This window comes from Sphaeramia orbicularis, unplaced genomic scaffold (assembly GCF_902148855.1).
Source record: "Sphaeramia orbicularis unplaced genomic scaffold, fSphaOr1.1, whole genome shotgun sequence".
Taxonomy (NCBI): domain Eukaryota; kingdom Metazoa; phylum Chordata; class Actinopteri; order Kurtiformes; family Apogonidae; genus Sphaeramia; species Sphaeramia orbicularis.
In genome coordinates, this window is record NW_021941508.1 from 179,100 (window position 1) to 316,599 (window position 137,500).

Genomic DNA, 137,500 nt, shown 5'->3' on the forward strand with positions numbered 1-137,500 from the left:
ACCAACACTGGGCCTGTTTAATACTAGAACAGAACCAACACTGGGCCTGTTTAACACCAGAACAGAACCAACACTGGGCCTATTTAACAGTAGAACAGAACCAACACTGAGCCTATTTAACACCAGAACAGAACCAACACTGGGCCTATTTAACAGTAGAACAGAACCAACACTGAGCCTATTTAACACCAGAACAGAACCAACACTGAGCCCATTTAACAGTAGAACAGAACCAACACTGAGCCTGTTTAACACCAGAACAGAACCAACACTGAGCCTGTTTAACACTAGAACAGAACCAACACTGAGCCTGTTTAACACTAGAACAGAACCAACACTGAGCCTGTTTAACACCAACACAGAACCAACACTGAGCCCTGTTTAACACCAGAAAAGAATCAACACTGAGCCTGTTTAACACCAAAACAGAACCAACACTGAGCCTGTTTAACACCAAAACAGAACCAACACTGAGCCTGTTTAACACCAGAACAGAACCAACACTGGGCCTGTTTAACACTAGAACAGAACCAACACTGGGCCTGTTTAACACCAGAACAGAACCAACACTGGGCCTATTTAACAGTAGAACAGAACCAACACTGAGCCTATTTAACACCAGAACAGAACCAACACTGAGCCTGTTTAACACTAGAACAGAACCAACACTGAGCCTGTTTAACACCAGAACAGAACCAACACTGGGCCTATTTAATAGTAGAACAGAACCAACACTGAGCCTATTTAACACCAGAACAGAACCAACACTGAGCCTGTTTAACACTAGAACAGAACCAACACTGGGCCTGTTTAACACCAGAACAGAACCAACACTGAGCCTGTTTAACACTAGAACAGAACCAACACTGAGCCTGTTTAACACCAGAACAGAACCAACACTGGGCCTATTTAATAGTAGAACAGAACCAACACTGAGCCTATTTAACACCAGAACAGAACCAACACTGAGCCTGTTTAACACCAGAACAGAACCAACACTGGGCCTATTTAATAGTAGAACAGAACCAACACTGAGCCTATTTAACACCAGAACAGAACCAACACTGAGCCTGTTTAACACTAGAACAGAACCAACACTGAGCTGTTTAACGCCAGAACAGAACCAACACTGGGCCTGTTTAACACTAGAACAGAACCAACACTGGGCCTGTTTAACACCAGAACAGAACCAACACTGGGCCTATTTAACAGTAGAACAGAACCAACACTGAGCCTATTTAACACCAGAACAGAACCAACACTGAGCCTGTTTAACACTAGAACAGAACCAACACTGAGCCTGTTTAACACCAGAACAGAACCAACACTGAGCCCATTTAATAGTAGAACAGATCCAACACTGAGCCTGTTTAACACCAGAACAGAACCAACACTGAGCCTGTTTAACACTAGAACAGAACCAACACTGAGCCTGTTTAACACCAGAACAGAACCAACACTGAGCCCATTTAACAGTAGAACAGAACCAACACTGAGCCCGTTTAACAGTAGAACAGAACCAACACTGAGCCTGTTTAACACTAGAACAGAACCAACACTGAGCCTGTTTAACACTAGAACAGAACCAACACTGAGCCTGTTTAACACCAACACAGAACCAACACTGAGCCTATTTAACACTAGAACAGAACCAACACTGAGCCCTGTTTAACACCAGAAAAGAACCAACACTGAGCCTGTTTAACACTAGAACAGAACCAACACTGAGCCTGTTTAACACCAACACAGAACCAACACTGGGCCTATTTAATAGTAGAACAGAACCAACACTGAGCCTATTTAACACCAGAACAGAACCAACACTGAGCCTGTTTAACACTAGAACAGAACCAACACTGGGCCTGTTTAACACCAGAACAGAACCAACACTGAGCCTGTTTAACACTAGAACAGAACCAACACTGAGCCTGTTTAACACCAGAACAGAACCAACACTGGGCCTATTTAATAGTAGAACAGAACCAACACTGAGCCTATTTAACACCAGAACAGAACCAACACTGAGCCTGTTTAACACCAGAACAGAACCAACACTGGGCCTATTTAATAGTAGAACAGAACCAACACTGAGCCTATTTAACACCAGAACAGAACCAACACTGAGCCTGTTTAACACTAGAACAGAACCAACACTGAGCTGTTTAACGCCAGAACAGAACCAACACTGGGCCTGTTTAACACTAGAACAGAACCAACACTGGGCCTGTTTAACACCAGAACAGAACCAACACTGGGCCTATTTAACAGTAGAACAGAACCAACACTGAGCCTATTTAACACCAGAACAGAACCAACACTGAGCCTGTTTAACACTAGAACAGAACCAACACTGAGCCTGTTTAACACCAGAACAGAACCAACACTGAGCCCATTTAATAGTAGAACAGATCCAACACTGAGCCTGTTTAACACCAGAACAGAACCAACACTGAGCCTGTTTAACACTAGAACAGAACCAACACTGAGCCTGTTTAACACCAGAACAGAACCAACACTGAGCCCATTTAACAGTAGAACAGAACCAACACTGAGCCCGTTTAACAGTAGAACAGAACCAACACTGAGCCTGTTTAACACTAGAACAGAACCAACACTGAGCCTGTTTAACACTAGAACAGAACCAACACTGAGCCTGTTTAACACCAACACAGAACCAACACTGAGCCTATTTAACACTAGAACAGAACCAACACTGAGCCCTGTTTAACACCAGAAAAGAACCAACACTGAGCCTGTTTAACACTAGAACAGAACCAACACTGAGCCTGTTTAACACCAACACAGAACCAACACTGAGCCCTGTTTAACACCAGAAAAGAATCAACACTGAGCCTGTTTAACACCAAAACAGAACCAACACTGAGCCTGTTTAACACCAGAACAGAACCAACACTGAGCCTGTTTAACACCAAAACAGAACCAACACTGAGCCTGTTTAACACCAGAACAGAACCAACACTGGGCCTGTTTAACACTAGAACAGAACCAACACTGGGCCTATTTAACAGTAGAACAGAACCAACACTGAGCCTATTTAACACCAGAACAGAACCAACACTGAGCCTGTTTAACACTAGAACAGAACCAACACTGAGCCTGTTTAACACCAGAACAGAACCAACACTGAGCCCATTTAACAGTAGAACAGAACCAACACTGAGCCTGTTTAACACCAGAAAAGAACCAACACTGAGCCTGTTTAACACTAGAACAGAACCAACACTGAGCCTGTTTAACACTAGAACAGAACCAACACTGAGCCTGTTTAACACCAACACAGAACCAACACTGAGCCTATTTAACACTAGAACAGAACCAACACTGAGCCCTGTTTAACACCAGAAAAGAACCAACACTGAGCCTGTTTAACACTAGAACAGAACCAACACTGAGCCTGTTTAACACCAACACAGAACCAACACTGAGCCCTGTTTAACACCAGAAAAGAATCAACACTGAGCCTGTTTAACACCAAAACAGAACCAACACTGAGCCTGTTTAACACCAGAACAGAACCAACACTGAGCCTGTTTAACACCAAAACAGAACCAACACTGAGCCTGTTTTAACACCAGAACAGAACCAACACTGAGCCTGTTTAACACCAGAACAGAACCAACACTGAGCCTGTTTAACACCAGAACAGAATCTATACATAGATCAAACCAACCTCCAACAGCTGATATGACTTCACAGGTCACTGCGTCATCACTGACCACGTCCCCAAACCCCCAAACCTGCTGACCACGCCCCCACACCAGGTGAAATATAACCATGCCCCCAAACTGGGTGACACCACCACTGACCTGGAGACCATCCAGGACCTCCTTCTCTTTCTGTCCCACTCGTTCCTCATCTTGTACTCTCTCTTCCTCCCTGCCTCTGATGCATGCTGGGTAAAATGCGTCTGGGTGCTGGAGCGTGTCCGTAAAGGTCAGTGCACTGTCCTTGGTCCTGACACCACCAAAGCGCCTCCCAGACACTAATGCATTAATGCAGTCACATGACCCAGAGGACGCCAGGCGCTTCCATTAGCGGCGCTCCAGAGGACAGTGAACGCCAAAGCCAGTCGATCCGCAGCTCCACTCAACACTGAGGTCACTTCTGTTTGGGTTGGACTGTGTGTTTAAGTACATCTAGAACACACACACACAAAGGTTCTACTGTTCTACTGACTGAGTCCTTCATTATTTTTGGAACCATTTAGTCCCAGTGAGGGTCATGGGGGCAGAGTCTATTGTGAGTCCCATCAGGTGAAGGTGGGGTTAACCTGGATGTGACAATCACCCACCATCACATTTATCTACAGTGATTTAGACCTGAGAAGAACCCGGGAAGAACCCAGAGAGAACCTGGAGAGAATGTGGTGGGCCACAGCAGTCGTCTACAGCTGTGGCAGTGAAGCGTCTGGTGGTCTATGGTTGGGTCTACGGTAGTGGCCTACGGTGGTGGTCTACGGTGGTGGTCTACGGTAGTGGTCTACGGTAGTGGTCTACGGTGGTGGTGTACGGTGTGGTCTATGGTTGGGTCTACGGTAGTGGTCTACGGTGGTGTCTATGGTGGTGTCTATGGTGGTGGTGGTGGTGGTAAAGCGTCCAGTAGTCTCCGGTGGTGGTGGTAAAGCATCTGGTGGTCTACGGTGGTGGTAAAGCGTCCGGTGGTTTACGGTGGTGGTCTATGGTGGTGGTGGTAAAGAGTCTGGTTGTCTACGGTGGTGGTCTATGGTGGTGGTCTATGGTGGTGGTAGTAAAGCGTCTGATGGTCTAGGGTGGTGGTGGTAAAGCATCTGGTGGTCTACCGTGGTGGTGGTGGTAGAGCGTCTGGTGTTCTATGGTGGTGGTAAAGCATCTGGTGGTCTACGGTGGTGGTCTATGGTGATGTTGGTAAAGCATCTGATGGTCTACGGTGGTAGTAGAGCATCTGGTGGTCTATGGTGGTGGTGGTAAAGCATCTGGTGGTGTCCGATGGTGGTGGTAAAGCATCTGATGGTCTACGGTGGTGGTAAAGCATCTGGTGGTCTACAGTGGTGGTGGTAAAGCATCTGGTGGTCTCCGATGGTGGTGGTAAAGCGTCTGGTGGTCTCCGATGGTGGTGGTACAGCGTCTGGTGGTCTGCAGTGGTGGTACAGCGTCTGGTGGTCAACGGTGGTTGTCTATGGTGGTGGTGGTAAAGAGTCCGGTGGTCTATGGTGGTGGTGGTAAAGCGTTTGGTGGTCTTCGGTGGTGGTGGTGGTGGTGGTGGAAAAGTGTCTGGTGGTCTACGGTGGTGGTGGTAGACTGTCTGGTATTCTATGGTGGTGGTGGTAAAGTGTCTGGTGGTCTATGGTGGTGGTGTATGGTGGTAAAGCATCTGATGGTCTGCAGTGGTGGTAAAGCGTCTGGTGGTCTATGGTGGTGGTGGTACAGTGTCTGGTGGTCTACGGTGGTGGTCTATGGTGGTGGTGGTAAAGTGTCTGGTGGTCTACGGTGGTGGTGGTAGAGCGTCTGGTGGTCTACAGTGGTGGTGGTAGAGCATTTGGTGCTCTACGGTGGTGGTGGTAAAGCGTCTGGTGGTCTACAGTGGTGAGTTGTGGATCGTAAATATGTAAATATTGTTGTCTGTCAATTTGTGTGTCCATGTGCTTTGGTCCAAACTGTGAAGCTCAGATCATCTGGTCCAATCCAATCCAGTCTGATCCGGTCTGATAGGGTTAGGGTTACCCTACCCTAACCCTTAACCCTCTAATATACAGGTGTCTACAAACAGAACCACAGACGGTCCATGTGTTTACAAACAGAGCCACTTGGCCACTGAGGCATTATGGGAAGTGGAGTTTTACAGCTGCATTAAGGCAATAAACATGGAAACAGCTTCATAACCTGTGGTTACTGCAGGTGTGTGTACTCATGTACATGTACTACTGCATCCAGTACTATACTAATACTCATGTACATGTACTACTGCATCCAGTTCTATACTAATACTCATGTACATGTACTACTGCATCCAGTTCTATACTAATACTCATGCACTTTTACTACAACTGTGTCAGGTTCATATTTTTGTACAAGTTCATATTTTTATCTCTTTTTTTTTCTTGGTCCTTGTACCATTTTTACAAACATGTATTTATGGTCCAGTTGTGTTCATGGGTTAGGGTTAACCCTAAAGCTAACCCACTTATCCCATTTAACCCACTTAACCCATTTGGATGGAGGATCTGGACTCTGGTGGTTCTGGTTTGGATGGAGGATCTGGACTCTGGTGGTTCAGGTCTGGACTCAGGTTGGTGGACCCACCTGAGTCCAGTTGGAGGATGTTCCATCACAGATCTGAAATCCTGTGTGATTCATCAAAGTGTTTGAACAGAAGCTGCTTCACCTTCTGAACACATGAACTCATTCAAGTCACGTCTGTTTGAACCAGTTCAGCTTCAGCTGCTTTCATCCTGCTCTGAAACGTCCAGGCTTCGGCCCATGGGACATTTACATCCACCGTCCAAATCTGAACACCAAGGTCTAAGGGGCGGGGTTAAAAGTCTGTGACGGCGGACGCCACGGGGACGGGGTTAAATGTCTGTGACAGTGGACGCCACGGGGGCGGGGTTACACAGCTGTGACAGCGGACGCCACGGTCAAAGCGAGCATGAGGCTGCAGGTGTAGGTGTGAGCGGAAAACACTGGATCCTGTTTCCACGGTGAGATCATCCCAACGCACCTACACACACTCCTACACTGAGTTAGATAAGGAGAGCAGGACACGGGCACGCTCACAGGACACGGGCACGCTCACAGGACACATGCACGCTAACAGGACACATGCATCCTCACAGGGCACATGCACGCTCACAGGACACATGCACGCTCACAGGACACATGCATCCTCACAGGGCACATGCACGCTCACAGGGCACATGCACGCTCACAGGACACATGCACGCTCACAGGGCACATGCACGCTCACAGGGCACATGCACGCTCACGGCTCCAGTGCAGCTCCATCCGTGTCCACAGTGGGAGCCTTTGTCTGACTGATGCTGCTGCATTCAGGGCACCACTGAAGGGGGTGGGGGGGGGGGCTGTGTTGCAATGTATCGGACGGATGTGACCGGATGCGGCTGAGGACCTCAGTCTGCACCAGATCCAACCCTGTTTAGCGTCAGTGCCGCAGACCTGCGGGGGGAGGTTTTACGCAGAGGCTCCGGGTCCCATTACCGCCACCCCCACCCCACCCCACCCCCCCTTGAACAGATGAGAACCGGTGTGTCAGGACCTGGACCGGAACACTGACCACATCTGGTGTTTTCACCCACGGAATCAGCGCGCGCTCCACAATAAAGCGCAAACATTGCACCTTCACACATGCGCATATGTGGCACCAGCAGGAACAATAGACCCGGGGGGGGGGGGGGGGGTACATGACCAAACTGATACCCTGTTTCTTCTGCGGCTGAAACATGACACGTCATTCACACAGAACACAGCCGTTCCCGTTCCCGTTACCTGTTCGTCGTTCCCGGTGCTTTCCGCTGAATCCTTCCGACACTCCAGGGACGGAACCGGAACCGGGTCACCTACATGTTTGACTGTAATCCCAGATGTGGAGGAGACGGACGGTGTGCGGTGCGGAACGGCCTCCGGTACAAAAACAGCGCATGAAAGGCGCACAAATGACTCAAATGCGCGCGTGTCGAAGGTGCGCGCAGCGCGTCGCGTCCTCACAGCGGAGATGATGCAGAGGATTCTGCACATGCGCTCACACTCCGACTCAGGCTGCTCTCACTCAGGTCCGCGGATCCAACTGCTCCTCACGCTCACGTTCCTCACGCACTGGACGCGATTAGCCAATCACGGCGCAGGGAGCTCCGGTCCTCTCACCTCATTGGCTGCACCGCCTTCGAACCCCCTGCCCACAGTCTGAACACCTGTCACCTCTGACCTGAAGGCGCACACTGTTCACCACTTCACAATATTCCTCCGCAGGTTGAACTAGTTCCTCACAGATTAAACTCAGACCATGTGACTGACACACACACACACACACACACACACACAGTTCTCAGTCTGTTTCTTGGTAAATGTCCATATTTGACTCTTGTTCGTTTTGGAGCTCAGCTCTTAAACAATGAACTGAACTCCTGGATCTGGACCAGGACCAGCAGACCCACAGTTCCTCTTACAGTCAAATAAATGCATCCAGATCTGATGTGTTTCCTGGTACCTGGGGGGGGCAGGGGCAGTGGCACTGCCCCCCCTGCCCCCCCCCCCCCCCCCCCCCCCCCCATCACCACTGTTCTCCTCCTTCAGTTCTTGGTCTTTATCCTGTTCTTTCTTTCTTTCCTCCTCTCCGTCACGATGGTTGGAGCACCATCTGCTCAGACTGGATCTGGAAGTCCTCCAGGATCTGGACCTGTTTGTTCTGGATCACCTTTAGGGGTGTATCCCATCTGGACCCTGGGGTCTAGTCTGCGGTGGTAGACCTGTACCTGGGTCTGAATGGATCCCATGAAAACATGTGAAGACTCAGAAAAATAAACCACGTAGAGCAGACCAGACCAGGACCAGAACAAGACCAGACCAGACCAGGACCAGACCAGACCAAGACCACACATAGACCAGACCAGGCCAGGACCAGACCAAGACCAGGACTGGACCAAGACTGGACCAGGACCGGACCAGACCAGGACCAGACCAAGACCAAGACCAGACTAAGACCAGACCAGGTCCAGACCAAGACCAGACCAGGACCAGACCAAGACCAGACCAGGACCAGACCAGGACCAGACTAAGACCAGGTCCAGACCAGGACCAGACCAAGACCAGACCAGGTCCACAACAGAGGTTTTCTTCAAGTTCTACTAGTGGATGTGGAGACGGTTCCTGAGAAGAGGAGTCCAGACCAGGTGGACTTCTGCTAAGGTCTTGGTCTTGGTGGTTTTTCTGTGTACTGGTGTCCCAGTCCTGCAGTCCCTGGTCTGGACTGGGTCTTTGTCTTTTAAATTTTATTTTGACTCTTTATTGTTAAATGTGTTGTTTGTGTGTGTTGTGTTTGCTGCTGTCAGGACTCCTTCAGAAAACAGGTTCTTGGTCTCAGTGGGATATTTGCTGCTTAAATAAATATATCAGCTCACATGTGCTCACAGCTCTTCTTTGTGTCTGTGTTCATATTAAATCAGTCTCAGTGAATCCAAAGGAACTTTGTGTTGGTAAATGACAGTTGTTCAAATGGACAGGATTTCAGTTCTGTTCAACATGTTGATGCTCATATGAACTATGTTTTCAGCTCCAAAATGAACCATTTCAGCACAATTAATGCTATATTTTCATGTCACAAATGGACAAGTTCTATTTGAACTGAACTGAGCTGAAAAACAAATCTTCTCTTCTTTTGGATTCCCCAGTTTTTCTTCCCAGATTCTCTCCTCCATATCACATGTTTTATTTGTACAGGTTCAATCTGGAGTATGGTGCTGATCCATCCTGCTTCTGTTCCACCAATACATACATGAAGAATGGCACACAGCACTGTTTACATCAACACTTTTACAATAAGAAGCATTTTTAGACACAAAGAACAATTCTAGATTGTTCTTTCCTCTTTAGTCTGATGCTAAACTATCCAATAAATAATAGTGCTCCTAGTTTTTGCACAGGGATCATTAGTGTAAACGCTGACATGGCTGCAGAGCATCAGTATGATGGGATCCACAACAACCATGTCACATCCGTCCACTGACACATTTAGTGTTTTTGTGTCAGCTGGGATTGTTTTAGATCCACAATACCAACATTTATGAAGAAGAGCACAATTAGCAATAGGAAGTCTATAAGTTTATTCCTAATAAAGTACTGGGACTGACCAGAGCATCATGGGTAATGTCACGTCCGTCCACCAGCAAAAGTTTTCACATCCACGTGCTATTCCAAATCCAATATTTATGAAAATAGAGCTTCCACTGTCAGAGAATATCAGTAGTCTGTGCACTAATGGATTAGCATTAGTTACACACACTTCTATGACTTTAGAACAACTGTTCTGGACACAAATGGACACTCATTTGACCCCCGAAGGACATTTTAGCCGAAATAAATAAATAAATAAATAAATTTGGGTCCAATAACAGAGCAGAGACGATGGTGTTCAAACCTCTGGGTTAGGGTTAGGTCAGGTGACCTGGGTTCAGTCCTGTTCTGATGCGTCCACACATTTGATGAGAAGCAGAAGGAGTGGCAGAAAACGGCGCCATATGGCGCCGGTTTCCACGGGGTGAAAGCGTATTCGCAGTAAACAAGGTCGACTCTGACACAAACATTCAAGGATCAAAACTGGGTCGACTTTCGCCCAGAGGTGGAGAAGGAGGAACCGACCACCAACAAGCCCACGAGCAAGGCAGGAGCCACTGAAGACCCTGAAGGAAACAGGAGAACCAAGGGTTCATTTAGGATCCACCATCTGAAGACAGAGGATCAAGGACCCCCCCCCCCCCCCCCCCCCACACACCCACACACACACACACACACACACACACACACACACACACCCCTCAACAATGAGGACCCAAGGGGATCTGAAAGCCTCACAAATAAACTGATCATAAGGGACCTCTGTGACAGAAACAACCATTGAGCCGTCAGATCACTCTCAGGTTCCCACAACTCGGCAACCTCAAGACCTGAGGAAGCAAATGAAGAGGAACAGAAGAGCAACTCAACAAGAAGAGCAACTCAACCAGGCCAGAGAAGGTCCATGGTCACAAGAGGTTTAAGAAGTGTGGGTTAGGGTTAGGGTTAATAAGTCTAACCCTAACCCATGTGAAAGGTGCCCAGTCCAATGACAGACCCTCCTGGTCTTCATCCTCTGGACCACAGTCCTCTGCAGGACCAGGAAAATAAGGTTTCAGCTCGTTAACCTGAAATACGTGGGTGGACCTTCGCTGGTCAGGGGTGTTCATTCAGGTCTGAGACCTTCCGAACTGTAGAATACGGACCAGAAAATCTCACCTGAAATGGTGAACTCACCAAAGACAGCCAGGCCCAAACCAGATCACCTGGGCTGAACATCTGTACCTCGGTGCAGCGATCGTACAACCTCTTCATTTTTCTCGGGACATTTGCACAGTCTTTTGTCGCCATGGTTCCTGCTTCATACAAACGCCTTCTAGAACTGACGGCTAAAGGACCGTGAACAACATGACCAAACATATGGCCCTGGCTGTTCAGTGACTCCCAGTTGTTCAGATGACCCAGTTCAACACAATTACTGGGACAGGTTCCCCAGTCCCCGCTCTCCCCCACAGAAGAGGACAGAGGACACCAAACTGCCAAACAAATGAGTGTTTCTGATCGGCTGGATGGAGTTCATCCATGTGTTTCCACACCAGTCAGGGTTCAGGTTTGAGGAAGACACCGCAGAGGGAAGCGGCCCAGACTTCGGACAGGGTTAGGGTTACTGCCGGCAGGAGACATCTTAAGTTCAGCCACTGCCTCAGCCCGTTCTCTACAAGATCAGCCGCAGCCACGTTTATCAGGCCTTTGTTTACGCTTGTTCTTAGATTTCAACACACGACAGGCAGTGTTCTAATGCCCATTTTTGCGGCTGTGGTTCATGTCTGACCTGGATCAAACTTTTACTGCCCAAAGACTCTTCTGTGAAGGTTTTGAGCATTTTGACCGACAGCACTGATCTGAGCACAATCATGTTGGACTCTGTGAATCAGAACCCTAACCCTAACCCATACTCGTCTGCAGTAACTGCTGCACCACACGAGCTCCTGACCGTCCTTTCACTAAGTGAAGTCTCCATTTTCAGAGGAAGTGTTTTAGTAAACTGCTCCAACAAAAGACGTTCACACAACTCTTCAGAAGTCTGGACATCAGAGGCCAGTCGCCATCAACCAAAAACAGCTGACAGGCAACGTGCAAAGGCAACAAAAGTCCACATACGCTTTTCCATTACATTTCCTTGCACTCCGGAACTGTTACCACCAACCCTAACCCAACCCTGGAACCAGTTTCTACGCCTTCAAAACGGCCTTCTTTACCTTCAAACAGTCGCCACCGTCAGAAACACAGTACAGGACGTTTGTTGAGCCCTAACCCTAACCCATGTCAGAACACACTGCAGTAACAGTGGGTCAGTCCACTTCCAAGTGCCCGCTAACCTCTCAAATAATAAATAAAAAATGCATCTGGATCCTTCTCAGAGAATTTAGGAACTAAGAAGTAGAGGTACATGGCTCTCAGTGTCGACCACCTGATGAATCCAGACATTTTCCTTGATTCAGTTCAACCTTGGACTCCCCAAATGCGGACGTTCCCCTTTCTGCTGGAGCTCTGCCTCCAAATGTGGACGTTCCCCTTTCTGCTGGAGCTCTGCCTCCAAATGTGGACGTTCCCCTTTCTGCTGGAGCTCCGCCTCACGCAGCCTTAATTTATTTTTAATTTCTCCATTTCCATGGAATGTTGTTCCCATTCTAAATGAAACAATTCCTTTGGTTGTTAGAAGGTTAAAGGTGCTCCAACTCCAACAACAAACTTTAGGAACTCTTCAGGAAACTCCACTTGAGGACCGACACTTGGAACCCTAACCCCAACCCTGAGGACCGACCCTGGGAACCTCTGCAATATCACCAACAGCGGTGGAGTAAACCCCTAACCCTAACATCAACCCCAACATTAATGCTAACATTAATGCTAACCTTAACCCTCATCCTGTCATTCATACGCCAACGCTCACAAATCACACAACAAGCATTGTTTTCTGAAAAGTAATTCTTTAATTAATATTTTACAATCTTTTATTCACGGTTCTGTCATTATTGACTTTTTCAGCGTCACTTTGAAAGTGTCTTTATTCCAGATGAAAAATTACAAAGAAAACCCAAGGACAGGTTCCAAGAGTTAGAGTGTGGAGAAAAAGGGTTGTCCCTTTAGGATGGACCGGCGGTCCCTCATGGTAGGAGTCCTGGTTGGTCCAGGTCCTGGCTGGTCCAGGTCCTGGTGGAACTGAAGGCGCTGACAGCGTTTATTTCCAGACTCAGATGAGCGCTGGTGTCGGTGCAGCTGCTGCAGAAACACTTCCTCTGAAAATGATCAAATATAGTTCCTGAGAAACAAAAGGAAATGTGGACCTGACATGAGGAGGGAGGGGCCAAAACAACACCAAACCAGAAAAGACAAGAAGAAGCAGAAGCAGCAGGTGCAGATGTAGTTTTTTTCTGTTGACTCCAGCATTAAAGGTTAAAGGTTCAGTTCACTTCAGTTTAAAGGTTTTTTCTGTTTTTGGTGAAAAATGTTCAAACAGTAAAAAAAAATCTTTGACCAAGAAAAATAAAATATGTCAGAACTGGGAATAAGTTAAGGTTAACCTTAACCTAAACTCTAGAATTAACCTTAATCCAACCCTTAGCATTAACTTTAACCTAACCCTTAGGGTTAACCTTAATCCAACCCTTAGCATTAACCTTAACCTAACCCTTAGGGTTAACCTTAACCTAACCCTTAGGGTTAACCTTAACCTAACCCTTAGGGTTAACCGTAATCCAACCCTTAGACTTAACCTTAACCTAACCCTTAGCATTAACCTTAACCTAACCCTTAGGGTTAACCTTAACCTATCCCTTAAGGTTAACCTGACCATTAGGGCTAACCTAAACTTAACCCTTAGGGCTAACCTAAAAACCCTTAGGGTTAACGTAACCCTAACCCTTAGGGTTAACCTAAAAACCCTTAGGGTTAGTATTTTCCTCTTTTCTCTGTGAATTGTTTGTTTTTCCAGAAGTTCTAAATGAATATTTAATTTGGTCCAAACACAAACATTAAACTTTCACAAACTGGAATCATTAAAGTCAGACTTTTCCCCTTAAACTCAAACTCCTAAAAATAAACCAGATTTAAATTGTTATTATTTGGTTTCGTTCCAATGGTTTTAAGGTTTTAAAAAGACAAACCATTTGAACCCTTAAGGTGAACTGACCCTTTAACCTGTTCAACTGGTCACAGATGATCTGAGGCTCGGACTGTGATTAAAGGGGCTAATCTTTGGTTCTTCAGGGTTAATAAAGGTAAGGGTGATTTAAGGGGATTTCAAAGTCAACATAACAGGAAACACAAAGTGGAAAAACCTGCAGATAAATATGAGCTGAAACAAACAAACCATGTCTGTTCAAAGAGGAAAAGGCCTGAGGCGAGGGGGCGGGGTCAGACAGCAGGAGGGGCGGGGTCAGACAGAAGGAGGGTCTTCAATGAGTTTGAGTGACCCCATGCCCCACTACCCCCCACCCACACACACACACCCACACACACAAAACAGGCTGGAGCATCGTCATCCTCCGTCTCAGCGCCTGATGTCCAACCGATGTCCGTCCAACATCCGTCTGACGTACGTCCAGAGGTCACTGCAGGTCTGGTCCAGGTCTGGTCCTTTGGTCACTGCAGGTCTGGTCCAGGTCTGGTCTTTTGGTCACTGCAGGTCTGGTCCAGGTCTGGTCCTTTGGTCACTGCAGGTCTGGTCCAGGTCTGGTCTTTTGGTCACTGCAGGTCTGGTCCAGGTCTGGTCCTTTGGTCACTGCAGGTCTGGTCCAGGTCTGGTCCACAGGTCACTGCAGGTCTGGTCCAGGTCTGGTCCACAGGTCACTGCAGGTCTCGGTCTTCCAGGTAGCGGTACTCAAAGGTGAACCCCTCCTTCTTCCTCTGGCCCCATTTCTCATAGTCGAAGTAAATGTATGTTCCCTGAAAAAAAACAGACAATCACACTGAGGAGATTCACCACAGAAGAAGAAAAGAGTTCAGTAGATTCACCACAGAAGACTAGAGGAGTTAAGTACACTGCGTTTCCACTTCGTGGAACCGGCTCAACTCGGCTCGGCTCAGTATTCCTTCAGACCGTTTCCATTCCAGGATACTACTGACTTTACAGTACCTGGTCGTCATAGTGATGCGGCGTGTTATTTCCGTGTCGTCTGCTCAGAGTTGCTGATAAACTCGCTCGTTCCATGTTGTCTCGTCTGAATTTTTCTGTCGTCCACCACAGACTGAATCTGGACCAACGCTGGTGGAGTTTTGGGCCATTATCATGTGCATTAATGTACCGACAGATTTACTGTCCGCTAACATATCTGATTTTGTAAAAGGGCGGGGCACAGAGAAAACTGTCTGACCAATCAGTGGTCTGCAGTGTTTATACGTCACAGTTTAGTATCGCTTGGAACCTCGGCGGAGGTGAGACCAAAAAACTAGTACCGGGTACCAGATTCCAGGTCCTTTTAGTAATGGAAACGCAAAAAGGCTGAGTCGAGTCGAGCCAGTACCGCGCAGTGGAAACGTGGCAGTAGATTCACCACAGAAGAAGACCAGAGGAGTTCAGTCGATTCACTCAGATCTGAAAGCAGGACTGTAAACTAACAGAGAATTCATCTGTTCAATGTGTGTCAAACTAAAAGTCCAACAGCTGCAGAGGACTGTGGACCAACAGTCAGTTCTGGGTATGGTTGTGGTTCTGGTGCGGTGAACTGGACCCACCTGCTCAAACTTATTGGTGTCAGTTGTGTGTGTGGTTCTGGTTCTGGCTGTGGTTGTGGTTCTGGTGCGGTGAACTGGACCCACCTGCTCAAACTCGTCAGTGATGGTCTTGGGTTCCTCGTGTCTCTGGAACCACATCATGTACTTGGTGTGAAACCTCCACGACTGCTTCTTCAGGGCTTTGGCTGCCAGATACTGGGCCTTGGTACCCTGAGCAGAACCAGAAGCAGAAGGGTGGGATTAAGGTCGGTGAACTGAACACACACACACGCACACACGCACACGCACACACACACACACACACATATGAAAACAAAGGAGACATGGACACGGGACTGAAGGGGACACTTCTGTCCACAGTGTGTCCTCAGTCTCATTCGTCCGTTGAGAGTGAGGACAGACAGACAGACGCACTAATGAGAGTGAGGACACACTGGGGACAGAAGTGTCCCACAGCTTTACAGATGGTGTCCACCTTCCACACTTGTCTCTAATCATTGTCCACATGCAGAACCGTCTGAAACTGTCTGAAACTGAAACTGACCTCCAGGTAGTAGAAGATGAAGAAGAGCGTTTCAGTGGACAGCCTCTGGTAGAAGTCCACAGAGTCCGAGTGGGGGGGCGGCACCTGGTGGTGGAAGGGCAGGGTGGGGCAGGGGTTCCTCATCAGGTACTGTCTGGAAGGACCAGAGAGAGGACAGGGACAAGAAGACAAGATCAAGGACCAGAGAGAGGACAAGGACAAGGTCCACAAAAAAGAGACATCAACCCCAAAACTCACATCAACCACTGAGTATCAAACGTAATCTAACCCTAAAACTTGTACATTTCTATCCGGTGAATTGCTGGTTAGCTGGTGTTAGAGCCATTTTTTGTGTTTCAGTTAAAAACTCATATTTATATTTAGGTTTGATTAATCATTAATAATTTATGTATATTATATGAATGTTGAGTAGTAATGGTATGTCTTGATATAATTTTGTGATGCAATGCTATTGGCCGCAAAGATTATAAATATGTAAAGAAAAAGGAACGGAAGCGGAAGCCTGAGGCTGGAGCATCACAGTCTTTTGACTGCCGCGTAATTTAATTTAGAAATTCATCTTTTGTTTGTATTATTCTAAGTTTTTAAGTAAAGACCGCAAACACAAACGTTGGATTCAAGACCCTTTTGTTTACTGATACGTGACGCGTAAGAAGAACTCCGAGGCTCATGGCTAGTGAGTGATAACCTGCACTCACAGCTGGTTTATATATGTGTTTCCCTCTCCTCAGACTCCTCCTCCAGCTCTTCCGGGGGGACCCCGAGGCGTTCCCAGTCCAGCCCACAGACATAGTCTCTCCAACGTGTCCTAGGACTTCCCCGAGGTCTCCACCCGGTGGGACATGCCCAGAACACCTCCCCAGGGAAGAGTCCAGAAGGATCTGAACCAGATTTCTGATCCACCTCAGCTGGTTCCTCTGGATGTGGGGGAGCAGCGGCTCTACTCTGAGCTCCTCCCTGGTGACTGAGCTCCTCCCCCTATCCCTAAGGGTGACCTCACCCACCCTATGGAGGAAACTCATTTAGACCGCTTGTATCCTGGATCTGGTCCTTTGGGTCCTGACCCAAAGCTCATGACCATGGATGAGGGTCTGAATGTAGACCAGGGCCAGATTAACACTTCATTGTACCCTGGGCAACAATATTCAAGGGCCCCATCATCACAACCCCAGGATCCCTATAATCTGGCAAAATACAGAATAAATTCCAGGAATATATGTAAACATACCCCATACTCCAATATCTAACTATTATCAATTGCATTTTGATGTACAAATGTGTAAATGCTCGTAGAACTATAAGTGCACCACTATAGCCTCTTGTCAAGGCCACTCACTTGCATATGATGACATGAAAACAAAACACATCATCATCATCAGTATAATCTAAAATTGATCCACTACATTAGAAAGAGAGGGAAGTGTCCTCCATTTTCACAAAAAATAAATAAACCATTTCCAAAGTATCCAGTATTTATTTAACAACACTTTTTGCCAACACAAATGTATTGAATCATCAGAAAAAGCCCACAGACAAAACACAAACATAATCTGATAGAATCAGATATGAATTTTAAACAGAAATCCCCTTGTCACCTCAGAATTCAACAAGAGAGTTAAAGTAAGTGCAATGTAAACATCTTGAAATCTGCTTTCTCTCAACAATAAACATATCTCAACATTTTCATGGAGCCACCACAAGGAAAAAATAAATATAATGCAGTATAATCTGATAAAATAAACATTTTGGTCCCAGTTTAACTTTTAAACAGAAAACACATCACAATTCAAGGCATGTCAAGGCAAGGGTTAAACATTTTAATACTAAATACTACATATACTAAATACTATAAACCAGTGGCGGCTGCTCGTCTTTTAGACAAGGGAAGCTCACTGTCTGCTTACATAAAAAAAAAAAAAAAAAAAAAAAAAAGAATTAAGAAAATGCTCAGTAACCTTATCGTACCAAGTAGGCGTCTTTTTCAGGGACTGGACCAGTGTCCTCTCAATATCCAGTAGACCTAGGCTGCTTAGATTGCCTTGGCTCAGTGTGTTGTGGGTGTCAGACTTCAGCCTTTTTAAACTACAGATGCTCCTTTCACTCCGACCTAGCCGACAGTTTGATTGATTTAACTATCTACAAAACGATATTAAACTCGAACAAGAAATGATTAAATTATGGAACTGAAACAAGAAAACGCTGAAACTATGTTAAATTGAAACAAGGAAGTCCAATGAGTGTGTTTTATTTACAGTGCAAAAAATGAACGAGTAATTTCGTAGTACTTTCTCTCTTGATTTCCCAGCAGAATGTGTGACGGTATTAAAATGAACTGTGTCAGTGAAGGAGTAGATCTGAAAACAGCTGTCAGTCAAACGGGATTCAGCCTTTCGACCGATCCTCCAATCAGCACGTGGGATTCTAGCGTCCAGCCCGTCCGAGCTCCGCCCACAGCTCCATTCACCCGCAGAGACACCCGGTGTCCGGGGGCGGGACAACATCGTGGCATTTATCCAATTACCGTCCAGTTTTGACGCAATGAAAAAAACTGTTCCATTCAGTCCCGTTGAAGTCCAGAGACGCCCGCAGTCTACGGACAAATGCACTGAGCAGAGATGGAGGAGTAAACAGCGCAACGGGAATGTATGAGAAGTGACCAACATCGCGTCCGTTGGTTTGTGATAAAGCTGATTTGAACGAACTCATCTTTGAGATGAACGTGTTTTAACACATTTGTAGTCAATAAAATGTCAACACAACCGTACATATTTAACCATTTAATTTTCATAATTTTAGGGGAAGCCGGGCTTCCCTTGCAGTCTATGAGAAATCGCCACTGCTATAAACATCTGGAAAACCGTCAATTTCTCTCAAAGAAATACTTATCTGACCAATACTAAACTTCCCACTTAGCTGCTTCTCCATGTTTGCAATGTTTGATTCGCGTATGTCGCGTAGTTCTTGACGTCTCACATCCCGCTCAGTGCACGCACGTTGATTTGCGTCACCGCTGATTCGCTTTTTGGACTGACCAATGAGGAGAGGGTCTCAGCTCACGGTCACAGACAGCAGGAGCAGGGTTTCTGTGCAGTGCAATGGCTCCGGGCAGCGGACAGTTTCATTTATAAGCAAAAGATAACCAGATATTTTCGTTATGCCCGAGCTACCCAGGGCCCTTCAGAGGTCGCGGGCCCCTGGGCAATTGCCCAGTTGCCCATATGGTTAATCCGGGCTTGATGTAGACTGATGGTAAATCCAGAGCTTCTCCTTTGGGCTCAGCTCCTTCTGAACCACAACAGACCCATACAAGCACTGCATCACTGCAGACGCTGCACCCATCCACCTGTCAATCTGAACCTCCATCCTTCCCTCACTGTGAACCAGACCCAGATACTTAAACTCCTCCACTTGGGGTAAAGATTCCCTACCAACCTGGAGAGGGCAAACCACCTTTAACTGGTCCAGAACCATGGCCTCGGATTTAGAGGTGTTGATCCTCATCCTACTCACTTCACACTGGGCTGCAAACCACCCCAGGACATACTGAAGGTCCAGGTTTGATGAGGCCAACAGGACAACGTCATCTGCAAAAAGCAGAGATGAAATCCTGTGGTCCCCAAACCAGACCCCCTCCGGCCCCTGGCTGCGCCTAGAAATACTGTCCATAAAAATAATGAATAGAACCAGTGACAAAGGGCAGCCCTGCTGGAGTCCAACATGCACCTGGAACATGTCTGACTTACTGCTGCCAATGCGAACCAGACTCCTGATTCTGTCATACAAGGACCGGACTGCCCTCAGCAGAGGGCCCTGGACCCCATACTCCTGAAGCATACACCCACAGGATACCACGAGGGACATGGTCGAACGCCTTCTTCAGATCCACAAAACACGTGGACTGGTTGGGCAAACTCCCATGGACCCTCAAGCACCCGATGGAGAGTGTAGAGCTGGTTCAGCATTCTGCGACCAGGACGAAAACCACATTGTTCCTCCTGGATCCGAGGTTTGACTATCAGTCGGATCCTCCTCTCCAGTACCTAGAATAGACTTTCTCCAGGAGGCTGAGGAGTGTGATCCCCCTGTGGTTGTAGCACATCCTCTGGTCCCCCTTCTTAAAAAGGGGGACCACTACCCCAGTCTGCCAATCCAGAGGTACTGTCCCCGACTGCCACGTGATGTTACAGAGACGTGTCAGCCAAGAAAGTCCTGCACATCCAAAAGGCACTCAGGGCGAATCTCATCCACCCCCGGTGCCCTGCCACTGAGGAGCTATCCAACCACCTGGGTGACTTCAGCTTGGGTGATGGACCAGTCCAGTATTCCTTCCACCGTCTGACAACATCCCCAGTGGAGGTCAGCTCCTCCCACTTCCACTGTAAACAGTGTTGGTGGGGAACTGCTTTCCCCTCCTGAGGCACTGGACGGTTTGCAAGAATTTTCTCGAGGCCGACCAATAGTCCTTTTCCATGGCCTCCCCAAACCCCACCCAGACCTGAGTTTTTGCCTCCACAACTGCTCGGGCTGCGGCACGCTTGGCCTGCCGGTACCCATCAGCTGCCTCTGGAGTCCCAAGAGCCAACAAGGCTCCATCAGACTCCTTCTTCAGCTTGACGGCATCCCTTACTTCCGGGGGTCCACCACCGGGCTTGGGGATTGCCGCCACGACAGGCACCGGAGACCCTGCAACCACAGCTCTGAGCAGCCGCTTCGACAATGGAGGTGGAGAACATGGTCCACTCGGACTCAATGTCCCCAGCCTCCTCTGGGATCTGGGAGAAGCTCTCCCGGAGGTGGGAAATGAAGACCACACTGATACTGGGCTCTGCCAGACGTTCCCAACAGACCCTGATGACATGTTTGAGCCTGCCCAGTCTGTCCGGCTCCCTCCTTCGCCAGTGGATCCAACTCACCACCAGGTGGTGATCGGTTGACAGCTCTGCCCCTCTCTTCACCCGGGTGTCCAAAACACAGGGTCAAAGGTCTGATGACACGACAACGAAGTCGATCATCGACCTCTGGTCTAGGGTGTCCTGGTGCCATGTGCACTTGTATGTTTCTATCTGGTTAACTGCTGGACCCCCTGGTTCACAGGTTTTTTTGGGGGGAGTTATTTGGACCCTCCAAGTGCAGGGTTTTTTGGGGGGACAGTCCACTGATCCTGTGGAATGGACTGGTTCAAATCCCTGATGGAATGTTGGGCCTGTGCCCAAATGCACTTTTTCATCCAAACAGAGTATTTTTAGACGTGTTTTAGACAAGCCCAGTTTGGCTTCAGTTTCAGACCGTCCTCATGTTGGTCAGGAGAGAGTTTTCAATTTTAAATTCAACATCATTTTAAACTAAATTCAACTACAATTCTGTCCTTTTAGGGAAGATCAACCAAGCACTGTGTGTGTGTGTGTGTGTGTGTGTGTTCATGTGTTCTCACAGTGAAACATCAGGTTCTTCTATAGACCCCCCCCCCCCCCCCCCAAAAAAAAAAAAAAAAACACAGTTCTACATTAAAGGACATGAATACAGACCCCCAGAGTATAGACCCCTGAGTACAGACACCCTGAGTACAGACCATCTGAGTATAGACCCCCTGAGTACAGACCATCTGAGTATAGAATCCCTGAGTACAGACCCCCTGAGTACAGACCATCTGAGTATAGAATCCCTGAGTACAGACCCCCTGAGTACAGACCATCTGAGTATAGAATCCCTGAGTACAGACTCCTAAGTACAGACCCCCTGAGTACAGACCCCCTGAGTATAGACTTCCTGAGTATAGACCATCTGAGTATAGAATCCCTGAGTACAGACCCCGAGTATAGACCCCCTGACTACAGACCATCTGAGTATAGAATCCCTGAGTATAGACCTCCTGAGTATAAACCCCCTGAGTACAGACCCCCTGAGTACAGACCATCTGAGTATAGAATCCCTGAGTACAGACTCCTAAGTACAGACGCCCTGAGTATAGACTTCCTGAGTATAGACCATCTGAGTATAGAATCCCTGAGTACAGACCCCGAGTATAGACCCCCTGAGTACAGACCCCCTGAGTATAGACTCCCTGAGTATAGACTCCCTGAGGATAGACACCCTGAGTACAGACACCTGAGTATAGACCTCCTGAGTACAGACCAAGGTTATAATAGTTTTGGATTTTTAATTATAGTTTAGTTTTAATTAGTTTTGACTTTTTTTTCTCTTATTCAGTTAGTTTTAATTAGTTTTTAGAGCAGGTTTGTTAGTTTTTATTAGTTATCGTTTTTTTTCTGAATGCTTAGTTTTAGTTTAGTTTAGTTTAGTTTTAGTATTAGTTTTAGTTATTTCATATATTTTATCTTCCTCATCATCCTATTCAAAGAAATTAGTGAGGCATGGATATGGGTTACCCTGGACACTTTATTTGGGGGTCGGGTTAGGGCGGCTCATGGACTGAGCAGAGACACAATGTACCGTACAATGTCTAAATTCCCTATAGCAGGTTGAGTTGGGGTGCAATCCATACATGTCACTTACGTGAAACAATGCGAAGATGTGCAAAGCAGGAGAGGAGATGCACAAAGCAGCCAGCAGTTAAACCAGATAGAAACATATATAACCAGCTAACCAGCAGTTAAAGCAGATAGAAACATATATAAACCAGCTAACCAGCAGTTAAAGCAGATAGGAACATATTATAAACCAGCTAACCAGCAGTTAAAGCAGATAGGAACCTATTATAAACCAGCTAACCAGCAGTTAAAGCAGACAGAAACATATATAAACCAGCTAACCAGCAGTTAAAGCAGATAGGAACCTATTATAAACCAGCTAACCAGCAGTTAAAGCAGACAGAAACATATATAAACCAGCTAACCAGCAGTTAAAGTAGATAGGAACATATTATAAACCAGCTACCCAGCAGTTAAAGCAGATAGGAACATATATAAACCAGCTAACCAGCAGTTAAAGCAGATAGGAACATATTATAAACCAGCTAACCAGCAGTTAAAGCAGATAGGAACCTATTATAAACCAGCTAACCAGCAGTTAAAGCAGATAGGAACCTATTATAAACCAGCTAACCAGCAGTTAAAGCAGACAGAAACATATATAAACCAGCTAACCAGCAGTTAAAGCAGATAGGAACCTATTATAAACCAGCTAACCAGCAGTTAAAGCAGATAGAAACATATATAAACCAGCTAACCAGCAGTTAAAGCAGATAGGAACATATTATAAACCAGCTACCCAGCAGTTAAAGCAGATAGAAACATATATAAACCAGCTAACCAGCAGTTAAAGCAGATAGGAACATATTATAAACCAGCTAACCAGCAGTTAAAGCAGATGGGAACCTATTATAAACCAGCTAACCAGCAGTTAAAGCAGACAGAAACATATATAAACCAGCTAACCAGCAGTTAAAGCAGATAGGAACCTATTATAAACCAGCTAACCAGCAGTTAAAGCAGACAGAAACATATATAAACCAGCTAACCAGCAGTTAAAGTAGATAGGAACATATTATAAACCAGCTACCCAGCAGTTAAAGCAGATAGGAACATATATAAACCAGCTACCCAGCAGTTAAAGCAGATAGGAACCTATTATAAACCAGCTACCCAGCAGTTAAAGCAGACAGAAACATATATAAACCACTTATAAACATATATAACCCAGTTCCTCATCAGTAAACCACACCTTAGCAGATATCTCATCTCTTAATCATCTCCAGTTCCATTATTAGCCAACTTTGCTTCAGTTCAGTTCAGCTAGCTGTAGCTAGTAACATCAAACGTTTTTTAACATTCTAACAGGTTCCATACCTCTGTAATTGGATTAGTTTTCATCCTCCTCTTTTCTCCTCTTCTAAACTGTGCAGTTCAGGGATTGGAAGGCCTTTTCATGGTGATAAACTCTCCAGTTTTAACCTGGATGCTAGTTCAACACTGACTGTCATTTAGCTCTGCTCTGTCTCTGTCACTCACGCGCACACACACGGTACGCCAAAAAAAAAAAAAAAAAAAAAAAAACCCGACTCATGTATCACTACAGTAAACCCCAGATAGGACTGTGCTGCTTTGTCCCAGCTTTAGTCTGTATGTTCCAGGTAGAGTGGGGACCAGAAGACCACTGGAAACCACCAGTGACCAGACATGACAGACTGGGAAGTGTCGTATGTTGTCACCAGCTCAAACTGCTGGAGCCAAATAAATCAATTTCATATCAATCCGACATTGACAGAGACGAAAACGAAGGGAATTGTATCCATAATTTTTATACGTTTTAGTTAGTTTTGTAAGCTCACGATACAGTTTCAGTTAGTTATCGTTTTTTTCTTTTAATCAGAGTTTTTATTAATTTCAGTTAACGAAAATGTTTTTTCAATTTTAGTTTTCGTCATTTCGTTCGTTTTCGTTAACGATAATAAACTTGGTACAGACCCCCTGAGTATAGACCCCCTGAGTATAGACCTCCTGAGTACAGACCCCCTGAGTATAGACTTCCTGAGTATAGACCTCCTGAGTACAGACCCCCTGAGTACAGACCCCCTGAGTATAGACTCCCTGAGTATAGACCTCCTGAGTATAGACCCCCTGAGTACAGACCCCCTGAGTATAGACCCCCTGAGTATAGACCTCCTGAGTATAGACCCCCTGAGTATAGACCCCCTGAGTACAGACCCCCTGAGTATAGACCTCCTGAGTATAGACTCCCTGTGCACAGATCCCCTCAGTATAGACTCCCTGGTGTTGGACCCTTTCCTCCTGAAGAACTTCTGGTACAAACTAAAGACTCTTTGAACCTGATCCTCTCTGAGTCCGATGGGTGGGGCATGTGTGTCCACGCCGCCTCCTCCATGGCCTGCTGGTAGACCTGGTCTTTGGACAGGGGAACTGGACCCAACGGGCAGACCCCCAGCGATGGCGGGACGCTGACCTCGGACAGCGAGGGCTGAGGCGCCGAGGGGGGGGCGGGGGGGGCAGTGGAGCCGGGGAAGATGTCTGAGGAGAGACAGAGACGCACCCTGGTGTAGATGAGTCCAGTTTAGACCCGAACCAAAAATATTTAGGGAACACCAGTCATGAGTGAGACGGTCTACGTTTAGAAGGGGTGGAGTGTCAGCTGTGGGTGGAGTTTGGACTAAAAAGGACCTCAGTGAGAGCAGTGTGCACTAGCAGGATATACAGGTGTGTGCAGATGTGTCTGGGCATGCGCAGATGTGCGGGTGCGTTACCTGGGGTGAGGTGCAGATGTGCGGGAGCGTTACCTGGGGTGGGGTGCAGATGTGCGGGTGCGTTACCTGGGGTGGGGTGCAGATGTGCGGGAGCGTTACCTGGGGTGGGGTGCAGATGTGCGGGTGCGTTACCTGGGGTGGGGTGCAGATGTGCGGGAGCTTTGCCTGGGGTGAGGTGCAGATGTGCGGGAGCGTTACCTGGGGTGGGGTGCAGATGTGCGGGTGCGTTACCTTGGGTGAGGTGCAGATGTGCGGGAGCGTTACCTGGGGTGGGGTGCAGATGTGCGGGTGCGTTACCTGGGGTGAGGTGCAGATGTGCTGGTGGGTTTCCTGGGGTGGGGTGCAGATGTGCGGGTGCGTTACCTGGGGTGAGGTGCAGATGTGCAGGTGGGTTACCTGGGGTGAGGTGCAGATGTGCGGGTGCGTTACCTGGGGTGGGGTGCAGATGTGCGGGAGCATTACCTGGGGTGGGGTGCAGATGTGCGGGTGCGTTACCTGGGGTGGGGTGCAGATGTGCGGGTGCGTTACCTGGGGTGGGGTGCAGATGTGCGGGAGCGTTACCTGGGGTGAGGTGCAGATGTGCGGGAGCGTTACCTGGGGTGAGGTTCAGATGTGCGGGAGCGTTACCTGGGGTGAGGTGCAGATGTGCGGGTGCATTACCTGGGGTGAGGTTCAGATGTGCGGGAGCATTACCTGGGGTGGGGTGCAGGTGTGCGGGTGCGGGTGCGTTACCTGGGGTGAGGTGCAGATGTGCAGGTGGGTTACCTGGGGTCAGGTGCAGGGCGGTGCTGTCCCCCTCTCTCCCTGAACCGTGTGCTGCTCGCTCGGTCATGGCCTTCAGGCTGCTCAGAGGCTCCTGGACCTGATGCACAAACAAGGAGACTCATGGGAAAACTGAGGGAAGCAGATGCCTGCGCTGGGGTTCTGAAGCCCAGCCCACAGACCACGATAAAGGGTGGAGTTAGGGTCTTGGTTAGGGGTGGGGTCTTGGTTAGGAGTGGGGTCAGGGTTAGGGGTGGAGTCTTGGATAGGGGTGGGGTCAGGGTTAGGAGTGGAGTCTTGGTTAGGGGTGGGGTCAGGGTTTAGGGGTGGGGTCTTGGTTAGGGGTGGGGTCAGGGTGTGGTTCTCACCTTGCTGCTGTCGGTGGACTGTGTGTAGGATAGTGGTCCGTTCATCAGGCTGACACCGTTGCCAGTTTTGGCCTCGCTGTAGGAGGAGGGTGAAGGAGAGGAGGAGGAGAAGCTGAGGCAGCCCAGTAAACTGGGACCAGTGTCCATACTGGGAACAGTGGACAGGATAAACACACACAGTTAGCCTTAGACAGACAGTGAACTGTGGATCTGAGATTTAGACTGGAGGGTCAGGGTTTAAGGTGGGTTAGGGTTTAAGGTGGGTCAGGGTTGGGGTTAGGGTTTTAAGGTGGGTTAGGGTTTAAGGTGGGTCAGGGTTTAAGGTGGGTTAGGGTGAAGATTTTAAGGTAGGTTAGGGTTTAAGGTGGGTTAGGGTTACGATTTTAAGGTGGGTTAGGGTTTAAGGTGGGTTTGGGTTTAAGGTGGGTCAGGGTTTAAGGTGGGTTAGGGTTTAAGGCGGGTCAGGGTTTAAGATGGGTTAGAGTTAAGGTTGAAGGTGGGTTAGGGTTTAAGGTGGGTCAGGGTTAGGGTTTTAAGGTGGGTCAGGGTTTTAAGGTGGGTCAGGGTTTAAGGTGGGTTAGGGTTTTAAGGTGGGTCAGGGTTTAAGGTGGGTTAGGGTTTAAGGCGGGTCAGGGTTTAAGATGGGTTAGAGTTAAGGTTGAAGGTGGGTTAGGGTTTAAGGTGGGTCAGGGTTAGGGTTTTAAGGTGGGTCAGGGTTTTAAGGTGGGTCAGGGTTTAAGGTGGGTTAGGGTTTTAAGGTGGGTCAGGGTTTAAGGTGGGTTAGGGTTTAAGGTGGGTTAGGGTTTAAGGTGGGTCAGGGTTTAAGGTGGGTCAGGGTTTAAGGTGGATTAGGGTTTTAAGGTGGGTCAGGGTTTAAGGTGGGTCAGGGTTTTAAGGTGGGTCAGGGTTTAAGGTGGGTTAGGTTTTAAGGTGGGTCAGGGTTAGGGTTAAAGATGGGTTAGGGTTTTAAGGTGGGTCGGGGTTTAAGGTGGGTCAGGGTTAGGGTTTTAAGGTGGGTCAGGGTTTAAGGTGGGTTAGTGTTTAAGGTGGGTCAGGGTTTAAGGTGGGTTAGGGTTTTAAGGTGGGTCAGGGTTTTAAGGTGGGTCAGGGTTTTAAGGTGGGTCAGGGTTTTAAGGTGGGTCAGGGTTTAAGGTGGGTTAGGTTTTAAGGTGGGTCAGGGTTAGGGTTAAAGATGGGTTAGGGTTTTAAGGTGGGTCAGGGTTTAAGGTGGGTCAGGGTTAGGGGTGGGTTAGGGTTTTAAGGTGGGTCAGGGTTTAAGGTGGGTTAGGGTTTACAGTGGGTCAGGGTTAGGGTTTAAGGTGTGTTAGGGTTTTAAGGTGGGTCAGGGTTTAAGGTGGGTCAGGGTTAGGGTAAGGGTTTTAAGGTGGGTCAGGGTTTGAGGTGGGTTAGGGTTTAAGGTGGGTCAGGGTTAGGGTTTTAAGGTGGGTCAGGGTTTAAGGTGGGTCAGGGTTAGGGTTTATGGTGGGTTAGGATTTTAAGTGGGTCAGGGTTTAAGGTGGGTCAGGGTTAGGGTTTAAAGGTGGGTTAGGGTTTTAAGGTGGGTTAGGTTTAGGGTTTTAATGAGGGTTAGGGTTTATGGTGGGTTAGGGTTTTAAGGTGGGTTAGGGTTTTAAGGTGGGTTAGGGTTTAAGGTGGGTTAAGGTTAGGGTTTTAAGGTGGGTTAGGGTTTAAGGTGGGTTAGGGTAAGGGTTTAAGGTGGGTTAGGGTAAGGGTTTTAGGGTGGGTTAGGGTTTAAGGTGGGTTAGGGTTAGCGTTTTAAGGTGGGTTAGGGTTTATGGTGGGTTAGGGTTAGGGTTAGCGTTTTAAGGTGGGTTAGGGTTTATGGTGGGTTAGGGTTTTAAGGTGGGTTAGGGTTTAAGGTGGGTTAAGGTTAGGGTTTTAAGGTGGGTTAGGGTTTAAGGTGGGTTAGGGTAAGGGTTTTAGGGTGGGTTAGGGTTTAAGGTGAGTTAGGGTTAGGGTTCAGTGTGATCTGAACACCAGTTCTATCCCATTGAAGTGTTTTTCATTTCTGTTCTCCTGTTAGTTCACTGCCTGTACTCACAGCTGATTGGCTGTAGAGGTCAGACTGGGGGGTTGGCTGCTTTGTGATTGGCTGGCACTGCTGAGGGTGGAGTCTGCTGTGCTGTCTGCTACCACAGAACTATAACCTGAAATGAACAAGAAAAACAAGACCAAAGGTCAGATGTGTGGAGCCTTTAAGCCCTTAGGGTCAGGGTTAGGGTGGGTTAGGGTTAGGGTGGGTTACGGTCAGGGTCAGGGTAAGGGAGGGTTAGGGTTAGGGTGGGTTACGGTCAGGGTCAGGGTTAGGGTCGGGGTTAGAGTGGGTCAGGGTTAGGGTTAGGGTCAGGGTTAGAGTGGGTCAGGGTTAGGGTCAGGGTTAGAGTGGGTCAGGGTTAGGGTCAGGGTTAGGGTGGGTTAGGGTCAGGGTCAGGGTTAGGGTCAGGGTTAGGGTCAGGGCTAGAGTGGGTCAGGGTTAGGGTTAGGGTCAGGGTTAGAGTGGGTCAGGGTTAGAGTGGGTCAGGGTTAGAGTGGGTCAGGGTTAGGGTTAGGGTCAGGGTCAGTGTTAGGGTTAGGGTTAGGGTCAGGGTTAGAGTGGGTCAGGGTTAGGGTCAGGGTCAGGGTTAGAGTGGGTCAGGGTTAGGGTCAGGGTTAGAGTGGGTCAGGGTCAGGGTTAGGGTTAGAGTGGGTCAGGGTTAGGGTCAGGGTTAGAGTGGGTCAGGGCTAGGGTCAGGGTCAGGGTTAGAGTGGGTCAGGGCTAGGGTCAGGGTTAGAGTGGGTCAGGGTCAGGGTTAGGGTTAGAGTGGGTCAGGGTTAGAGTGGGTCAGGGTTAGGGTTAGGGTCAGGGTCAGGGTTCAGGTTAGAGTGGGTCAGGGTCAGGGTTAGAGTGGGTCAGGGTTAGAGTGGGTCAGGGTCAGAGTCAGGGTTAGAGTGGGTCAGGGTTAGGGTTAGGGTCAGGGTCAGGGTTCAGGTTAGAGTGGGTCAGGGTCAGGGTTAGAGTGGGTCAGGGTTAGGGTCAGGGTTAGAGTGGGTCAGGGTTAGGGTCAGGGTTAGAGTGGGTCAGGGTTAGGGTCAGGGTTAGAGTGGGTCAGGGTCAGAGTCAGGGTTAGAGTGGGTCAGGGTTAGGGTCAGGGTTAGGGTCAGGGTTAGAGTGGGTCAGGGTTAGGGTCAGGGTTAGGGTTAGAGTGGGTCAGGGTCAGGGTTAGAGTGGGTCAGGGTTAGAGTGGGTCAGGGTTAGGGTTAGGGTCAGGGTCCGGGTTCAGGTTAGAGTGGGTCAGGGTCAGGGTTAGAGTGGGTCAGGGTTAGAGTGGGTCAGGGTCAGAGTCAGGGTTAGAGTGGGTCAGGGTTAGGGTCAGGGTTAGGGTCAGGGTTAGAGTGGGTCAGGGTTAGGGTCAGGGTCAGGGTTAGAGTGGGTCAGGGTCAGGGTCAGGGTTAGAGTGGGTCAGGGTCAGGGTCAGTGTTAGAGTGGGTCAGGGTTAGAGTGGGTCAGGGTTAGGGTTAGGGTCAGGGTCAGGGTTCAGGTTAGAGTGGGTCAGGGTCAGGGTTAGAGTGGGTCAGGGTTAGGGTCAGGGTTAGAGTGGGTCAGGGTTAGGGTTAGAGTGGGTCAGGGTCAGAGTCAGGGTTAGAGTGGGTCAGGGTCAGAGTCAGGGTTAGAGTGGGTCAGGGTCAGAGTCAGGGTTAGAGTGGGTCAGGATTAGGGTCAGGGTTAGAGTGGGTCAGGGTCAGAGTGGGTATGGGTCAGGGTTAGGGTCAGGGTCAGGGTTAGAGTTAGGCTGGTTCAGGGTTAGGCTGGCGTTGTGCAGCTCCATCCTCAGACACAGCAGCATCTGTTAGAAGAACTGGGCTGTGTTCCCAGAGTTTCCCCTCACAGTTCACAGAGCGAAACAGCCCTGGGACAAACAGCTGACCCACAGACTCATACATTAACTGTGGTAAATATCCAGGATGTATTTGGGAATTTTAGTAGCTTAAAATTCTATTGAAGTTCTGGGCCTGTATTGCCAACTAGTAGATAAATCATCACAGATCTATTGATTTTGGTTGGATTTGAATCATTTTTTCAGTAGTATGAGTATATTGTTTGGTGAAAAGAATGGCATATTGGCTGATGTCAGAACTTGGGGGAATAGTTGATTGCCAATGAAGTAAAGTTGAAAATATTGGGAAAAAAAAGTGAGAAAATGCCATTGTTTTGCATTAAATTGAGCCAAAATCATGCAGAAATGTGTTTTGACAATTATTTTTTCATTGAAGGTTGTCACCATGTGTGTTTGCATCTGGAATGCATTTATTCACAGCTTACCCAGCCCACAGACGATTGAAGGAAAATTGTCATTTTCCCAAATTTTATATCAAAAAATGAGGGGTACATACACTAATAAGACCATAGTTTTTTTCGCAATGTTTCCAGCAGAGCAGACCCTCCAATTATTGGTCCTTAGGATCAAAATTAACAAAAAAAAAACACAAATAAAAAGTATGGCAGACCATGTCAAGTTCAACCCATTTTTGAGACTTTGGCTCCCCGACTGTCATGTTTGTGTTCCTGGTGAACATCTGCTTCAACGTGAGTCTGTACTCACATTCCATCACCTTTTCACACTCCTGTGCAGATACGTACTTGTGCACCTCTTTAGCTTACCGGCCGACAGGCGGTAAGCTATTGTCGTCATGCGGCCTCCGGGGCCGTCGTCGTCTGTCGTCGTCTGTCGTCGTCTGTCGTCGTCTGTCGTCGTCTGTCGTCGTCTGTCGTCGTCTGTCGTCCATTACAAAAATTTCAATCGTCTTCTTCTCCGAAACTACAATTCAAATTGACTTCAAACTTGGGATATACCTTCTTTATAATGATGTCAACAAAAGTTAGTGAAATTATTTGGATCTGGATCTGATTCTGGATTTGGTGCGACTTTGAAAAATGTTCCCATTCTAACAGATAGGAAGTGGACTGATCCAATAAATCAGTATCAATGATATCAAGTTGGACTTTTAACTTTTTACAGATCTGATTGGAATATGACCAAAACACGGGCTATTTCTGTAATAGAATGAATACACAGAACTGGGTGAGATTAAATGGATCTGGATACATTTCCCAAAGTTTTTAATTTAGCCAGTGAGCTAAAGGGCCATTGGTCCAATTTTTTTTCACACTCCTGTGCACTATCAGAAACTTACTGGTGCTTCCGTTCTGCTTCGGTCGACTCGGTGGATGGACACAGAGTGATGAACTTCCTCCGCTGACTCCTGCTCCACCACTTCCTGCCGATCCCCTGCCTCCTCCGCCGTTGCCGATGACCCCGACGTCCCCCCCCCCCCATGCCCCCCCCCAGCACCAACCCTTCCCCAGGGCTGGGCGCTAACAGAGCAGAACCCTGCAGCCCCGGCTGACTGGACGCCAGACCCAGAATCCCGGAGGACATGCTGCCTGCCCCCGGCGCCGCGCCCAGTAGACCTGCCGTCGTGGACGTCGGCCCGCCCACTGCCATGCTCCCACTTCCGATGGAGCCTGCCGAGCCTATAACCGCCGAGGTGCCGACCCCACCCAGAGAGCCAACCGCACCCGAAGCCGCTGCCTGAGCGTAGGGCACCGGGGCGGAGCCGGACAGCAGGCCCCCCATCGTACTCAGGGACAAGCCCAGCCCCCCCGACACAGAGGCAGGGCTGAGGCTCCTGCCCAGGGTCAGGCTCAGGCTGAGGCCCAGGCTGTTGGAAGTGGGCAGGGCTCCTGACGGAGCGGTGGATGTGAGGAGCCCCTGTAGAATGGGGTTGGGGGGCGAGGAGGCAGAGGAGGGGGCGTGGCTATTGGTGGAGGTGCTGGGGATGGGGGTGGGTGGAGCTACAGAGGCGCTGGCTGAGTGTTTGGCTGGTAGCTGCTGCAGTGCTGATGGGTGCAGCGGCTGCGGGGGGGCGCTGCTGTAGCTGCCGCTGGAGGTGGGGGGGGGGGTGCACACCAAACTCCCTGAGCTGCTGAGGTGACCGGTGGTCCCAGTGCCGCTGCTTCCTCCGCTCCCCGTGATGGTCGCCATGGAGATGAGTAAGGACGAGTTCAGCCCCGAGACAGAGGAAGAAGAGGATGAAGAGGAAGATAACAAGGAGGAAGAGGAGGAAGAGGGGTTTCCATTTTTCACAGGAGACTGAGGAGACACAGATTTAAAGGGTTAAGTGGACTGGACTGGACTGAACTGGACTGGATTGAGCTGGACTCGACTTGGTCCGTTCTACTGTCCACTTACTTTGCACATGGTGAAGCCCCGCCCCTCTTTAAACCCACCTGACTCACTTCACTGTCAGTCAATTGTCCCCTTAGTGAAGCCCCACCCCTCTTTAAACCCACCTGACTCACTTCACTGTCAGTCAATTGTCCCCTTAGTGAAGCCCCGCCCCTCTTTAAACCCACCTGACTCACTTCACTGTCAGTCAATCGTCCCCTTAGTGAAGCCCCGCCCCTCTTTAAACCCACCTGACTCACTTCACTGTCAGTCAATCGTCCCCTTAGTGAAGCCCCGCCCCTCTTTAAACCCACCTGACTCACTTCACTGTCAGTCAATCGTCCCCTTAGTGAAGCCCCGCCCCTCTTTAAACCCACCTGACTCACTTCACTGTCAGTCAATCGTCCCCTTAGTGAAGCCTCGCCCTTCTTTAAACCCACCTGACTCACTTCACTGTCAGTCAATCGTCCCCTTAGTGAAGCCCCGCCCCTCTTTAAACCCACCTGACTCACTTCACTGTCAGTCGATCGTCCCCTTAGTGAAGCCCCACCCCTCTTTAAACCCACCTGACTCACTTCACTGTCAGTCGATCGTCCCCTTAGTGAAGCCCCACCCCTCTTTAAACCCACCTGACTCACTTCACTGTCAGTCGATCGTCCCCTCTTCTTGTCGTCTTCTGAGTTCTCCTGAAAACATGCACAAAGATATTTAGGTAAAAACAAATGAACTACTCGTCCTCCTTTTACAGCTTTGAACATTGTGAACAAACCGAACAAACTGACCTGGGCTGACTAGCACTGACACTAACAATAGGAGTAATTTTCCTCCAATACCAATTACCAATATTCTGTGGTTCCAGTCACTGGTGACACTAAGGGGTAGCAGACAGATCCACAGAGCTGGGCCCAGGGTTGAAGACCACCCCACCCCCCACCCCCAAAACGGACTGTGACAAGTGCACCAAGGTGGACTCCTGACTACTACATGACAGTCAATCCAAAGTAGTGTAGGCTGTTACCGTAGTACCGGTGGCAGGAGAGGGGGGGATGGGTGAAGATGAGGTGGTGGAGGTGGGCGTGCTGCTGGAGTGGAGGAAGAGCTCCTCCTCCAAGTGGGAGTGTCCTGGAGGGGAGGTGGCCACCAGAGACTGGGCTGAGGAGAACACACACAGGGTTAGGGTTTAAGGATGTTTCAGAACATTGAAACACACAAAGCAGGAGGTGAACACCTTCAACATTTAAAGGTGCAGGAGACTTTCGTGACCAATTCTTCATCGTCTCTGTTCATCCTCAGTCATATCCTCAGTTTCATGAATCTGTTCGTCTCTCTGTCATTCCTCAGCTGAATCTCTTACATTACAGTGAACAGTGTCCTAGTTCCGTCCACCACAAACACTACATGTTTTCATTCAGAGCTGGGAGGGAACTGGGCATCTGAGTAATTTTTTGTCGTGATGTGCATTGTGGGAAACAGAGGTTCAACCTCCTTGCAGTGGCAGTGTGAACATCCGTTTCCCACAATGCACATCGTGACAAAAAATTACTCAGATGCCCAGTTCCCTCCCAGGTCTGAATGAAAACATTTAGTGTTTGTGGTGGATGGAACTAAGAAACTGTTCACTGTAATGTAAGAGATTCAGCTGAGGAATGACAGAGAGATGAACAGATTCAGGAAACTGAGGATATGACTGAGGATGAACAGAGACGATGAAAAATTGGTCACGAAAGTCTCCCGCACCTTTAAAGATGTTTCAGAACACTGAAACAGAGCAGATAAAGGTCTTTTCTCCAAACTGGTCTAACAGTGAAGCTGAGCTGGTGGTGGACTTACGGATGTCTTCCAGATCCAGGTCGTCGTACAGAAACTCGTTCTCCTCAAAGTCTGGATCCTGTGATGAGTCCACGTAGTACTCCACGTCATCCTTCATGAAGAACCACAGAAGAAGACAGCACACATTCATTCAAGTGTAAATGCAGTATTTTCTGTATGTACATGTACAATAGTTTAAGAATGAAGGGACGAGGTTCAGGAGCTGCTGCTGGTCCTGGTTTTACACTGGTTCTGAACCAGGTCTGAGGGTTTAGCTTCAGTTGATCAATGATGGGCTTAAGGTCAGGACAGTATTCATGTACAGACCATCTGTGCAGCGGTTCACAGGTGGAGGACAGTATTCATGTACGGACCATCTGTGGAACGGTTCACAGGTGGAGGACAGTATTCATGTACGGACCATCTGTGCAGCGGTTCACAGGTGGAGGACAGTATTCATGTACGGACCATCTGTGGAGCGGTTCACAGGTGGAGGACAGTATTCATGTACGGACCATCTGTGGAGCGGTTCACAGGTGGAGGACAGTATTCATGTACGGACCATCTGTGGAGCGGTTCACAGGTGGAGGACAGTATTCATGTACGGACCATCTGTGCAGCGGTTCACAGGTGGAGGACAGTATTCATGTACGGACCATCTGTGCAGCGGTTCACAGGTGGAGGACAGTATTCATGTACTGACCATCTGTGGAGCGGTTCACAGGTGGAGGACAGTATTCATGTACGGACCATCTGTGCAGCGGTTCACAGGTGGAGGACAGTATTCATGTACGGACCATCTGTGCAGCGGTTCACAGGTGGAGGACAGTATTCATGTACGGACCATCTGTGCAGCGGTTCACAGGTGGAGGACAGTATTCATGTACGGACCATCTGTGGAGCGGTTCACAGGTGGAGGACAGTATTCATGTACTGACCATCTGTGGAGCGGTTCACAGGTGGAGGACAGTATTCATATACTGACCATCTGTGGAGCCAGGGGTCGGCAACCCGCGGCTCCAGAGCCGCCTGCGGCTCTTTCATCCTTATGTTGCGGCTCTGCGTGGCTTGGGAAAATAAATTATAAGTGTCCGATTGAAGTGTATGTTATTTGTCTCAAAAACATTTATCATGTCTTCTTATTAAGTCAAAGTTTTTAACTTCTTTCTTCAGACCTTGTGCAATTTCGGTGATCAGCATTCGCCTTCTTCAGAGACGTTTGACAGCACTTGACGTGTCAGCCGGCAGCCACCATGCGCGGAATGCCCTGCGACACCAAAACTGCACAATATCTGAACAAAGTATTTTATTTGTGTTTGTTCGTTTGTTTAATTGTAGTTGTAAATTGTAAGATTATTGTAATCTCGAAATATTAAAATAAAATTTTATATATATATATATATATATATATAAATATAAATATATATATATATATATATGTGTGTATATATATGTATATATATATATATAATATTATTTTTCGTCGCTCAAAATATGCGTCGCACTCTCCAACAGCCCGCCAAAACGCCGTACATTATTGAGACTTTCAACCCCAGGTAGGCCAAGTATGGAGAAATCTAAGAAAAGAAACATATCTGACGAAAATAGAAAATTTAATGATGCTAGGTGCCATGGCACGATCAAGGTGCCGCGGCACCTCGGGGCCAACGCTAGGTGCCGTGGCACTGCAGTACTGCGGCTCAGTGCCAGGTGCCGTGGCACCACGGTACCATGGCTCGGTGCCGGGTGCCGTTGCACCGCAGTGCCACTGCTCAGTGTCAGGTGCCATGGCACTGCGGTGCCACAACTGGGTGCCACCGGTGCCGCGGCACCACCGGCACCTCGAGCCGAGGCACCACCGCGGTGCCACGGCACCTGGCACCGAGCCATGGTACGGCGGTGCAACGGCACCTAGCATTGGCACCGAGGTGCGCCGCGGCAGCACCAAGGTGCGCCACGGCACCGGTAAAATTGTTGTATAAGCTGTGTCGGAGTATAAGCCGCAGTGTTTAAAGAGTGGGAAAAAAGTAGCGGCTTATAGTCCGGAATTTACGGTATATATAGGCTAACATCTTCATTTCAGATGTCAAAAAGTGTTTGCAGCTCCCAGTGTTGTCTTTTCCGTGGAAACCGGGTCAAAATGGCTCTTTGAGTGTTAAAGGTTGCCGACCCCTGTGTGGAGCGGTTCACATGTGGAGGACAGTATTCCTGTATGGACCATCTGTGCAGCGGTTCACAGGTGGGGGACCAGAACAGACCTTGATCTTCCTGATGGCCTCCACCTGCACAGAGTCGTTGTCCAGCATCCTCAGGATCGTCTCCAGCATCCGGATGTGATACCGATGCTTCTCGATGAACTTCTTCAGTTCCTCGATTCGGTCCTGCTTCTGTGAAACAACAGAAAAGAGGCAAGAAAAAGGAGGATGAGGGAGAACCTTCAGAGGGGGAACCTTCAGACATTAGACGAATGAGGGGGAACCTTCAGTTAGAGAAATGAGGGGGACCAGGGTATTTTCAGGTGAGGGTTAGAGTTAGACTGTGGATCGCAGTGGGACCAGGGTATTTCCAGGTGTGGGACCAGGGGATTTTCTGACCTCCTTGTCTCCTTTCTTTTTCCTGGTTTGGACAGACAGAGACTCCACTTCACTCTCGAACTGGTCCACCTGCATGTTCAACGTGTCGATGGTATTCTGTGGACAGACAAAAACAGCAGCATTCATAAAGCACAGTCCATTATTTTCCAGAGCACACTGAAAAAGCTGGTCCTGAAAATGATTCACAGTGTGTTCAGTGACGTTCCACAGGTCATTGAATGCATCATTTCCATGGTCACATATTAAAGCTGAACCATCGTCTGAACCGTAGCCTTTTCTGTTTACTGTGTCAAACTGGACTGGGATCAGACCCAGGTCCTCTCCTGTGGACCGGGGTCCCAGTGAGGGTCCAGGGCCCGGTTCTGTGACCTGGGCCCGGTTCTGTCGGACCTGTTGTGGTCCAGGATCAGCGGTGGAGGCTTTGTTGTGTTTGTTCTCTGGGTTTTTACGTAGAACTGGATTATAAATCAAACTGAACTCAGACCCAGATATTTACCTGTTTGTGTTCAGATCTACAATGATCAGAGATAAAAGAATAATTATGTGTTTAATGATCATTGATAAAAGAATAATTATGTGTTTAATGTTTATTTAATATTTGTGCAAATTCATGTTAAATATAAACAAACACCTTACAGACTCATTTGGGACTGGACTCCATCCTACGCACACATCTGTGCGTAGGATGGATGCTGGCTTATATGTTCTACTTCTCATCTGAATTTCCACCACATTAGGCTGAAAAGTGCTCAGCTGGTATGTTCAGCTGATCTGTAGAAAAGATGAGTATTATATTTTAGAACACAGGGTTAGGGTTAGAGGGTTAGGAGGGTTAGGGTTAAGAGGGTTAGGAGGGTTAGGGTTAGAGGGTTAGGGTTAAGAGAGTTAGGGTTAAGAGGGTTAGGGTTAGGAGGGTTAGGGTTAGAGGGTTAGGGTTAGAGGGTTAGGGTTAAGAGAGTTAGGGTTAAGAGGGTTAAGGTTAAGATGGTTAGGGTAAAGAGGGTTAGGGTTAAGATGGTTAGGGTAAAGAGGGTTAGGGTTAAGAGGGTTAAGAGGGTTAGGGTTAAGAGGGTTAAGGTTAAGATGGTTAGGGTAAAGAGGGTTAGGGTTAAGAGGGTTAAGAGGGTTAGGGTTAAGAGGGTTAGAGAGTTAGGGTTAAGAGGGTTAAGGTTAAGATGGTTAGGGTAAAGAGGGTTAGGGTTAAGAGGGTTAGTGTTAAGAGGGTTAAGAGGGTTAGGGTTAAGAGGGTTAGAGGGTTGGGGTTAAGAGGGTTAAGGTTAAGATGGTTAGGGTAAAGAGGGTTAGGGTTAAGATGGTTAGGGTTAAGAGGGTTAGAGGGTTGGGGTTAAGAGGGTTAAGGTTAAGATGGTTAGGGTAAAGAGGGTTAGGGTTAAGATGGTTAGGGTTAAGAAGGTTAAGGTTAAGATGGTTAGGTTAAAGAGGGTTAGGGTTAAGATGGTTAGGGTAAAGAGGGTTAGGGTTAAGAGGGTTAGGGTTAAGAAGTTTAGGAGGGTTAGGGTTAAGAGGGTTAGGATTAGAGGGTTAGGGTTAAGAGGGTTAGGGTTAGAGGGTTAGGGTTAAGAGGGTTAAGTTAAGATGGTTAGGGTAAAGAGGGTCGTGGTTACGGTTAAGAGGGTTAGGGTTAAGATGGTTAGGGTTAAGAGGGTTAGGGTTTAGGAGGGTTAGGGTTAGAGTTAGAGTTAGAGGGTTAGGGTTAAGAAGGTTAGGAGGGTTAGGGTTAGGAGGGTTAGGGTTAAGAGGGTTAGGGTTAAGAGGGTTAGAGGGTTAGGGTAAAGAGGGTTAGGAGGGTTAGGGTTAAGAGGGTTAAGGTTAAGATGGTTAGGGTAAAGAGGGTTAGGGTTAAGATGGTTAGGGTAAAGAGGGTTAGGGTTAAGAGGGTTAGGGTTAAGAGGGTTAAGGTTAAGATGGTTAGGGTAAAGAGGGTTAGGGTTAAGATGGTTAGGGTAAAGAGGGTTAGGGTTAAGAGGGTTAAGAGGGTTAGGGTTAGGAGGGTTAGGGTTAGAGGGTTAGGGTTAAGAGAGTTAGGGTTAAGAGGGTTAGGGTTAGGAGGGTTAGGGTTAGAGGGTTAGGGTTAGAGGGTTAGGGTTAAGAGAGTTAGGGTTAAGAGGGTTAAGGTTAAGATGGTTAGGGTAAAGAGGGTTAGAGTTAAGATGGTTAGGGTAAAGAGGGTTAGGGTTAAGAGGGTTAAGAGGGTTAGGGTTAAGAGGGTTAAGGTTAAGATGGTTAGGGTAAAGAGGGTTAGGGTTAAGAGGGTTAGGGTTAAGAGGGTTAAGAGGGTTAGGGTTAAGAGGGTTAGAGAGTTAGGGTTAAGAGGGTTAGAGAGTTAGGGTTAAGAGGGTTAAGGTTAAGATGGTTAGGGTAAAGAGGGTTAGGGTTAAGAGGGTTAGTGTTAAGAGGGTTAAGAGGGTTAAGAGGGTTAGGGTTAAGAGGGTTAGAGGGTTGGGGTTAAGAGGGTTAAGGTTAAGATGGTTAGGGTAAAGAGGGTTAGGGTTAAGATGGTTAGGGTTAAGAGGGTTAGAGGGTTAGGGTTAAGAGGGTTAAGGGTAAGATGGTTAGGGTAAAGAGGGTTAGGGTTAAGATGGTTAGGGTTAAGAAGGTTAAGGTTAAGATGGTTAGGTTAAAGAGGGTTAGGGTTAAGATGGTTAGGGTAAAGAGGGTTAGGGTTAAGAGGGTTAGGGTTAAGAAGTTTAGGAGGGTTAGGGTTAAGAAGGTTAGGATTAGAGGGTTAGGGTTAAGAGGGTTAGGGTTAGAGGGTTAGGGTTAAGAGGGTTAAGTTAAGATGGTTAGGGTAAAGAGGGTCGTGGTTACGGTTAAGAGGGTTAGGGTTAAGATGGTTAGGGTTAAGAGGGTTAGGGTTTAGGAGGGTTAGGGTTAGAGTTAGAGTTAGAGGGTTAGGGTTAAGAAGGTTAGGAGGGTTAGGGTTAGGAGGGTTAGGGTTAAGAGGGTTAGGGTTAAGAGGGTTAGAGGGTTAGGGTAAAGAGGGTTAGGAGGGTTAGGGTTAAGAGGGTTAAGGTTAAGATGGTTAGGGTAAAGAGGGTTAGGGTTAAGATGGTTAGGGTAAAGAGGGTTAGGGTTAAGAGGGTTAAGAGGGTTAGGGTTAAGAGGGTTAGGGTTAAGAGGGTTAAGGTTAAGATGGTTAGGGTAAAGAGGGTTAGGGTTAAGAGGGTTAAGAGGGTTAGGGTTAAGAGGGTTAGAGGGTTAGGGTTAAGAGGGTTAAGGTTAAGATGGTTAGGGTAAAGAGGGTTAGGGTTAAGAGGGTTAGGGTTAAGAGGGTTAAGAGGGTTAAGAGGGTTAGGGTTAAGAGGGTTAGAGGGTTAGGGTTAAGAGGGTTAGGGTTAAGAGGGTTAGAGGGTTAGGGTTAAGAGGGTTAAGGTTAAGATGGTTAGGGTAAAGAGGGTTAGGGTTAAGAAGGTTAGGAGGGTTAGGGTTAGGAGAGTTAGGGTTAAGAGGGTTAGGGTTTTTTTGTTGTGACTGTTTTTTGTTGTGACTGTTTTTTTCTGACTGTTTTTTGTTCTGACTTTTTTTTCTGACTCTTTCAGACTGTTTTTTTTAGACTGTTTTTTTTTTTCTTCTTTTTTTTCCAGACTGTTTTTTTTTTTTGTTCTGTTTTTTTCTGACTGTTCAGTTTTTCAGACTGTTTTTTGTTCTGACTGCTTTTTTTTCAGACTGTTTTTTTTCTGACTTTTTTTCATACTATTTTTTGTTCTGACTTTTTTCTTTTTTTAGACTGTTGTTGTTCTGACTCTTTTTTCACAGTTTTTTGTTGAGACTGTTTTTTGTTGTGACTGTTTTTTTCTGACTTTTTTTCATACTGTTTCTTTTTTCAGACTGTCTTTTTCAGTCTTTTTTTTGTTCTGTTTTTTTTCCTTTTTAGACTGTTTTTTGTTATGACTTTTTTTCAGATTGTTTTTTGTTCTGACTTTTTTCATTCAGACTGCTTTGTTTCAGGCTGTTTCTTTTTTCTGACTGTTTTTTTGTTCTGACTGTTTTTTAGACTGTTTTTTGTTCAGACGTTTTTTTCTGACTTTTTTTCAGACTGTTTTTTCTGACTGGTTTTTGTTCTGTTTTTATTTTCTGACCTTTTTTTTCAGACTTTTTTTTGTTCTGATTTTTTTTCTCACTGTTTTTTTCAGACTATTTTTTTGTTCTGACTTTTTTTCTTTCTGCTTTTTTTCAGACTGTTTTTTTTGTTCTGACTGTTTTAACTGTTTTTTACTGTCATTTTCAGACTGTTTTTAGTTCTGACTTTTTTTTCTGACTGATTTTTTTCACTGTTTTCTTCTGTTTCTTTTTTTCAGACTGTTTTTTTTCTTTTTTAGACTGTTTTTTGTTCTGACTGGGTTTTTTTTTTTCAGATTGTTTTTTGTTGACTGTTTTTTTATTCAGACTTCTTTTTCTCACTGTTTTTTTCTGACTGGTTTATTCAGACTGTTTTTTCTTTCAGACTTTCTTTTCAGACTGTTTTTTTTCTGACTGTGTTCTGACTGTTTTTTAGACTGTTTTTTGTTCAGACTGTTTTTTTCTGACTGGTTTATTCAGACTGTTTTTTCTTTCAGACTTTTTCTTTTCAGACTGTTTTTTTTCTGACTGGTTTTTGTTCTGTTTTTCTTTTCTGACCTTTTTTTTTTTTCAGACTGTTTTTGTTCTGACTTTTTTTCTTTCTGTTTTTTTTCAGACTGTTTTTTGTTCTGACTGTTTTTTTTTTCCTGACTGAATTTTTTCAGACTGTTTTTTTTCTGTTTCTTTTTGTCAGACTGTTTTTTAGGCATTTTTACCTGACTTTTTTTGTTCTGTTTTTTTTTTTTCTTTTTCAGACTGTTTTTTTGTTCTGACTGTTTGTGTTCTGACTGTTTTTTAGACTGTTTTTTGTTCAGACTGGTTTATTCAGACTTTTTTTCTGACTTTTTTTTAGACTGTTTTTTTTTCTGACTGGTTTTTGTTCTGTTTTTCTTTTCTGACCTTTTATAAGACTGTTTTTTGTTCTGACTTTTTTTCACTGTTTTTTTGTAGACTTTTTTCTTTCTGTTTTTTTCAGACTTTTTTTTTGTTCTGTTTTAACTGTTTTTTCTATCTTTTTCTCCAGAATGTTTTTTGTTCTGACTTTTTTTCTGACTGATTTTTGTGTTACTGTTTGTTTTTTCAGACTGTTTTTTTTTTTTGTTCTGTTTTAACTGTTTTTTCCGACTGTTTTTTGTTCTGTTTCTTTTCTCAGACTTGTTTTTTGACAGATTTTTTTCTTCTTTTTTTTTTTTTGTGTGTGTGTCTGTTTGTTGTCCAGTGCTCACCGTTAACCAGGTGCCCACCTCCTCCTTCTCCTTCTGGACCGGGTCCACCTTCTGGGCCAGGCCCAGTCCTTCTTTGGAGTACGCTTTGGTCTTGGTTTCTCTCTCCACTATTTTGAAGCGTTCCATTTGCTGCAGAGACAAACAAACAAACAAACAAACAAACATGAGACTATGATGGGATGGAACACCTTAAACCAGCCTTAACTGTAGTAAAGGGAACACCTTAAACCGGCCTTAACTGTAGTAAAGGGAACACCTTAAACTGGCCTTAACTGTAGTAAAGGGAACACCTTAAACCGGCCTTAACTGTAGTAAAGGGAACACCTTAAACTGGCCTTAACTGTAGCAAAGGGAACACCTTAAACCGGCCTTAACTGTAGTAAAGGGAACACTTTAAACCGGCCTTAACTGTAGTAAAGGGAACACCTTAAACCAGCCTTAACTGTAGCAAAGGGAACACCTTAAACCAGCCTTATCTGTAGCAAAGGGAACACCTTAAACCAGCCTTAACTGTAGCAAAGGGAACACCTTAAACCAGCCTTAACTGTAGCAAAGGGAACACCTTAAATGAAAATGAAACTACTGTGAATGTAAACCAAAAACCGCCTTCAGATCCAGAACACTGAAAACACTGACCTGATAAATGTGAGTTCATTAGGTTTCACATCAGCTTTAATTTGACACAAACTGAACTGAAAACATCCTGAACCAATCAGACCTTTCAGATTACACAGAGTCATACAGAGTAAACCCCAGTCCCACAGAGTAACCCCTGGTCCTACCCCACGGTAACCCCTGGTCCTCCCCGTCCTCAGGTCCTACTCATCAGTTCCTACCCGTCTTCAGGTCCTCCCCGTCCTCAGGTCCTACTCATCAGTTCCTACCCGTCTTCAGGTCCTCCCCGTCCTCAGGTCCTACCCATCCTCAGGTCCTCCCTGTCCTCAGGTCCTACTCATCAGGTCCTTCCCATCCTCAGGTCCTACTCATCAGGTCCTACCCGTCCTCAGGTTCTACTAATCAGGTCCTACCCGTCCTCAGGTCCTACTCATCAGGTCCTACCCGTCCTCAGGTTCTACTCATCAGGTCCTACCCGTCCTCAGGTCCTACTCATCAGGTCCTACCCATCCTCAGGTCCTACTCACCGTCTCTATCAGTTTGCGGTTCTCTACTAGCTGCCTCTTGTCTTTGATTTCATTGGATGCTACCCACGTCTTGATCTGGTCTCGAAGACGCTGAGGGACCAGAGGACGAGCAGAGAAAAGGGAGGGTCAGTGAGGTGTTCAAACAAACACTGGTCCTGGTCCTGGACAGTCAGGGACGCCCCAAGTGCTTCTGCAGATCCCAGGCTTGGCTTGTAGTTTGATCTCATGGAAGCAAACACAGTATGAGGATAAGGAAAGGAAAAGTAACCGCACACCAGCACACGCCTCACTGTGGATGCTAACTGTGGACGCTAACAGGGACACGCCTCACTGTGGATGCTAACTGTGGACGCTAACAGGGACACGCCTCACTGTGGACGCTAACTGTGGACGCTAACAGGGATACGCCTCACTGTGGATGCTAACAGGGACATGCCTCACTGTGGATGCTAACAGGGTCACTGTGGATGCTAACGGGGTCACGCCTCACTGTGGACACTAACAGTGTCATGCCTCACTGTGGACGCTAACGGGGTCACGCCTCACTGTGGACGCTAACGGGGGTCACGCCTCACTGTGGACGCTAACGGGGTCCCGCCTCACTGTGGATGCTAACAGGGACACACCTCACTGTGGATGCTAACAGGGTCACTGTGGACGCTAACTGTGGACGGTAACAGGGATACGCCTCACTGTGGATGCTAACAGGGACATGCCTCACTGTGGATGCTAACAGGGTCACTGTGGATGCTAACAGGGTCACTGTGGATGCTAACGGGGTCACGCCTCACTGTGGACACTAACAGTGTCATGCCTCACTGTGGACGCTAACGGGGTCACGCCTCACTGTGGACGCTAACGGGGTCCCGCCTCACTGTGGATGCTAACAGGGACACGCCTCACTGTGGATGCTAACAGGGTCACTGTGGACGCTAACGGGGTCACTGTGGACACTAACAGGGTCACGCCTCACTGTGGACACTAACAAGGTCACGCCTCACTGTGGATGCTAACAGGGACACGCCTCACTGTGGACGCTAACAGGGTCACTGTGGACACTAACAGGGACACGCTTCACTGTGGATGCTAACAGGGACACGCCTCACTGCGGACGCTAACAGGGTCACTGTGGACGCTAACAGGGTCACTGTGGACGCTAACAGGGTCCCAGCTCCAGTTCATCAGGTCCTGGACCTTTGGAAACATCCAGGTCACCTCAGAACTCATGTCAGTTCTGTCCTGATTTTCACATTTCAGTTGGTGGTGACGTTCTAAAAAACCTGAACCTTTAGGTCAGTGGGTTCCAGACAGTCATGTGACCTTCCACCAAAACAGCTTCACATCATCCTGGTGGTTACATGACTGTCTCAAACCGCTGAAACTGACACAGATGTGGTCTGAGGAGTCCAGGTGGACCCGGGTCCACAGAAAACATGTGGTCTGAGGAGTCTAGGTGGACCCGGGTCCACATGTCCATGTTCTCACCTGCAGTTTTTTAATCTCTTTTTTGAGGTCTGCTTCATATTTCTCCTTCTGGTTGGCGTTGGCTGCGTTGTGAAGCTGTGGAGAAGACCAAACAGATGAAGCATGATCAGGTCTATTTATACACAAATGAAACCTGCTTCAACTTTCAAACAGATGAAACCTGCTTAAACTTTCAAACAGAGGAAGCTTTAACATGATCAGGTCTATTTATACAAAGTTTAAACCACAGACACTCAGATAATAAACCCTCTTTCCCATCCTACCAGTCCAGCATCTATTCACCTGTTTACAAATAATAGACCGATTTGCTCCAGTTTGGTCCAAAGGCTTTAAGAGAAAAGACCGTTTGTCGACACGTCCACGTCTGTGACACCAGTGGACGTTCCACCGGTGGACATTCCACCAGTGGATGTTCCTCCAGTGGATGTTCCTCCAGTGGAAGTTCCTCCGGTGGATGTTCCACTGGTGGATGTTCCACCAGTGGACGTTCCTACAGTGGACGTTCCACCGGTGGATGTTCCTCCAGTGGACGTTCCACCGGTGGATGTTCCTCCAGTGGATGTTCCACCGGTGGATGTTCCTCCAGTGGATGTTCCTCCAGTGGACATTCCACCGGTGGATGTTCCTCCAGTGGATGTTCCTCCAGTGGACGTTCCACCGGTGGATGTTCCTCCAGTGGATGTTCCTCCAGTGGACGTTCCACCGGTGGATGTTCCTCCAGTGGATGCTCCTCCAGTGGATGTTCCTCCAGTGGACGTTCCACCGGTGGATGTTCCTCCAGTGGATGCTCCTCCAGTGGATGTTACACCGGTATATGTTCCTCCAGTGGATGTTCCTCCAGTGGATGTTCCACTGGTGGACACTCCTCCAGTGGACGTTCCACCGGTGGATGTTCCTTCAGTGGATGTTCCACCGGTGGACGTTCCTCATGTGTCATTCATTGACAGTGCACGTCTCATTCATTAACAGTGCACATGTGTCATTCATTAACAGTGCACGTGTGTCGTTCATTAACAGTGCACGTGTCGTTCATTAACAGTGCACGTGTGTCGTTCATTAACAGTGCACGTGTGTCATTCATTAACAGTGCACGTGTCATTCATTAACAGTGCACATGTGTCATTCATTAACAGTGCACATGTGTCATTCATTAACAGTGCACGTGTCATTCATTAACAGTGCACATGTGTCGTTCATTAACAGTGCACGTGTCGTTCATTAACAGTGCACGTGTCGTTCATTAACAGTGCACATGTGTCGTCCATTAACAGTGCACGTGTCGTTCATTAACAGTGCACGTGTCATTCATTACCAGTGCACATGTGTCGTCCATTAACAGTGCACGTGCCGTTCATTAACAGTGCACGTGTCGTTCATTAACAGTGCACATGTGTCGTCCATTAACAGTGCACGTGTCGTTCATTAACAGTGCACGTGTCGTTCATTAACAGTGCACATGTGTCATTCATTAACAGTGCACGTGTCATTCATTAACAGTGCACATGTGTCATTCATTAACAGTGCACGTGTGTCGTTCATTAACAGTGCACGTGTGTCGTTCATTAACAGTGCACGTGTGTCGTTCATTAACAGTGCACGTGTCATTCATTAACAGTGCACATGTGTCATTCATTAACAGTGCACGTGTGTCGTTCATTAACAGTGCACGTGTGTCGTTCATTAACAGTGCACGTGTGTCATTCATTAACAGTGCACGTGTCATTCATTAACAGTGCACATGTGTCATTCATTAACAGTGCACGTGTCATTCATTAACAGTGCACATGTGTCGTTCATTAACAGTGCACGTGTCGTTCATTAACAGTGCACATGTGTCGTTCATTAACAGTGCACATGTGTCGTCCATTAACAGTGCACGTGTCGTTCATTAACAGTGCACGTGTCGTTCATTACCAGTGCACATGTGTCATTCATTAACAGTGCACATGTGTCGTTCATTAACAGTGCACATGTGTCGTCCATTAACAGTGCACGTGTCGTTCATTAACAGTGCACGTGTCATTCATTACCAGTGCACATGTGTCATTCATTCACAGTGCACGTGTCGTTCATTAACAGTGCACATGTCGTTCATTAACAGTGCACGTGTCGTTCATTAACAGTGCACATGTGTCATTCATTAACAGTGCACATGTCGTTCATTAACAGTGCACATGTGTCGTCCATTAACAGTGCACGTGTCGTTCATTAACAGTGCACGTGTCGTTCATTACCAGTGCACATGTGTCATTCATTAACAGTGCACATGTGTCGTTCATTAACAGTGCACATGTGTCGTCCATTAACAGTGCACGTGTCGTTCATTAACAGTGCACGTGTCATTCATTACCAGTGCACATGTGTCATTCATTAACAGTGCACATGTGTCGTTCATTAACAGTGCACATGTCGTTCATTAACAGTGCACATGTGTCATTCATTAACAGTGCACATGTCGTTCATTAACAGTGCACATGTGTCGTTCATTAACAGTGCACGTGTCGTTCATTAACAGTGCACATGTGTCATTCATTAACAGTGCACATGTGTCGTTCATTAACAGTGCACATGTCGTTCATTAACAGTGCACATGTGTCGTTCATTAACAGTGCACGTGTCGTTCATTAACAGTGCACATGTGTCGTTCATTAACAGTGCACATGTGTCATTCATTAACAGTGCACATGTCGTTCATTAACAGTGCACATGTGTCGTTCATTAACAGTGCACATGTGTCGTTCATTAACAGTGCACGTGTCGTTCATTAACAGTGCACGTGTCATTCATCAACAGTGCACATGTGTCATTCATTAACAGTGCACATGTCGTTCATTAACAGTGCACATGTGTCATTCATTAACAGTGCACATGTCGTTCATTAACAGTGCACGTGTCGTTCATTAACAGTGCACACGTGTCATTCATTAACAGTGCACGTGTCATTCATCACCTTTTGCCAGATGTCTTCAAACTGCTCCACTCCTTCTGCTACTTTTTTCAGACATCGATCTATTTCACCTGAAAGACAAAAGACACAAACACTCAGAGAGAAAAGGAAATGAAATGAACATAGAACAACACTGGGTCCTGTTTTCAGCAGGTCCAGGTTTTCAGCAGGTCCAGGTCAAATACTACCACACGTGAACAACAACCCAGGGACTGATGGAAAGCAGAGCAGAGCATTTCCAAACAGCGGCTAAGGTTTCATCAAACACTGATACTGTAACAGGTGCATTATGGGACACATGAACACGTACATGTGGAAACAGCAGCTCCATTAGCTGAGCGTCAAAGCAGACACGCCCACATTTCAGCTCCATTACCAGCATTTCTGTCGGCCCTTTACGTATGTGACACAAATGAGTTGTTCATTCAGTGTAAACAGGAAGCAGATGATTTGAGGCTCTTCTACTGTTTCTGACCTGGATAACACTGCGCACACACACACACACACACACACACACACACACACACACACACACACACACACACACACACACACTGCACGGTGCTGATAGAACGTCTGTATTAAACATCTGACAGAACAGAGTCCTGAAAACACAGTTAACCCTTTCATGCATGCTGGTCACTCCACTGGTCACTCCAGTGGACAGTTCTCCTCCAGCTGTTCTCTTCTATATTCATGGATTTGGTCGTTTTAGTTCCACATCAGTCAACACAGTGGATGCTCACTCTGCAAAAATCTAACTCTGACCAAGTGGATTGGTCTCATTTCTACTCCAAATATGTCATTAGACTTAAAATCAGACAGAATCACCTACAGAGGAACTTTTCAGTGAGATATAAGAACTGATTTATAGACAATAGATCTGGAAAATCTGATTTGGGTTAGGGTCACCAAGATAATTTTCACTGGTTCCATTGACAGATTTTTTTTGCAGCGGAAAGAACCCTTATCAGTGGAAACCCTGGACACTACTTAACTATAGAATTACATTTACAGAATTCATTCCCAGCTCTTGTAGGAATGGGTTTGGGGTTTTGGGGTTTTTCTGTGTTTTCTCATTCCACATTAATAGACATTCTATATTCTATACTATACTATACTATAAATAGAATATACTAAATATGAAGTATACTATATAATAGAATATACTATATAATAGATAGAAATAAGTTTGGAATTTGTTTTGTTTTTTTTGCCAGAAACATGGATATCTGTGCATTTTCTCACTCCACATTAGCAGACCTGGGGGCTGTGAACCCACATGGACCCAGATCAGACCACATCCGGTCCTCATTTGCATCTACTCAACACAAAGCCCAAGTCCTCACCTTGAAGTTTCCTTTTATCGGCCATGACTGATGACTAGGATGAGGTCTGCATGTCCTCTGACCTGAAAGACAAAAAACATCTGTTAGTGCACGGTTAGGGTTAGTGCAGCTGAACCTAAGGCTGCACGATTAATCGATTTTAAATCGAAATCGGATTTTTTAATTAGGACGATTTTTAAAAAAGGGAAATCGTAAAATCGATTTCATCTTTCTGGTGCCTCCGGGCCGTGCGCCTCCGCGTGCCCGCGGGCTACCGTAGGCTCTTCCTGTGACAGCGGTCTGTCACAGAAGTCTGTGTAATGACCGGACTTTGAATGTGTTCATGAGCCCGCAGTACTTATACCAATATAAGCCGTGGCTTCACGCACGGATCCAGCAACTGAAATATAACTGTATGCGGATCACTCATCTTCTGTTGTCCCGGATCCGTACCGTTCTGTCTTCTTCTGAACCGGGTCCGGGTCTCGGGGTCATCAGCCTCAGCAGAGGAGCCCACACAGCCCTGTGCCCACACACATCCACCAGCTCCACACATAGAATCCCTCCAGTGTGTCCTGGGTCGGTCTGTTCCCCCAGATTAAATAGAACCGCATGGGTTCACTCATATTCTGTGGTCCACACACAACTGATGCCTGTCACTGACTTACACTGGTATGACTTCTGTGGGCCAGATACCCCAAAAAGGAAAAAAAAAACTCTTTTTTTTTTAATAATTAATTTAGTCCTCTTACTTGCAAAATTTTTCATTCACAAATGTAAGTTCTGTAACACAAAACCAAACATTATTTATTTTTTGAAAGATGTTGAACTTCATTTAAAGCTGTTGGATAAATGTGGAAACAAAAAGGCGGTAAAAACCATCAATATTTGCTCTGATTTGGACATTTTATTGTAGTGTATTCCCCCTGACAAACTTAAGTTATTTTCTTGTTGTATACATTGTTTGTATACTCTACTTCATTTTAAAGATTTAATGAAGAGAAAAAACAAAACAAAACTGTGGGTTCATCATGTGATACCATCACAGATTTGAGGTCAGAGCAGAGCTTTGCATTGTGGACTGCTCACGAAAACGACACGCTGACTTCTGCTGTCTTTTCTAGTTATACCCAAAAATCGAAATCGAAAATCGAGTTTTTAGAGGAAAAAAATCAGGATTTTTTTTTGCCAAAATCGTGCAGCCCTAGCTGAACCTGAGGTGAAGCTGGAGGCACCGGAGGACCAGAACCATGAAGACCAGAACCAGGAGGACCAGAACCATGAGGACCAGAACCCAGCCCAGAAGGTGGAGGCACATGAGGACCAGAACCAGGAGGACCAGAACCATGAGGACCAGAAGGTGGAGGCACATGAGGACCAGAACCATGAGGACCAGAACCCAGCCCGGTCTGGTCCAGATCAGAAGGTGGAGGCACACGAGGACCAGAACCATGAGGACCAGAACCCAGCCCTGTTCGGTCCAGATCAGAAGGCGGAGGCACATGAGGACCAGAACCCAGCCCGGTCAGGTCCAGAACCCAGCCTGGTCCGGTCCAGATCAGAAGTAGCCCAACTCCACCTTTGACCTCAAACATCCTCAACCAATCAACAGGAACTGAAACCACCTGAGATGAGGACGTTTACCTCACTGAATCTAAATTATCTAAAACACTGGAATATTCCTTATCAGCAGTAAATGAATCTGTTTATTCTAGTTCAGACAGTTCCACACAGGGGTCATGGTTCAGACAGTTCCACACAGGGTTCATGGTTCAGCGGTTCCACACAGGGTTCATGGTTCAGACAGTTCCACACAGGGTTCATGGTTCAGACAGTTCCACACAGGCGTCATGGTTCAGACAGTTCCACACAGGGTTCATGGTTCAGACAGTTCCACACAGGCGTCATGGTTCAGACAGTTCCACACAGGGTTCATGGTTCAGACGGTTCCACACAGGGTTCATGGTTCAGACAGTTCCACACAGGGTTCATGGTTCAGCGGTTCCACACAGGGTTCAGGCAGTTCCACACAGGGTTCATGGTTCAGACAGTTCCACACAGGGTTCATGGTTCAGACAGTTCCACACAGGGTTCCTCAGTTCAGCTTTTCCACCCTGTCTTTACTGTAGGCCTTTACAGCTGTTCAGGACTTCTGGCACCAGTTTAACATCACATCTGTTCAATCTGAGTCCCAGCCTCTGGACCGGAAGTCGGTCTGCGGTTCCACCTGAATCTGTTCCATCACAGTGAACGACTTCAAAGTGTAAACAGTCCGCTTGTTTACAAACACAGCCCGTAGGTCACTGGGCATTTTCTGAACTGTGTAGCAACGGGCATTGTGGGAAACGGAGTTCCAGCATCTGAAGTAGAAAGAGGCAATGAAGACCTGTGTCCGGTCACCCTAACCCTAACCTGGGTCCCCGGTCACCCTAACCCTACCCCTAACCCGGGTCCGGACCCGAGTCTTTGTTGCGTTGTGGGTTCGGCCCTTCTGCGCAGACTCAGATGTTTGATGTGGAAACAGTTTGGAAAGAGCAGAGAAAGGGAGAGAAAGCCCCAAAAAGAGTCCTCCTTTCACTCTACAAACTATTTACCTGCAGTTTTCCCACTTCCGGTTCCTTTCCGCTGCCACACCGCTTCTGTAAATCTTCAACAACTCAGAATGAGGAGGATTTTGTCCAAAAAGAGTCACTTCTGCTCCTCAAACAATCACACCGTACATCCAAGATGGCGGACAGGAACACCACCTCCTCCTCCTCTGATGCCCTGCTGACGGAAGCCCCGCCCACTCCTCCTGCTATTGGTCTACTGGTGCCTCTGTGCCATTCTATTGGTTAAGACCTACTGTCAGTCCAAAGGGACTGGTTTCACTACTTCCTGTTAAAGTCCCACTCTGATTGGACGAGTCTGAAGGGTCAAAGGGTAAAGGGAGTTTGGCCGCAGGGGATGATGGGAAATGACGTTTACCTCTGCTTCGATCAGCAACTCACTCAATCAAATAATTAAATGTTATTTTTATGGCGCCAAATTATAACAAAAGTTATGTCCTTACACTTTACATATGGAAGTGGAATAAAGCAGACTGTGACAAACTAACAATTAAACTAATGAATCAATTCAACATGTACATTAACAGTGAAATCAGAGTCTGATCAAATCTACAAACCCTAACAATAAAAAAAACATCTAAAAAAAGAGTGAAATATTTAATAACTGGTAAAACACAAGTAATTCTTCTGAGACCAAAGTGTGAACAGAGTCAGAAGCAGGTTTATTAAAGCTAATGTTCGGAATCAGTTTTCACGTGGCTGCAATTAAAACAGAGAAAAAGATAAAGCAGTAACAAACAGAGAAGGAGCAAACATAGCGATGAATAAAGACATGAAATAAAGACATAAATACTTTAAATAAATCCATGGAACCTCCATAAATGTTTGACAGGTTTTACATTAAACACCAGAATAATCCATAGAGTGTTTTTCACATGCATCAGTCGGTGGTTGGTTCATATTATGTTGAAACTGGTTTAGTTTTCTCAGTTCAGCTGCAGCTTTAAACTGATGGATTTATTTTTAACAGGGTTTTTAAGGGGATTTGATTCATATTTGGACTAACAGCAGAATCATGTGACAGTTGGTTTGAAGTGTGTGTCATAGGTGGTCCTCTGCTTTTATGGTCATCTTCCAGTTGAGGTTTTTGTCTGAAAGGACAAACGTGTTCCAACGAGAGAAAAACTAGAAAAGCACTGGGACACCGCAGACCTCCGCCAAGGCAGATCTACCCCCCCACCCCCAATCACCACCAAAATTTAATCATTTCTTCCTTGTGCCAGTATCAAAATTTCCTGAAAATTTCATGAAAATCCGTCCATAACTTTTTGAGTTATCTTGCACACAGACAGACAGACAGACAGACAAAGCAGAGTGATCACAATAATGACCAAAAAAAAGTGGTAAATGGGATTTTCAGTGTTCAGTGTAAATGTCCACAGAGTCCACATTCCACAGTGGATGTGGACAATTTAGTTCCAGATACAAGAGATTGTTCTAAGCTACAGGTGGATCCAACTGGAGGAGAATCAGAGTCGATTTGAATTTTGGATGAATTTTGGAAAATGTCTCAATGATGACAGATGGAAAACTGTAGATCAGGGATTAAAGCAAAAATTTTTCATCTGACTGAAAATTTTCTTCTGGTCAAAATCATTGTCCACTATTAAAAATGATGCAGTCCAATACTACTGTAGCGTACAAGTTTACATAGTCAGATTTGTCAATACTGTAAAACGCACTGAATGGGAGAGTGTACAGGTGTAGAAGATTAGTAACATGGATAAAAAAAATGTCATGAGTGGTATTGGTGGGGGTCTGGGGGTCCTCCCCCAGAACATTTTTAAAGCTTCAGGTCAGTTTTGGTGTTCTGTGGTTAATTTTAAAGGGGATGAAAACCTGTGAAGCAAGTGAAAATAACTAGAAGAAAACCTTACTGCAAAAAATGAGTGAAAAACTTTTTATTTAACAATTTAGGAACTCCTAAAACATAACTCCAACTCCAACAGCACATGAATTTTGGGGAAAATGTCTGTGTAAATGTAACCCTAACCAACTCATCTTCAGCTTCTCAGATTGATGGCGGATCAGGACTTTTTTACCACTGGAACCAAACAGAATTTTCTTGTGGCAAACTCCGCACATGCACGCACCAGGCTGCTTCATTTTTTTGCACCATGATCTAATTGGAGTTCCATCGTCTCCCTTCTCATCAAGCCACGCCCACCTCCATCCACAGGGTGTCCCATAAGTCTCCATACATAGGAAAAATAAACGTTTCTTGACATAAACCATTTTTATTTATATAATATGCTCTATATGACTGCCATTTTGTCGGGAACACATTTCAATGCGTGTCCTCCACTGCTGAAGAACTAGAAAGAAGAAATATAAAGAAATACATGTTAGAACCATATATGTATGGAATGGATTATGTCTCCTATGTATGGAGACTTATGGGACACCCTGTATTTTCCACGCATCTCTCAATAGTTCCCACTTCAGCTCCTTCCTCTACAAACGTGTCCATGATGTCGTATATGCTAGCCAAAATAATCTGTACGTCATCAAACCTGCGTCCACAACCCCCTCCCGCCAATATCGTGTTCTCTTTTGATTGGAAGAAATTCCGTCAACTGAAACAAAAATAATATTCCGTTCCAGATCCTCTGTGAGGGTATTTAAAATACAGTGGCTTTGCAAATACCAAGGGTGTTCCTCATTCATTCAGTTTTATCTTCGTACTGTACCACACACATAGAAATAAGATGCTAAACGGGTCCAAATAAAGCACTTATGCAGTCGGGCGCGTAACCGCGTAAGGCCGCGGCGCGCACAGCCGCACGCACGGGAAGGGCACACACACACACACACACACACACACACACACACACACACACACACACACACACACACACACACACACACACACACACACTCTAGTCATATACCGGCAAGAGGAGATCAGCCCTGAACCCAAACATGAAGGTCCATGCAGATCAGTTGTGTCTTCTTCCCTTTTCGCTGTGGTTCTTTCAGAATGAAAGCTCCTTGTTCGCACTAAACTCCAGTTAGTCTGGAGGCTGAACTTCAGTGAAGCTGAACTGGTCCATGTGTTTGTAAGGCACAGAATGAGCAGAGTTTCCTTCCAAAGAGAAATAGTCATCAATCTGTCCTCCCAACATAAAAATAAAGAAGTCATCTTATTCTCATCACTGTTAAACCTGTCAGCCCCCTGTGCCCCCCTGTGCCTGTGTTCAACACCTGCAGATTCAGGTCTGCAGACCCGGGACCCAGTGCCGACTGGACTCCGCGAAACACGTGGGGAAGTTACTTCAATATGACTTCCCCCCCTCAATTTTTCCATTTGACGGAAATCCGTCGTGGTGATGGAGAACTTTAATCCCTGCTGTAGATGTTGTGACCTTGCTGTGACCTTCAACTTTGGCCTACTGGGACCAAAAGTTAATGGGTTGGTCCCAGGGCCTAGGCCTATCTCTGGGGAAGATTTGGGAAAGATGGGTGGAAGAGTTTTACACTAAAGATGAGAACAAACAAACAAACAAACAAACACACACACAAAACAAAGTGATCATAATACCTCCTGGAGGAGGGAATGAATTCCAGCAGCACATCGACCTTCCTCTACCTCAGACACAAGGAGCATCCATCCCATCATGCATCAGTGCATTACTTTGCTCTGCCACCAGAGGGCGCTTCAGTCCTGGATTAAACAGAACGGGCCAGCTTTCCTTTAAATGTGACAGTTTTATAACAAGCATGGGTTTAAAGGCACTCATTCAACAGAACAGAGGCGTCCTGCCTGTCTTCAACCAGACCCAGACCCATTCCCAGACCCTAACCAGACCCAGACCCATTCCCAGACCCAGCTCTGCAGAGAACACCTCCTATCCTAGCACTGACAGTCCATTTTAAATGGATTATGGTTATTTTGTTGTTTTGCTTGGTATTTTTATTGCACTTTTAAATTGTACAGCTGTTTTTATGTCTTCTTAATCTATTCTTGTATTTTATTTTATTTTTTTAATTTTTGGCTTTCCCCTGTAAGTCGCTTTGGAAAAAGCATCTGCCAGATGCATAAATGTAATTCAATCTAGTCTCATATTTGGATCAATGTGACAATGGTCACATAAATAAAAAAGTTCTATTCAAAACCAAACCAGTGCAGTTCCCACTCCAGTTTCTTTTACTTTCATGCATCATACATAGTATTATCAGTCATAAATCCAAATCATAAATGCATCATCGTGACCAACTTAAAATAACAGACATTAGATGAATGTGTCAGTTCAATCAACTGCAGTGTCACAAAAATACATGAAAACAACAGAATTCTTGATCATATTTAACAAAAACAAAAGGCAGAAGAAACTACAGTTTACAGCCAAATATTCAAACACAAATGGACGAGTTTCAAAACCTGCAACTATTAATAATAATAATAATAATAATAATAATAAATGAAAAGGCCTGTAAAGAGAATTCAGATGAACCACAACTGGAACTCAGATTCCTCTAACTTTAACTTTCATCTGACTAAACTAAAGAAACACTTAAATGAGTTGAACTGTTTTCACATTAACTGTGTTGGACTTGTCACATTTATTATTGTTTCTTTAAGTGACACTGAAAAAAGGGGGCGGTGCCTCCTCCTCCTGCTGCTCCTCCCATTGGTCAGTTCCTGAACCTATAGGAGATGGGCAGCAGCTTGTGCGTCTTCTTCATGCTCTGGACTTTGGCGTGCGTTTGCTCGTCCATGGTCTTATAACAGCGTCGGGCATAATCCAGAAGCTTCTCCTTAGACGGGTCAAACTCACCGACGTCCGCCACCTGTAGCACATTCAGGGTCAGGGGTTAGACTTAGGAACAGGGTCAGGGGTTAGGGTTTAGGGTTAGGAACAGGGTCAGGGGTTAGGGTTTAGGGTTAGGGTTAGGAACAGGGTCAGGGGTTAGGAACAGGGTCAGGGGTTAGGGTTAGGAACAGGGTCAGGGGTTAGGGTTATAGGAACAGGGTCAGGGGTTAGGGTTATAGGAACAGGGTCAGGGGTTAGGGTTATAGGAACAGGGTCAGGGGTTAGGGTTATAGGAACAGGGTCAGGGGTTAGGGTTAGGAACAGGGTCAGGGGTTAGGGTTATAGGAACAGGGTCAGGGGTTAGGGTTATAGGAACAGGGTCAGGGGTTAGGGTTAGGAACAGGGTTAGGGTTATAGGAACAGGGTCAGGGGTTAGGGTTATAGGAACAGGGTTAGGGTTATAGGAACAGGGTCAGGGGTTAGGGTTATAGGAACAGGGTCAGGGGTTAGGGTTAGGAACAGGGTCAGGGGTTAGGGTTATAGGAACAGGGTCAGGGGTTAGGGTTAGGAACAGGGTCAGGGGTTAGGGTTATAGGAACAGGGTCAGGGGTTAGGGTTATAGGAACAGGGTCAGGGGTTAGGGTTATAGGAACAGGGTTAGGGTTAGGTTGCCAGCTGCAGTCAGATCCTGTTTGTGTCCTTGAACCCATCAGCGTTCACTGCCTCAGATCTTCTTCTTCTGTTTTTCCTACAGTCTGAGTTCATCAACATGGTGTTCTGATGTCTGGGTTTGTTCCACAGCAGCATGTGATCAGACCCTAACCCCCTAACCCTAACCCTGGGGGTTTAATAATAATAATAATAATGGATTGGATTTCTGTAGTGCTTTTCTATGAATGCATACTCAAAGCTCATACAGAGGATCCATTCTTCATTTGCTCTCACATTCTCCCTCTGGTGGTGGTAAACTACATCTGTATCCACAGCTGTCCTGCGGGGGGCAGACTGACATAACAGAAGCATGGCTCACAATCCACACCTACGGCCCCTCCCACCACCAACGAACATTCACACACATTCATACACCAGTGTGAGTAGGAGCACTGGAGGCAAGGAGGGGGAAGTGTCTTGCCCGAGGACACAACAGCACATGACTGGAACGGAGCGGGATTCGAACCGCCAACCCTTTGGTTATTGGACGACCCCCTACCATCTGAGCCATGGCCGCCCGTTTTCACCTTCTCTGGTGCCACCAGCAGCAGCTCAGCGATGGGTGACGTGGACGCCATGGTGTTTCTGTCCACGCCGTGGATCTGGAAGGCCCTGGACATACTCCGGACCCGCTGGTAGGTGGACAGGATCTTCTTGTACCGGATCAGAACCCCATCTGGGTCCTTCACTGTGGAGGGACAAACCCAACAGGGTCAGGGTTTGGATCCCATGACACACTACTGCTGTGAGGAGATTCAGTACGAAAGCAAGGGTTAGGGTTAGAAACAAGGTTAGGGTTAGGCTTAACCCGAACCCTAATGGAAGGGGTTAGGGTTAGCGTTAGGCTTAACCTGACCTAGCAATATTAGTAGTTTTTTTTAATAGTGTGTTTTCTATTGTGATGCGTGTGGCGGTCACATGACCCTCACCTCTATGCCTGCTGTGATGCATGTGGTGGTCACATGACCCTCACCTCTCTGCCTGCTGTGATGCATGTGGTGGTCACATGACCCTCACCTCTCCGCCTGTTGTGATGCGTGTGGCGGTCACATGACCCTCACCTCTCCGCCTGTTGTGATGCGTGTGGCCACATGACCCTCACCTCTCTGCCTGTTGTGATGCGTGTGGTCACATGACTCTCACCTATCTGCCTGTTGCGATGCGTGCGGCGGCCACATGAGCCTCACCTCTCCGCCTGTTTTGATGCGTGTGGTCACATGACCCTCACCTCTCTGCCTGTTGTGATGCGTGTGGTCACATGACCCTCACCTATCTGCCTGTTGTGATGCGTGCGGCGGCCACATGAGCCTCACCTCTCTGCCTGTTGTGATGCGTGCGGCGGTCACATGAGCCTCACCTTTCTGCCTGTTGTGATGCATGCGGCGGTCACATGAGCCTCACCTTTCTGCCTGTTGTGATGCGTGCGGCGGTCACATGAGCCTCACCTCCCTGCCTGCTGTAATGAGTGTGGTCACATAACCTTCACCTCTGCCTGTTGTGATGTGTGCAGTGGTCACATGACCCTCACCTCTCTGCCTGTTGTGATGCGTGTGGTCACATGACCCTCACCTATCTGCCTGTTGTGATGCGTGCGGCGGCCACATGAGCCTCACCTCTCTGCCCGTTGTGATGTGTGCAGTGGTCACATGAGCCTCACCTTTCTGCCTGTTGTGATGCGTGTGGCGGTCACATGAGCCTCACCTCCCTGCCTGCTGTAATGAGTGTGGTCACATAACCTTCACCTCTGCCTGTTATGATGTGTGCAGTGGTCACATGAGCCTCACCTCTCTGCCTCTCCCGTCCATGGCTGATCCTGAAGATTCTCCTCATCTTCATCCGTGGTTCTCCTCCGTTCCTTCGCCCTCTGCCCTTTTTCTTCGTCTCCACAGACGAGTCGTCTTCTTCATCCTCTTCCTCCACAAACTCAGCATCGGTGTAATATTTATCCTCCTCCAGGTGGAACTCCTGCTTCACTAGGGTTAGAGTTATGGGTTAGGGTGAGGGTAAGGGTTAAGGTTAAGGTTAGAGTTAAGGTTATCATTTACCCAGGGTTAAGGTCAGGGTCAGGATTAGAGTTACCTGGGATGGGGGCGGTGCCACGGCGGGGCCTTAGACCTGGTCCCTGAAGGCGTTTGAGGGTCATCCCAGACCTGGTGGTCATTGGGGAGGGGGGGTTTGGAGGAACAGTGGGCTGGACCTTCACCCCCCGCTGGGAGTCTCCGCCCCAATCAGTCACTGATCAAATAGATGATAGGGTTAGGACTCATGTGAGTCCATCTGTTCACAATGAACGTGAAGAAAGAACTTCCATTTGTTTTGGTTCTTCCTTGTGTTTATCTTTAACCTTTAGCAGATCCAGAAAACAGATCCATACCCTCTGATCTACGAAACAGATCCATACCCTGTTCAGTCGGACTCCTCATGCTGATTATAAATCGGTCTAACTGACATCGGAGATAGTTCCTCTCCTCTTCCAGCTCCTCGATGCGTTTCTGCATCCACACGTTTTTCTCCAGAGCCACGTACAGATGAGCCCGAAGATTAGAGACCAGGATGAAGGGACTGTAGGGGGCATGGGGGGGCGGATCCTGGAGACCTGGGTCTGAAACCAAAGGGGGACACATGGGGGGGGAGTAGGGTTATATAAACAGTCGATGGTTGCTAGTTAGTGTTATATAAACAGTCGATGGTTGCTAGTTAGTGTTATATAAAACAGTCGATGGTTGGTAGTTAGTGTTATATCAACAGTCGATGGTTGCTAGTTAGTGTTATATAAACAGTCGATGGTTGGTAGTTAGTGTCATATAAAACAGTCGATGGTTGCTAGTTAGTGTTATATACAACAGTCGATGGTTGGTAGTTAGTGTTATATCAACAGTCGATGGTTGCTAGTTAGTGTTATATAAACAGTCGATGGTTGGTAGTTAGTGTCATATAAAACAGTCGATGGTTGCTAGTTAGTGTTATATAAACAGTCGATGGTTGCTAGTTAGTGTTATATAAACAGTCGATGGTTGGTAGTTAGTGTTATATAAAACAGTCGATGGTTGGTAGTTAGTGTTATATAAACAGTCGATGGTTGGTAGTTAGTGTTATATAAAACAGTCGATGGTTGGTAGTTAGTGTTATATAAACAGTCGATGGTTGCTAGTTAGTGTTATATAAACAGTCGATGGTTGGTAGTTAGTGTTATATAAAACAGTCGATGGTTGCTAGTTAGTGTTGTATAAACAGTCGATGGTTGGTAGTTAGTGTTATATTATAAACAGTCGATGGTTGGTAGTTAGTGTTATATAAACAGTCGATGGTTGGTAGTTAGTGTTATATAAACAGTCGATGGTTGGTAGTTGGTGTTATATAAACAGTCGATGGTTGCTAGTTAGTGTTATATAAACAGTCAATGGTTTGTAATTAGTGTTATATAAAACAGTTGATGGTTGGTAGTTAGTGTTATATAAACAGTCGAGGGTTGGTAGTTAGTGTTATATAAACAGTCAATAGTTGGTAGTTAGTGTTATATAAACAGTCAATGGTTGGTAGTTAGTGTTATATAAAACAGTCGATGGTTGGTAGTTAGTGTTATATAAACAGTCGATGGTTGCTAGTTAGTGTTATATAAAACAGTCGATGGTTGCTAGTTAGTGTTATATAAACAGTCGATGGTTGCTAGTTAGTGTTATATAAACAGTCGATGGTTGCTAGTTAGTGTTATATAAATAGTCGATAGTTGGTAGTTAGTGTTATATTATAAACAGTCAATGGTTGGTAGTTAGTGTTATATAAAACAGTCGATGGTTGCTAGTTAGTGTTATATAAACGGTCGATAGTTGGTAGTTAGTGTTATATAAACAGTCGATGGTTGGTAGTTAGTGTTATATGAAACAGTCGATGGTTGGTAGTTAGTGTTATATAAACAGTCGATGGTTGGTAGTTAGTGTTATATAAACAGTCGATGGTTGCTAGTTAGTGTTATATAAACAGTCGATGGTTGCTAGTTAGTGTTATATAAACAGTCGATGGTTGCTAGTTAGTGTCATATAAACAGTCGATGGTTGCTAGTTAGTGTTATATAAACAGTCGATGGTTGGTAGTTAGTGTCATATAAACAGTCGATGGTTGGTAGTTAGTGTCATATAAAGAGTCGATGGTTGGTAGTTAGTGTTATATAAACAGTCGATGGTTGCTAGTTGGTGTTATATAAACAGTCGATGGTTGCTAGTTGGTGTTATATAAACAGTCGATGGTTGCTAGTTGGTGTTATATAAACAGTCGATGGTTGCTAGTTGGTGTTATATGAACAGTCGATGGTTGCTAGTTAGTGTTATATAAACAGTCGATGGTTGGTAGTTAGTGTTATATAAAACAGTCGATGGTTGCTAGTTAGTGTTATATAAACAGTCAATGGTTGGTAGTTAGTGTTATATAAAACAGTCGATGGTTGGTAGTTAGTGTTATATAAACAGTCAATGGTTGGTAGTTAATGTTATATAAAACAGTCGATGGTTGGTAGTTAGTGTTATATTATTAACAGTCAATGGTTGGTAGTTAGTGTTATATAAAACAGTCGATGGTTGCCAGTTAGTGTTACATAAACAGTCGATAGTTGGTAGTTAGTGTTATATAAACAGTCGATGGTTGGTAGTTAGTGTTATATAAAACAGTCGATGGTTGGTAGTTAGTGTTATATAAACAGTCGATGGTTGCTAGTTAGTGTTATATAAAACAGTCGATGGTTGCTAGTTAGTGTTATATAAACAGTCGATGGTTGCTAGTTAGTGTTATATAAACAGTCGATGGTTGCTAGTTAGTGTTATATAAACAGTCGATGGTTGGTAGTGTCATAAACAGTCGATGGTTGGTAGTTAGTGTTATATAAACAGTTGATGGTTGGTAGTTAGTGTCATATAAACAGTCGATGGTTGGTAGTTAGTGTTATATAAACAGTCGATGGTTGCTAGTTAGTGTCATATAAACAGTCGATGGTTGCTAGTTGGTGTTATACAAAACAGTCGATGGTTGCTAGTTAGTGTCATATAAACAGTCGATGGTTGCTAGTTAGTGTCATATAAACAGTCGATGGTTGCTAGTTAGTGCTATATAAACAGTCGATGGTTGGTAGTTAGTGTTGTATAAACAGTCGATGGTTGGTAGTTAGTGTTATATAAACAGTCGATGGTTGCTAGTTAGTGTTATATAAACAGTCGATGGTTGCTAGTTAGTGTTATATAAACAGTCGATGGTTGCTAGTTGGTGTTATATAAACAGTCGATGGTTGCTAGTTGGTGTTATATAAACAGTCAATGGTTGCTAGTTGGTGTTATATAAACAGTCGATGGTTGCTAGTTGGTATTATATAAACAGTCGATGGTTGCTAGTTAGTGTTATATAAACAGTCGATGGTTGCTAGTTGGTATTATATAAACAGTCGATGGTTGCTAGTTAGTGTTATATAAACAGTCGATGGTTGCTAGTTGGTGTTATATAAACAGTCGATGGTTGCTAGTTGGTATTATATAAACAGTCGATGGTTGCTAGTTGGTGTTATATAAACAGTCAATGGTTGCTAGTTGGTGTTATATAAACAGTCGATGGTTGCTAGTTGGTATTATATAAACAGTCGATGGTTGCTAGTTAGTGTTATATAAACAGTCGATGGTTGCTAGTTGGTGTTATATAAACAGTCGATGGTCAGTGGTCTTCTCTGTGGTGGGCGTGGTTTACCGTCTGTCATCTGAGTGCCGTTGGTCAGGTGGTACGAAGGGGGCGGGTCCATATTCTCCTCCAGGGGAAATGAGACTTCGTAGGCGTTCAGGTAAAGCCCGCCCCCTCCTGCTGAAGCCGGTCCAGATGAAGCAGAGTGAGTCATGTAGTGTTCTGAAACAGAACCAAACTTCACCGTTCATAAATTCCATGTCTCTGTGTTACAAAGCCACACTTTTGGACCGTATGGGCCTTCTGACGTTCAGTACTAAGGAAGCAGTCCAGCTGCACGCTGGAACGACTGGGCTCACACTAGTGACGGACAGTGTGGAAAAAAAGGAAAAGAAAACAGAGGCTAATGACACAGTTTCAGCTTGTCCACCATTACTACTGCCGCTTCAGGGGACAGTCCGGCTGTGGTCAGTCCAGCTGTGGACAGTCCGGCTGTGGTCAGTCCGACTCTGGACAGTCCGGCTGTGGACAGTTCAGCCGTGGTCAGTCTGGCTGTGGTCAGTCCGGCTGTGGACAGTCCAGTCACAGGCTGGTGAATAGTTAATTAAAGTCCAGTTGCTAATGACAGGTACACATCTTGTCTTTCTTACAATATACTCACATTTCAATCATACAGAACCAGTCTGTCATGATCTCACTTATGTGTGAATGTAGACTTTATGCCACAAGTGTCAAACATGCGGCCCGGGGCCCAAATTCGGCCCACCAAAGGGTCCAGTTCGGCCCTTGGGATGAATTTGTGAAGTGCAAAAATTACACTCAGATATGAACAATACTTTGAGTTCAGGTTCCACATTCAGACCAGTTTGAGCTGCAGTGGGCAGGACCATCAAATACTATACGAATAACAGAGAAATAATAACAACTGACAATGTTTCTGTTTGTAAATGAAAATATTTTCATGTATTTACACTAAAACAAAGTATAATTTTGCAAAAAATGTGAATAATCTGAACAAATATGAACAACCTGAAATGTCTTAAGAGGAGTCAGTACAATTTTACCAATATTCTGTCTGTTATTTTTATTTATTTATTGGCTTAGAGTCTGGTTTTGACCAACTCTATATATAAAGTGTTGAGATAACTTTTTGTTGTGATATGGCACTATATAAATAAAATTTGATTGATTGAGTGATTTGACTGGTTTTCCCCTGTAAGTCGCTTTGGAAAAAAGCGTCTGCCAAATGCACAAATATAAATGGAAATGTTATTTAATGTTTTGTGTGTTTGTAGATCCACTGTGATCTGTAAGTTATAATGAACATGTGTAAATGATAAACTGAGGCAGAATAGTGTTAAATTACACTGATTTTTTCAGTTTGTTCATGTTATTCACATCTTTAGAAAGGATCGTTTGTAGATGTAAACCTGTTCAGAATGTAAATTTACTTTTTTCGCTCTTAAACATAGAGAAAAGTTTGGAGTTGACATTATTTCTGTATTATTCTGTTCTTATTTTCCTGGTTCAGCCAACTATAGATCAAATTTAGCTGAATGTGGAACTGAACTAACAGGAGTTGGACAGAACCGCTTTATGCATGAGCGTGGTGGTTCTTGTGTGGGCCTGTTGTGGAGCTGCTGCTCTGGGAGGGGGCGGTGGTCCAGATGCTGTTCGAGGACGGGGGTGTATGAGGCTGGGAGGGGGACATCACAGTGTACCCACTAGAATAAACGAGACTACACCACAGGGTTAGGGTTACCTGGGTTAGGGTTACCTGGCTGGTCCGGTTCCTCTCTTCCGGTTGGAGGGTTCATGTCGGACACCCGGACCTCGGACCCGGTCCTGATGAGTAATAACCCGGGACAAACCGGGCCAAAGCGCGTGGTTCAGGTGTGTGTTCCCGGTGTGTTCGGTTATACTTCTGTAATACAGATAATAAGAGCTGACCCGCCAGGATCTGCGGGTCCAGGGTCAGGCTCAGATCCTCCTTCTGCTGCTCTTACTTGATTATAACTCCTTCTGCTCCTTCTGCATCAATTACCTGATTATAAGAGACTCCAGCTGCAGCACAGGTGAAGATCTGCGCACATGCGCACAACGGCCTCCTCCGCCACTCTGCAGCTCGAACACAACCCGCCTTTAAGGGTTTCGTCTGTCCGGTCCTCATACCTGCAGACTGACAGACTGACCAATCCACGGTCCGGTTAACCTACATGTGGGGAGGGGTCCGGACACAGACCGGAAACGTGTCACCGGTGGGCGGGGTGAAGAGAAAGACCGACACAGAGCCACAGGTGAAGGCGGAAGAAGAGAGGAAGAGCACGAGGAGAGGGTTCAAGAAGCAGAACCGAACCCAGACCCAGAACAACGGAACCAGAACCGAACAAAGGGACCAGACCCAGAACAACGGAACCAGAACCGAACAAAGGGACCAGACCCAGAACAACGGAACCAGAACCGAACAAAGGGACCAGACCCTAGCACAGGTAACAGACCCGAGCCACGGAACCAGAACTTTTCAGTGTTGAACTGCTCGGTTGGATGTTCCTGCTTCCTTTTGCTGCTTCTTCATGTTTCATATGTTTGGAGAGAAATGTGTTTTTGTATTCATCCATGAAAAAGAATAGATTTGCAATTAAAAACAGATTTGAGAGTAAAAGACAGTAAGTGTCACTAAAAACCAGATCATTTTGTTTGTAAATCAGTTCTCTTTGCTTGTGAGTTAAAAACTTTTGTTTGACTCTTCACAACATTTACTTGTGAATTTAAGTTCACTTAATGGGCGTGGCCTACGCTGATGGATGACAGCAGAGTTTCTATTGGTGGGTGTGTCCTGGCTCCAGCTCCGCCTCCAGCTTCTGCCTTTAACCCACTTGTGTTGTGTTTCTGTTACTGGAGGTCAGCTGATATTCTGCTGCTCTGTGAAATTAACATGTGTCCTATAAGTAATAGATTACACTAAATATGGTCGTCTCCAGCCTGTACATTCACAGCCTGAGCAGAAAACAGAATGAGTGAGTGAGTTACAGGAGCTGCAGACAGCAGGTGTATACAGATCCACTGGGGTCAGCTGGGGGTACCAGTCGTGGTATCGCGGTGTCGTGGCACTTGTCACCCATTGCTCAAAGCCAGTGCTCCGTCCACTGTGTGTGTCAGCGGTGTGCCAGGTACTGACAGTGAAGTACTTTTTTAGTGAAGTAATTTTCGTAAAGGTAAAATTGTAGGGGGCGCTATGGCACCGAATTTCAAATATTTCTGATAAATGGGTGTAGGCCTGGGAGACAGACATCTGAGTCAAATTTGAGCCAAATCGGTGTTCGTATGTCCGAACTGAAGAAATTTTAATAAAAAAATATTAAAAATTTTTGTAGGGGGCGCTGTAGTGCAAAATTTCAGTTTCTTTTGACAAATAGGTGTAGGCCGGGGAGACAGATGTCTGAGTCAAATTTGAGCCAAATTGGTGCTCGTATGTCCGAACTGATTTCATTTTTGTAAATGTACATTTGTAGGGGGCGCTATAGTGCGAAATTTCAATTTATTTTAATAAATGGTTTAGGCCTTGGAGATAGACATCTGAGTCAAATTTAAGCCAAATCGGTGTTTGTATGTCTGAGCTGAAGCAATTTTTGTAATGGTAAATTCACGAAGAAACTTTGCAAAGTTTGCGATGTCGTCACACAAAAACGGTGACACCTATCCAAAAAATTCGGCTAACTTTTGATGCCCCACTTCTGTAGATACTGTACACCGATTTTGAGCTCATTTGGCCAAACGGCCAAGGAGGAAATAGTTAAAATACAACGTCAGCGAAAACGCTGACTCAGCATTTTGGAAATTTCAATCCAATATGGCTGACAAAGGGTTGGTTTAGGGGCGTGGCCATAATAATATTTTTTGTTTGTCTCCTCATGATGACTCTGTGTACCGATTTTCGTGGCTCTACAACAAACTTTACGTTGGACGTGCTCCCATTGGCGTAATGCATTTCCACTTTTCAAGGGGGCGCTGCGGCAACATGTCTTTACCGACAGCTACGAAACCTATATGTAAATTAAATTTCTCGCACTTCTGAATTTTGTGCAAAATTTGGTGAGTTTTTGTAAATGTTCAGGGGGTCAAAATTGAGCTCAAAGCGCAGGAGAAAGAAAAATAAGACCAAAAAAAAAAAAAAATTAAAGCCGCAAGCGGCATCTAAAGGCCCTCGCCACGGGCATGTCCAGTAGAAGTATGTCCATTGTTCCGCAGGTGGTGCTCTAGCACCAAATTTCAATGTCTTCTGATGAATGGGTGTAGGCCTGGGAGATTGACAATTGACTCAAATTTGAGACAAATCAGTGTTTGTATGTCCGAACTGAACAATTTTTTTTATAAGTAAATCTGGAGGGGGCGCTATGGAGCCAAAATTCAATTTGTTCCATTGAATGGGTGTAGGTCGTAAAGGTAAATTTGCAGGGGGCGCTACTGAGCGAAATGGCAATTTCTTTTGATAAATGGGTGTAGGCTTGAGAGATTGACAACTGATTCAAATTTGAGTCAAATCGGTGTTTGTATGTCCAAACTGATGTCATTTTTGTAAATGTACATTTGTAGGGGGCGCTATAGTGCGAAATTTCAATTTCTTTAAATAAATGGGTGTAGGCCTGGGAGACAGATGTCTGAGTCAAATTTGAGCCAAATTGGTGTTTGTATGTCCGAACTGATGTCATTTTTGTAAATGTACATTTGTAGGGGGCGCTATAGTGCGAAATTTCAATTTCTTTTAATAAATGGGTGTAGGCCTGGGAGGTGGACGTCTGAGTCAAATTTCAGCCAAATCGGTGTTTGTATGTCTAAGCTATAGCAATTTTTGTGATGGCAAATTTTCGAAAAAACTTCGCAAAGTTTGCAGCCTCGTCGCAAAAAAACGGTGACACCGATTCAAAAAAATTCGGCTAACTTTTGATTCCCCACTTCTCTAGATACTGTACACCGATTTTGAGCTCATTTGTCCAAACGGTTTAGTAGGAGATAGTTAAAATACGTCAGCGAAAACGCTGACTCAGCATTTTGGACATTTCAATCCAATATGGCCGACTTCCGGTTGGTTTAGGGGCGTGGCCACAATAATATTTTTTGTTTGTCTCCTCATGATGAATCTGTGTACTGATTTTCATGGCTCTATGACAAACTTTATGTTGGACATGCTCCCATTGACGTAATGCATTTCCAGTTTTCAAGGGGGCGCTGCAGCAACATTTCTTTAGGCCTTGGAGATAGACGTCTGAGTGAAAATTCAGCCAAATCGGTGTTCGTATGTCTGAGCTGAAGCAATTTTTGTAATGCTAAATTCACAAAGAAACTTTACAAAGTTTGCGACGTCGTCACACAAAAACGGTGACACCTATCCAAAAAATTCGGCTAACTTTTAATGCCCCACTTCTCTAGATACTGTACACCGATTTTGAGCTCATTTGGCCAAACGGCTTAGTAGGAGATAGTTAAAATACAACGTCAGCAAAAACGCTGACTCAGCATTTTGGAAATTTCAATCCAATATGGCCGACTAAGGGTTGGTTTAGGGGCGTGGCCATGATAGTATTTTTTGTTTGTCTCCTCATGATGAATCTGTGTACTGATTTTCGTGGCTCTACGACAAACTTTATTTTGGACGCGCTCCCATTGGTGCAATGCATTTCCACTTTTCAAGGGGGCGCTGCCGCAACATTTCTTTACTGACACTTACGAAACGTATATGTAAATTCAATTTCTCGCACTTCTGAATTTTAGGCAAAATTTGGTGAGTTTTCGTAAATGTTCAGGGGGTCAAAATTGAGCTCAAAGTGCAGGAGAAAGAAAAAAAATAAAATAAAAAATAAATAAAATTAAAGCCGCAAGCGGCATCTAAAGGCCCTCACCAAGGGCACGTCCAGTGGAAGTATGCTCATCGTTCAGCAGGTGGCGCTGTAGCCCCAAATTTTGTGTCTTCTAATGAATGGGTTTAGGCCTGGGACGTTGACAATTGATTTGAGACAAATCAGTGTTCGTATGTCCGAACTGAACAAAATTTTGTATATATAAATCTGTAGGGGGCGCTATGAGCAAAAATTCAATTTGTTCCATTGAATGGGTGTAGGCCTGTGAGATGTACCACTGAGTCAAATTTGAGCCAAATCGGTGTTCGTATGTCTGAACTGATGCAATTTTCGTGAAGGTAAATTTGTAGGGGGTGCTACTGAGCAAAGTGGCAATTTCTTTTGATAAATGGGTGTAGGCCTGGGAGATTGACAACTGATTCAAATTTGAGCCAAATTGGTGTTCGCATGTCTAACGTGAAGTAATTTCGTAAAGGTAACATTGTAGGGGGCGCTATGGTGCCGAATTTAAAATTTTTCTGATAAATGGGTGTAGGCCTGGGATATAGACGTCTGAGTCAAATTTGAGCCAAATTGGTGTTCGTATGTCCGAACTGAAGCAATTTTAATAAAAAATATTAAAAATTTTTGTAGGGGGCGCTGTAGTGCAAAATTTCAGTTTCTTTTGATAAATAGGTGTAGGCCTTTGAGACAGATGTCTGAGTCAAACTTGAGCCAAATCGGTGTTCCTATGTCCGAACTAATGTCATTTTTGTAAATGTACATTTGTAGGGGGCGCTATAGTGCAAAATTTCAATTTCTTTTAATAAATGGGTGTAGGCCTGGGAGATGGACGTCTGATTGAAATTTAAGCCAAATCGGTGTTTGTATGTCTGAGCTGAAGCAATTTTTGTGATGGTAAATTTTCGAAAAAACTTTGCAAAGTTTGCAACCTTGTCGCACAAAAACGGTAATACCGATTCAAAAAATTCGGCTAACTTTTGATGCCCCACTTCTGTAGATACTGTACACTGATTTTGAGCTCATTCGGCCAAACGGCCAAGGAGGAGATAGTTAAAATATGACGTCAGCGAAAACGCTGACTCAGCATTTTGGAAATTTCAATCCAATATGGCCAACTAAGGGTTGGTTTAGGGGTGTGGCTATAATAATATTTTTTGTTTGTCTCCTCATGATGAATCTGTCTACCGATTTTTGTGGTTCTACGACAAACTTTATGTTGGACGTGCTCCCATTGGCGTAATGCATTTCCACTTTTCAAGGGGGCGCTGCAGCAACATTTCTTTACTGACATCTACGAAAACCTATATGTAAATTCAATTTCTCGCACTTCTGAATTTTGGGCAAAATTTGGTGAGTTTTCATAAATGTTCAGGGGGTCAAAATTGAGCTCAAAGCGCAGGAGAAGGAAAAATAAGACAAAACTTAAAGCTGCAAGCAGCATTGGGCGGGACCTCGCACCGGGCGATCCCCCTCCCCCGCGATCCGCCTCCCGTGCGATCCGCCTAGCCCGCAATCTGCCTGCCGTGACTTTCGACACCTCAGCTCCACTCACACCTCTCCGTCCCCATACCAGTTCCCATCCTTTAGTGTCCGTCCTCCTTACATCTGTACAGAACACCAGCGACCCTCTGCTGAAACCACCATCACCTTTAAATGAGACTTTTATTTTGGAAACCCTACTGTGTGTATGTGCATTTGTTTTGTATGTGAGAGAAAGAATCAGTTTGAAAAATGAATTGAAATTGTGTGAATAAGTGAGTATAAAAGTGATGATTTCTCACATTTAAGGCTTTTATTTTGGAAAAACCCTATTTTGTGACCATGTGTGTCTGTGAGAAAGAGTATTTTTGAATGAAGAAACATTGTACAAACAGTTGAGCGTTTGGTCATAAAAATGAAAAGAGGTATGTAAGTAGAAGTAACAGACAGTATGTATTATGTTTAATAAGGGTTTTATTTAGAAAAAAATGTACTGTGTGTACTTTGTAATGTGTGCAAAATGTCCAATATCCACAATATTATGCAGCAAAACCTGTTGTAAAATGTGATGAAGGGAAGAATAACAAAACAAAACAAACAAAACAAAACAAAATTTTAAAAAAAGCTATTTCCCTGCCTGGGGTTTGAACCCAGGACTCCTGTATAACAGAACACTGCTCTAACCACTGGTATATTGTCAGACATCCACAAGATGGCAGTAGTGTGCTTTAAATAGGGACTTTTTCATTGTGAAAAGTGAAAGTAAACATAGTCTTCAAAACATCGCCATAATTCCATAACCGTAGGTCGTATCAGAAAAATTATTTCACTTTTGGATTCTGCAGACTTGTGGGAATTGAATGGGGTATAACTTTTGTTTCAAAAGTCTGAAATGAATAAGTAGTAATTTCAGAAACGTAGAGTAACTTTCAAAGGCAGATTGCCAACTTCCTGTTGGAGTTAGCTCATGAGTGTCAGTGTATGATTTGTCGGCTCAATCAGACCAACATTTTGGCATTTGTTTCATGTTTCTGTGACATTCCTACTGGCTGCTAGGGCAGATTTTGTGTGTTTTTTAGTACATAGGTGGCGCTACAGAGTCCATTTTGGCACCCAAGGGGTTAATTTTGATATTGAATCAAAGTGTTCACCAGCCATGACATACATGGCAAATTTGGTGAGTTTTGGAGCATGTTAAGGGGGTCAAATGGCAGTCTAAAGTAGAAAAAGTATGATGATGAACAAATTGTTATAAATCAATAACCGTACATCGTATCTCAAAAATTTTTGCATTTGAACATTGTGGTGAGTCCAATGAACGCGTAGATATGTCACGTGTGGAAAAACTGCAAAGTGACAAATGAGTTCCAAACATCGCAACTTTGCGGGCTTGTAAAAAAAAAAAAAACTAAGACAGTTAAGACTAAGCTATGAGACCACTTTTTTGAGGAGGGTTCACTCTATCTTTTGGTGCTATTTAGAAGTCAATACGACAAACGGTGTCATCGGAGTTAGTTTTAGAAATTTTATTTTGAAAGGCATATTGCGAACTTCCTGTTGGAGATAGGTCATCAGTGTCAGTGGACTGTTTGTAGGGCATTTTCCAACCAACATTTTGGCACTGGTTCCATGTCTCTACACCTTTCCTACTGGCTACTAAGGCAGTTGCCGTTTTTTTCACATAGGTGGCGCTAGAGAGCCCATTTTGGCACCTATGGGGTTAATTTTCTCATTGTATCAAATTTTTCGCCAGGCCTGACATGTGCGCCAAATTTGGTGCGTTTTGGAGCATGTTTAGGGGGTCAAAATCCAGGTGAAAGTGGCGGAGTAAGAAAAATAATAATAATAATTAAAGCTGCAAGCAGCATTGGGCGGGACCTCGCACCGGGCGTTCCGCCTCCCCCGCGATCTGCGTCCCGGGAATGTCCACACCTCAGCTCCACTCACACCTCTCCGTCCCCATACCAGTTCCCACCCTTTAGTGTCTGTCCTCCTTACATCTGTACAGAACACCAGCAACCCTCTGCTGAAACCACCATCACCTTTAAAATGACACTTTTATTTTGGAAACCCTACTGTGTGTATGTGCATTTGTTTTGTATGTGAGAGAAAGAATCAGTTTGAAAAATGAATTGAAATTGTATAAATAATTGAGCATTAAAGTGATGATTTCTCACATTTAAGGCTTTTATTTTGAAAAAACCCTATTGTGTGAGCATGTGTGTCTGTGAGAAAGAGTACTTTTGAATGAAGAAACATTGCACAAACAGTTGAGTGTTTGGTCATAAAAATGAAAAGAAGTTATGTAATAGAAATTTTGTATTATTGGTAATTAGGGTTTTACTTAGAAAAAATGTACTCAGTGTACTTTTGAATGTGTGCAAAATTTCCAATATCCAAAATACAATCCAGTAAAACCTGTTTTAAAATGGAGAAAGAAGAAAAAAAAAAAAAAACAAAAAAACTGGATTGTCTGGGATTTGAACCTGGGTCCTCTTGTTCCATAGGCAGCTACATGAACCACTGCACTAAGGACAGACACATACATCTGCACCAGGAAGAGTTTTATAGGGACTTTGTCATTGTTAAAAGTGAAACTAAACATAGTCTTCAAAAAATCGCCATAATTCCATAACCGTAGGTCGGATCTGAAAAATTCTTTCACTTTTGGATTCTGCAGACTTGTGGGAATTTCATGAGGTATAACTTTTTATTCAAAGGTCTGAAATGACTAAGCAGTAATTGCAGAAACGTAGAGTAACTTTCAAAGGCAGATTGCCAACTTCCTGTTGGAGTTAGCTCATGAGTGTCAGTGTATGATTTGTCGGGCTCAATCAGACCAACATTTTGGCATTTGTTTCATGTTTCTGTGACATTCCTACTGGCCGCTAGGGCAGATTTTGTGTGTTTTTAGTACATAGGTGGCGCTACAGAGTCCATTTTGGCACCCAAGGGGTTAATTTTGATATTGAATCAAAGTGTTCACCAGCCATGACATACATGGCAAATTTGGTGAGTTTTGGCGCATGTTAAGGGGGTCAAATGGCAGTCTAAAGAGGAAAAAGTATGAAAAGAAACAAATTCTCATAAATCAATAACCGTACATCCTATCTCAAAATTTTTTGCATGTGAACATTGTGGTGAGTTCCCTGAACGCGTAGATATGTCACATGTGGGGAAAAACTGCAAAGTGAAAAATGACTTCCAAACATCACAAATTTGCGGGCTTGTAAAAAAAAACTAGGACAGTTAAGACTAAGCTACGAGATCACTTTTGTGAGGAGGGTTCAGTCTATCTTTTGGTGCTATTTAGAAGTCAATACGACAAACGGTGTCATCGGAGTAAGTTTTAGAAATTTTATTTTGAAAGGCATATTGCGAACTTCCTGTTGGAATTAGGTCATAAGTGTCAGTGGATGATTTTTAGTGCTTTTTCCAACCAACATTTTGGCACTGGTTCTATTTCTCTACGACATTCCTACTGGCCACTAGGGCATTTGCCATATTTTTCACATAGGTGGCGCTAGAGAGCCCATTTTGGCACCTATGGGGTTAATTTTTTCATTTTATCAAATTTTTCGCCAGGCCTGACATGTGTGCCAAATTTGGTGCGTTTTGGAGCATATTTAGGGGGTCAAAATCAAGGTGAAAGTGGCGGAGTAAGAAAAATAATAATAATATAAAAACGAATGAAAAACAATAGGGCCTTGCTTGCAGGCAAGGCCTCTCACTGTGTGAGAGGGCCTTACCTTTCAGCTCGGTCCCTAATTAAAGCTGCAAGCAGCATTGGGCGGGACCTCGCACCGGGCGATCCGCCTCCCGTGCGATCCGCCTCCCGTGCGATCCGCCTCCCGTGCGATCCGCCTCCCCCGTGATCCGCCTCCCGTGACTGTCCACACCTCAGCTCCACTCACACCTCTCCGTCCCCATACCAGTTCCCACCCTTTAGTGTCTGTCCTCCTTACATCTGTACAGAACACCAGCGACCCTCTGCTGAAACCACCATCACCTTTAAATCAGACTTTTATTTTGGAAACCCTACTGTGTGTATGTGCATTTGTTTTGTTAGCATTTTGGTACCCAAGGGGTTAATTTTGATATTGAATGAAAGTGTTCACCAGCCATGACATACATGGCAAATTTGGTGAGTTTTGGAGCATGTTAAGGGGGTCAAATGGCAGTCTAAAGTAGAAAAAGTATGAAAATAAACAAATTGTTATAAATCAATAACGGTACATCGTATCTCAAAAATGTTTGCATGTGAGAGTTGTGCTGAGTCCCCTGAACACATAGATATGTCACATGTGGGGAAAAACTCCAAAGTGAAAAATGAGTTCCAAACATCGCAACTTTGCGGGCTTGTAAAAAAAAAAACTAAGACAGTTCTGGAAAAAGTACGCGATCACTTTTGTGAGGAGGGTTCACTCTATCTTTTGGTGCTATTTAGAAGTCAATATGACAAACGGTGTCATCAGAGTTAGTTTTAGAAATTTTATTTTGAAAGGCATATTGCGAACTTCCTGTTGAAGATAGGTCATCAGTGTCAGTGAATGATTTGTATAGCATTGTCCAACCAACATTTTGGCATTGGTTTCATGTCTCTACGACTTTCCTACTGGCCACTAGGGCAGTTGCATTTTTTTTTTCACATAGGTGGCGCTAGAGAGCCCATTTTGGCACCTATGGGTTAATTTTTTCATTTTCTCAAATTTTTCGCCAGGCCTGACATGTGTGCCAAATTTGGTGAGTTTTCGAGCATGTTTAGGGGGTCAAAATCCAGTTCAAAGTGACGTCGGAGAAAAACAAAATTAAAAAAAAAAAAAAAACGAACGAAAAACAATAGGGCCTTGCTTGCAGGCAAGGCCTCTCACTGTGTGAGAGGGCCTTACCTTTCGGCTCGGTCTCCAATAATAATAATAATAATAATAATAATAATAATAATAATAATCTGAGCAAGAACAATGTAGCTGTTTCCGTGGCAACCACGTATTTGGCCTTATTTGAAAGCTCTCGAGGTCCCCCACATGTCTGTGGGGTCAGAGGTCACGTGTTGTGCACTTACACCCACGTGACTGACCCCGAGTGGGCGTGGCCAATTGACTCCCATTCATTCTGAGCAGGTGTAAATATGCGATTTGTGCACATGTCATGTACATCTGCGGAAAGGTCTCAGTGCCGTGAATGTGAATATGTCTGAGAGTGGCGACAGTGGCGAAAGGCGACCGCGTCACTGGCGATTTTGTCCCCATGCGCCCACTGCAGACTCAATAGGCCCTGCGCCGGCTTTACTCGGCTCGGGTCTAAATATTGACATGAAATCAGTTCAGTTGAATTCTGTGAATGTTTGTGTTTGACATTTCAGAGTTCATTCTCATTCTTTCTTTTCTGTTCAGTACATGATGACGTATTGAATGGATTTTAAAAAAAGTACCCCTGGGCTCCTTCCAAGTACCCCTGGGGGTTCACGTACCCCACAGTGGGAACCCCTGGGGGTTCGGGTACCCTAACCCAAAACCCCTAACCCTAAACTGGTTCTGGTTCTCCTCTGCCCAGGTGCATTATGGGACGGTGTGCTGGTCTGTCCCACTGTAAACTGGCTCTGGCCTTCGCTGTGCTGATGGACGTCCTGGGGGGGGGTGCTCTGCTGGTGGGGGTCTTCGCCCCCTTGGAGATCCAAGGACAGGACTTTGGAGACCTGCTGGTCTACACTGGTAAGAACCCAGCAGGGAGACACTGGGACCAGTAGGGGACACAGGACACACTGGGACCAGGAGGGGACACAGGACACACTGGGATCAGGAGGGGACACAGGTCATACTGGGACCAGTAGGGGACACAGGACACACTGGGATCAGGAGGGGACACAGGTCATACTGGGACCAGTAGGGGACACAGGACACACTGGGACCAGTAGGGGACACAGGTCATACTGGGACCAGTAGAGGACACAGGACACACCGGGACCAGTAGGGGACACAGGACACACCAGGACCAGTAGGGGACACAGGACATACTGGGCAGGACCAGTAGGAGACACAGGTCATACTGGGACCAGCAGGGGACACAGGACATACCGGGACCAGTAGGGGACACAGGACATACCTTGACCAGTAGGGGACACAGGACATACCTTGACCAGTAGGGGACACAGGACATACCTTGACCAGTAGGGGACACAGGTCATACTGGGCAGGACCAGTAGGGGACACAGGACATACTGGGACCAGTAGTGGACACAGGATATACTGGGACCAGTACGGGACACAGGTCATACCAGGTAGGTAGTGGTCTGTTGGGGTAGGGGTGGGGGCAGCGGTCTGTGATTGTCGGGGGGTGGGCATGCCCATGCCCGAAAAGGTTCAGTGGTGGCACACCAGTTAGGAGCAGCAGCCTGATGTCCCTAAGCATCGATCTCACTTTCGTTTGATGGACTCTGTGCTGTCAAATGACAATAAAGGCTGTTCTATGTAAGGGCGGGGCATATTCTTCTGCAGGACATAAAGGTTCCTTCATTCATTGGTGGGGGGCGTGTCCTCCTGCAGGGGCGCTGCTGGTGCTCATGTCACTGGGTGGGTGGGTCCTGTGGTACAGCGGCAACATTGAAGGCCTGACGTCCAGGAAGGACCTGGGACACATCGGCAGCACTGTGGACCGCCTGGCACGGAACCTGAGCCGCAAGATCCTGAGCTACAGGAGCCGCAGCTGACCGCTACCGCTGACCACCACCACTGACTACCACCGCTGACCACCACCACTGCTGACCGCTACCACTGGACACCACCACTGACCACCTCCACTAACCGATACCACTGACCACCACTGACTGCTACCCCTGACCACCACTGCTGACCACCACCAGTGACTGCTACCACTGACCACCACTGCTGACCATCACCACTGAACACCACCCCCACTGACCGCCACCGCTGACCACCACCGCTGACCACCACCGCTGACCACCACTGACCGCTACCACTGACCACCGCTGACCATGACCACTTAGTCCTGGCTGAATTCTGCAGTGAAAGTGTCAATCAGTATTAGTATTAACCTGAGTTAGCCCTTAACCTGAGTATTAACCTGAGTTAGCCCTTAACCTGAGTTTTAACCTGAGTTAGCCCTTAACCTGAGTATTAACCTGAGTTAACCCTTAACCTGAGTATTAACCTGAGTTAGCCCTTAACCTGAGTTTTAACATGAGTTAACCCTTATATTAACCCCAGTTAACCCTTAACCTGAGTATTAACCTGAGTTAGCCCTTAACCTGAGTTTTAACATGAGTTAACCCTTAACCTGAGTATTAACCTGAGTTAACCCTTAACCTGAGTATTAACCTGAGTTAGCCCTTAACCTGAGTTTTAACATGAGTTAACCCTTAACCTGAGTATTAACCTGAGTTAGCCCTTACCCTGAGTTTTAACATGAGTTAACCCTTAACCTGAGTATTAACCTGAGTTAACCCTTAACCTGAGTTAACCCTTAACCTGAGTTTTAATGTGAGTTAACCCTTATATTAACCCCAGTAAACCCTTAACCTGAGTTTTAACATGAGTTAACCCTTAACCTGAGTATTAACCTGAGTTAGCCCTTAACCTGAGTTTTAACATGAGTTAACCCTTAACCTGAGTATTAACCTGAGTTAACCCTTAACCTGAGTTTTAATGTGAGTTAACCCTTATATTAACCCCAGTAAACCCTTAACCTGAGTTTGACCTGTTTGTTCCTGTTCCGTTGTCAGCGTTGTCTGTTTTTATTTGTTGTCTTTTATATGAGTTGATTATTCAGTGTAACTTTTACTCTTTATCTTAAGAAATAAAAACATCTTTCTGTCATAAATGTCTGAAAATGAACGTTTATGAACCCATTCAGAACCATCAGCTTATCCTGATTTTTGATGGCAGGGGGTTCACGTCCTTATTTTTGGAGCAGGGCCCCCTGCTGTTCTGGGTCCAAACTGACCCCCCTGCTGTTCTGGGTCCAAACTGACCCCCCCGCTGTTCTGTTCTGTCAGACTCGTGTATATTTGATGTGACATGTGTTTGTGTGTCACCTGACTTCACCTGTTGGATTAATCTGTCACCATCTGTTGAACCAATAGGATTAAACCTGTTCTGGGGTCAGTTTGGTGCACATACACACTCCACCACCATGAGGGCGGAGTCTGGGGGCGGGGTCTGGGGTCCCGCAAACAGACGCTAAATGGATTAGTGACGTGTGTTTTCAAGAAGTCCACAACAAACACAAATTCATGAATAAAATAAACAAATAAACCGTCATCATGTTTATTTATAATGATAAATGTTTGTAATATAAAAATTTATCATATAAATGTTTCTGATCTCAGTCTGAAAACAGTCGTCTGTCAACAGAACCAACGGAAGTTAAACCAGGTTTAACAGTACAATGCACTGAATCCTTTCTCCTTCTTCCTCTTCTTCTCTTTCTTCTCCTTTCTCTTCTTCTTCTTCTCCTCCTTCTTTTTCTTCTCCTCCTTCCTCTTCTCCTTCTTCTCCTCTTTCTTCCTCTTCTTCTCCTTCTTTCCCCTCTTCTCCCTCTTTTTCTTCTCCTCCTTCCTCTTCTTCTTCTTCTTCTCCTCCAGTGTCACCTGTAGTTCCTCTTTTTTTCCCTCATGTATTTGTGTTTTTGGCCGAATTCCCTCTTCTCTCTGTCAACACATGTTGGTTGCCACGGCGCCCGTTTCAGCCCAGATTAACCCTTCCTTTTAGAGAACAGATTCCTGAAGGTCGATCCAAACATAGGACTTATCAGACCCATTCTGGTGCTTTACTCTGTGTCTGTGTTCGATCGCTGCCAAATCCTCCTTACACCACCTTCACAGATCCACCTTCCATGGCTCCGCCTCCTTCTGCTCCGCCATGTTAATCCCACCCTCCCGTCAATCCAAGGATTCCTCCGCTAAAGCCATCTAAAAGCAGGCTGTGATCAACAGGTTGATCAGAAAAAGTGCAGGATGAAAACACTTAATCAGATCAATGCAGTTCTAAAAGGAGAGCAGCCCTGAAGAACCGACTCCAAACTCCAACCGCTCATGAACCTGGACACACAAATAAACCTTCATTTAGCCTGAACTTTTGATCATCACATGATCTCCACTCATTCATCTGAACAAACAAACACGGAAATCATTTCCCCCATAGATGAGAATGTCAAGCCTCAGTCACAAATGAACACCGAACACCGTGCAAACACTTTATGGACCATTTCCTACAACCTTCTCAAGGCGGCCTTAAAAGAACGGAGCCTTCATAGACAGTTCAGAAGTTCGCATTCAGGTGGGGGATCTTTTCTATGAAATTGCTGCAAAATCTGCCCTGGAAGAGCGCTCTAATGAATGTCTTAGGAACAACCGAAGAACAATGCACCATGTTGGATCAGGAGGCCGTTCCAGAAGCCCAGGTAGACCACCAGCACACATGAGGGTGTTATTTGGGGTCCCTCATGGCAGTGTCTCCAACCTTTTTGAACCACGGCACATATTTTACATTAGAAAAATCACAACGCACACCACCAAACAAAACTCACCAAAAGTCTATTTGTGTCCATATGATGCTAATCTAGTCTCAGTGTGAAACCTGGGCCTGTTTAGTTGAAAATAAAGCTGATATTCTGGCAGGAATTGAAGAAAGACTTAGGGTTGGGTTAGGGTCCGTCTCAGACCTCTGGGACAGACCCTAACCCTAACCCTCTGGGACGGACCCTAACCCTAACCCTCTGGAACAGACCCCCAGCTTATTCCATATATTCCCGCGTGATTCAGCACCATGGACAGATACAAACACATCATGTATTCTCTACAGGTGTGTGATTCAGCACCATGGACAGATGCAAACACATCATGTATTCTCTACAGGTGTGTGTGATTCAGCACCATGGACAGATGCAAACACATCATGTATTCTATACAGGTGTGTGTGATTCAGCACCATGGACAGATACAAACACCCCAGCCAGCATGTCCATGTGGGCCCCAGAAGGGTTACGTTTGGGCTGCATATAAGGGTCCCATGTGGGTTTGTCCGTAGTTTCCATGGTGACCCCACATGTTTGCCCATATCAGAATCAGAGATCTGAATCGCTCATATTATTTATTCCTCACACTATTTTTCCCACAATATTTATCTTTCATGTCATTTGCACTACTTCTCATGTCATTTGCACTACTTAAATTCTGTGTTTTACAAATATCTTAGTTTCCAATACTTTTTTATTTTTTCATGTGAATAACTGTGCCTTTTACTGATATTTGTTATTGTTTTACTGATATTTGTTTTCTGTCTTTAAATTCTTGCACTGAACTGGAGAGCTTTGCCTCAGTTGTACTGTTGTACTTGGCACAGTGACAATAAAGAGATTCTGATTCTGATTTTCATTCTGATTCTGATATGGGCAAACACAAGTGGGGTCACCATGGAAACTGCGGACAAACCCACATAGGACCCTTATTGCAGCCCAAATGTAACCCTTCTGGGGCCCACATGGACATTCTGGCTGGGACATCATGTATTCTCTTTGTGTGTGATTCAGCACTATGGACAGATACAAACACATCATGTATTCTCTATAGGTGGGTGTGATTCAGCACCATGGACAGATGCAAACACATCATGTATTCTCTTCATGTGTGTGATTCAGCACTATGGACAGATACAAACACATCATGTATTCTCTATAGGTGGGTATGATTCAGCACCATGGACAGATACAAACACATCATGTATTCTCTTCATGTGTGTGATTCAGCACTATGGACAGATACAAACACATCATGTATTCTCTACAGGTGGGTGTGATTCAGCACCATGGACAGATGCAAACACATCATGTATTCTCTTCATGTGTGTGATTCAGCACTATGGGCAGATACAAACACATCATGTATTCTCTATAGGTGGGTGTGATTCAGCACCATGGACAGATGCAAACGCATAATGTATTCTCTATAGGTGGTTGTGATTCAGCACCATGGACAGATGCAAACACATCATGTATTCTCTTCATGTGTGTGATTCAGCACTATGGACAGATACAAACATCATGTATTCTCTATAGGTGGGTGTGATTCAGCACCATGGACAGATGCAAACACATCATGTATTCTCTATAGGTGGTTGTGATTCAGCACCATGGACAGATGCAAACACATCATGTATTCTCTTCATGTGTGTGATTCAGCACTATGGACAGATACAAACACATCATGTATTCTCTACAGGTGGGTGTGATTCAGCACCATGGACAGTTGCAAACACATCATGTATTCTCTTCATGTGTGTGATTCAGCACTATGGACAGATACAAACATCATGTATTCTCTATAGGTGGGTGTGATTCAGCACCATGGACAGATACAAACACATCATGTATTTCTATTTGTTGTTACTGTCTTATTTTCAGTTTCTTCATTCCAGTGTTCCTTTCTTTGTGTTTCTCTGTGTGTTTTTTAAATGTACTGTTTGTGCTTTTGAAACTACAGGCTTATTAACAAGATGTGTTGAATTAAAGCAGTCTGTCCAACTGAAATGTTTTTAGAATCGAATTCCTCGTACATTGAACTGTTTCCTGGACTGTTAACCATGTTTACCTCTGGATCAGCCGTCCACCGTCTGGGCCCACAGGTCGACCTTTGCGGCGCTGGCAGGCCGCGGCGGGCAGATGGTGAAATCCAGATCACCTGTGGATCCCAGACGGGCAATGCCCAGATGGAGGAGGGGACGCCAAGTCCTGAGAACATTTGAGTTCATTTGCAACACATAGAACACATACAACACTTAGAACACATAAACACATACAACACATACAACACACAGAACAAATACAACACATAGAACACACAAACACATACAACACATAGAACACATACAACACACAGAACAAATACAACACATAGAACACACAAACACATACAACACATAGAACACATACAACACACAGAACAAATACAACACATAGAACACACAAACACATAGAAGACATACAACACATAGAACACATACAACACACAGAACACATACAACACACAGAGCATATACAACACATAGAACACATACAACACACAGAACACATACAACACACAGAACACATACAACACATAGAACACACAAACACATTGAACACATACAACACATAGAACACATACAACACACAGAACACATACAACACATTGAACATTTTAGTTCATTTAAACACCACCTGTAAACATTACCTGTAAACACCACCTATAAACGCCACCTGTAAACACAACCTGTAAACACCGCCTATAAACACTGCCTGTAAACACCACCTGTAAACACAACCTGTAAACACCACCTGTGAACACAACCTATAAACATCATCTGTAAACACCACCTATAACTACTAACTCCAGCTGTTGTGTATGTGGATGGACAGGTACACACTCCTATGTCCACACATAAAAAAAAAAAAAAAAAGAATATATATATATATATATATATATATATATGTGGGTGTGGATGTGTGTATTTGTATATATGTGCAATTGTGTATTTGTATACATAGATTATTTAGATTATAGATTATTTGGACCAGTTTCTGACTGCTCTTACCTGTCCTGCCTGTCCTACCTGTCCTGCCTGTCCTACCTGTCCTGCCTGTCCTCCTCAGTCTGTCTGTAATGCAGCTCCTCAGTGCAGTCAGTATGTGTTGGAGGGAGTGGAAGTCTTTGTCCACCATGGAAGACGTCTCCAGCCCCCCCCCCAAGACAGAGCTGCTCTTCTTTATCACTCTGTCCCACCTCTTCCTGTCAACTGTTGTGATGCTCCTCCCCCAGCGGACCAGACCCTAGAAGATGGCAGAGGCCACAGCAGAGTCTTCATGAGTGGACCACCCCACCCCAAAGGACATGAGTGGATCCCCCCACCCGAAAGGACATGAGTGCCCCACCCCCACCCCAGAGGACATGAGTGGACCCCCCCCCACCCCAAAGGACATGTGTGGACGCCCCCCACCCCCACCCCAGAGGACATGAGTGGACCCCCCCACCCCAAAGGACATGTGTGGACGCCCCCACCCCAGAGGACATGTGTGGATGCCCCCCACCCCAAAGGACATGAGTGGACCCCCCACCCCAGAGGACATGTGTGGACGCCCCCCACCCCAAAGGACATGTGTGGACGCCCCCCACCCCCACCCCAGAGGACATGAGTGGACCCCCCCACCCCAAAGGACATGTGTGGACGCCCCCCACCCCCACCCCAGAGGACATGAGTGGACCCCCCCACCCCAAAGGACATGTGTGGACGCCCCCACCCCAGAGGACATGTGTGGACGCCCCCCACCCCAAAGGACATGAGTGGACCCCCCACCCCAGAGGACATGTGTGGACGCCCCCCACCCCAGAGGACATGTGTGGACCCCCTGACCCCAGAGGACATGAGTGGACCCCACCCCCACCCCAGAGGACATGAGTTGAAGCTCCAGTTGAGTTGAAGCTCTTTGCGTCCCTGTGCTCTTTTTGCGTCCCTGTGCTCTTTCAGTGCTGGGGTAGACGCCTGGCCTTGGATGAACCCTGACGTGCCTGGTCTGGGCGGTGTAATCAGTGTCTGATTGGATTAATTAACTCACCAAGTGCCTTGTTTTGTCAGTTCCAGGCCAAGTCCACGGTCAGAAGGATCCACCAGCTGGACTAAGAGTCTGCAGTTTACAGAGAAGAGGACATAGACACAAATTCATACTTTGATTCAACTCAAAAACATCTCCGGCACAAATTGACAATGGGAAACAGCAAGAGCGGCGCCATGTCCAAGGAGATCCTGGAGGATCTGAAACTCAACACCAAGTTCTCGGAATCGGAGCTGGTTCAGTGGTACGAAAACTTCAAGAAGCAGTGTCCGAGCGGACGCATCTCCAAAGAGGAGTTCCAGAACATCTACACCAAGTTCTTCCCCGAGTGCGACGCCAACACCTACGCCCAGCACGTGTTCCGCTCCTTTGACACCAATGACGACGGAACGCTGGACTTCAAGGAGTACATCATCGCCCTCCACATGACGTCGACGGGGAAGACCACCAGGAAACTGGAATGGGCCTTCTCCCTGTTCGACGTCGACAAGAACGGATACATCACCAAGTCCGAGGTCAAGGAAATCTGTACGGTGAGTTTAGGAAATCTGTACGGTGAGTTTTAGGGACCGAAGGGGGTGGGAACAGCCCTAACCCTAACCCTAACCCTACTGTCCGCAGAATGTACTCAACATGTGACTGAAGCATAGACTAACGTATCATCTGTCTACAAGTGAACATTAGGATGGAAGAAAGTCCAAGAACAGAGGGTTAGGGTTAGGGTTAGGAAAACAGAGGAACATGTGAAGATGAAACAGTAGATAATATTAGACCAGGTCTTATACATGTGACCATGGATTAAATCAGTTAAAATGTGTTTCTGGGTGGGATAGCTATAGAATAATGCACCTTCTGTGTTCATCCAGTGTCCCCGTGTCCCCATGTCCCTGTATCCAGTCATTGTTGCACCACACGAGGGCGTCTTAGCCACGGGTACAATGACAAAACTAGTTGTATTAAATAATGGAAATGGCGGAAAATAGACGGTACGTCCTGGAGTGGTTAGGGTTAGGGTGTTGGATTAGGGTCTTGGTTAGGGTTAGGGTCTTGGGTCAGGGTTAGGGTCTTGGGTTAGGGTTAGGGTCTTGGTTAGGGTCTTGGTTAGGGTTAGGGTCTTGGGTTAGGGTCTTGGGTTAGGGTCTTGGGTTAGGGTTAGGGTCTTGGTTAGGGTCTTGGTTAGGGTTAGGGTCTTGGTTAGGGTTAGTCTGTCAGACTGTGATAAACAGTCAAACTGAACACATGAACTTTATTTATTTGATTTAATCTTTATTAAATATGGATGAGCAGAAATAAGCACATAAACCAGATCAGAAATACAACTGAAATACGACAAATTTACCTGTTTATTTACTGTCTATAAATGATCAGCTGAGGTCAGTGTTTATTTACTGTCTATAAATGATCAGCTGAGGTCAGTGTTTATTTACTGTCTATAAATGATCAGCTGAGGTCAGTGTTTATATACTCTTATATTTATGTGTATTAATTATTAGACACATCCACCTTCAAACAGGGCGGACCCTAAACCTAACCCACATGTTTCTGAACTCAATTCTTTCATTATTGAACAGGTTGAAACTCCAAAAGTCTCCATAAATGTTTATTAAACCTGAAAACTTGACAAACTTCAGAATGTGTTCTTTCACCTCATCTCAGTCCAAAATATGAACTATTTAATGACAGAACTAAGAGTTGAAGTGTGTTTTTTTTTTTTTTATCAAAACTGGAAAAAAAAATCTAAATCTTTTCAAAAGGATTTGTTTCATTTCTGTTCTGAATATGTGTTCACACTGAAAGTTAGACAGAATCACCTACAGAGGAACTGTTCAGTCACAGAGAAGATCTGATCTAACCCTAACCCTGATCTAACCCTGACCCTGATCTAACCGTAACCTAATCCTAACCCTGATCTAATCCTAACCCTAACCCTAACCCTGATTGAACCCTACCCTGATCTAACCATAACCCTAACCCTGATCTAACCCTAACCCTGATCTAACGTAACCTAATCCTAACCCTGATCTAATCCTAACCCTAACCCTGATTGAACCCTAACCCTGATCTAACCATAACCCTAACTCTGATCTAACCCTAACCCTGATCAAACCCTAACCCTGATCTAACCATAACCCTAACCCTGATCAAACCCTAACCCTGATCTAACCATAACCCTAACCCTGATCTAACCCTAACCCTGATCTAACCATAACCCTAACCCTGATCTAACCCTAACCCTGATCTAACGTAACCTAATCCTAACCCTGATCTAATCCTAACCCTAACCCTGATTGAACCCTAACCCTGATCTAACCATAACCCTAACTCTGATCTAACCCTAACCCTGATCTAACCCTAACCCTGATCTAACCATAACCCTAACCCTGATCAAACCCTAACCCTGATCTAACCATAACCCTAACCCTGATCTAACCCTAACCCTGATCTAACCATAACCCTAACTCTGATCTAACCCTAACCCTGATCTAACCATAACCCTAACCCTGATCTAACCGTAACCTAATCCTAACCCTGATTTAGAGACAATAGATCTGGAAAATATGAGTTCAACTCATCTGAACAAGAGAATTTACACTGGTTCCATTGGAAGATTTATCTGCTTAATTCAAGATTTTTTTTCTTAATTCAATTTTTTTTTTTTTTTTTTTTTCTTAATTTAAGCAAAAAAATAAATAAATCTGCTTATGGAACCAGTGTAAATTCTCTTGTTCAGATTAGTTGAACTCATATTTTCCAGATCTATTGTCTCTAGATCAGGGTCTTGGGTAAGGGTTAGGGTTTTGGGTTAGGGTCTTGGGTTAAGGTTAGGGTCCTGGGTAAGGGTTAGGGTCTTGCTTAGCTCTGGGGTTAGGGTTAGGGTCTTGGTTAGGGTCAGGGTCTTGGTTAGGTTTGGGGTTAGGGTCCTGGGTTAGGGTTAGGGTCTTGGTTCGGGTCAGGGTCTTTGTTAGGGTTAGGGTTAGGGTCAGGGTCTTGGTTAGGTTTGGGGTTGGGGTTAGGGTCTTGGTTAGGGTCAGGGTCTTGGTTAGGTTTGGGGTTAGGGTCTTGGTTAGGGTCAGGATCTTGGTTAGGTTTGGGGTTAGGGTCCTGGGTGAAGGATAGGGTAAGGGTCTTGGTTAGGTTTGGGGATAGGGTCTTGGTTAGGGTCATGGTCTCGGTTAGGTTTGGGGTTAGGGTCCTGGGTAAGGGTTAGGGTTCGGGTCAGGGTCTTGGTTAGGGTTAGGGTCAGTGTCTTGGTTAGGTTTGGGGTTAGGGTTAGGGTCTTGGTCAGGGTCTTGGTTAGGTTTGGGGTTAGGGTCCTGGGTTAGGGTTAGGGATAGGGTCAGGGTCTTGGTTAGGCTCAGGCTCAGGCTCTTGGTTAGGGTCAGGGTCTTTGTTAGGGTTAGGGTCTTGGTTAGGGTCAGGTTCTTGGTTAGGTTTGGGGTTAGGGGTAGGGTTAGGGTCAGGGTCTTGGTTAGGTTTGGGGTTAGGGTCCTGGGTTAGGGATAGGGTCAGGGTCTTGGTTAGGTTTGGGGATAGGGTTTTGGTTAGGGTCATGGTCTCGGTTAGGTTTGGGGTTAGGGTCCTGGGTAAGGGTTAGGGTTTGGGTCGGGGTCTTGGTTAGGGTTAGGGTCAGTGTCTTGGTTAGGTTTGGGGTTAGGGTTAGGGTCTTGGTTAGGGTCAGGGTCTTGGTTAGGTTTGGGTCCTGGGTTAGGGATAGGGTCAGGGTCTTGGTTAGGCTCAAGCTCTTGGTTAGGGTCAGGGTCTTGGTTAGGGTTAGGGTCAGTGTCTTGGTTAGGTTTGGGGTTAGGGTTAGGGTCTTGGTTAGGTTTGGGGTTAGGGTCCTGGGTTTGGGTTAGGGTTAGGGTCACGGTCTTGGTTAGGGTTACGGTCAGGGTTCTGGTTAGGGTCAGGGTCTTGGTTAGGTTTGGGGTTAGGGATAGGGTCAGGGTCTTGGTTAGGCTCAAGCTCTTGGTTAGGGTCAGGGTCTTGGTTAGGGTTAGGGTCAGTGTCTTGGTTAGGTTTGGGGTTAGGGTTAGGGTCTTGGTTAGGTTTGGGGTTAGGGTCCTGGGTTTGGGTTAGGGTTAGGGTCACGGTCTTGGTTAGGGTTACGGTCAGGGTTCTGGTTAGGGTCAGGGTCTTGGTTAGGTTTGGGGTTAGGGTCCTGGGTTAGGGTCCTGGGTTAGGGTTCGGGTCAGGGTCTTGGTTAGGGTTAGGGTTAGGGTCCTTGGTTAGGGTTAGGGTTGGGGTCTTGGGTTTGGGTTAGGGATAGGGTCAGGGTCTCGGTTAGGTTTGGGGTTAGGGTCCTGGGTTAGGGTCAGGGTCTTGGTTAGGGTTGTGGTTAGGGTCCTGGGTTAGTGTTAGGGATAGGGTCAGGGTCTTGGTTAGGGTTAGGGTCTTGGTTAGGTTTGGGGTTAGGGTCAGGGTCTTGGTTAGGGTCAGGATCTTGGTTAGGTTTGGGGTTAGGGTCCTGGGTTAGGGTTAGGGATAGGGTCTTGGTTAGGGTTAGGGTCTTGGTTAGGGTCAGGATCTTGGTTAGGTTTGGGGTTAGGGTCCTGGGTTAGGGTTAGGGATAGGGTCTTGGTTAGGGTTAGGGTCTTGGTTAGGGTCAGGGTCTTGGTTAGGTTTAGGGTTAGGGTCTTGGTTAGGGTCAGGATCTTGGTTAGGTTTGGGGTTAGGGTCCTGGGTTAGGGTTAGGGTTAGGGTCAGGGTCTTGGTTAGGGTTAAGATTAGGGTCTTGGTTAGAGTTAGAGTCAGGGTCTTGGTTAGGTTTAGGGTCAGGGACTTGATTAGGTTTGGGCTTAGGGTCCTGGGTTAGGGTCAGGGTCTTGGTTAGGTTTGGGGTTAGGGTCCCGGGTTAGGGTTAGGGTTAGGGTTTGTGTCAGGGTCTTGGTAAGGGTTAGGGTTCGGGTCAGGGTCTTGGTTAGGGTTAGGGTCTTGGTTAGGTCTGGGGTTAGGGTCCTGGGTTTGGGTTTGTGTCAGGGTCTTGGTTAGGGTTAGGGTTCGGGTCAGGGTCTTGGTTAGGGTCAGTGTTTTTGTTAGGTTTGGGGTTAGGGTTTGGGTCTTGGTTAGGGATAGGGTTAGGGTCTTGGTTAGGGTCTTGGTTAGGGTCAGGGTCTTGGTTAGGGTCAGGGTCTTGGTTAGGGTCAGGGTCTTTGTTAGGTGTGGGGTTAGGGTCCTGGGTTAGGGTTAGGGTCACGGTCGTGGTTAGGCTCTTGGTTAGGGGGTTAGGATTAGGGTTAGGGTCTTGGTTTGGGTCAGGGTCTTGGTTAGGGTCAGGGTCTTGGTTAGGGTCAGGGTCTTTGTTAGGTGTGGGGTTAGGGTCCTGGGTTAGGGTTAGGGTCACGGTCGTGGTTAGGCTCTTGGTTAGGGTCAGGGTCTTGGTTAGGATTAGGGTTAGGGTCTTGGTTTGGGTCAGGGTCTTGGTTAGGTTTGGGGTTAGGGTCCTGGGTTGGGGTTAGGGTTAGTGTTAGGATTAGGGTTAGGGTCTTGGTTAGGGTCAGGGTCTTGGTTAAGTTTGGGGTTAGGGTCCTGGGTAAGGTTTAGGGTTAGGGTTCGGGTCAGGGTCTTGGTTAGGGTTAGGGTCTTGGTTAGGTCTGGGGTTAGGGTCCTGGGTTTGGGTTTGTGTCAGGGTCTTGGTTAGGGTTAGGGTTCGGGTCAGGGTCTTGGTTAGGGTCAGTGTTTTTGTTAGGTTTGGGGTTAGGGTTTGGGTCTTGGTTAGGGATAGGGTTAGGGTCTTGGTTAGGGTCTTGGTTAGGGTCAGGGTCTTGGTTAGGGTCAGGGTCTTTGTTAGGTGTGGGGTTAGGGTCCTGGGTTAGGGTTAGGGTCACGGTCTTGGTTAGGCTCTTGGTTAGGGTCAGGGTCTTGGTTAGGATTAGGGTCTTGGTTTGGGTCAGGGTCTTGGTTAGGTTTGGGGTTAGGGTCCTGGGTTAGGGTTAGGGTTAGGGTTAGTGTTAGGATTAGGGTTAGGGTCTTGGTTAGGGTCAGGGTCTTGGTTAGGTTTGGGGTTAGGGTCCTGGGTAAGGTTTAGGGTTTGGGTTCGGGTCAGGGTCTTGGTTAGGGTTAGGGTCAGTGTCTTGGTTAGGTTTGGGGTTAGGGTTCGGGTCAGGGTCTTGGTTAGGGTTAGGGTCTTGGTTAGGTCTGGGGTTAGGGTCCTGGGTTTGGGTTTGTGTCAGGGTCTTGGTTAGGGTTAGGGTTCGGGTCAGGGTCTTGGTTAGGGTCAGTGTTTTTGTTAGGTTTGGGGTTAGGGTTTGGGTCTTGGTTAGGGATAGGGTTAGGGTCTTGGTTAGGGTTAGGGTCTTGGTTAGGGTCAGGGTCTTGGTTAGGGTCAGGGTCTTTGTTAGGTGTGGGGTTAGGGTCCTGGGTTAGGGTTAGGGTCACGGTCTTGGTTAGGCTCTTGGTTAGGGTCAGGGTCTTGGTTAGGATTAGGGTTAGGGTCTTGGTTTGGGTCAGGGTCTTGGTTAGGTTTGGGGTTAGGGTCCTGGGTTAGGGTTAGGATTAGTGTTAGGATTAGGGTTAGGGTCAGGGTCTTGGTTAGGTTTGGGGTTAGGGTCCTGGGTAAGGTTTAGGGTTTGGGTTCGGGTCAGGGTCTTGGTTAGGGTCAGTGTCTTGGTTAGGTTTGGGGTTAGGGTTAGGGTCAGGGTCTTGGTTAGGGTCAGGGTCTCGGTTAGGTTTGGGGTTAGGGTCCTGGGTTAGGGTTAGGGATAGGGTCAGGGTCTTGGTTAGGGTCAGGGTCTTGGTTAGGGTTAGGGTCTTGGTTAGGGTCAGGGTCCTGGTTAGGTTTGGGGTTAGGGTTAGGGATAGGGATAGGGTCAGGGTCTTGGTTAGGGTTAGGGTCTTGGTTAGGGTTAGGGTCTTGGTTAGAGTCAGGGTCTTGGTTAGGTTTGGGGTTAGGGTCAGGGTCTTGGTTAGGTTTGGGGTTAGGGTCCTGGGTTAGGGTTAGGGATAGCGTCAGGGTATTGGTTAGGGTTAGGGTCTTGGTTAGGGTCAGGGTCTTGGTTAGGTTTGGGGTTAGGGTCAGGGTCTTGGTTAGGTTTCGGGTTAGGGTCCTGGTTTAGGGTTAGGGATAGGGTCAGGGTCTTGGTTAGGGTCAGGGTCTTGGTTAGGTTTGGGTCAGGGTCTTGGTTAGGTTTGGGGTTAGGGTCCTGGGTTAGGGTTAGGGTCAGGGTCTTGGTTAGGGTTAGGGTCAGGGTCTTGGTTAGGTTTGGGGTTGGGGTTAGGGTCTTGGTTAGGGATAGGGTCTTGGTTAGGGATAGGGTCTTGGTTAGGGATAGGGTCAGGGTCTTGGTTAGGGTCAGGGTCTTGGTTAGGTTTGGGTCAGGGTCTTGGTTAGGTTTGGGGTTAGGGTCCTGGGTTAGGGTTAGGGTCAGGGTCTTGGTTAGGGTTAGGGTCAGGGTCTTGGTTAGGTTTGGGGTTGGGGTTAGGGTCTTGGTTAGGGATAGGGTCTTGGTTAGGGATAGGGTCTTGGTTAGGGTTAGGGTCTTGGTTAGGGATAGGGTCAGGGTCTTGGTTAGGGTTAGGGTCAGGGTCTTGGTTAGGTTTGGGGTTAGGGTCCTGGGTTAGGGTTATGGTTAGGGTCAGGGTCTTGATTAGGGTTAGGGTCTTGGTTAGGTTTGGGGTTAGGGTCCTGGGTTAGGGTTAGGGTCAGAGTCTTGGTTAGGGTTAGGGTTAGGGTCAGGGTCAGGGTCTTGGTTAGGTTTGGGGTTAGGGTCCTGGGTTAGGGTCAGTGTCTTGGTTAGGGTTGGGGTTAGGGTCTTGGTTAGGGATAGGGTCAGGGTCTTGGTTAGGTTTGGGGTTAGGGTCCTGGGTTAGGGTTATGGTTAGGGTCAGGGTCTTGGTTAGGATTAGGGTTAGGGTCTTGGTTAGGTTTGGAGTTAGGGTCCTGGGTTAGGATCAGAGTCTTGGTTAGGGTCAGGGTCAGGGTCTTGGTTAGGTTTGGGGTTAGGGTCCTGGGTTAGGGTCAGGGTCTTGGTTAGGGTCAGGGTCTTGGTTAGGGTTAGGGTCAGTGTCTTGGTTAGGTTTGGGGTTGGGGTTAGGGTCTTGGTTAGGGATAGGGTCAGGGTCTTGGTTAGGGTTAGGGTCAGGGTCTTGGTTAGGTTTGGGGTTAGGGTCCTGGGTTAGGGTTATGGTTAGGGTCAGGGTCTTGGTTAGGATTAGGGTTAGGGTCTTGGTTAGGTTTGGGGTTAGGGTCCTGGGTTAGGGTTAGAGTCTTGGTTAGGGTTAGGGTCAAGGTCAGGGTCTTGGTTAGGGTTAGGGTCAGTGTCTTGGTTAGGTTTGGGGTTAGGGTTAGGATCTTGGTTAGGGATAGGGTCAGGGTCTTGGTTAGGGTTAGGGTCTTGGTTAGGTTTGGGGTTAGGGTCTTGGTTAGGGTTAGGGTCAGGGTCTCGGTTAGGTTTAAGGTCAGGGTCTTGGTTAGGTTTGGAGTTAGGGTCCTGGGTTAGGGTTATGGTTAGGGTCAGGGTCTTGGTTAGGATTAGGGTTAGGGTCTTGGTTAGGTTTGGGGTTAGGGTCTTGGTTAGGGTTAGGGTCAGGGTCTCGGTTAGGTTTAAGGTCAGGGTCTTGGTTAGGTTTGGGGTTAGGGTCCTGGGTTAGGGTTATGGTTAGGGTCAGGGTCTTGGTTAGGATTAGGGTTAGGGTCTTGGTTAGGTTTGGGGTTAGGGTCCTGGGTTAGGGTTAGAGTCTTGGTTAGGGTTAGGGTCAAGGTCAGGGTCTTGGTTAGGGTTAGGGTCAGTGTCTTGGTTAGGTTTGGGGTTAGGGTTAGGATCTTGGTTAGGGATAGGGTCAGGGTCTTGGTTAGGGTTAGGGTCTTGGTTAGGTTTGGGGTTAGGGTCTTGGTTAGGGTTAGGGTCAGAGTCATGGTTAGGGTTAGGGTTCGGGTCAGGGTCTTGGTTAGGGTTATGGTCTTGGTTAGGTTTGTGGTTAGGGTTTGGGTTTAGGGTCTTGGTTAGGGTTAGGGTTAGGGTCCTTGGTTAGGGTTAGGGTCCTTGGTTAGGGTTAGGGTTGGGGTCTTGGGTTTGGGTTAGGGATAGGGTCAGGGTCTCGGTTAGGTTTGGGGTTAGGGTCCTGGGTTAGGGTTAGGGATAGGGTCAGGGTCTTGGTTAGGGTTAGGGTCCTCGGTTAGGGTTAGGGTTGGGGTCTTGGGTTTGGGTTAGGGTCAGGGTCTCGGTTAGGTTTGGGCTTAGGGTCCTTGGTTAGGGTTAGGGTCAGGGTCTTGGTTATGTTCAGGGTTCGGGTCAGGGTCTTGGTGAGGGTTAGGGTCAGTGTCTTGGTTAGGTTTGGGGTTAGGGTCCTGGGTCAGGGTTAGGGTCAGGGTCTTGGTTAGGGTTAAGATCAGGGTCTTGATTAGGTTTGGGGTTAGGGTCCTGGGTTAGGGTCAGTGTCTTTGTTAGGGTTAGGGTCAGGGTCTTGGTTAGGGTTAAGATCAGGGTCTTGGTTAGGTTTGGGGTTAGGGTTAGGGTCAGGGTCTTGGTTAGGTTTGGGGTTAGGGTCCTGGGTTAGGGTTAGGGATAGGGTCAGGGTCTTGGTTAGGGTTAGGGTCCTCGGTTAGGGTTAGGGTTGGGGTCTTGGGTTTGGGTTAGGGTCAGGGTCTCGGTTAGGTTTGGGCTTAGGGTCCTTGGTTAGGGTTAGGGTCAGGGTCTTGGTTATGTTCAGGGTTCGGGTCAGGGTCTTGGTGAGGGTTAGGGTCAGTGTCTTGGTTAGGTTTGGGGTTAGGGTCCTGGGTCAGGGTTAGGGTCAGGGTCTTGGTTAGGGTTAAGATCAGGGTCTTGATTAGGTTTGGGGTTAGGGTCCTGGGTTAGGGTCAGTGTCTTTGTTAGGGTTAGGGTCAGGGTCTTGGTTAGGGTTAAGATCAGGGTCTTGGTTAGGTTTGGGGTTAGGGTTAGGGTCAGGGTCTTGGTTAGGTTTTGGGTTAGGGTCCTGGGTTAGGGTTAGTTCTTGTATCTGACTGAACAGTTTCTCTGTCGGTGATTCTGATTTTCAGTCTCATCACATTTTTGGAACAGAAATGATAAACATACACTTGGTCAGATTTTATTTTTTCCAGTGGACACTCCTGGTCGGATCAGTTCCAGAGGATTCAGGTTCTAGTTCAGGTCTCAGACCTGATCTGAACGGTCAGGGTGAGTCCTCATCCACAGTGGACACTGGCTTTGGTCTGGTCAATTTGTCTTTGTGTTTTGGAACAGGCCATTTTCAAGCTGATTCCTAAAGAGGATCTGTCGACTCTGCCTGAAGATGAAAACACACCTGAGAAGAGAGCCGACAAACTGTGGAAGATCTTCAACAAAGAAGACAACGGTGAGAACCCACAGGGTCAGCAGGGTTAGGGTTAGGGTTAGGGTTAGATACAGGCACCACAACAGTGCCTTTGTGCATCAGATGGACATGAGTGTGTTTGAACATGTGCAGGAAATGTGTCAAAAACAACAGCATGAAACAGCTGATTGACCTTTGACCTTTGTGTGTTCAGACCGAGTGGCAGAAGGCGAGTTCATCCAGGGCGTGTTGGACAACGATGACGCCCTCCGTCTGATTCAGTATCAGCCTCAGAAGTAACTGCAGACGCAAACGAACGCCGCTCCAACCCCAGCCCAAAAACCACCAGACCACAGAGACCAGCCCATCCACAACAGAACGAATGTTTCATCACTATTTTTTTTTTTCACTTCTTTCATATTTATTATGATAATTATGAAACTAGTATTTGAATTAGTTTGAATCTTCAAAACTCTCCATTGTTCATTTTTAGTCATCCATGCACAGATTCCAGTCTGAGAACGTGTCATATGCTTCAGTCCACATGTGATTCTAGTCTGAGATGTGTCTTTGAGCAGCCAATCACTAACCCTAACCCTGTTCCTAACCCTAACCCTGTTCCCAACCCTAACCCTGTTCCTAACCCTAACCCTGTTCCCAACCCTAACCCTGTTCCCAACCCTAACCCTGTTCCCAACCCTAACCCTGTTCCTAACCTTAACCCTGTTCCTAACCCTAACCCAATCACTAACCCTAACCCTGTTCCTAACCCTAACCCTGTTCCCAACCCTAACCCTGTTCCTAACCCTAACCCTGTTCCTAACCCTAACCCAATCACTAACCCTAACCCTGTTCCTAACCCTAACCCTGTTCCCAACCCTAACCCTGTTCCTAACCCTAACCCTGTTCCCAACCCTAACCCTGTTCCTAACCTTAACCCTAGTCTGGTGTCCCTGTGTCCTCATGCAGTGCATGTTGAATATTAGTTTCATTATTCTGTTCATCATCTGCATAAATAACTGTTGGATTTCCATTTGAATCATTTACAATAAACTAAACCCATAAAGTTATTCTTGTCATTGTTATTTTGTTCATGTGATTATTATCGTATTATTAGAGTCAGACAACGGGTTAGGGTACGGATGCACTGACCACTGCAGTGGTGCCTTATGGGTAAAGGTCCTCAGTGGTGGCTTATGGGTAAAGGTCCTCAGTGGTGGCTTATGGGTAAAGGTCCTCAGTGGTGCCTTATGGGTAAAGGTCCTCAGTGGTGGCTTATGGGTAAAGGTCCTCAGTGGTGGCTTATGGGTAAAGGTCCTCAGTGGTGCCTTATGGGTAAAGGTCCTCAGTGGTGGCTTATGGGTAAAGGTCCAGAATTGACACAAACATTGATCAGTACGTGTTTGATCAACTTTGTCAGTAAATTAGCATTTAGCATAGCCTCACTTTACTGGCTTCACCCTTTGTCCAAATATGGTCACCTCTGGTTCCAACAACAAGAAGGTCAATGACGGCCATGTGTCCTAGCCCTAACCCTAACCCTGTTCATATGGTCTATGGTCTGGATGGTAGATGGTGCCCCCCTGAGGACAGGCTAACCCTAACCCTTTTCCTAACCCTGTTCCTAACCCTGTTCCTAACCCATAATAAACACTCCCTGAAGTGTTTCAGGTTGATTTCAAACATTTTTCAGGTGGTCACCAACATGTTCCATAAATGAGTTTTTCATAAGTCTATAGTATGACTTCTGAAAATGACCTTTACAGACATGATTTCAAACATGTCTAAACTGTGATTTGGGATGTTCCTAACATGATAATAAACACACCCTGAGGTTTTTCAGGTTGATTCCAAACAATTAAGACATTGACATTGTCAAAGTCGTCCGGCCGGGCCCAGCCCGAAGGAGCGACGTGGGCCCGCCCTCCGGTGGACTCACCACCCACCGAGAGAATCGTAGGGGCCGGGTGCAATGTGAAAAAAAAATAGATTGACAGACGGATGGGTGCAGCGTCTGCAGTGATGCAGTCACTGTACCGGTCTGTCGTGGTTCAGAAGGAGCTGAGCCGAGAGGAGAAGCTCTCGATTTACCGGTCAATCTACGTTCCTGCCCTCACCTATGGTCATGAACTTTGGGTCATGACCGAAAGGACAAGATCCCGGATACAAGTGGTCGAAATGAGTTTCCTCCGCAGGGTGGCTGGGCGCACCCTTAGGGATAGGGGGAGGAGCTCAGTCACCAGGGAGGAGCTCAGAGCAGAGCCGCTGCTCCTCCGCGTCGAGAGGGGCCAGCTGAGGTGGCTCGGGCATCTGTTTCGGATGCCTCCTGGATGCCTCCCTGGGGAGGTGTTCTGGGCATGTCCCACCGGGAGGAGACCTTGGGGAAGACCCAGGACACGTTGGAGAGACTATGTCTCTCGGCTGGCCTGGGAACGCCTCGGGGTCCCCCCGGAAGAGCTGGAGGAGGTGTCGGGGGAGAGGGAAGTCTGGGCATCCCTGGTTAGACTGTTACCCCCGTGACCCGGTCCCGGATAAGCGGTGGATAATGGATGGATGGATGGATGGACATTGTCAAAGTCAGTGTGAGTCAATGTTATTGTCATTATCATTGTTTCTGTCAGTAACGAAAAACAGTAAAAGATGGTTGTGGTGCAAAAGACACTATTATATGAAACAGTCTATTATGGTCTAAAAACAGCAGCACACCAAAAATCTGAGGACAAATATGTACATTTATGGGATGAAACAATGTGTACATTTGTATTTATCTAACCCTCTGTAACATCTGTAACATTCTTTTACCGCAGAATCCTCCTGCACCGCTCTGGTGCTCTAACAGCTGACCAATCAGCTTGCTGCTCACACTGAGTTAAATCATGGGGAAAATTGCTTTCAAACTAATCCAACAGTATTTTTTTTCTAATGATCTGAGCTCTGACTGTCAACACAATTACAGGCAGGCCCGGACTGGCTAATCGGGAGGACCGGGACAATTCCCGGTGGGCTGGTATAATATTTAGGCTGCGAGGGCCGGAGTTCACTTTAAATATATATTTTATTTATTTATTTATTTGGGGGGGGGGGGGGTTCAGTCATAGCACTGGGTTGATCATGTAATCTGCAGCTGCTGTCCCTGGGCCCCACCCCCTCTACTAGCAAGCTGGGTTTTTTTCTTCCTTTTTTTAGCAGACGCACCGTAACCTGACATAATCTGTCGGTGCATACGGTTAGTAGCTCTGGACTGTAGCTGTGGAACATATACGATCTGTGCTCTGTAGGCTGTGGATGCTCAGCTGTGTTTACTGTTTGAAACATGGAGAATAGAAAAAACAAGGGTGGTGTGGAGAGGCAAGAATGAAAAAGAGGAAAGCTCTGGAAGCAAATGCAGCCAAATGTGACAAAATCTGAAACTTTTTCACAAAAACCACCTCTGGTTGGAAACAACTAATGAAGATGATGAAGTGGGTAAAGCACCTTTAAAGCTAGTTAATTATGGAGTCAGTGAATTGTGTGGCATTGTGGCGTGGAACATAAGGTTCTGTCATTTAAATAATAGTCTGATGCGAGGCCACAGAAGTGGGAAACTTTGTCTTGTAGCTCCTCAGAGTCAGAAAGCAGATCCAGCAGCAGACAGCAGCCATGAGCCCACAAGTCCAGAGTGGGCAGGTAGGACTGCTCAGAGAGGGAAGAGGATTAGAAGAAATAGGCTCCAATGAAGAGTATGGTGTAGGCCTGTTCAGTATGAAAGGTATCTGAGATGATTCTGCACTACATGAATGAAACTGACACCAAGGCTTTGGAAACAGAAGGTTTGTGCTGAGAATTCAGAGCATTTAAACTGTGCTTTAGTGTCAGAAGCAGAGCCAGGAGCCAGTAGTGATGAGGGGATTGTTCCTGTCAGGATGGAAGGAAAAGGTGAGCTGTTGGAACAGACTGTGAACAAGCAGTAGTTCCACTAAAACCACTGTCTAGACCCAAACCATAGTCCTGACCTGTTTTAGTTTTATCATTAAAAGTGAGACAGTAAATACACAAAGCCCACAACTGAAAGGCAACAGCATAAAGTAATATTAAATAAACCTGCATATTTAGCCAATGTAAGTATCTGAACTGGTTCAGTAAGTCCAAATGTCTGTAGATATTATTTTTTATTGTGATCCAGGTGCAGGAGAGTCTAGAGAAACTGGAGGAAGTGTGAAAGGGAGAGCAGAGTTTACTGATGACAGAGGAGCAGCTCAGCAGCACAACCTGAACCACTAATGACACACATGAAGAGAACATGTAAGGTTAGAATTACATGATTTTAATAAGAATTGGTCGTGATCTAAAGTGGGCCGGTCTGAGGTATGAAACTCCAGGGCTGAAAATGAGTGTCAGTCCAGCCCTGCTAATAGGGCAGAGCACTCAACTGTCACATGACCTGACACTGTCACCAGATGCCCAATAGGAGCAGTTTGATCGGATTTCAGTGCAGCTTTCCAGGTTATAGATCATACTTTGTTGTTACAGAAATGAGTACTTTATGGTTTTAGTTTGACTGGAACCCGATGGTTGGAAAGTGATTTGAAAAACCGAAAACAGACTATTTAATTTAATGGAAGTTTGTCTGAGCCTAAAGTCAGTGACTGTGGAGTCCCACAGGGAAGTAGTCTGGGTCCATTGCTATACTCAATATTTACCAATGACCTAACATTGACCCTAAGGGACACTAAAATGTCCATGTATGCTGATGATTCCACAATATACAGAGCAAAACCCACAAGAACTGAACTCAGGAGTTTTAAATCTGGAACTTCAAACAGTAGTGAAATGGATATCCACCAACAAAGTAGTTCTGAATATCTGTAAACAAATAGGATTGTGTTTGGGACAAAAATTATGTTAATGAATGAGCTGAAACTAAAACTATATATAAATGATGTGGCTGTAGAACAAGTGCAGGAAACTAAACTTCTGGAAATACTATTCCATAGTGAGTGAACATGGTCTAAACCGGTGTTTCCAACCTTTTTGAGCCACGGCACATATTTTACTTTAGAAAAATCCCAAGGCACACCACCAAACAAAAATGTCACAAAAAGTATATTTATTGAAATATAATGCAAATCTAGTCTCAATGTACTTCCTCTGTGTGAAACCTGGGCCTGTTTAGTTGAACACAAAGCTGATACTGTTGCAGGAATTGAAGAAAAACACACAAAGACCTTCCTCAGCAGCTGTGAGTCTGTCTTTTTTCATCTTTATAGCAGTCATGCTTGAAAAGCCCACCTCGCATAGATAAGTTGTGGAGAAAGGGAAAAGAACTGAAATAGCTTTGTTTGCCAGAATGAGGAGTTTCTTGGCAGCAGTCACCAGATACTCTTCTGGGGGGGCAGGAGCACACCGGGGGTGCAGGGGCAACATTGTTGCGGGGCATTTGGAACAAGAAAGCTAAAAAAGGTGCGTCAGCGACCCCCCTGATGGACCCCCCCAGCTTACAGACTGAGGTCTGTCGTATAGTAGTATAATAGAGGCGCGCCCCCCAACCCGATCCGCAGGTAACCTGTGGATCCACACATCACTAATGAGGGGGGCTTTATCAACAGAACGCACTACATTGGGGCCGGTTCCCTTTCACTTTCACTTTGCAAAAGGAAACAGGAGACTGCTGTTGTAGAATGGATCATCAGCACATGGACCTACATCACCGCTTGCTCAGAGAACCAATCAGCTGAAATTGGATAATCTTCCACGGCACACCTGATAATTTCTCATGGCACACTGGTTGGGAAACACTGGTCTAAACACATAGTACTAAATAAAATGGGCAGAAGTATTTGGACTATAAGGACATGCTCTGATACTTGACCTTCAAATGTCAGAGGAAGTGTCATTAAAGGTCTGCTTTGATCACACTTACATTAAAGCTCTACCTACCGATGTGGCATTTCTCACAGCACTTAGTAAAAGTTTGAACATGAACAACCCGCCTCCCTCCAAAGCCCACTTCCCTCTGCCTGAGCTCTGAGGCTCCTCCTCCTCTCTCCTCCTCTCACCTGATGTGCACGGAGAAAGCAGAGGCGGAGGTCCGGTCCGCTTCGATGTGTCCGCGGACCCCTCCCTCAGTAAACAGATGCATCATCCACCTGCCGCGGGCCCGCGGCCCCTGTTCCATCAGTAGACCCTGAATTTAAGGGTCTGGTCTGTGCAGTACTGGGTCAGTATCTTCACTGCACCACAGACATGAGGTGCCCAGGCGACGGGCGCGCGCACTGTGAACGCGTGGCCTCCGCAAATTTTTCCGTGGACATTTGAGGTTTCATAGTCCTTACATTTATCATCCTACATAATCCTACACTGTGTGACACCATGTACATGTACCTGTATGAGTCCCACAGTCATAAAAGCTGAGCTTTGTGCAGACCTGTTTAGTCCAGTACACCAGACTTCTGGACTTTCATCTCCATCCTTCATTTATTGGACTCCTGTTTGTTCCACTTAGTTGTTGTTTCTGTTAATAAATCCGCTTTTTCCTTCCACATGTGCATTTCAGTTTTATCCAAACACATCCTTAAACAGCAGACTGTGGTCAGTGACAGGAGGAGTAGTGCCAGTGAAGCATCAGATTCAGAGGGACACATATCGGATGCGGGGGATGACGATAATGGATCGGATGCAGGACGGCAGTAATGGATGATTGACAGGAGGCTCAGCCAGGTTCGGCCAATTATTTCATTCGGACCGAATAAAATGATTGGTCAGACTTTTATCAGAAATATATGAGAATTAAACATTTTTGAGTTTCAATACCTGATGGATTTCTTTTACATTTTAGTTTGACACACGCTTATTAGGAGCATTTTAAGATGACAAAAGAAAAGTGTAAAAATGCCACATGATACGGTATAGCTTTAATGCTCAGATGTTTGGTCATGCACTACCACAGCATATAGAAAGAAACCACAAACGCTTCAGAAGAAAGCAGCACAAATGGGGATAAAATTCAGAACTGTCCTGCTTGGTTAAAGGTAAAGAACAGATTTATTGCCTCTACTTGTTTTATTAGGAAAATATCACTGACTAAAGTGCCCAGGGTATTCCATAAAGGTTCTGCTGAACATCTACAGAACACCAGGTGACAGAAGGTGGAGTTCCTCTGCCTACAGTGAAAACAAATACAATGAACAGTACTGGAATGGACAGAGCCATGGTGATAAGGAATGTTCTGCTGGGACAAATCATCAAAAAAATAACAAATACAGATTTAAAGAACGACTGAAAGAGTATTTATTTGCAAAACAATGCTCAGTGTCGGAGCTCAGAGTAGAGCCGCTGCTCCTCCATGTCCAGAGGAACCAGCTGAGGTGGATCACACATCTGTTTCAGATCCTCCTGGACTCCTCCCTGGGGAGGTGTTCTGGGCATGTCCCACCAGGAGGAGGAGTCTGAGGAGAGGGAGGAGTCTGAGGAGAGGGAGGTGTTCTGGGCCTGTCCCGCCAGGAGGAGACCTGAGGGAAGACCTAGGACACACTGGAGAGACTATGTCTTTGGACTGGACTGGGAACGCCTGGGGTCCACCCAGAAGAGCTGGAGGAGGAGTCTGAGGAGAGGGAGGAGTCTGGACATTCCTGCTTAGACTGTTACCCCCACGACCCGGCCCCGGATAAGAGGAAGAAAATGGATGGATGGACGGATGGATGGATGGATGGATGGATGGATGCTCAGTGTCTGCTAATGTTTAGTTGTTTGACATTACATTGATCTATAACTGTGAAATATATATGACCATTTACAAAGTACACTAAAAACTAATTTTGGGAGGTTCTGTTAATTGAACTAGGTCCTGTAGAACATGTTTTTTTTGTTTTGTTTTGTACATGTGATGAATGGTTTTAAGTTGTGGTTTGTGTGTGGGTGTTTCTTGTCATTTGTGTATTGTCGTATAAAGACAATTATGGTGGGTGTGGACTCCAGGAAGAACAGCGATGGCCTAAGCCAAAGCTAACGGAGATCCAATTAAATGAAAGGAAATGGGTGGGAGTGCGTGGTGACATGGTTGTGTCGTAGAATCTGAGAGACGGCGAGGTGGCAGATTAAAACAAGGCACGCTTACAAATATTTAATGTAATGAGCTATTTAACCGTCTTCTTTTGCCAGTTCCTTTGCTAATTCACACCTAAAAGTAGAGAAATAGAGTATCTAACACATCATGCTGGAGCACAGCAAGGAAGACCTGGCCAGCCTGACGGGGTATATCGACCGGTGCTACGACAACATTGTGGTGGGGAAAACCAACACCATGACTCCTAAAGCAGCGGCGAAAAGATCTTGGAAGGAGGACTCACCAGAAGCGGCTTCCGCACCTGAAAAAGATCCGGTGGACATCCTGATTTCCTTCGACAGTAAGCTGTCCAGCCTGGACGCCCGTTTGTGTCTACTGGAACTCATGCATAAGGAGTTCCAAGCACTGCAGGACTCACTGGAGTTCAGCCAGCAGCAGGTGCAGGCCTTAGCTGAAGAGAATGCTTTGCTCAGGGAGACGGTGAAATCCCTCATGGAGGGAATGACCCGGCTCTTGGAGGAGAACAAAAAAAACCAGGGAGACTGTCCTGACCTCAGACACGCAGTATGAGGGATAACCTGGTGTTCGCGGGAATACCAGAAGAGGAGGAAGAAGACCCCGAGGCCACCGTGAAAAGCTTCATGAAAGCCCACCTGAAGCTACTGGAGGAAGCTGTGAAGAACATCTCCTTTCACGACATTCACCACCTAGGAGGGAAACGACCCGGCGCCCGCCGGCCCCGGACCGATCGTAGCAAAGTTTGTGAATTCCAAACAGAAAGAGCAGGTGAAGTCCCAGGGCCGAGAGCTGAGAGGAAAAGATTTCAGCGTCAACGATCAGTTTCCGAAGGAGATCTTGGACCGACGCCGGGTTTTGTTTCCAATCCGCCGCAAATTCATGACGGAAGGCTGCAGAGCGGTTATCGCTGTGGATAAACTATTTGTCAACGGTCAGTTATACCGGGACCAGAACACCACCCCTTGGCTCTACTAATAAGATGAAGTACAAGTTCACCCACATATACACGGACTTAAGGCAATAAGGGACTGAACTAACATTAATGCCAATGGAAACCAATGACATGTCACTAATGCACTGCCTGTCTCCACGTCACACACGCACAACAGCGATGTGTTTTTTTTCCTCTTTTATTATATGTATCCCTCTCACTCTCCTTTCCTTTCACTTTTTCTTTCCCTCACATTTTCATGTGTAAGGACAACCTCACGTTATATGCATGTTTTAACCAGAACAGAGGTAGATGGATGTTAGAAAATACATGGATGCACAGTAGCATGTCTCCACAACCCACACACTTATCGCATGTGGGATTTCAACACATCTGCATGCATCAAATATAACTAACACAAATCAGATCATGGGTACACTGAAGTTTGTCTCCTGGAATGTGCATGGAGCTGGTACCAGGGTGAAGAGAACCAAGATTTTCAATCAGCTGCAGGATTTAAAGGCAGATATTGTCTTACTACAGGAAACTCACTTATCACAGACATCTGTAGACACACTTCATACAGCACAGTTTCCACATGTATACTCAGCATGTTTCAATTCAAGACAGAGAGGCGTGGCAACTCTCATCAACAGAAGACTAAACGTTGACATTGACAGCATAATCACAGATCCAGAGGGCAGATTTATTATAGTTAAATTATCAGTTCAAAATGTTAAGTTATGTATTGCAAACTTATATGGACCAAATGTTGACAACCCCTCCTTTTTACATCACTCTATGATCACTCAGATTGCACATTCATTATTGGAGGGGACTTCAACACAGTTCTGGACCCAGGAGTTGACAGGCTGAGTCCCACTGGAAATATCAGACATGACCAAGCCTCAGAAGTTGTTAAACAATACGTGACGGATTTTGGTCTTTGCGATGCTTGGCGCTCTCACCATCCCCTTGTCAGGGAATACACCTTCTTCTCCTCAGTCCACCACTCTTATTCTAGATTAGATTACTTCCTTACTAGCAGCTCGCTGATGATGAGTGATATATCTGAAACCAAAATTCATCCTATCACCGTCAGCGACCATGCACCAGTGTCACTCACTCTGGTTCATAAGAACATCAAGTCACCAACTCGTAACTGGAGATTTAATACATCATTACTTAAAGATCCTGAGTTTATCAGCTACTTTAAAAGAGAATGGTCCGAATACATAGAAAATGAGTTACCAAGAACATCAGCGTGTGTCCTCTGGGAGGCGGGAAAGGCAGTAATGCGTGGGAAAATAATTCCTTCTCATCTCATAAGAAAGAGACCTCAAAAATACTGGAGCTAGAAGGTCAAATTAAATCATTGGAGGGAGGCCTACTCTGCCACGCCAGATGAGCACACGCTAAACAGTATAAGGAAAGCTAAACTGGAACTGAATGAAATAATAAATAAGAAAACGCAATTCTTGGTGCAAAGGCTTCGCTTGGAGAACTTTGAACATAGTAACAAATCTGGGAAATTTTGGTGAATCAACTAAAAACAAATAAAGAGTAAACAACTATTTACTCTGTTAAAGATCCAGCAGGAAACATTAGCCATGACACCGACAAAATACACTAAAAAAATGTACTCTTTGGATGAACTTAAAAAAAACATGGAAAGAATTTCCACGATTAAATTTTTTACATTACACATTAAACATTTCATTTGGTCCAACTAAAGGTACCTAGGTTGGTTTAACTTGATTTACCTAGGCCCATTCAACTTGTTTGCAAGGGCTGGATCCAACGTAATTTACTCAGGTTGGGTTAACAATTTAATTAGGTTGATCCAACTGTTGTCTTAAGTTGCTCCAACTTCAGTTTATCGAGTTGGCCCAACAAAATTGCTTAATGTTTAAAGAAAGACATTTAATCGTGGAAATTCTTTCCATGATATAATTAAGGCAATTCTAAGTACTACATTTGAATTTATACTCAAAAAGGATACTTCCACAATGTCTACAGTCTACTTGGTCACAAGTGTGTAAACATACCACAAGACAAAGAGATGTTGTCATAAACTGTATTTAAATTGTAAAGGCAGTACAGTTGCACACTTTTAATGAAAAACTGAATACAATGCTTACTTGCATTTACAACCTGCTACAAACGGAGTTTAAAACAGTATTTTACACTTGCAAACAGCAAATGAAATGCATCACTTCTGAACAATTAAGAAAACAAAATTCAGCACTGTTCCCCCTAAATCAGTGGTCTTTAACTGGTGGATCGAAAAGTGTGTGGTACAAAAAAACAAAACAAAAACAGGTAACAGGTTCACATTGTTTTAAATGTTTAAAGTTTTAAAGTTTACTTTGCTAGTGAACTTAGAACACCTTAACAAAAGAAAGGAAAACAAAAGGGCTTTCCCTCAGGTGAGCAAAACTTCTCAACAGCAAAGAGCTGTTTTAAGGGCCTGAACTTTTGCAGATAGGCTGTTCCCATCAAGCTCTAGGATTATTTTCTGCAGAGTTTCAACGTATATTTTAATTCTGGGGCGTAACTCAGGTTCAGAGAATACACAAAGGCAAGCAGGATGGCCAATGCAAAAGGTACATTCTGCAACTCGCTGAGGACGGTCACCCCCTCCAGAATGATTCCAACATCCTCTGGGGCATCACTGGGCTCTGCACCGTTGTGTCGGATGACATAGATGCCGTAGACGGTCTCTGCCATGGCTGCCTGACTGTTTTCATCATCCGCCTGTGACAAAACAAATAAAAAGAGATTTTTTAAACTGGTGTTCATTACATCCCTTCTCGTGAAATGTATTTTTTAAACTTTACTGTAAAACAGATGAAATTAGTACATATCAAATCATCAAAACAATTTATGACCAGCTGATATTACATTTCCTAGGTCTTTAAAAGCCTATCTCTTACGAATTTTAAAGCTGACAACCCACAAGGAATCCCTATTGATTCTTAAAGTGATCATTTCCTTACTAAAGATAAAGGTAAATTACTATACCTTGTATTCTTTCACCAGCTTTTCTGGATCTTCGTTAAGGTAGACACACAGTCCCTTAAGGATGCATTCTCGTCTGGCATCAATCCCGTCGTTCTGCAGATCAGAGAATAAAAACAGACACACATACATTTGAAACACAATTTAAATAAACCAGTAGAATGGGTTTCGCACATCAAATGAAATATAATATTTGTTTTACTTAAAAGTATACTGAAAGCCATTTTTGGCAGAAGATTTGCTATTTTAAAGTATACCTTCAGGATTTTTGAACCTGGGCTGTATTTGGGATTGGCCAGCAGTGCAACTGAATGATAGGAACCAAAATAAGGCCGATCGGCGCAGTATTCACTAAGTTTCATTTTTGCTTGAAAGCTGAAGTAAGTCTAAACGGGGATGTGCAGGCAATTTCTGGTTGTGTAAAAAGTATGCCAAAAAATTGCTTGTTTTGCTACTAACAGGCTCAGATTGTTATAATAAGTGTCATGGAGACGATCTGTACCACTTTATTTATGTGATGTCGCTTTGTGCCCCTGTTTACATCCTGTTATGAGTCTGTGTTAGAGGTGAATGTGTGGAGCTGCGGCAGCCGCAGCTCCAGAACAAACACTTTTACTGGCATACTTCTAACACAAACAGCCAGACACACACACACACACACACACACACAAAAATAATTATAATAAAAAAAAAAAGGGAACTAGGATGATTTAACCTGTAGCCACTGATGCAGTTGGACTTCAGACTTCAGGTGCAGCTGGACAGAACACTTGCAGGTGGACAGCAGAGTGGAAGTTGGCAGTAACCAATGGCTGTGATAAATAGAACAGACAGATGAATTAATATCAGTGAATGGAAAACATTATTATATCGTTATCAAATTAATCTGCTAGTTGTATATAACTGAGACTTTAATTGTATTTTTTTCTTATACCAATAACCAGTTATTTTTTGTATGTTGATTTATATCAAGGCCTCTATCACTTTAATTGCCCTTAAAATAAATACAGGACATAAATGAATCCATCTCTGCCTATCAATTTGAAGTAATATTTTTACTAAGCAAATACTGATGACTGAACTTTGGCTTTATGAAGACTGCGAGTGAATTCTAAAAACTACATGCGATATTTCAGAATAACCTTTACAACTTTCTCCTCCCTCTGTTCACCAATTTTATCCCCACCTCTTCCCTCCTTCTTATAGTCTGATGGTGATGGAAATTCTGTGTCTTTCTAGGGCACGAGATTGGCTCAGCTCACCAACAACACTCAGCTCTTTTGGGCTCCCAAACGGCTTTTCATTTTAGCGCTTGCTGCAGTGTTTTGAGCAAAACAACGGAGTGCCTCGAAAGTTAAAACACACATGAAAGCTGAACAACGCGACTGAGAAATTAAACTAGTTTAATTCGTAACGCCGTTTGTAACGAAACTTGCTGGTAACGACGTCACCGTCTGTAACGTCTCAGCCATGCAAATAGCGAACGGTCGCCATTTTAACCGAAGTAAACGTTACATTCGGTCGAACAACAAAACAAACGCGGACAAGCGTCGCTTAAGGTGATGGCACTTATGTATGGTATTCGTTTGCATTTTGATCCAATTTAAAGGCAGATGATAAATGATTCTTACCTGTTCATGTGCCCGCTGGCTGAATTACTTCCCGCCGGTAGTGACCTCCCGCAGGTAGTCTCTTCTCATGTTACCCACTACCTGATGATCCCGTGACGCGTTCTCACGATATCGGCCATCATTTTCCAGGAAGCGCGTGAGAACTTGATAGTGTCATGTTACTTTGACACGGTTGAATCAAATAAAAGCTAAGTAGTTCTGTTTCAAGTAAATCCGGCATCATTTATTCACGTTCATTGTGTAAACATGAAATTGTATTGCTCAAAATGTATGTTACAATTAAGTAAATTTAACAGCCAGCCAGATTCCGTTTTTTGAGTGTAAATAACACTTTCAAGGATTTCTATAAAGCATTATACACATCACAAATAGACCCATCAGATGATAATATTGATCAGTTTTTCAGCAGCATCAATCTACTAAAATTACAACAGGATCAGAGAACATCTGTGGACTCACCTCTGTCTGTTGGTGAACTTCAAGAAGCTCTTCAACATATGCCCAATAATAAAGCTCCAGGTCCAGATGGTTTTCCAGCAGAATTCTGCAAAGAATTCTGGACTATTCTGGCACCGACTTTCTACAAAACGATATTAGAAATAAAGGAGAAAAACGAAATACCCACAAATATGAACGTAGCTAACATTAGTGTGATATTAAAACCAGGAAAAGAGCCCACATTCCACGGTGGCCCAGAGGTGCAAAAGGCCAAAAAATTATCCACTAGACGAAAAAAATTATCTACTACAAGAAAAAAAAGAGAACAGCCTAAAAAAATTATCCACTAGATGAAAAAAATGATCTACTACAAGAAAAAAAAGAGAACAGCCCAAAAAAATTATCCAGTATAAGAAAAAAAAAGAGAACAGCCTAAAAAAATTATCCACTAGATGACAAAAATTATCTACAAGAAAAAAAAAAAAAAAAGAGAACAGCCCAAAAAAATTATCCACTATAAGAAAAAAAAGAGAACAGCCTAAAAAAATTATCCACTATAAGAAAAAAAGAGAACAGCCTAAAATAAATTATCCACTACATGAAAAAATTATCTACTACAAGAAAAAAAAAGAGAACAGCCTAAAAACATTATCCACTAGATGAAAAAAATTATCTACTACAAGAAAAAAAAGAGAACAGCCCAAAAAAAATTATCCACTGTAAGAAAAAAAAAGAGAACAGCCTAAAATAAATTATCCACTTGATGAAAAAAAAAAAAAATCCCCTATAAGAAAAAAAAGAGACCAGCCAAAAAAATTATCCACTAAAAGAAAAAAATAAGAGAACAGGCAAAAAAAATTATCTACTAGCCCAAAAAATTATTCACTATAAGAAAAAAAAAGAACAGGTGGAAAAAATTTATCTACTATGAGAAAAAAAAAGAGAGCAGCCCAAAAAAAATATCCACTATAAGAAAAAAAAAACCATCATCCACCTTTTCAATTACGGGGGTGCTGTTTACCCGAAAGGTGTCTTGCTTTAAAATTAAGGCCACCACAAAAAATAAAAGGATAGGCTGAAACATTTTAAGGCTTTCGGCTAATGTGGCTAATGCTAAGGAAGTACCCCACCGGAAGTGGCGGTCGTGCGCTAAAAAATAAAGTTATTTTAAAATATAGGTATTTACATTAATAAAGTTTGCAAAGCAGTTAAATGATTAAATACGGTTCCAGTGTCTGCTCAAGGTTAGGCATGGGCGTTAAATGGTTAAGGTTAGGGTATGGTTGGGGTTAGTTTTCAGTGGTAAATGCCCCTTGTGTGCACTGTGTGAAGGTTCGTTGCTAAGCTAATGCTAACGCGAAAAGTTGACGGCAACTTTGTGTTATTTTATTTTGAGAGGAGGAGAAGAGGAGCTTCCTGTGGAGCTCCACTATCATGGCATCGCCCATTTGTTTGCAGGTAGACCTCTGCTCCTCAACTCAAACGGAGTGTCTTCACTAACACTAGATCAAGAAGGACATTTTGTGGAGATACAGATGTGTGCCGTGGTACCGCAGTGCCTCGGCACCTGGCAACGATCTGAGCTGTGGTACCGAGCCATGGTACGCGGTGCCGTGCTGGGGTACCTGGCACCGAGCCGTGGTACCGCGGTACGTCGCGGCACCAGCCGAGGTGCCACGGCACCTCGCGGCATCAACCGTGGTGCCGCACCAGCCGAGGTGCCACGGTACCAGGTGTCGGTGCCGCAATATGCACTCGCTGTCTCTCAACAAATGGGCGATGCCATGATAGTGGAGCTCCACAGGAAGCTCCTCTTCTCCTCCTCTCAAAATAAAATAATTTTAGAACTTCTTGTAGCGAATATTCATCAAAAATGATACTGAATGTCAGGCAGTTGAACAATTCAACACCGTAATCACAAAATTGTTTACTCGCACTGGTAGTTCACAAAGTTGCCGTCAACTTTTCGCGTTAGCATTAGCTTAGCAACGAACCTTCACACAGTGCACACAAGGGCCATTTACCACTGAAAACTAACCCCAACCATACCCTAACCCTAACCTTAACCATTTAACGCCCATGCCTAACCTGGAGCAGACACTGGAACCGTATTTAATCATTTAACTGCTTTGCAAACTATATTAATGGAAATATCTATATTTTAAAATAACTATTTTTTAGCGCACGACCTCCACTTCCGGTGGGGTACTTCCTTAGCATTAGCCACATTAGCCGAAAGCCTTAAAATTTTTCAGCCTATCCTTTTATTTTTTGTGGTGGCCTTAATTTTAAAGCAAGACACCTTTCAGGTAAACAGCGCCCCGTAATTGAAAAGGTGGATGATGTTTTTTTTTTCTTATAGTGGATATTTTTTTGGGCTGCTCTCTTTTTTTTTTCTCATAGATAATTTTTTTCACCTGTTCTTTTTTTTTTTCTTATAGTGAATAATTTTTTGGGCTAGTAGATAATTTTTTTTGCCTGTTCTCTTATTTTTTTCTTTTAGTGGATAATTTTTTTGGCTGGTCTCTTTTCTTTCTTATAGGTTTTTTTTTTTCATCTAGTGGATAATTTTTTTGGGGCTGTTCTCTTTTTTTTCTTATAGTGGATAATTTTTTTTAGGCTGTTCTCTTTTTTTCTTGCAGTAGATAATTTTTTTGTCTAGTGGATAATTTTTTTAGGCTGTTCTCTCTTTTTTTTCCTTATAGTGGATAATTTTTTTGGGCTGTTTTTCTTTTTTTTTTTCTTGTAGTAGATAATTTTTTTCATCTCGTGGATAATTTTTTTAGGCTGTTCTCTTTTTTTTCTTGTAGTAGATAATTTTTTTCATCTCGTGGATAATTTTTTTAGGCTGTTCTCTTTTTTTTTCTTGTAGTAGATAATTTTTTTCGTCTAGTGGATAATTTTTTGGCCTGTTGCACCTCTGGGCCACTGTAACATTCCCATGCAGCTACCGCCCAATCTCACTAATCAGTGTAGATCTAAAAAGAATCAGTAAAGCTCTGGCCAGAAGGATAGAGAAAATAACTCCTTTAATAATCTATCCAGATCAAACAGGTTTTATTAAAGGTAGACACTCTTCAACTAACACACACAGATTAATTAACCTCATAGATTATTCTAACATACACAATCTGAAACCAGAATTATTTCTCTAGATGCAGAAAAAACATTCAACCGGGTCAACTGGAAATTTCTATTTACAACATTAAATAAGTTTGGATTTGGACCATCTTTCATTGACTGGATTAGTATATTGTAGAAGAACCCTCATGCATGTGTGAGGACCAATGATCAAACTTCTCCAAGCTGCAGTCTGCACAGAGGCACCCCACAGGGCTGCCCACTTTCCCCCTCACTTTTTGCCATCTTTATTGAACCTTTAGCAGCTGCCATTAGACAACAGGATGAAATAAAAGGAATCTGTACCAGGAATATAGATCACAAAATAAGTCTTTATGCTGATGATGTATTACTTTTTCTCCAGAACTCACAAGCATCTCTCTACCAGACGATCACACTTATAAATAACTATTCATCAATATCGGATTACTCCATTAACTGGACTAAGACCACAGCCCTGCCTATTAACTGTCACTTTCAAGGTGTGCCCAATATTACAATACATTCAGGAAATATTAGATATCTAGGTATAAATATTTCACCCAGGTTGTCAGAACTAATAAAACTGAACTATGTTCAACTCTTGAAAACAACAGAGGATGATCTTCTGCGGTGGAGGCGATTACCCGTTTCACTCATGGGGAGAGTTGCCACCATCAAAATGATGATTTTACCTAAAATTAACTATTTATTTTCCATGATACCCATCAAACCATCCTCTAGTTGGTTCATGTCACTGGACTCACACGTCTCTAAATTCCTTTGGGAAAACAAACCATCACGTATAAGTCTAAATACATTACAACAGACCAAAGACAGGGGCGGTTTAGACCTCTCCAACTTCAGCCAATATTTCCTAGCCAATAAGCTGCAGTATATCTGCAAATGGCTCAAACCTAGTTATCTAGATGAGCCATGGCTAGATATAGAGCAGGCAATGTGTGATGATCTAGCAATATCTGACTTACCATTCATTAGTTCAACCATTAAGCATCATAAATGTTACAGAAGTGTGAACATCAGCTCCACTCTGACAGCCTGGTGGGAATTTCTTAAAATAAACAAATGTTCACTCATTCCATGTAAGCAGACACCCATCTGGAACAACCCTGACATCCTGCAAAATAAAAGAATTATAAACTTTACTCAGTGGAAGAACAAAGGAATAACACATTTAGAAAATATCATAGTGGACGGAAACTTTGTACCATTTAACATGCTCACTTCACAACATGGGATTAGCAGCACCACATTTTTTGAATATCACCAAATCAAATCTATTATAGGTAAGAAATATACCCCTAACCAGTTAAACCTGCAACTACCAATCAAGGTAGCAGAACTTTTGAACCTCCGCGTGTAACGGACTGAGTACAAGCCTGAACCCAAATGCAAGACCAGCAAACAGATGTAAAGTTGAGAGTGTTTATTAAACACAATCACAGGGGAAAAAGCACAACACAGAATAGTTAACACGTCTGTGAAGGCATGGGTCTCTGGACTCGACGTCCAGGCTGTGAGCGGGGTCAGCAGGCGGTCAGCACAGCCGAGCTGGAGAAATCCCGACAGCAACCCGACTAGGGCAAAACAAAGGGATGTCAAAAAACAGGCCAGGTCATACACGGAAGAGCACAACAGGAGGCAACGGGACATGAGGAGCAGGCTTTACTCACGGTCAAAATCCAGGCAAGGGTCAAAACACACAGGTAATCGTTGGAGGCTGAGGTAATCAGGGGAAAAGGCAGAATCGGAAGTTGGATGAACGAACCAGGTCACAACAGACGAGCAGGCAGAATCGGTGGTCGGTAGACAAAACAGGTCACAACGGGCAGACAGACTGACAGGATCCAAAAACGCTGGTGAGTAACCACAACGAGTGGAGCAAACAAACTGGCAAAGAGACAGGGGAGGACACAGGGTTTAAATACACAAGAGGGAGGGAAGACAATTAGACACAGGTGGAACACATCAGGGTGGAGTCAGGCAATCAGGAGCAGGTGAAACAATCAAGGAAGGGAAGTAAAGACACCAGACAAGACACATGAGGGAAACTTAACAAAATAAAACAGGAAATGACAGACAAAACAGAAAAGACAGACAAAATCCAGACACTGTCTGGGAGCCGACATGACAGTACCCCCTCCTCTAGGGGACGGCTCCGGACAGCCCAGGAACCTCCGGGTGGCGGTGATGGAAGTCCTGGATCAGGTCCGGGTCTACGATGTTGGAGGCGGGCACCCAGGAACGCTCTTCAGGGCCGTATCCTTCCCAGTCCACCAAGTATTGGAATCCCTTCCCCCAACGACGGGCCGCTAGGAGCTGGCGAACAGTGTAGGCTGGATCCCCATCAATCATCCGGGGCGGTGGTGGTGGCTGGGTGAGCGGGACCAACCGGCTCTCTTTAGCCAGTTTTACTTGACTGACATGAAAGGTTGGGTGAATTCTCATAGTCCTAGGTAGTTTAAGGCGAACAGAGACAGGGTTAATAATCTTTGAAATAGGGAAAGGACCCACGAACCTGGGTGCCAGCTTGCGGCTCTCCACCCTCAAAGGGAGATGACGGGTTGACAGCCACACACACTGGTTGTGCTGGTAGACAGGAGCAGGAGTCCTGTGCCGGTCTGCAGCTGCCTTGTAGATCCCTGAGGCCTTTAACAGAGCTTTTCTGGGGCGAATCCAGGTCCTCTTGCATCTCCGTATCAGAGCCAGAGCTGAGGGGACGCTGACGTCCTTCTCATGGGCTGGAAACAGGGGAGGCTGATATCCAAAAACTACATGGAATGGAGACAGACCAGATGAAGCACAGGGCAACAAATTATGGGTGTATTCCACCCAAATCAGCTGATGGCACCATGATGCAGGCTTGTGAGAGGCCAGAACTCTCAGGCTGGCCTCCAGCACCTGATTAAGCCGTTCAGTCTGACCATTAGACTGAGGGTGGTAGCCCGAGGACAGACTGACTGAAGCCCCAATGAGGGAGCAAAAAGCACGCCAAAACATGCGATAAACTGAGGGCCTCTATCGGACACCACATCCTTAGGGAACCCATGAAGTCGATAGACATGGTACAAAACTGCCTCTGCCGTCTCTTTGGCAGAGGGTCACAAAATGAACCATCTTAGAGAACCGATCAACAATGGTTAAAACTGTGGTATTACCATCTGACGGGGGCAGCCCGGTCACAAAATCCAAAGAAATGTCCGACCAGGGTCTGCTAGGAACAGGCAGCGGACGTAACTGACCAACCAGGGGTTTATTTGAAGTCTTGCAAGCTGCGCAGGTGGGACAGGCCGCCACGTATTCCGCCATCTCCTTCTCCATGGTGGGCCACCAAAAGCACTGGTTAATTATGAACATGGTCCGCTGGACCCCCGGGTGACAAGCCCACCTGGATGTGTGGGCCCAGTGGATGACCTGCGGATGGAGGTTAACAGGGACAAACAGGCGGTCTGGTGGAACACCAGCCGGAATATTACAGTCTCTTAGTGCCTCAATGACAGAACTCTCAATCTCCCAACGGACGGCATCCACCACACATTACTCAGGTAAGATGTTTTCTGGTTCAGACTCAGCTTAATCAGGCATAAAAATCCTTGACAGAGCATCTGGTTTGCCATTTTTTGAGCCGGGTCGATATAAGAGAGAAAAATTGAATCGTGTGAAAAAAAGAGCCCACCTGGCCTGACAGGAGTTGAGTCTCTTAGGAGAACGCAGGTATTCGAGGTTTTTATGGTCAGTCCAGATCAGAAATGGTATGTCCGTCCCCTCTAGCCAATGCTGCCATTCCTCCAAGGCCACCTTGATGGCCAACAGTTCTCTGTTGCTGATGTCATAATTCCTCTCGGCCTTAGACAGCTTCCTCGAGAGGAAGGCGCATGGGTGGAGCTTGTTGTCCTTAGGAGAACATTGAGAAATGACCGCTCCAACCCCCAAATCAGAGGCATCCACCTCCACCACAAACTGACCAACGGGGTCAGGGACAGACAGGATGGGAGCCGAAGTGAAGGCCCTCTTAAGTCTTACGAACGCCGCTTCTGCTTCAGGGCTCCAACTGAAAAGAGACTTGGGAGAGGTGAGAGCATGCACCCCCATGTTTCCTGGATGCTGTCTGGGGCGGGGGGCCCGGAGGGAGGGGGGTTGGAACATTGGCTTGGAGCTCACCTGGCTGCATTACTGGGGGGGTGCCGCCCTCTGATGAATGATGTGTGCGCATGGGGATTGTGGTGGTGGGGCTGGGCTAGCCGCTCTCTTGCCCACCGCAGGTCTTGTTGAGACCAGGAAAGACATGTGTGTGCAGGCACTGGGGGTGTGGCGGTGGCTGGGGGGGGGGGGGGGTGGACCGTGGTGGGGTTCCTGGCGGCTGGTGTTGCTGCTCTGGGCTGTGGTTTGTGCTGGGGCTGTGCTGGGGTGCTTGCGGTACGTGGTATACGGAACGTATACCAACGTGGAACGTGGTATACGATATTTTGTTCATGCTGTCTTTTCATAGGTCTTATGTATTTCATTGCTGTGTTTGTTTGTTTTTTCTGTAGTTTTGTTTGTTTTCTCTCTCTTCTGCCCAGTTTACTCAGTTCTGGTTGTAGTTATTGTTTCCATTATAATTGTCTCCATGGTTGTTACTGTTTGTATTGTTGATACTTTCTTGTGAGGGTCTTCTCCACCTTCTTCTCTTGTTCTCTCCCACCACCCCCCACCCCCCATGTCAGGTCAGGCATCGAAATGTGGTTCAACTAAACTCATAATAAACACAGTAGAATATCAAAGGGCGCTTCATATACTTTATGAAGTTACCCTTGGCAAAGCAAATTTGTTCAGCACCAAAAGGAACCAGACTACCATTCTGCTGTTAGGATGAAGAACAAGACAAGTAGGAAAAAAAAAAAAAGTAGCGTGAGACACTCCCTGGTAAACTGTCCAAATAAAAGAGGATACACGAGCAAAGGTGTCAGAAAAATGGGCAATGATGACTGGGAGTACAGTTGGTGTCGGCTGCTGCCTTATTGGTACAGACAGCTGCCTGTCAGCCAGCTGAGCCCATAAAGAAAAAGAAAAAAAAAAAAAAAAGGAAAGGAAATTAAATGTAGCATCAGTAACATCTGCAGCATCTGTAACACATGTAAAATCAGTAACATCAGTAAATCTGTAACATTTGTAACATCCGTAGTCCAGTCAAGTCAATTTTATTCATAAAGTATATTTAAAAACAACAGACGTTGACCAAAGTACTGTAAAGATTCAAAGAAGGAATAGAAATAAAAAAAAGAAACAACAGATAATAAAATCTACACAAGATAAACCAAAATGGAGTAAAATAAATAAAATACCAAAACATCAATGTCAGGAAGGATATTCCACAGTTTAGGAACAATTACTGAACAATGAAATATGATTTGAATTTGGATGGTTGAATTCGTGGGTTTAATCGCGTTAGTGAGTATTGGTCAGGATTCTTTTGTGTCACTCGATGTTCTTTGTTTCACTGGTCAGAGGTCCAGTTCTTAGGTCAGTGGTCCAGTTCTTAGGATAGGTCCCATCTTAGTCACAAACTAAACTGACACATTTATGATCACAGGACTTTACCTTAGACACACTTTTAAATACACACGCCCACCGACGATCGGAAACAACAACAGATAAAAGGGAAACACATTATGCTCATTATGGGCTTTTACATTGAGTTGAGGAATTTCATCTGCTTGACTTCAGAGTCATATGACACCAGTCCATGTTCTGTGACCACGGCCACCTAGGGGTTCAGCCCAGAGTTTGAAGATCAGTTTACAAGGATTATAAAAGTGAGGTGCATTGTTCAGGGTCCATTTCCCACTTGGGCTGCGGATCCTCAGCTGAGTTCGATTTTGTTTGTGATCAGATCAAGTCAACAATAAAATTATAAAAATGAGACCGAAAAAATTCAGACTTAGAGTTTCCAACAAAGTAACACGCTAACCACAATCACAGCAGTAACATCCATAACATCAGTACCATCTGCTGTGTAACAGTTGTTTCAGTCGTTTCATCATAATTCTGAACTCTTTGTACAAATCTGTTCATTGCTGGGAAACTACTGACATCTGCTGGTGAGATTGAAGATGTGATTGTTAGAGTTAGGATTTTAACTCCGGGTCTGTCCTGTGCTTCAGGGGTTTTAACTCTGGGTCTGTTCTGGCCACGAGAAACTGTTAAAGACTTTGGAAGGATCCAAAGTCAGTCTCAGAGTTCAGTGAAGTCACTGAAACATGAAGCGTCGACTCTGATGGTTCCTCCATCTGAAGTCACAAATGCCGTGTTTCCACTACGTGGAACCGGCTCGACTCCACTCTGGTACCAGGTCCTATTCCAGACCGTTTCCACTCTGGTACCAGGTCCTATTCCAGACCGTTTCCACTCTGGTACCAGGTCCTATTCCAGACCGTTTCCATTCCAGATCCTCCCTCTTTCCAGTACCTGGTCGTCATAGCGATGCGGTGCGTTCCTTCTGTGTGCTCTGCTCACAGTTGCTGATAAACTCACTGGTTGCCTGTTGTCTGGTCAAACTCCTGCTGAATGTTTGCGTCTGAACCTCCTGGACAAACCATGGTGTAGTTTTACAGACTGTCATCATGTGGATTCACCTACTGACAGATTTACTGGAAAAGGGCGGGGCACACACACCACTGACCAATCAGAGGTCTGCAGTGTTTACACAGTGTCACCTTTAGTATCTGGTCCCCAGTCCTGGAACCTCAGAGGAGGAGGTACCAAAAAACTAGGACCAGGTACCAGATTCCAAAAAACTAGTACCAGGTACCAGATTCCAAAAAACTAGTACCAGGTACCAAATTCCAAAAAACTAGGACCAGGTACCAGATTCCAGGTCCTTTTTCGTAATGGAAATGCAAAAAGGACGAGTCGAGTCGAGTAAAGTCGTTACCACTTAGAGGAAATGGGACATTAAACAAGGAGCCTGGGCTCTGATGGTTCCTGCATTTGTCACTGTCCTCTAGTCCACCTTTAGCACAGTGACCCTTCTGTCGTCTAGTCCACCTTTAGTAAATAAGTAAGTAAGTAAATTTTATTTATAGAGCACTTTTCACAGACCGAGTCACAAAGTGCTTTATCAATTCAAATCAGAATCAAGTCAAGTTTACAGAGACCCAACAGAATCCTCCAGGAGCAAACACTTGTGATTGGTGACACAGTCGTCTAGTCCGCCTTAAGCACAGTGACCCTTCTGTCGTCTAGTCCACCTTTAGCACAGTGACCCTTCTGTCGTCTAGTCCACCTTTAGCGCAGTGACCCCTCTGTCGTCTAGTCCACCTTTAGCGCAGTGACCCCTCTGTCATCTAGTCCACCTTTAGCAGAGTGACCCTTCTGTATAGTCTAGTCCACCTTTAGCGCAGTGACCCTTCTGTCATCTAGTCCACCTTAAGAACAGTGACCCTTCTGTCGTCTAGTCCACCTTTAGCACAGTGACCCTTCGGTGTCGTTAGTCCACCTTTAGCACAGTGACCCTTCTGTGTTGTCTAGTCCACCTTTAGCACAGTGACCCTTCTGTCGTCTAGTCCATCTTTACCACCGTGACCCTTCTGTCGTCTAGTCCATCTTTAGCACAGTGACCCTTCTGTCGTCTAGTCCACCTTTAGCACAGTGACCCTTCTGTGTCGTCTAGTCCACCTTTAACACAGTGACCCTTCTGTCGTCTAGTCCACCTTCAGCACAATGACCCTTCTGTGTCGTCTAGTCCACCTTTAACACAGTGACCCTTCTGTCGTCTAGTCCATCTTTAGCACAGTGACCCTTCTGTCGTCTAGTCCACCTTTAGCACAATGACCCTTCTGTTTTCTAGTCCATCTTTACCACCGTGACCCTTCTGTCGTCTAGTCCACCTTTAGCGCAGTGACCCTTCTGTGTCATCTAGTCCACCTTTAACACAGTGACCCTTCTGTCGTCTAGTCCACCTTTAGCACAATGACCCTTCTGTGTCGTCTAGTCCACCTTTAGCACAATGACCCTTCTGTGTCGTCTAGTCCACCTTTAGCACAATGACCTTTCTGTGTCGTCTAGTCCATCTTTACCACAGTGACCCTTCTGTGTCGTCTAGTCCATCTTTACCACAGTGACCCTTCTGTTTTCTAGTCCATCTTTACCACAGTGACCCTTCTGTTTTCTAGTCCATCTTTACCACCGTGACCCTTCTGTCGTCTAGTCCACCTTTAGCGCAGTGACCCTTCTGTGTCATCTAGTCCACCTTTAGCGCAGTGACCCTTCTGTGTCATCTAGTCCACCTTTAACACAGTGACCCTTCAGTGTCGTTAGTCCACCTTTAGCACAGTGACCCTTCTGTCGTCTAGTCCACCTTTAGCACAGTGACCCTTCGGTGTCGTCCTGCAGGGCGTACTCCATTTCGTCCATCTCCCGTTCACAGTCTTCACAACCCTCTGCTCCACACCCCTCCACCACCACCACCCCATGGGGGTCCACCAGCCGTTCTCCCATTGGTCCCACCCCCATCCCTCCCACTCCTACCGCTCCGGCTCCTACAGCTCCGACCCCCATAACTCCAGCTCCCATTCCTCCTCCTGCCCCTGCTCCTCCCATTCCTATTCCCATCCCTACCGCTCCCATCCCACCCACTCCGATCCCTCCTCCGCCCACCAGCAGCGCTCCTCCGGCCCCACATGCCAGCGGTCCCACCGCCGGGCCCACTCCTCTGGGCCACAGAGGGTCCATGAGTACCCCCTGCTGGCCCAGTTGAATCAGCTGGCTGACGGAGTAAACTCCTCCGCCTACGGCTCCGCCTCCCGCTCGAACCACCTCCTCATAGGACGGGGCCCGGGCGGCGGCCCTCGCCTCCTCCATCCTCACTCTGGCCCGGTGCCTCGTCTCGATGACGGTCTTGGTGTAGGAATTGAGCGTTGCCACGGCGGCCGCCATGCAGCAGCTGAAGGACAGCCATGCCATTCTGCAGAAACAGGGACAGGCATTCAACTGTGTTCAACAGGCATTCAACAGGCGTTCAACAGGCATTCAACAGGCATTCAACAGGCATTCAACAGGCATTCAACAGCATTCAACAGCACATATACAGGCGTTCAACAGCGTTCAACAGCACATATACAGGCGTTCAACAGCATTCAACAGGCGTTCAACAGTGTTCAACAGGCATTCAACTGCGTCCAACAGGCATTCAACAGTGTTCAACAGGCGTTCAACAGGCATTCAACAGCGTTCAACAGGCATTCAACAGCACAAATACAGGCGTTCAACAGCACATATACAGGCGTTCAACAGCACATATACAGGCGTTCAACAGCACATATACAGGCGTTCAACAGCATTCAACAGCGTTCAACAGGCATTCAACAGTGTTCAACAGGCATTCAACTGCGTTCAACAGGCATTCAACAGGCATTCAACAGCGTTCAACAGGCATTCAACAGCATTCAACAGGCATTCAACAACACATATACAGGCATTCAATAGTGTTCAACAGCACATAGGCATTCAACAACACACAGACAGGCCTTCAACAACGTTCAACAGCACATATACAGGCGTTCAACAGCATTCAACAACACATATACAGGCATTCAATAGTGTTCAACAGCACATAGACAGGCATTCAACAACGCACAGACAGGCCTTCAACAACGTTCAACAGCACATATATAGGCGTTCAACAGCATTCAACAGCACATATACAGGCATTCAACAGGCGTTCAACAGCACATGGATAAGCGTTCAGCAGCGTTCAACAGCACGTAGACAAGCATTCAACAGCAAATGGACAAGTGTTCAACAGCGTTCAACAGCGTTCAACAGCACATGGACAGGCATTCAACATTGTCTGGAAATATAACTCTTCATTTGTATGCAGATGATGTCATGGAATCCACAGTGTTGTCTGTGGAAAAGCTCAATACAAACTTTTTAAACTCAGATCAAACAGAATGTGAGGGTCGACACAAACACTTGTATTGACATAAATACTATTAGTGTGATTGGACGGACTGGGAAGACTCACACATGCACATGAAGGAAAAAGTAGGAACTAGGGACGCAAATGATCGATTAATCCATTAATCATCACTTGGTTGACCTTATCAATTAACGATTAATTGATAAGCGGCAATTTTCCTGAGAACCTGAATTTGTCTTTGGATCGGGTCTATAAGAATAAAAGCTAAATATTGTTTCTATAGTTCATGAAAAAATCCTGTCAAATTCCTAAATGATTGATTTATCGAACTATTGGATACAGAACAGACGATGACAATTATGGAGTTGAACTAAAAACATTCAACAGAGAAATAAAATCAAATAAATGGATCTGATCAAACGTGCATGTGTGACTTTACATCAGTGACCAATGGAGCCAGATTTCAGATCAGATGTGAACCTCGTACAAATGGAATAAAGCAGATTACACACACACACTGGCTGAACTCGGTGAACACTATCATTATGTTCCACCAATCAATGTTCATGGAATCTGAAAAGTCCCGCCCCCTACCAGGAACTTTCATCTGGGAAAGTTTGGAGTTGAAGGAAAGTTTTGTATGGAGTAACTTCAGTGGAAATGCACCAAGATTCTCCAAAGTTCCTGGTAAAGTAAAGGTTGAAGGTCAAATGTCCTGTGGTGGAAAAGGGGTGGATCACTGCTGTCAATCAACTACGCAAACAACAGGCGAAGAAACGACTGTTATTAATGGAATGACTCTGATTAATGCCCCACGACAAGGGTTAGGGTTCAAAAACTGAACCAATGAAGGAAATTAAGTCAAATTAGATTTAATAATAGGACAGGAAGAATAGTGTTGAGTCTGTACAGGATGTATGTGGAAGAACCCATGGTGGAACTGAGAAGAACCCATGGTGGAACTGAGAAGAACCCATGGTCGAACTGAGAAGAACCCATGGCAGAACTGAGAAGAACCCAAGGCAGAACTGAGAAGAACCCATGCTCTGTCCTATCATCAGTTATTTCTCAAAAATCTGCGTCAAATGCAGAAGTTTCCAGAGTCCTCTGAGGTTGGACCAGCTGGTCCTTTTGTCGAACCAGTTGGTCCTTTTGTCGGTAGCTCTAAACTTTGTCTTTGTTGTGTTTTTTTTTTTATCTGTGGTCAATTCTGTTTTCCACTGCATGGATGAGTTTGAATGAATGAGTTAACTTACGCAAAGGACCATCCGTAGTCCCAGGTCTGAGGCCTCCAGTCTTTAGGGCCGATGCTGACAGTCATCTGGAACACTGTGGTGTACATCATGTGTGCCACCATGCCCATCATACCTATGAAGAAGAAAAGGATCTCTTCAAACCTGGGGGAGGGTCCAAGGAGGAGACCATGTACCACAGGTAGAACATGTACCAGAGGTAGAACATGTATCAGGGGTAGAACATGTACCATGGGTAGAACATGTACCACAGATAAAACATGTACCATGGGTAGAACATGTACCAGGGGTAGAACATGTACCACAGGTAGAACACGTACCAGGGGTAGAACATGTACCACGGGTAGAACATGTACCATGGGTAGAACATGTACCACGGGTAGAACATGTACCAGGGGTACATCTGATCAAACAGTGACAACAGCGAGGTTGCTGATTGGTTGATTGTTTTGAATTCTTGGTGTGGTTCCATTCTGAACACAGAAAACATTTGACCATGGCCTTCTGAAAACAGGACGTGATCCAAACACTGATCCACATCCCAGGGTTTACATACATCTGGATCTACATCTGGATCTGGATCTACATCTGGATCTGGATCTCTGACATGGTGGTGCACAGCAGTGCAGCAGCTTCTCAGCTACCAGTGTAGAAGTATAGCTCAGGTGCAATTAAAGCATTAAACAGATATTAAAGCAGAGCTCCAGACCACGTTGGGTGGACTGCAGATCCTGAGGACAAGAGCCTTGACCGATAAGAAACCCAGACTTAGAGGAGCAAGGAAACAGAGTGCTGAGAAGCAGAAGAGGGGCCAGTGAACTGGCTTGCTAACTAGGCTAAAAGCTTACAACAGATCCCCTCTTCCTACACTTTTCCTGTCAGATGTCCTCCGCTGGAGGTCCTCCCCACAGTGTGAAGGAACCGGAGGCCCGGAGGTTCTCTGAGGCGAGTCGTGGAAGCTGCTCATTCTTGGAATAATAACTTGGATCCATATGAACACCTATGGCTGAGTATGGAGTTAGAGGAAAAATAAAGTGACAATGTCCGACTGCTGGCCATGATACCCAGGCCTGGTCTGCACAAACAAGTCAACATTTCAGCCAATAAAAACTCAACTATGAATTTGAGAAACCACATCACAGCAATTTGTAATAAGCGTAGTTTTGTCTGTGGACAGCCTGGCGCTGTTCGGAAGACAGTTTGTTTAAATAGAGTTACAGATATTGGACAGAAGGGGCAGATCTGTTCACACACGTCTGGACTAAACTGGTCCAAGTCAATATGAAACCATGAATGTGCCTCCATAAACTGGTACCTGATAGGACAGGAGGGGGAGGAGTCCTAAACTGGTACCTGATAGGACGGTGCACATGGCGGCGAAGGCGTTGATCTTCAGGGCGTTCATTTCTCTCTTTGCGCACAAACAGATGAACTCCACACACATCAACAGGAAACCCATGGACAACAGACCGATGTACATGAACTCACTGATGACCGACAACCAGAGGACACCTGTGGACAGATGGACAAATGGACAGATGGACAAGTGGACAGAGGGACAAGGGGACAGAAGGACAAGTGGACAGATGGACAAGTGAAGAGATGGACAGATGGACAGAAGGACAGGGGACAGATCAGACTCACATATTACATGGGATAAGACTGAATGTTTCCTTCAACTGATGTGAAATTAATGGTTGTTTATGTGGGTTAGGGTTAGTTCTGTTCATGGGTTAGTTCTGTTCATGGGTTAGTTGTGGGTTAGGGTTAGTTCTGTTCATGGGTTAATTCTAGGTTAGGGTTAGTTCTCTTCATAGGTTAGTTCTGTTCATGGGTTAGTTCTGGGTTAGGGTTAGTTCTGTTCATGGGTTAGTTTGGGGTTAGGGTTAGTTCTGGGTTAGGGTTAGTTCTGTTCATGGATTAGTTCTGGGTTGGGGTTAGTTCTGTTCAAGGGTTAGTTGTGGATTAGGGATAGTTCTGTTCATGGGTTAGTTTGGGGTTAGGGTTAGTTCTGGGTTAGGGTTAGTTCTGTTCATGGGTTAGTTCTTGATTAGGGTTAGTTCTGTTCATGGGTTAGTTCTGGATTAGGGTTAGTTCTGTTCATGGGTTAGTTCTGGGTTAGTTCTGTTCATGGGTTAGTTCTGGATTAGGGTTAGTTCTGTTCATGGGTTAGTTCTGGTCATGGGTTAGTTCTGGATTAGGGTTAGGTCTGTTCATGGGTTAGTTCTGGGTTAGGGTTAGTTCTGTTCATGGGTTAGTTCTGGGTTAAAGTTAGTTTGTGTATAAACCTTGGGTTTCTCCTGGAGTCAACTCGATGAAGCTGCGACACTTTTCTTCCTGGTCGTCACCTGAAGGAACAGTTCACACCAAAGGGTTAGGGTTAGGGTTCCAGTTCCAACCAAAGGAACATTAACACCACAAGGTGGTGATTGGTTGACAACTCTTCCCCTCTCTTCACCCTAGTGTCCAAAACACGCAGTGGAGGTCTAATGACACGATAACGAAGTCGATCATCGACCTCCGGCCTAGGGTGTCCTGGTGCCACATGCACTTCTGGACATCCCTGTGTTCGAACATGGTGTTCGTTATGGACAAACTGTGACTAGCACAGAAGTCCAATAACAAATCACCACTCGGGTTCAGATCGGGGAGGCTGTTCCTCCCCATCACGCCCCTCCAGGTCTCACTGTCGTTGCCCACGTGGGCATTGAAGTCGTCCAGGAGAACAATGGAGTCCCCAGTCGGAGCACCATCCAGTACCCCTCCCAGGGACTACAAGAAGGCCAGGTACTCTGCACTGCTGTTCGGACCGTAGGCTGAAAAAACAGTGAGGCACCTGTCCCCAACCCAAAGGTGCAGGGATGCGACCCTCTCGTTCACAGGGATGAACTCCAACACATGGCGGCTGGGCTGAGGGGCTACGAGCAAGCCCACACCAGCCTGCCGCCTCTCACCGCAGGCAATGCCAGAGAAGTGGAGAGTTCAGCCCCTTTCGATGGGTTGGGTTCCAGAGCCCAAGCTGTGTGCAGAGGTAAGCCCAACTATATCAAGACAATATCTCTCAACCTCCCTCACAAGCTCCGGCTCCTTCCCCCCCAGCGAAGTGACATTCCATGTCCCAAGAGCTAGACTCTGTGTCTGGAGATCGGGTCGCCGAGCCCCCTGCTGTCGACTGCCACCCAATCCACAATGCACCTGGCCCCTACAGCTCCCTCGGTGGGTGGTGAGTTCATCGGAGGGCGGGCCCACTTCGCTCCTTCAGGCTAGGCCTCGCCGGGCTCCGTGGGCAAAGGCCCAGCCATCAGGCGCTCGCTTACAAGCCCCAATCCCGGGCCTGGCTCCAGGGTGGGGCCCCGGCTGTGCCATGCCGGGCGACATCACGTTCTTTGGATGTTTCTTCTTCATAGGGGGTTTTGAACTGCTCTTAGTCTGGCCCGTCACCCAGGACCTGTTTGCCTTGGGAGACCCTGCCAGGGGCATAAAGCCCTTGACAAATACCTCCTGGGATCATTCAGGCGCTCAAACTCCCCCACCACGGTAAGGTGGCAGTTCACCTGGTGAGTTGGATCCGCTGGCGAAGGAGGAAGCTGGACAGACTGGGCAGGCCCAAACGCATTGTGAGGGTCTGTTGGGAACGTCTGGCAGAACCCGATGTCAGCACAGTCTTCAACTCCCACCTCCGGGAGAGCTTCTCTCAGATCCTGGGGGAGGCTGGGGACATTGAGTCCGAGTGGACCATGTTCTCCACCTCCATTGTCGAAGCGGCTGCTTGGAGCTGTGGTTGCAAGGTCTCCGGTGCCTGTCGTGGCGGCAATCCCCAAACCCGGTGGTGGACCCCGGAAGTAAGGGATGCCATCAAGCTGAAGAAGGAGTCTTATTGACCCTTGTTGGCCCGTGGGACTCCAGAGGTAGCTGATGGGTACCAGCAGGCCAAGCGTGCCGCAGCCCGAGTGGTGGTGGAGGCAAAAACTTGGGTCTAGGGGGAGTTTAGGGAGGCCATGGAGGAGGACTATCAGTCAGCCTCGAGGAAATTCTGGCAAACCGTCCGGCGCCTCTGGAGGTAAAGCAGTGCGCCACCAACACTGTTTACAGTGGAAGTGGGAGGAGCTGACCTCCACTGGGGGTGTTGTCCGACGGTGGAAGGAATACTTTGAGGATCTCCTCAATCCCACTGTCACGTCTTCCATGGAGGAAGCAGAGGCTGAGGTCTCAGAGGTGGACTGGTCCAGGTCTCAGAGGTGGACTGGTCCATCACCCAAGCTGAAGTCACCCAGGTGGTTGGATAGCTCCTCAGTGGCAGAGCACCGGGGGTGGATGAGATTCGCCCTGAGTGCCTTGAGTCTACGGATGTGCAGGGACTGTCTTGGTTGACATGTCTCTGTAACATCACATGGCAGTCGGGGAAAGTACCTCTGGATTGGTAGACCGGGGTGGTGGTCCCCCTTTTTAAAAAGAGGGACTGGAGAATGTGCTCCAACCACAGGGGGTCCCACTCCTCAGCCTGCTGGGGGAAGTCTATTCCAGGTACTGGAGAGGAAAATCAGACCGATAGTCGAACCTCGGATTCCAGGAGGAACAATGCTGTTTTCGTCCTGGTCGTGGAAGACAGGACCAGCTCTATACCCTCCATCAGGTGCTCGAGGGTTCATGGGAGTTTGCCCAACCAGTCCACATGTGTTTTGTGGATTTGGAGAAGGCGTTTGACCGTGTCCCTCGTGGTATCCTGTAGGGGGTGCTTCAGGAGTATGGGGTCCGGGGTCCTCTGCTAAGGGCAGTCTGGTCCTTGTATGACCGAAGCAGAAGTCTGGTTCACATTGCTGGCAGTAAGTCAGACCTGTTCCAGGTGCATGTTGGACTCCGGCAGGGCTGCCCTTTGGCACTGGTTCAGTTCATAATTTTTATGGACAGAATTTCTAGGTGCAGCCAGAGGCCGGAGGGGGTCCAGTTTGAGGACCACAGGATTTCATCTCTGCTTTTTGCAGATGATGTTGTCCTGTTGGCCTCATTGAACCTGGACCTTCAGCGTGTCCTGGGGTGGTTTGCAGCCCAGTGTGAAGCGAGTGGGATGAGGATCAGCACCTCCAAATCTGAGGCCATGGTTCTGGACCGGAAAAAGGTGGTTTGTCCTCTCTGGGTCAGTGGGGAGTCTTTGACCCAGTGGAGGAGTTCCAGTATCTGGGTCTGGTTCACAGTGAGGGAAGGATGGAGGTTCAGATTGACAGGTGGATGGGTGCAGCGTCTGCTGTGATGCAGTGCTTGTATGGGTCTGTTGTGGTTCAGAAGGAGCTGAGCCCAAAGGAGAAGCTCTGGATTTACCCTCAGTCTACATTCAGACCCTCACCTGTGGTCATGAGCTTTGGGTCAGGACCCAAAGGACCAGATCCAGGATACAAGCGGTCCAAATGAGTTTCCTCTGTAGGGTGGGTGGATCCACCCTCAGGGATAGGGGGAGGAGCTCAGAGTAGAACCGCTGCTCCTCCACATCCAGAGGAACCAGGTGAGGTGGATCAGACATCTGGTTCAGATCCTCCTGGACTCCTCCCTAGGGAGGTGTTCTGGGCATGTCCCACCAGGAGGAGGAGACTGAGGAGAGGGAGGAGTCTGAGGAGAGGGAGGTGTTCTGGGCATGTCCCACCAGAAGGAGGAGTCTGAGGAGAGGGAGGAGTCTAAGGAGAGGGAGGTGTTCTGGGCATGTCCCACCAGGTTTAGACCTGAGGGAAAACCTAGGACACACTGGAGAGACTACATCTGTGAACTGGACTGGGAACGCCTCGGGGTCCACCCAGAAGAGCTGGAGGAGGAATCTGAGGAGAGGGAGGAGTCTGGGCATCCCTGCTTAGACTGTTACCCCCACGACCCGGCCCCGGATAAAAGGAAGGGAATGGATGGATGGAACATAAACACATTTACTTAAATACGAGCCTCACTGATGCCTTATTTGGACTTGATTTGTGGACGTTTATCTTTCGGCTAAAATGTGCTCAGAGGTCTTGTTTGTGTCTTTGTTTATATTAAATCAGTCTCAGTGAATCCAAAGGAACTTTGTGTTGGTAAATGACAGTTGTTCAAATGGACAGGATTTCAGTTCTGTTCAACATGTTGATGCTCATATGAACTATGTTTTCAGCTCCAAAATGAACCATTTCAGCACAATTAATGCTATATTTTCATGTCACAAATGGACAAGTTCTATTTGAACTGAACTGAGCTGAAAAACAAATCTTCTCTTCTTTTGGATTCCCCAGTTTTTCTTCCCAGATTCTCTCCTCCATATCACATGTTTTATTTGTACAGGTTCAATCTGGAGTATGGTGCTGATCCATCCTGCTTCTGTTCCACCAATACATACATGAAGAATGGCACACAGCACTGTTTACATCAACACTTTTACAATAAGAAGCATTTTTAGACACAAAGAACAATTCTAGATTGTTCTTTCCTCTTTAGTCTGATGCTAAACTATCCAATAAATAATAGTGCTCCTAGTTTTTGCACAGGGATCATTAGTGTAAACGCTGACATGGCTGCAGAGCATCAGTATGATGGGATCCACAACAACCATGTCACATCCGTCCACTGACACATTTAGTGTTTTTGTGTCAGCTGGGATTGTTTTAGATCCACAATACCAACATTTATGAAGAAGAGCACAATTAGCAATAGGAAGTCTCGAAGTTTATTCCTAATAAAGTACTGGGACTGACCAGAGCATCATGGGTAATGTCACGTCCGTCCACCAGCAAAAGTTTTCACATCCACGTGCTATTCCAAATCCAATATTTATGAAAATAGAGCTTCCACTGTCAGAGAATATCAGTAGTCTGTGCACAAATGGATTAGCATTATTTACACACACTTCTGTGACTTTAGGACAACTGGGGTTTTTTTGGACAAAAATGGATACTCATTTGACCCCCTATGGAAATTTTTAGCCAATTTCAGTTTTTGTTGTAATTCAAAAAACATGGTGTGTTTATGAACCCAGCTGATGGATGTATTGATCAGTGATAAGTTTTGCACACTTCGTGGCTTTGGACGGACCTTCGTTGTGTTTCTCACAGGACAGCCAGAAGCCGGTGTGGAAGTATCGCAGCATGTATTTGTCCTCGCCTGTCTCCCAGATGTAGTGCACGGCGTTGGCCATCTGCTTCCTCCTGATCCGGGCCAGCTCCTCCCTCTGCAGGGGGGACAGCGTCATGTTGGAGGGGGGGCTCTTTGGGTCTGGGGTGGGGGCCTCTGCACACACAGAAGAAGAGGATCAAGGCTGATCACAGTAGATCACATCCATTCAGGACAGTTTGGATCTTTTACTGATAGTTTGGACTAGGGCTGGAAGAAAAGATCGGTTCTGCACTATATCGCGATTTTTCATTTCACAATACTGTATCGATATTAAAAAACACTGTATGAATATTTTTAGGTATTTATTCAAATGCAAACATGGCAGAGGTTCATTTTTTGTTTTTTCTTTTTCTTTATATTTTTTTGGGAATCCTGCGAGCTCTTTTATTTAAATATTCACAAGGGCATTTTTCTCTGTTATTTGTAACCTAAAAAAGTAATTCATTAAATTAATGTTAAAACTGCATTTATCCAAATCCTGCATTTTGAGTTTTTATACAAAAAAGTTTTGTTATATAGCATTAGATCCTATTCTGATCAAATACAAATGTGTTTAGTTTTAGTGCGTATTTCTGGTGTAATTATATTTTCCAAGAAATAATCACTTAAAAAAAGAAACAAAACAACCTAAAAATGTTGTCTTGTTAACAGTATTGTGTTTTATTGTGATATATCATATTGCGATATATCGTATCATGATCCTAGTATTGAGATACGTATTGTATCACCAGATTCTTGCTGGTACACAGCCCTAAATTTGACAAACATTTGTGTTCTTTATTCTGATCTAATCCTAAAAGTGTTCCGTGTGGAAAACAACATGCTCCCAAACATGGAGGGAATATGTTTGGAATGTGATATTTGATTCCACCAGCACAGAAATGTCAGGATACAAGATGCTGGACGCTGTGGTGAAAGTAAAGCCAATCCTTTTCATATATTTTGGGACTGGCCTTATATTGTGCCTTTTTTCAGGTTTTGAAGAAAAGCATGGAGAACATTTTCAAAGTCCAGTTTCCATTCCCATTTGAGTCTATAGAGTTGGGAAAAGAGAACCAGGGCAGAACACATTCAATGGATAAATATCTGTTCAGAATACTGTTGGTAAAAAAAAAAACATGACTAGGAAGTGACCAAAAAAGGACGCACCAAAAATGGAGGAGTGTTAGACATTACATCTATAGGATGGAGAAGTGGACGTTCTCTGTCAGACTGGATTCAGACAAATTCAACAAGTATTGGAAAATCTGTGTGTATTTTATAACACTATTAAGAGCAGATTTTACTCTATCAAAGTAACGTGGATTTAGATCCGTGTAAACCCTGGGTTCATGTGACACTTTTAATATTCAATGTTCATCTTATACAGGGGAAAAGAATGGAATGTGAAATATATGTGTTATTTCCCTTTAACTATATTTTGTGTTGCTTTGTTTATTTTTACTATTTCTGTCAATGCTCCCCTGTTGGAGTATGTTTTTGTGTTTTTGTTTTATTTATTTATTTATTTATTTTTTTACATACATAGAAGTCACGCAAATGATGTAAAATGCTAAGATGATGCTGACTGAAAAAAAAACAAAACAAGATAATTACACACAAAAAAAAAAAAAAAGTGTTGCTGTGCGTTGGTCTGAATTCTGAGCGGAAACTCTGCTGTGCAGGTAAATCTGTGGGTTTTGTGCACTGGAAATTGAATACAGCAAAGAAACAAATAGGCTTAAGAGTGAGAGCAGATGAGTTAAGGGTCAGAGGATGCAGAACATGCAGCTGTTGATGCAAACTTCTGAGATTAGCAGCAAAGCTGGATTATGGGATTGTGTGACAGTCAAGTGTTAAACGCTTTCATATCGAACAAATCAAACAGGACAAATGACAGACGCTGAAGATCCCACAGACTGGGACACATCTGAAGCAGACTGTGACTGTTTATGGACAAAAACAAACCAGTGGAAAACACACGTCAGTCATAGGGATAGGGTTAGGGTTAGGAAAAAGTACAAGGACTGTAGAAAACATGAGGCCCAGTTGAACAGGACTGATATGTGTCGACTGATCATGAAATTGGATTTTATATGGAGCCAAAACAATGACTTTAATGTTTGGTATTGAAAAGAACATTTGGCATTGAAAACACAACCTGAAACTGAAAAAACAAACATTGGCTTTGAAAAACACGCATGTAAAAACTCGTAACAGCGTCCAAACAGGTATTGGCATTATTAATGTTAGACTTAAGTTTAAAACACGGATTTCAAATGTTCTGTTTCATTTGTAGTATTTTTTTTTTTTTTGCATTCTGATGTTTTTGAATGAAAATCATATCATCTTTATTCAATATCACTGTTTTCTCAAAGACAGTTTATCCTTTTGAAAATATTTTTGGTTTTGATCAGATTTTTTTTACTCTTACTGTGGTTTTTCAGTTTCTACTTTCTGGCACCTTTCTGCCATGGAGGGGAGGGGCTAGGAGGGCTTCATTTGCATATTATTTGCATATTGAAAACAGCAACACTGGGCTCAGTGGGCCGGACCCTAACCGTAACCCTAACCCTGACCGGACTTATGAGACCCTGGAGTATAAGATTGACCTCCAAAGTTCACCTGGAGCTCCAGACCACAAGGAAGTCTGGTTCCTAATGTCGTAGTTTATCAGGAAGTGGAATGGATCCACATGAGTTTGGAAAAGATGTTGGAACGAGCTAGAACAGGACCACTGAAACCAGATAGCTACAGTTAGCTCACAGGCATTAGCTAGAGTTAGCTCACAGGTGTTAGGTAGAGTTAGCTCACAGACGTTAACTACAGTTAATTCACAGGTTTTAGCTAGAGTTAGCTCACAGGTGTTAACTAGAGTTAATTCACAGGCTTTAGCTAGAGTTAGCTCACAGACGTTAGCTACAGTTAGCTCTCAGGCATTAGCTAGAGTTAGCTCACAGGTGTTCGCTAGAGTTAGCTCAAAGGCATTAGCTACAGTTAGCTCACAGGCGTTAACTAGAGTTAGCTCACAGGCATTCGCTAGAGTTAGCTCAAAGGCATTAGCTACAGTTAGCTCACAGGCATTCGCTAGAGTTAGCTCACAGGCATTAGTTACAGTTAGCTCACAGGCGTTCGCTAGAGTTAGCTCAAAGGCATTAGCTACAGTTAGCTCACAGGCGTTCGCTAGAGTTAGCTCAAAGGCATTAGCTACAGTTAGCTCACAGGCGTTCGCTAGAGTTAGCTCACAGGTGTTAGCTAGAGTTAGCTCACAGGTGTTAGCTAGAGTTAGCTCACAGGCATTAGCTAGAGTTAGCTCACAGGCGTTTGCTAGAGTTAGCTCAAAGGCATTAGTTACAGTTAGCTCACAGGTGTTCGCTAGAGTTAGCTCACAGGCGTTAGCTAGCTAACCTTTGGCTAATGGTGACCAAGTGTTGAGCTCTGTGGTTTCTGTCACTTCTACAGGACGTTGAGACCAACGGCACAGCAACGACAGAAAATGGAATTTTGAATTGAATTTTGAATTGTTGCACAGCAAACTCATAATAACATCTTAACATTATCCTTCACGCCAAAAGGGTGACAGGAAGTTGAAACTGTGTTGTTTGTGTATTTTTAGTCTGTTGTTCATATTGTTTGTGTAGTTGTTGTTGTTTGTTTGTTGTTGTTTGTGCTGTTTACCTGTGGTGTAGGGCTGGCTGTTGTTCATGCCACAGTTCTTCATCTTCACAGGTGACAGACACAGTGGCTTCACCACCTTGTGCGTACCTTCGCACCAATAGGACGTGCAGAAGGCGGACACCGACAGCGTCAGGGCCAATGAGGTGAGGGACAGGGACAGGAGGGAGCGGTTACGTCTGGACATCGTCTCCAGCATCGCGGACAGGAGGACGAAATGATGGTTTGATGGTAGCCGTGGAAACGAGGATGGGAGCGGCGATTCCGTGACACTGCCACCGCTGTCCAGATCAGCAGCAAAGGGGAGTGGAGGACGAGAAGGCCCTGGGACGAAAAAAAAAAAGGATTAAGGACGTTTGACGAGAGGAACAAAGGTCAGAGGTCAAAGGTCAGAGGCGGAAAGATGGTGTGAGAGCAGGACTGTAGGACGGTGAGGACACGAGGAGCAGAGGTCAAAGGTCAGAGGTCAGTGAAGTACAGGGATTTAATCAGATCCTTGAGTAAAGACAAAGACAGATGGGAGAGCAAACTCTAATGCTAATGCTAACGCTAACGTGAACCCTCAGTCCTTCAGTCCTAACCCTAAAGACAGAGACAGATGTGAGAGGACGATGTGAGACCAGCCTCGGTCTGTCAAACCCTAACCCTAATGCTAACTCCAACGCTAACCCTAATGCTAACCTCAACACTAACCCTAGTGCGAACCCTAACGCTACCCCTACCTTAACCCTACTCTAACCCTACCCCTAACTGTACCCTAACGCTAACTGTACCCTAACCCTAACTGTACCCTAACCCTAACTGTACCCTAACCCTAACTGTACCCTAACCGTACCCTAACCCTAACCCTATCCCTACCCCTACCTTAACCCTACTCTAACCCTACCCCTAACTGTACCCTAACGCTAACTGTACCCTAACCCTAACCCTATCCCTACCCCTAACCGTACCCTAACCCTACCCCTAACTGTACCTTACCTTAACCCTGCAGATGTGCCTGTTTCTTGTGTGTCCCTCTATCCCTCTAACCATCTGTACTGGGACGGTACAGATGTTTTTTCTAATCAGTGCAGCTCCTCGGGGACATTCCCTGCTCTCTACCTCCTCCACCTCTGCACCCCCCATGGACTTTATCAGGGTCAGATTAGTCCTCTGCACCCCCCATGGACTTCATCAGGGTCAGATTAGTCCTCTGCACCCCCCATGGACTTTACCAGGGTCAGATTAGTCCTGTGTCTTCGGACGACTTCTTCATAATCTGTGTTAATCTGCCCTGGAGGTGGATCAGATTAAGACTCTTTGTCTGTAGGAGCACCTAAAGAGACACAAACAGCTGGATTAGCATCCAACACTAATCCACTGGAACACAACTGCAAACAACAGGACATGAATATTAACACTAACCTGGCTAACCCTACACCTGTCTAACCCTAACCTATCTAACCCTAACCTGCCTAACCCTAACCTGTTTAACCCTACACATGTCTAACCCTAACCTATCTAACCCTACACCTGTTTAACCCTACACCTGTCTAACCCTAACCTATCTAACCCTAACCTGTCTAACCCTAACCTGTTTAACCCTACACCTGTCTAACCCTAACCTATCTAACCCTAACCTGTCTAACCCTAACCTGCCTAACCCTAACCTGTTTAACCCTACACCTGTCTAACCCTAACCTATCTAACCCTAACCTGTCTAACCCTACACCTGTCTAACCCTAACCTGCCTAACTCTAACCTGTTTATCCCTACACCTGTCTAACCCTAACCTGCCTAACCCTACACCTGTCTAACCCTAACCTGCTTAACCCTACACCTGTCTAACCCTAACCTATCTAACCCTAACCTGTCTAACCCTACACCTGTCTAACCCTAACCTGCCTAACCCTACACCTGTCTAACCCTAACCTGCCTAACCCTACACCTGTCTAACCCTAACCTGCTTAACCCTACACCTGTCTAACCCTACACCTGTCTAACCCTAACCTGCCTAACCCTACACCTGTCTAACCCTAACCTGCCAAACCCTACACCTGTCTAACCCTAACCTGCTTAACCCTAACCTGTCTAACCCTACCCTGTCTAACCCTAACCTGCTTAACCCTACACTTGTCTAACCCTAACCTGTCTAACCCTACACCTGTCTAACCCTACACCTGTCTAACACTAACATGTTTAATCCTACACCTGTCTAACCCTAACCTGTCTAACTCTACACCTGTCTAAGCCTACACCTGTCTAACACTAACCTGCCTAACCCTACACCTGTCTAACCCTAACCTGCTTAACCCTACACCTGTCTAACCCTAACCTGTCTAACCCTACACCTGTCTAACCCTACACCTGTCTAACCCTAACCTGCCTAACCCGACACCTGTCTAACCCTAACCTGCTTAACCCTAACCTGTCTAACCCTACCCTGTCTAACCCTAACCTGCTTAACCCTACACTTGTCTAACCCTAACCTGTCTAACCCTACACCTGTCTAACCTTAACCTGTCTAACCCTACACCTGTCTAACACTAACATGTTTAATCCTACACCTGTCTAACCCTAACCTGTCTAACTCTACACCTGTCTAACTCTACACCTGTCTAACCCTAACCTGCTTAACCCTACACCTGTCTAACACTAACCTGTTTAACCCTACACCTGTCTAACCCTAACCTGTCTAACTCTACACCTGTCTAACCCTAACCTGCTTAACCCTACACCTGTCTAACTCTACACCTGTCTAACCCTACACCTGTCTAACACTAACCTGTCTAACCCTACATCTGTCTAACCCTAACCTGCTTAACCCTACACCTGTCTAACCCTAACCCATCTAACCCTAACCTGTCTAACCCTACATCTGTCTAACCTGTCTAACCCCACACCTGTCTAACTTGTCTAACCCTAACCTGTGTCACCCTACACCTGTCTAACCTGTCTCACCCTAACCTGTCTAACCCTACACCTGTCTAACCCAAACCTGTCTAACCCTAACCTATCTAACCCTAACCTGTCTAACCCAAACCTGTCTAACCCCACACCTGTCTAACCCTAGACCTGTCTAACCTGTCTACCCCTAACCTGTCTAACCCTACACCTGTCTAACTCTAACCTGTCTAACCCTAACAGGTCTAACCCTAACCTGTCTAACCTGTTTAACCTTACACCTGTCTAACCCTAACCTGTCTAGCCTGTCTAACCCTACATCTGTCTAACCTGTCTAACCCTACACCTGCCTAACCCAAACCTGTCTAACCTTACACCTGTCTAACCTGTCTTACCATTCACTTGTCTAACCCTAATCTATCTAGCCCTAACCTGTCTAACCCTAACCTGTCTAACCCTAACATAACCTGTCTAACTCTAACCTGTCTAACCCTAACCCTAACCTGTCTAACCCTAACCATAACCTGTGTGACTCTAACCCTAACCTGTCTAACTCTAACCTGTCTAACCTTAACCCTAACCTGTCTAACTTTAACCCTAACCTTTTCTAACCCTAACCTGTCTGATTCTAACCATAACATGTGTGACTCTAACCCTAACCTGTCTAACCCTAACCCTTTCTAACTCTAACCCTAACCTGTCTAACTCTAACCCTAACCTGTCTCTAACTCCAACCTGTTGAACTCCAACCCTAACCTGTCTAACACTAACCTTAAACTTTTTAAACTCTAACCTGTCTAACTCTAACCCTAACCTGCCTAACCCTAACCTGTCTAACTCTAACCCTAACCTGTCTAACTCTAACCCTAACACAGACTAATGTGACCTCACTTTATCTTCAGTTCATAACAAACATCGCATATTTTAATGCACTCCCAGTCCTTAACCTCATGGATCAGGGTTAGGGTTTAGTGTCGCTGCTAAATGGGTTAGGGTTTGGGTTTAGTGTCGCTGCTAAATTGGTTAGGGTTAGGGTTTAGTGTCGCTGCTAAATGGGTTAGGGTTTAGTGCCACTGCTAAATGGGTTAGGTTTTTTTTTATTCGTGTACTGGATGCATTTCATCTATTTAACTCTTCATGTAGTCAGAGTAACGTTTCAGCTATTAAATGCCATTTTCAATTCAATTGAGCAATTCTTACCCGACAAATAAAATAATAAAATTCTTCAGTTTGTGTTGAGTGTTAGCTCTGAGTGTTAGCTCTGCGAACAGTGTGAACATTTCAAATTCAACAGATATCCAAGAGTATGAAACATTGGAAAACTATATAT

General features: G+C 45.6%; 5 protein-coding genes across 10 annotated transcripts in view; 2 read left to right on the forward strand and 3 right to left on the reverse strand.

Annotated features, from left to right (window-relative positions):
- Positions 1–12,723: 12,723 nt before the first annotated feature.
- LOC115416008 (CCR4-NOT transcription complex subunit 3-like) lies at positions 12,724–51,998 on the reverse strand. The gene is given in 20 exon segments (XM_030129709.1): positions 12,724–14,729; positions 15,603–15,728; positions 16,063–16,195; positions 24,848–25,046; positions 26,045–26,141; positions 26,410–26,557; positions 28,472–28,577; positions 31,603–31,742; positions 31,744–32,561; positions 33,275–33,322; positions 33,655–33,788; positions 34,467–34,557; positions 36,704–36,832; positions 37,040–37,135; positions 42,346–42,474; positions 43,488–43,577; positions 44,973–45,047; positions 47,923–47,990; positions 49,269–49,330; positions 51,842–51,998. Coding segments are annotated over 19 exon segments (2,751 nt in total). The 5' UTR covers positions 49,294–49,330; positions 51,842–51,998; the 3' UTR covers positions 12,724–14,630.
- Positions 51,999–56,345: 4,347 nt separating this feature from the next.
- On the reverse strand, positions 56,346–64,874 carry LOC115416007 (coiled-coil domain-containing protein 106-like). Of its 2 annotated transcripts, none has more exons than XM_030129708.1 (7): positions 64,751–64,874; positions 63,043–63,195; positions 59,723–59,923; positions 59,401–59,556; positions 59,106–59,294; positions 57,849–58,009; positions 56,346–56,647 (listed from the first exon to the last, which is right to left on the reverse strand). In XM_030129708.1, exons 1-7 carry the CDS (start codon positions 64,788–64,790, stop codon positions 56,492–56,494), a joined length of 1,056 nt encoding a protein of 351 aa, XP_029985568.1. In that variant the 5' UTR covers positions 64,791–64,874; the 3' UTR covers positions 56,346–56,491. The 2 variants fall into 2 exon arrangements, with proteins under 2 accessions (XP_029985568.1, XP_029985567.1); XM_030129707.1 differs by having other exon boundaries at positions 64,736–64,874.
- A 368-nt stretch (positions 64,875–65,242) lies between these two features.
- On the forward strand, positions 65,243–77,931 carry LOC115415997 (transmembrane protein 238-like). 2 transcript variants are annotated; one of them, XM_030129695.1, is made up of 4 exons: positions 65,243–65,365; positions 65,405–65,462; positions 75,864–76,021; positions 76,853–77,931. In XM_030129695.1, the coding sequence occupies exons 3-4, from the start codon at positions 75,871–75,873 to the stop codon at positions 77,014–77,016; spliced, it is 315 nt and encodes a 104-aa protein (XP_029985555.1). In that variant the 5' UTR covers positions 65,243–65,365; positions 65,405–65,462; positions 75,864–75,870; the 3' UTR covers positions 77,017–77,931. The 2 variants fall into 2 exon arrangements, with proteins under 2 accessions (XP_029985555.1, XP_029985554.1); XM_030129694.1 differs by having other exon boundaries at positions 65,284–65,329; positions 65,369–65,462.
- A 5,998-nt stretch (positions 77,932–83,929) lies between these two features.
- On the forward strand, positions 83,930–103,407 carry LOC115415996 (recoverin-like). The gene is made up of 4 exons (XM_030129692.1): positions 83,930–84,442; positions 94,088–94,199; positions 94,372–94,471; positions 103,389–103,407. Exons 1-3 carry the CDS (start codon positions 84,062–84,064, stop codon positions 94,455–94,457), a joined length of 579 nt encoding a protein of 192 aa, XP_029985552.1. The 5' UTR covers positions 83,930–84,061; the 3' UTR covers positions 94,458–94,471; positions 103,389–103,407.
- Positions 103,408–116,603: 13,196 nt separating this feature from the next.
- LOC115415992 (germ cell-specific gene 1-like protein) overlaps positions 116,604–137,500 on the reverse strand; it is a 22,010-nt gene continuing 1,113 nt past the window's right edge. The window contains exons 1-8 of one of the 4 annotated variants that reach the window (XM_030129677.1): positions 133,291–133,486; positions 129,553–129,747; positions 124,800–124,859; positions 123,865–124,023; positions 122,515–122,626; positions 119,699–120,301; positions 118,327–118,352; positions 116,604–117,626 (exon numbers count right to left, since the gene is read on the reverse strand). In XM_030129677.1, coding sequence (XP_029985537.1) covers position 118,352; positions 119,699–120,301; positions 122,515–122,626; positions 123,865–124,023; positions 124,800–124,859; positions 129,553–129,747; positions 133,291–133,486 — 1,326 coding nt within the window. In that variant the 3' untranslated portion in view covers positions 116,604–117,626; positions 118,327–118,351. Of the gene's footprint in view, positions 117,627–118,308; positions 118,353–119,695; positions 120,302–122,514; positions 122,627–123,864; positions 124,024–124,799; positions 124,860–129,552; positions 129,748–133,290; positions 133,612–134,501; positions 134,603–137,500 lie in introns of those variants that run through there. The other 3 variants (XM_030129678.1, XM_030129676.1, XM_030129680.1) reach the window with 3 other exon arrangements.

What these genes read in the sequence shown, in the direction of transcription:
- LOC115416007 (XM_030129707.1), bottom strand. Translation starts at nt 64,790, where the DNA reads ATGAACCCTCCAACCGGAAGAGAGGAACCGGACCAGCCAGGTAACCCT. An exon ending in CGGCACTCAGATGACAGACG is followed by an intron (nt 59,924 to 63,042) that starts GTAAACCACGCC and finishes CTTTGGTTTCAG; the next exon opens with ACCCAGGTCTCCAGGATCCG. An exon ending in TGGACGGGAGAGGCAGAGAG is followed by an intron (nt 58,010 to 59,105) that starts GTGAGGCTCATG and finishes GTCCCTCCACAG; the next exon opens with TGAAGGACCCAGATGGGGTT.
- LOC115415997 (XM_030129695.1), top strand. Translation starts at nt 75,871, where the DNA reads ATGGGACGGTGTGCTGGTCTGTCCCACTGTAAACTGGCTCTGGCCTTC. An exon ending in AGACCTGCTGGTCTACACTG is followed by an intron (nt 76,022 to 76,852) that starts GTAAGAACCCAG and finishes GTCCTCCTGCAG; the next exon opens with GGGCGCTGCTGGTGCTCATG.
- LOC115415996 (XM_030129692.1), top strand. Translation starts at nt 84,062, where the DNA reads ATGGGAAACAGCAAGAGCGGCGCCATGTCCAAGGAGATCCTGGAGGAT. An exon ending in AGGTCAAGGAAATCTGTACG is followed by an intron (nt 84,443 to 94,087) that starts GTGAGTTTAGGA and finishes GTTTTGGAACAG; the next exon opens with GCCATTTTCAAGCTGATTCC. An exon ending in CTTCAACAAAGAAGACAACG is followed by an intron (nt 94,200 to 94,371) that starts GTGAGAACCCAC and finishes TTGTGTGTTCAG; the next exon opens with ACCGAGTGGCAGAAGGCGAG.